The sequence below is a fragment of the Phyllobates terribilis genome, unplaced genomic scaffold, assembly GCF_046119375.1.
Source record: "Phyllobates terribilis strain yellow unplaced genomic scaffold, ASM4611937v1 Scaffold_1__5_contigs__length_1240528914, whole genome shotgun sequence".
In the NCBI taxonomy this organism is placed as follows: domain Eukaryota; kingdom Metazoa; phylum Chordata; class Amphibia; order Anura; family Dendrobatidae; genus Phyllobates; species Phyllobates terribilis.
Window position 1 is genome coordinate 363959738 of NW_027362761.1, and position 121896 is coordinate 364081633.

The 121896-nt window shown below is 42.6% G+C and overlaps 1 protein-coding gene across 13 annotated transcripts; it reads left to right on the plus strand.

Annotated features, from left to right (window-relative positions):
- The first annotated feature begins 17599 nt into the window (after positions 1 to 17599).
- On the plus strand, positions 17600 to 109702 carry ATXN2 (ataxin 2). Of its 13 annotated transcripts, none has more exons than XM_073676337.1 (26): positions 17600 to 17686; positions 34052 to 34085; positions 47827 to 47886; positions 55894 to 55965; positions 58054 to 58204; positions 62394 to 62441; positions 63036 to 63181; positions 69200 to 69291; positions 70143 to 70343; positions 70535 to 70719; positions 71066 to 71275; positions 74428 to 74610; positions 74805 to 74999; positions 75809 to 75913; positions 76052 to 76122; positions 76200 to 76510; positions 78984 to 79047; positions 79390 to 79542; positions 79644 to 79710; positions 88469 to 88653; positions 89970 to 90102; positions 103919 to 103972; positions 107598 to 107743; positions 108106 to 108330; positions 108843 to 109008; positions 109116 to 109702. In XM_073676337.1, the coding sequence occupies exons 3-26, from the start codon at positions 47854 to 47856 to the stop codon at positions 109142 to 109144; spliced, it is 3225 nt and encodes a 1074-aa protein (XP_073532438.1). In that variant the 5' UTR covers positions 17600 to 17686; positions 34052 to 34085; positions 47827 to 47853; the 3' UTR covers positions 109145 to 109702. The 13 variants fall into 13 exon arrangements, with proteins under 13 accessions (XP_073532438.1, XP_073532429.1, XP_073532430.1 ...); XM_073676328.1 differs by lacking the exon at positions 17600 to 17686 and adding an exon at positions 17696 to 18203 and having other exon boundaries at positions 79390 to 79524; XM_073676329.1 differs by lacking the exon at positions 17600 to 17686 and adding an exon at positions 17696 to 18203 and having other exon boundaries at positions 79390 to 79524; positions 79644 to 79704.
- Positions 109703 to 121896: the final 12194 nt, after the last annotated feature.

The following is a 121896-nucleotide window of genomic DNA, read 5'->3' on the forward strand; positions in this document are numbered from 1 at the left end:
ATAAAAGCTTCAGGAAGGAGGGGGTTTGCCAGCTTTAACTGAAGACTGGTGCACAGACTCGACGCAGCATTATGAATATGAAGCAAAGGAGGTGTCCAGCACTCAGATGAGTAAAACTAAGCTTTATCCTTCTATTAAAAGCATGTACAGAACACACATGGACAGGAGTGATTCCACATATTTCGGACATACAGTACGTGCTATCCTTAGTTGTAGTCATGAAAAAAAAATCAGGAGAAGCTATAAACTATTTAAACTATAGATTTTTATGGATTTAAATAGAAATAACACAATAATAACATAAATAAAAATCATGTAAATCCAGGAAACCTTGTGAAAATTAAAATCCCTGTTAGCTCAAAGGCAAATATCTAGTCACAATCATTGCAACATCATTGTAAGATATTTGATCATCAGTATAAAATATACAGTACAGACCAAAAGTTTGGACACACCTTCTCATTTAAAGATTTTTCTGTATTTTCATGACTTTGAAAATTGTACATTCACACTGAAGGCATCAAAACTATGAATTAACACATGTGGAATTATATACTTAACAAAAAAGTGTGAAACAACTGAAAATATGTCTTATATTCTAGGTTCTTCAAAGTAGCCACTTTTTGCTTTGATGACTGCTTTGCACACTCTTGGCATTCTCTTGATGAGCTTCAAGAGGTAGTCACCGGAAATGGTTTTCACTTCACAGGTGTGCCCTGTCAGGTTTAATAAGTGGAATTTCTTGCCTTATAAATGGGGTTGGGACCATCAGTTGTGTTGTGTTGTGCAGAAGTCTGGTGGATACACAGCTGATAGTCCTACTGAATAGACTGTTAGAATTTGTATTATGGCAAGAAAAAAGCAGCTAAGTAAAGAAAAACGAGTGGCCATCATTACTTTAAGAAATGAAGGTCAGTCAGTGCGAAAAATTGGGAAAACTTTGAAAGTGTCCCCAAGTGCAGTTGCAAAAACCATCAAGCGCTACAAAGAAACTGCCTCACATTAGGACCGCCCCAGGAAAGGAAGACCAAGAGTCACCTCTGCTTCTGAGGATAAGTTTATCTGAGTCACCAGCCTCAGAAATCGCAGGTTAACAGCAGCTCAGATTAGAGACCAGGTGAATGCCACACAGAGTTCTAGCAGCAGACAAATCTCTTCAACAACTGTTAAGAGGAGACTTTGTGCAGCAAGCCTTCATGTTAAATAGGCTGCTAGGAAACCATTGCTAAGGACAGGCAACAAGCAGAAGAGACTTGTTTGGGCTAAAGAAGACAAGGAATGGACATTAGACCAGTGGAAATCTGTGCTTTGGTCTGACGAGTCCAAATTTGAGATCTTTGGTTCCAACCACTGTGTCTTTGTGTGACGCAGAAAAGGTGAACGTATGGACTCTACATGCCTGGTTCCCACCGTGAAGCATGGAGGAGGAGGTGTGATGGTGTGGGGGTGCTTTGCTGGTGACACTGTTTGGGATTTATTCAAAATTGAAGGCATACTGAACCAGCATGGCTACCACAGCATCTTGCAGCGGCATGCTATTACATCCAGTTTGCGTTTAGTTGGACCATCATTTTTTTTTCAACAGGACAATGACGCCAAACACACCTCCAGGCTGTGTGAGGGCTATTTGACCAAGAAGAAGAGTGATGGGGTGCTACGCCAGATGACCTGGCCTCTACAGTCACCAGACCTGAACACAATCAAGATGGTTTGGGGGTGAGCTGGACCGCAGAGTGAAGGCAAAAGGGCCAACAAGTGCTAAGCATCTCTGGGAACTCCTTCAAGATTGTTGGAAGACCATTTCCGGTGACTACCTCTTGAAGCTCATCAAGAGAATGCCAAGAGTGTGCAAAGCAGTCATCAAAGCAAAAGGTGGCTACTTTGAAGAACCTAGAATATAAGACATATTTTCAGTTGTTTCACACTTTTTTGTTAAGTATATAATTCCACATGTGTTAATTCATAGTTTTGATGCCTTCAGTGTGAATGTACAATTTTCATAGTCATGAAAATACAGAAAAATCTTTAAATGAGAAGGTGCGTCCAAACTTTTGGTCTGTACTGTATATCCACAGAAAGATGACCAATCAAGAGAAAGGTATGGGCCAAATATGGTTTCCAAAGGGAAAAAAGTAGTGGGGAAGGGGATGTTTAAAAGAGAGAGAAAAGAAGGAAGTCACTCTAGTGGACAATGAGCGTTAAATAGGTGGACTGACAAAACAGATATGACTACTAGTGATGAGCGAGCACTAAAATGCTCGGGTGCTCGAAGCTCGGGTCGAGCACATTGGAATACTCGGGTGCTCGACCCGAGCAACGAGCCAAATGTAAGTCTATGGGAAACTCAAGCATTTTTCTGGCGTTCCCCTCCGGCGGTCTGCAGAAGGTCAAAAATTGCCCAAATCGATGGGAACAGTGCACAATTAAACGTCAGGCAGGCAGAATATATAGGCAGACAGGCAGGCAGGGTATATAGGAGGGTGCATGAAAAACATAGCAGGGCACTTGGAACACACTAGTGCCCTCCGATTTTCATGCACCCGTCTCTTTAAAAAAGCTGGCCGGCAATTCATCAGCGGCATTGACCGGTACCCCACAATTTAGAACAGAAAGAATAGAGAATCACACATAGATTACATAGATAGAAACATGTCAGTCACATATATAAGAAGTACAGTGACAGTGTTGGTTACTGTACTTGTCATTTAGTGTTAAAGGATTTATAAAAAAAAAATAATAGTGTTTTCATGCACCTGTGTCTTTAAAAAAGCCAGCCGGCAATTCACCATCGGTACCCGACAATTTAGAACAGAAAGAATAGAGCATCACACATAGATTAGATAGATAGAAAGATGTCAGTCACATATATAATAAGTACAGTGATAGTGTTGGTTACTGTACTTGTCATTTAGTGTTAAAATAAAGGATTTATTTTAAAAAAAAATTGGCGTGGGTTTCCCCGTAATTTTAGTCTCTAGCGGAGGTTAAGCAGACGGCTGGAGCCTGGGAAGGGGGTAAAACCCACGGAGCTTCCCAGGCTACTAATATCAGCCCCCAGCTGAATACCTAGCCTTTACTAGCTATTAAAATGGGGGACCTCCCAAAAAATGACGTGGGGTCCCCCCTATTCTAATAGTTAGCAAAGGCTAGGCAGACAGCTGGGGGCTGATATTAACCCCTTAAGCCCCGGAGCATTTTCCGTTTTTGCATTTTCGTTTTTGCTCCCCTTGTTCCCAGAGCCATAGCGTTTTTATTTTTTGGTCAATATGGCCATGTGAGGGCTTATTTTTTGCGGGACGAGTTGTACTTTTCAACGCCATTACTAGTTTTACCATATCCTGTACGGGAAAACGGGAAAAAAATTCCAAGTGCGGTAAAATTGCAAAAAAAGTGCAATACCACAGTTGTTTTTTTTTTACCACGTTCACTGAATGCTAAAACTGACCTGCCCTTCTTATTCTACAGGTTATTACGAGTTCATAGACACCAAACATGTATAGGTTCTTTTATATTTAAGTGGTGAAAAAAAAATCCAAAATTTGGTAAAAAAAAAAAATTTAAAAATAGCGCCATTTTCTAAGACCCGTAGCGTCTCCATTTTTCGTGATCTGGGGCTGGTTGATGGCTTATTTTTTGCGCACCGGGCAAACGTTTTTATTGATAACATTTGGGGTAGATCCGATGTTTTGATCGCCCGTTATTGCATTTTATTGCAATTTTGCGGCGACCAAAAAACGTAATTCTGGCGTTTAGAATTTTTTTCTCGTTACGCCGTTTACCGATCGGATTAATTCTTTTTTTATATTGATAGATCGGGCGATTCTAAATGCGGCAATACCAAATATGTGTATGTGGTTTTTTTTTTTTATATATATATTTTATTTTGAATGGGGCGAAAGGGGGGTGATTTAAACTTTTATATTTTTTTATATTTTTAAAAACTTTTTTTTTTTTACTTTTTGCATGCTTCTATAGTCTCCATAGGAGACTAGAAGCAGCAACTGTCCGATCGCCTCTGCTACATACAGGGGACGAGCAGGTCCCCTGCATGCAGTAGAAATGGTCCTGTGCTATGAGCGCCGACCACTAGGTGGCGCTCATAGCGACAAGATCATGACAACCACAGGCGTCTGCTGCAGACCCTGGGTTGTCATGCACGCCCATCGGCGACCCGCGATCACGTGACGGGGTCGCCGGTGGCGGGGCTTATGATGCGCTACCCGGAAGTGCGCGTTAAATGCTGCTGTCGGAGATTGACAGCGGCATTTAACATGTTAACAGCCGCGGGTGGATCGCGATTCCACCCGCGGCTGTTGCGGGCACATGTCAGCTGTAAGAATCAGCTGATATGTGCTCCGTTCAGTGAGGGCTCAGCGCAGCAGCCCTCACTGAACGGGCAGTACGCAAATATGCGTACTAATACGTCCCCGGTAAGTAAGGGGTTAATAGCCCAGGAAGGGTGCCATGAATATTGGCCCCCTCCCAGGCTAGAAACACCAGCCGTTAGCCGCCCCAGAAATGGCGCATCCATAGGATGCGCCAATTCTGGCACTTAGCCTCGCTCTTCCCACTGCCCTGTAGCGGTGGCAGTGGGGTAATAGGGTTGGGGTTGATGTCAGCTTATAATGCCAGCTGACATCAAGCCCAGGTTAGTAATGGAGAGGCGTCTATAAGACACACCCATTACTAACCCCATAGTGAAAGTTAAAAAAAACCCACAAACACTCAGAATAAAGTCCTTTAATTGAAATAAACACACAATTCTTTAATGTTCTAAATTAAATTCTACTTACCGTCACGCCCATTCCAGCTGAAGCCAACGATCTCCGGCAATAAAAATAAAATAATAAACCAACCTCATCCTTACCTTTCCATGGTTCCCAGGACAGCTTCAGCTCTGCTACATCGAGACGACAGGCTGAATCGTAGCAGATCGCTGCCATCCAGCTTGCCATGCCGCAGACACTGAGAAGCATCTCAGTGAAGCTCCTCAGTGTCTGGCTGTGACGGCCTCCAGATGAGCCGAGTTGTCGTTTTTTTCTATACTTTTGAAAAAATCCCAACCCCAATCCTAGCCCTACCCTAACCCTAGCCCAACACCAACTCTAGACCCATCCCCAACCCTAGCACAACCTTAACCCTAGCGTTTATTTTTTACGCTGTTTCTCAAGCGGTATAAGTGATTAGACGACTTTATTCTTCGGTTCGGTGCGATTACAGCGATACCAGATTCATATAGTTTTTTTATGATTGACAGCTGTCACACACTAAAAGACGCTTTTTTTTTTGCAAAGACTAATTTCTGTATCGCCATATTTTGAGAGCTCTAATTTTCCCATATTTCGGCCGACAGAGTCATGTGATGGCTTGTTTTTTGTGGGACAAGTTGACGTTTTTATTGGTATGATTTTCGGTCACGTGACATTTTTTGATCGCTTCCTATTGCGATTTTTGGGAGGCAGAATAAACAAAAACCAACAATTCCGGAATTGTTTTTTTTTTTTATGCCGTTCCACGTGTGGTAAAATTGATAAAGCAGCTTTATTCTTCGGGTCAGTACGTTTACAGCGGTACCACATTTATATAGGTTTTTTATGTTTTGGCACTTTTACACTATATTAAAAAATAATATTTTTGTAACACTTTATTCTGAGAGCTATAACTTTATTTTTTTTCGGACAATGGAGCTGTGTGGTGGCTTGTTTTTTGCGGGACAAGATGACATTTTTAGCGGTACCATTTTTGTTTACATTCGTCTTTTTGATCGCATTTTATTCCATTTTTTGTTTGGCGGTATGATGATAAAGCATAGTTTTTTTGCTTAGGTTTTTTTTCTTTTACCGTGTTCACTAAAGGGGTTAACTAGTGGGACAGTTTTATAGGTCAGGTCGTTCCGGACGTGGCGATACCACATTTGTGTACTTTTATTGTTTTTTTTTTTTTTCGTAATAATATTTATTTATGGGTATAATATATTTTTATTTTTTTGATTATATTTTTTTACAATTATTTTTTTTTCACTTTGACACATTACTTTTATACTTTGTCGCACTATGGGACTTTCACTTTTTACATTCTGATCGCCTGCATAGCATATTAATGCAGCACCATCCCTGTGCTATACAGGCTGTCAGTGCTGCAGAGGGAGAAGTTACTTTGATCAAGCACTGCACATGATCAAAGTAACTTCTTGCAGTCTGGTGACCTGGATGTTGTCATGACGACATCCGGGTCACCATGGCAACCATCGGGACCCGGCTCAGACAGCACGGGACGCCGGAGAGGAGGCAAGTATGGACGCTTACCTCCCCTTGCCACCGGAATGCTGCGATCGACTTCGATTGCAGCATTTCAGGGGTTAATGTGTAGGAAGCGGTGCGGGACCGCTCCCTGCACATAGCACAGGGTGTCAGCTGTGACAATCAGCTGACACCCGGCGGCGATAGCCCTGCACCGCTTGTGTGCGGACTCGATCACAGTATGGAGTAATAGTACGTCACTGGTCCAATTGGCCCAGGTCACCATGACGTACTATTACCACATACGTCAGAAAGGGGTTAAAGCCAGCAACATATGAAAGAAGTTGCACTGACAATAATACTCTCATATACCACATTGTATTGTGCAGATCAGCTAGATACTAGGCACATTGTATGAAATCTTTTATGGAGACACAAATAATAATAATAATAATAATAGTAATAATAATAATAATAATAATATATGTCAAGTCTTTATACACGAACTTGAAACATAAATACCTAGATTCTGGTAATTAAGAGAGGATAACTTATAAGGAGCCCTAAAAACACATTTCAGAACAACATATAATTTTCCAAACATAATTAAAGCAATAAGATGTAAACCATTTGCTTTAATTACATTTGAAAATTGAGTCACCATAAAAAAGGAGGTTTGGAGGTGTCATATGTAAAAGTGGTTACGGGTTCGGATGGTAGAACCACTGTGCTGTGGAACAAGGAGGGACCGGAGGGGCATCACTAGGGGCCTCACCCAGACCGACTCTGGCAATATGGCAGCTTAGGGAAGGACCAGGAAGGTGGGCCAGGTGCTACACCGGGACTAACCTTGTGTGAGAGGAGGCGACTCCCACAGGACTGATGACAGACTCCGACAGACACGGCAGATAGGCTGGCAGACGAGCACAGCTGGTAGGCGGATAGGCACGGCTGGTAAGCGGGAAGGCGGGCACAGATGATAGACAGGCTGGCGGCAGCACTGGGACCTGAGGGCTGAAGACAGTGTTACTACACAAATTACAACATTGCACAGGCACCTCCATTTTGGGGGAGGTACATTTAATAGAGGGTGTCTTCCAGCCATTGGCCGGGGACATTTTAGGTCGATGCGCGAGGCCCCGTTAAGAAGCAGGGAGTGCCCTCAGCACAGTGCCTGGGGATCAGCGTGCGGTGCGCACACCCCGGGCAGGCACCGCGTGGGAGACGGGAGGAGGCGCGGTGGGCGCAGGACCGGGCCGCGGCGGCAAGGGGCTCGGCATCTCTGCCAGGCAGGAGGCACAGACGCCAGTGCTACAAAAGTCAGGTGATAATAAGGTTTCAGAAGGCAGGTTGAGGAGAACATTTACATATTAGACAGGTCAGACATTTTGGAGTCATTGGAGGATATGGATGTTTGCAAACCAAGTGATAATTCTACGAAAGAAAACAAAAAGTGTATTCCAGAAGCCTATCTTCATGAACAGATACACTAGATGGACAAAAGCATTGGGACATTCATTCTACATCCATAAGCATTAATATAGAGTTTTTGCCTCCATTGAAGTTATAACAGCTTTATTCTTCTGGCAAGGCCTTCTACAAGATAGCGGAGTGTGTCTGTGGGAATGTTTGACCATTCATCCAGAAGAGCATTTGTGAGGTCAGACAATGATGTTGGATGAAAGGCCCTGGCTTTCACTCTACGTTCTAGCTCATATTCCACAGGTGTTCTATGGTTGAGGTCAGGGTTCTGTGGGTCCAGCCAAATTCTTCCACACCAAACTCGCCCCACCATGCTTTATGGACCTTACTTTGTGCACTGGGGACAGTTATGCTGGAACAAAAAGGGGCCTTGCCCAAACTGTTCTCACTAGGTCGGAAGCATACAATTTTCCAAAATGTCTTGATATGCTGAAGCATTAAGATTTCCCTTCACTGGAACTAACAGGATTATGCCAATCCCTGAAAAACTACTCAATATTATTCCCCCCCCCCCATCAAACCTTACAGGTAGCATAATTAAGTCAAGCAAGTAACATTCTCCTGTCATTTGCCACATCCAGACTCAATCATCTGACTGCCAGATAGAGAAGTGTGATTCCCCACCCCACAGGCGTCTTTTAAAGTATCAGGAGCCTCTGACTTCAACATGCCTGCTCATCAAGTCTGGAGAAAACATCACCAGTCTTGATGAATTGGGAACCTTGTCTGTTTAAATCTTTGGATTGTCTGTGTAATGCAGGACAAGACAGTTCATTGTCTAAAAAGATATGCAAATTGCCTCTTCAGAGAGGAAGAGAACTTGAAATCTAGTGCCACCTATTGGAAGTAGCAATCCTAAAACTCAAAAGCAAACCTTTAACGAGCCTTGTCATGTGACTTAGGATAAAATCCAACCCAGAATCTCAATTTTCAGACACATGTTTTGGGGTGTTGTCCCTCTTGAGTGGAAAGCCTCTGACTTGGATCAAAGAGGCAATTGCATATTTAATTTCCCAGAGGAGCACTGCATGGGCTAGAAGATTCCTAAGGGCCCCGTCACACTAAGCGATGCAGCAGCGATCCCGACAACGATACGACCTGTCAGGGATCGTTGCTGCATCGCTAATACATCGCTGGTGAGCTGTCAAACAGGCAGGCTCACCAGCGATCAGGGGAGCAGCGATATCGTGGAAAGAATCGTTCCACGATGTCCTGCTCCCGTTACCAGCCTGCTGCAAGCAGGAGCAGGCTGGTAACTATGGTAAACATCGGGTTACTAAGTGCGCGTGTGCCCCTAGTAACCCGCTGTTTACCATGGATACCACTCTGCTACGGTGCGCGGGAGCCTCCGTGCACCGTAGCAGAGTGGTATCCATGGTAAACAGCGGGTTACTAAGTGCGCGCGTGCCCCTAGTAACCCGATGTTTACCATGGTTACCAGCCAGATCGTTGGTCCCGCTGGTCACACACAGCGATGTGTGCTGGCCAGCGGGAGGCCAACGACCAAAAAATGGTCCAGGACACTTTGCAACGATCAGCGACCTCACAGCAGGGGCCTGATCGTTGCAAAGTGTCACACACAGCGACATTGCTGGTGAGTCACCAAAACCGTGACTCAGCAGCGATATCGCTAGCGATATCGCTATGTGAGACGGGGGCTTTACACTGGCATGTCACTCTTGTCTAGAGAAAGAAACTTACCTATTGTAACTGCTCTCCACTCTGACCAAAAGATAAGGATCCTCAATAGAGGAACACTTCTATTAAGAGTTTGTTTACAAGGACTGACTGGGAACACAGTAGAACCACCAATCTATAAACTTTTACTGATAGTCGGTCGTTTAACTGCCTGATTACTCAGGCAGACCAAGGTAAAGGATGCACACTGAGTGATCTGTAATAGATCGCACAGTGTGCATAGGCTGCCACAGTTTCAGCAGTGCAAGTCTTGTTAACATCGGGTGATGCTCCGTCAACAACAATGATCTTTTGTGCAGCACAAAATATCATTTTACCAGATAATGGAGCGCTTTACTCATTGATCGCCTTTTTACACAGCAAGATAAAAATTCTTGTTTAAAAATTAACAATACAAAATGGGATTTATAAACTGAATTTTTTTTTTTTTGTTGCTTAAAGTAGAATATAATGCTGTCTGCAGGCAATGCAGGGCAAACGTTAGAAGAGTTAAAGCCAGTAATGAAGTGAAACTTGCAAGAGAGACCAAAAGCAATAAAAAAGGATTTTGGGGGTATTTCAAAAGCAAAAGAAAAGTCAAAAGATGCTATAGGATTTTTACAGGATTCAAAAGGGTGAAGTGGTCAAAAATTATGTTGAGAAGGCCGAACTTTTAAATTCCTATTTTTCATCTGTGTTCTCTAAAAAAGCAAATGTAACATCAACTGATCCTCATTGTGCTATTGAAGGAATAAAATAATCCACACTGTTGATAAATAGAAAGCAAAACCACTGGAAAACCATATATGTGTAAACACGTATTGAGATCCAGTCTCCGGCCTGAAATCCAAATCAAGGAAGTCAGCACAAGGACCATAGAATGGCAGACCAGTCGGTAAAAATGCATGAGAAGAGGAGAACAACCGAACATGTGGTCCCCAAGCCAAGAGAAAACAGCAGAATAAATTGGGTAATTATTAAAATACCTTTATTAATTAGAAAAAGTTGGTACACCATACAACAGAAATATACGTGTGCAGCACATATTATTCACAAAAAATGCTAGATTAATGGCTAGTTTAGTGAGCAAATGGATAATAAAGAGCAATATGATATATAAATATCTGTATCAAAAATCCATAATCAAATATACATACCACCCAAAATGTCTCACAAATCTCTATACACCAAACCACGTCTGCAACGCCAGCTATGCTGGAGAGACATGTGCCAAGAATAAGGAGGAAAGAAAGGAGAAGGGCCATACTTAGTTAAGATCTCCAGTCATGTCAAACATACCTCTCTGTGAATAGCTGGCTGCACCACGTATACCCCGACGCGCGTTTCAGACCGCCGTCCTTCGTCCTTGATAAATAGAAAGATGGTGAGGGAACACTTACCTAATTTAAATCTCCTGGTCCAGATGAATTACATCCTAGGGTAATGAAAGAGATAGCAGAGGAATTTGCAGAACCACTAGCCAGAATCTTTGAAAATTCCTGGAGAACAGGAGAAGTCCCAGAAGATTGGAGAAGGGCAAAAAAGAAAAGATAGAGCCAGGAAACTACAGGCCAGTGAGCCTTACTTCTATACCAGGAAAGATCTTTGAACAAATTATTAAACAGCATGCATATAAGCACTTGGATAAGAATATAGCAATTAACCAGAGCCAGCATGAGTTTGTAGCAAACAAGTCATGGCAGACTAATCTAATTTCCTTCTATGATGGAATCACTGACTGGGTGGATCAGGGAAATGCAGTAGATATAGTATATTTCGACTTCAGCAAAGCATTTGATAAAGTATCTCATACTATCCTTATTGAAAAAATTACCAAGTATGGGATTGACAAGGCTACGGTTAGGTGGATACATAACTGTCTCAGTGATCCAACTCAAAGAGTGGTAATAAATGGTTGCACATCCAATTGGAAGAAGGTTTCAAGTGGGGTAGCACAAGGCTCTGTCCTGGCCCCAGTGTTATTCAACACTTTTGTAAATGATCTAGATAAGAGAACTGAAGATAAACTAATCAAATTTGCAGACAATGCAAAGCTAGGAGGGGTAGCTAGCCCTAGCACTAAGGGCTCTTTCACATGTCAGTGTGTCTGGTACGAGTGGTGGCAGTTTCCACACGTACCGGAGACACTGACACACGTAGACAATGAATGGGTCTCCGCACATGTCAGTGGGTTTTCACAGACCGTGTGTCCGTGTGATCCACGAGTAGACATGTCCGTTTTTGGCTGGCAGCACAGATCACACGGACCCATTCAAGTCAATGGATCCGTATAAACACGTAGCGTGTGACACGTACCGGCGTTTGGAAATCAGCGGTACAGTTAGCGCTGTTCCCAAGCGCCGCGTGCAGAACTCTGCCCTCATCATAGTCCCCTGCCGGCTCCGCGATCAGCACCGGCAGGGGATAATGATGAGAATAGTATTCTGCTCCCGATGTCTCCACCTGTAAAAATAAGAATAAAATAAAAAATCCTTATACTCACCTGTCCTTAGTGTCCCCTGCTGTAATCCATCCGACCGCTCAGCAGAGGAACCAGGGAGAATGACTCCTGCAGCAAGTGGGCCCCAGAGCTGCGCTCGCTGCAGGAGTCATTCTCCCCGACTCCTCTGCTGAGCGGTCGGATGGATTACAGTGGGGGACACTAAGGACAGGTGAGTATATGGATTTTTTTATTTTATTCTTATTTTCACAGGTGGAGACACCGGGAGCAGAATACTACTCTCATCATTAACCCCTGCTGGTGCTGATCGCAGCACCGGCAGGGGACTATGATGAGGGCAGCGTTCAGCACCAGGCACTTGGGAACAGCACTAACTGTACATCGATTCCCAAACGCTGGTACGCGTGCTCCTGATGCAGCACACGGTTGCCACACGTGCCACACAGGTGCAAATGGACACGGATATCTCCGGTACTGTTTTTCCAAGTACCATAAATATCCGGATGTGTGAAACCGGCCTAAAGTAGACAGAGAAAGGATTCAGAAAGATCTAGATAAGCTTGAACAATGGGCAGAGACTAATAGAATAGTATTTACAAGGGAGAAATGCAAGATTCCACATCTAGTTAACATATCATGTATCAAATAACATAAATATAGTATGAAACAGAAAAAGCTGGCCGACACTTCCAAAACAAGAAATAGGTGTGAACGGGTACTTACTAGGAGCAGCTACCTCCATATATAACTAACAAACAAAGTAGCACTCTGCAACGCTAAGTATGCAATGAAGAAGAAAACGCGATTGAAAAAACCCGACAGGTGTTTAATCATAAAAATTACCTTTTATTATAATATAGTTAAAAAAGTGAATGATAAATATAAAGATAAATATCTGACATAGACAATGCGAAAATATATACATATAAGAATAGCCATCCTGTTCAAGAGACAGCACGGTCCACAGTGTGAGAAACCCAAGAAGTCAGTAGTTCTAAACACCAGTATTTCTGATGTACTAATAACATATGTAGATCCCAAATAGTGTTTAATGACAATGCCTTGGATGAAGAGGTCGCAATTCATTCAACCTATGTATTAGGCATTATAAGGATAAACATAAGTAACCGCTAAAAATAAAAGATTGTATACCTGGGCAGAGGGCTGTGTATGGGAATGCTCTCACGTGGACCGCGCGTCCACCCCCCGCACTAAGTATGAAAACATGAAATTTGAATAGCATTACTGCTCTAGAAAATAGAAATAAATGAGAAATCTTAATGCATAAATTGGCCAATTTATGTGTACCTGGTAGCCACGTTAAGGCATTTCTCGTCATACCAGGAATCTGCCTGTGTGAATTCCTCTCTAGGAGTCAAAAGTCTGCTTGTGTGTGGGAAAGCAAAATCCTGCTGCAATTAAAACCGCCTGTGGCCTAGAGGCAGAGTGCTCAGTCAAAGCTTATACATAGAAACACAATTTATGCGCTAAGATTTCTCATTTATTTCTATTTTCTAGAGCAGTAATGCTATTAAAATTTCATGTTCGCATACTTAGCATTACAGAGTGCTACTTTGTTTGTTATATATGGAGGCAGCTGCTCCTAGTAAGCACCTGTTCACACCTATTTCTTGCTTTGGAAGTGCAGATCAGTTTTTTCTGTTTCTATGTATAAGCTTTGACTGAGCACTCCGCCTCTATGCCACAGGCGGTTTTAATTGCAGCAGGATCTTGCTATCCCACACACAAACAGACTTATGTCTCTTAGAGAGGAGTTCACACAGGAAGGTTCCTGGTATGACGAGAAACGCCTTAACATGGCTACCAGGTACACATGAATTGGCCAATTTATGCGCTAAGATCTCATTTATTTCTATTTTCTAGAGCAGTAATGCTATTCAAATATTTCATGTTCGCATACTTAGCGTTACAGTGTGCTGCTTTGTTTGTTAGATAAATATAGTATGGTCATGTGTCAGATACAATTATATAAGCCTACAAGAAGATACATAACCATAGTCTTCAGAATAAATATATATCTTTATTTAATCAATATGTGTATTAAAACCAAAATAAAGAACAACAAGGGGGATAATGCACGACAAAAATATTAAAATATTATATACATCAGGTGGTGGAGGTACTATATTATATATTATCCAGAATGTTCATTCATTATTGAATATACAGATAGTCAAAGTGCATGCTATTAATGGCCAGGTACTAATGCATCAAGGTATCACAAGAAATAAATATAAAGTGCATAGTGCTAGCAGCAAAAAAGGCAAACACAGTTCAGGGACGTATTAAGAGAACCATAGAGTCTAGATCATGTGAAATAATTATACCCCTCTACTCCTTGGTCAGACTTCATCTGGAATTCTGTGTCTAGTTCTGGACACATTTGAAAAAAAAAAAACTGGAGCAAGTTCAGAGGAGAGCCACCAGGATGGTGACCAGTCTGCAAACTATGTCCTACGAGGAATGGTTGAAGGATCTGGGAATGTTTAGCTTGCAAAAAAGAAGGCTAAGAGGAGACTGTCTACAAATATCTGAAGAGATGTCACAATATAGAAGGATCATCCTTATTCTTATTTGCACATGGAAACATGAGAAGCAATGGAATGAAACTGAATGGGAGAAGATACACATTAGATATTAGAAAAAACTTTTTGACAGTGAGGGTGATCAATGAGTGGAACAGCCTGCCACGAAAGGTGGTGAGTTCTCCTTCAATGGAAGTCTTCAAGCAGAGTCTGGACAGACATCTGTCTGAGATGGTTTAGTGAATTCTGCATTGAGCAGCAATTTTGTAAACAAATGATTACACATAATTTGATTTACTATTCACTATATCAAAGTTCCAGCTGGTCCGCAGTTTACCTACACCAGGCTGACTATGCTTTTATATAGCTGGTAAATTCCAGAAAACAATACCAAAGCTTTAGAAGCCTCCAATAGGTTAATATAGTTTCAGTTAAACTGAGGTTTACATAAGGCAATAATTTTAAGACTAGCTGGAAAGACTATTTGCCTTTTTGCTGGATATCATGGGAAAAATCAACCAAGATCAGCCAAGATATCAGAGAAAGAATCATGGACCACCAAAAATCCAGAACAAGCTTGGGAGCAATTTTCAAATGCATTAAAATACCACATTCTTCTATTCAAATGACAAGTTTAAGCACCATAGGACAATGTTCGGGAAGGAAACGCGTTCTGTCACGTAAGGGTAAATGTTCAAATGCTGTTGTTCTTGGATCAATTTATATATTTTGTAAAAAATGACCTCGTGAAGATGCTAAGAAGACAGGCACAAATTTATCTAAATCAAGGTACAAATTTATCTAAATCAGTATACTGACGTGTACTGAAAGGCCTCCCAGCAAAGAAGAAGCCACTGCTCTAAAACAGCTATCAAAAAAAGTCTGGTTACATTTAGCAGTGGGACATGTGGACAAATATTTCATAATATATCTAATCTGATGAAAGAAAAATTAAATTTTTCAGAAGTAATGACCATCGTTATGTGTGGTGGAAAAGCGGGATGCAAGTAAAAAAGAACACTATCCAACAATGATGCATGGTGGTGGCAGCATCATGTTGTTGGGGTGTTTTGCTGCAGGAGGGACTAGTTTACTTGACAAAATAGATGGCGTTATGAGGAAGGAAAATTATGGAGGTAATAAAGCAACTTCTCAAATCAATAGCATAGAAATAAATGCTTAAGTGGGATTTCTGAATTGACAAGAACCTCAACCATACATCCAACATTGTTGCAAAATGGTTTAAACGGGCTTTCTCAAGTTTGAAAAGTATTCCATATCCCCTGGATAGAGGATAGCTAGCGATCAGAAAGTTATCTCAGCTATCCCGAGAAACGGGATCGTGTGAATGGAGTTCGATCATGAGCGCTGCAGCTCCATTCATACTAATGGAAGTGCTGAAGACCAGACAATCGCAGTGCTAGGCAGCCTCTGGTGCTCTCATTCAAAGTGAATGGAGCGGCAGCGCGCATGATCGACCATCACTTCATTCACACAGGGCTCTTCAGAGGCCAAGTTCTCAGGATCACCCCAATGGTTGATTCCCCATTGGAATGTTATCCCCTATCGAAATGGGTAGGGGATACATTCAGATTCTATGTGGCCCCAGCTGTCAGTCCCTCAGTGATGGGAAAGTTATCCCTTATTTCTTGATATCTGTAAGCATTCGCAGCACTGTGATTGACAGCTCGCTCTGCAAAGATGTGCTGCAGAGGCAGCTGTCAATGAATATGCCAGGACGTGCTTGCAGACACTGATCATAATTATTCATAGTAATGTGAGTGGTGCTGTGAGTGTTGACTGTGGCCGTTCGATCCACACCACTATGACAAATCTCCCGGTAGGAAATAAGTTATTTTCTCACAATATGCTAGGCAGTATTGTAACCAGGGCTGTGGAGTCTGAGTCCATTTTGGTGGAGTCTGAATTGGTATAAAATGGACCGAGAGACTCCTAAAATATATAATAAATTGGGTACAGTAGTACAATGCAGGATGTGCTATAAATGTTTTCATAAGAATTTGGGAAAGTTATGAAATGTCCTATAAATGTTTGTTCTGTTCCTGATCTAAGGATCTCAGCTTTTAGTTGAGATGAATCTGTGCTGCACTTTATGTACACGCTCAGTAGTGAGGCAGGGCTGTGGAGTCAGTCAGGGAAATTGAGGAGTGGAGGTTTGGCTTACCGACTCCACAGTCCTGATTGTAACACTATTTACCTGCTGATTAACCCTATATCTGCAGATAAATAGTATTTGCTGAAGTGACAGGTTCCACTTAATGAATGTGGCTAAGGTGTATGGAAATGTATGACTGACTGTATATACCATGATAAATAGCTCTCATTCTTACATAATCAAAATGTATCGCCTAACCTCAGGATAGCTGATGTGTGATCAGTGGTAGCAACATGGGCGGACATACCATTGGTGCAACCAGTGCATCCGAAGAGAGGTCCAAGAGGTAAGGGGGCCTAAAACTGTTGGAATTGTGCTTTCTGATGAGCTATTGGACTACAGGGTCCTCTTGTGTGTGTCTGTCCTAGGAGGCCCCGCTACCGATCACCAGAATGGGGGCCCTTTGTTCCCCTATTTGACTGGAGGGGCGGTTGAGCACTCTATAGGACTTCTGGAGATCGCGCTTGGCTACCTGTAAGACCACATTCAGTATTTGCTCAGTATTTTACCTCAGTATCTGTAACCCAAAACCTGGAGTGGAACAATCAGAGGAAAAGTATAATAGAAACACGTCACCACTTCTGTACTTATCACCCACTCCTGATTTTGGCTTACACATACTGAGGTAAAATACTGACCAAACACTGAACGTGTCCTACACCCCAGGGACAGTGAACAGAGTTGGGGTCTCCAGTCACAGGTGATTTGGGGGTCACCAGTCTTGTGCCTGACAAGTCCTCCGCTGATCAGATACTTAGTCTCCCTCTTACAGGAGGTGATATTTGGGAGCACCATTTAACCCTTACTTAAGGTGCTACTACTCTGACCCATCACCTATATCTATCCACACGGGACCTGGGGGTCCTGCTCCACCACATTCACGGCGGAGGGCAGGTCACCTCCCGGCCGGCGTTGCAGGGCTCAGTATGGCAGCCGTGGTTTAACCCTCCCATGACCCCGCAGTGTAGCGCCGCACTCAGCGCACACTGGGCGTTATCTCGCACCGCCCTCCTCCCCGCTGACACAGGACTGCGCAGCTCCCGGCCGAGCACCAGCAGCACAGACCGGCTCACGTGTTCTGTAGGGGGCACTCCGCCCCTCACAGGTATCCTTCCGACTTCCCGTAAAGAGTTCCCCGCGTGCAGCCTCCGCTCTTCGCCGTAGCTCCCGTGTTGTCGGTCTTCGGTACAGCAGTCAGTCCTTGGAGACGGGAGGGGTTTTTACACTCGGCTTAGCCTGTGGACGGAGGAGAGAAGGTCGCGGAGCCGGTGCAGGCGGATATAGTGACGGCGCAGGGCTGTATTCCTCCGCGGCCCCGTTTTCAGCAGACTGTTTTGGTCTTGCTCGCCTGTGGCAACCGAGGAGACCTGAGCCGCTGTGACCCGGCGTCCCGCCGCCGCTCGGCCCGCACTCTGACCGCTCCGCTCTTTTAATCACTTCCGTCACTGATTTTTAACGTAGAGGAGAAGCCGCCGTTTTGCTTTTCGCCCGGTTCGTCAGCTGCTTTGACTGCCGGTTGTTTATGGGACCGTCATGTCCATGAAGCAGACCGGTAATAACAGGAAGCCCGGCGGGGCCAACGTGCCGGCGCCCGGAGGAGGAGGCAGGCAGAACATGGGCAGGTGGGTGATGTCTGGGGGAAGCCATGTTATTACAGGGCGTTGCGGGTGTGGAGGAGGGGGACTAGGCCGCGGCTCTCCAGGCCTCACCTTCAGGGCTGCGGCGTGTGTCCTGCCGGCCGCCGGAGGCCTGTATGTGCCGCAGCCGGTCCGCGGGAATCCGGCGCATCGGTGCCCACGTCTGACCGCAGTGGCCGATCCCTGTGCACTGCCGGCCCGTGTGCGGTGCCGCATGGCCGGCGGGAGGTGACCGCGGACATCGCCTTATGTCGTGCCCTGTACCGGCTGATCTGCGCCCCTCCATGGGATGCACGGGGTTAATCCGCAGTGCTCGCCAATGGCAGACAGGGCGTCTGTGCCGGCTCCGCATTCTGCGCCGCTTCCTGAGATCCTCCCTCCCGTGCTGTCAGCAGCCGGCCACGATCACTGCGGGGATCGGTCTCTGGTGGATTTCCACGGCTGTGAGTGGTGAGATCCCCTGATCTGCCGCAGCCTCTCTGCCCGGCCGTGTATAGAGAAGGCAGGGCCGGCACACACCAGCCTGGCCTTACTCTGCCTCTGACGACCACCCAAAGAAGCAGAGAAACCTTTCTGCCTGGTAACAATCTCTGCAGCCATCTCCTGTAATCTGGTACCATCCCTGAAGCCTGGCATTATGGCTCCCATGGCCACTTTAGGCCCTGTTCACACTTATTTTGGCTTAAGTGCTAAGCGCCTAATGTGTGCATTAACCAGCGGCTGTGATGAATGCCAGTTATGTCATGAAAGGCTGATAACGGATGCAGTACAATTTCATATCCTGTGACCCACCGCCTACCATGCTCACAAAAGAAACATATACGTTTTCCAGGGGATAACATTATGATCATTGGGAGTACAAGCGCTGGATCCCCCTCTGGGGCCCAGATTGGAGCCAAGGTCAAGCATGCGCCCCTCCACTCTAGTCATCGTCTATGGGACTGCAAAAGATTGTCATCTGTACATTACTGTTCCCGGCAGACCCAACAGGAATGAATGGAGAGCAGTGCACACAAGACGCCTCGTGACCGGAGGGGTCAGAGCCTCAGTCATCGTGAAGTTATCTCCTATTGGAACAAGCTGGTTAAGTGTGTGTGTGCGCGCACAGGTCATAGATCAATATGGAATTTCAGCAGTAAAAATGCTGCGGATTTCATTGCTGAAATGTGAGATATGACGCACCTTTGCAGTGTGAACTGCGTGGTGACGTCCACAGCATGAATTGACACGCTGTACATTTGAAATTTGTGGTCCACATCAATTTGCGCTGCAGTTTTTTTTACATTGTGTATGAGTGTTTTTTTTTTTTTATAAAATCCCAGTTACAACGGTGCGTATGCAGTCCGTTAATATGTTCATTGTGAACCTTTCCAGCATTTACACTAAACTAATGGTAAAAAAAGTCATGTGACTAGGACCTTATCCAAAATACTTGTTCGTCATTGGAAAAACAGGGGCCTAGGAAAGCTGTGTGCCACCTCCTGTGTCAGCTGTACAGCAGCCTATTATCACCTGTGTCCTTTCATCAGAAACTGCTAGGCATTGGACTGAGGACAACTCAAGGACTAACATACATGTGACTGTGCTTCTCGCTTTGGTTGGAGATATGTCTTTCTTTATAGATTTTATTTACTGTTTTATCACTAAAATAAGCAGGTTATCATACATAACCAAAAGGAACATTTACATGGGGCTGCTATTTATGGGTGTGTGATCCAGTGCACTCTACAATCACAGGCCACTTACATGAAATCTCATGACTCATTTCAGCTTTATGCCGGTTACTGTATCTAATCTGTCAATAACTTGTTGGTTATACTTAAAGGAACAGTAACAGCGACGTTTAAAACTTTTTTTTTCCCCATTGCAATATATATATTTTTTTTACTCAACACTTCAAGAACTTTTATTATCCTCTCCAAAAGTAATGGCATATCATTAGGTTATACTATCTTCTTGTGATCGGTGAGGGCCTGATCTCTCAGACCCTCATAATCTTCAGAATGAGGGGGCCACAATACTGATTTAGTACTTTATTTCTGTCACTGCTACAATCATATTAACAAGTACCATCTTGGGCTGCAGAGGTGGAGCTGCTAGAGGCAAGGTCCTCTGACAATTATTTTTATACACGGCAAGCCTTCAATATAAGACAATGTAAAACTAGAAAACCCATTTAAGAATACTAGCAATTTGACATGTCAGAAAAGCTTACTGACCCTATAATATCTACAGCGCTAAGTGTCTTGCTTGAGACTCCAATTTTCCTCACTGTGTACATACGACACAAGGACAACTCTTTAACGTTTTTATTATTATGCTTATATGCAGCCATCATATTCCGCAGCGCGTTACAGACATCATCACTGTCCCCATTGGGGCTCACCATCTAAATTCCCTATCAGTATGACTTTGAAGTGTTGAAGGAACCCGGAGGAAAACCACGCAAACATGGGGAGAACATACAAACTCCTTGTGCATGTTGTTGTTAGTGGGATCTGAATCCAGCTCTACGAATCAACAGTGCTAACCACTGAACCACCGTGCTGCCCATTTACATGCATTTGCACTTAGTTTTTTGGACAAGGGCAGATTTTTTAATGCATGTGGTACTGAAGTAATAGGCTTGTCTGACGATCTCTAAAGTCCTATTTACATGAAGTGATTGCCACTAATGAGTACATGTTAGACTAGTAAATGGCTCTTTCAATCCCTCGTAGGGCAGAGTGTTCCAGATTAATCTCAGCACCTGTCCTGTTGACCAATCTGTTGGAATTGGTGGTGTTGGAAAGTGACAGAATACCATATGTTAGTGAGACAATTGGTGCTCGGTGCAACTTTTGATCTCTGTCCAATCATTTCTGGTGCAGGGGGTTCAAAAATATGACATTTGTAAATGTGTTTACGTTAAAAAAAGACAGATGTACGTACATTAATGAATTTGCCCTGATTTTCCACATTCTACACCTTTACAAACAAGTATTTAAAAATTAAAGTGCAAAATACATGTTTTCCAACATTCTTTTGCTGTGTTGATGTACGCACCAGTCATGTTATCCATTATTGAGCCTTTGCGATGGGAGGTGACTAGAGGCTCTGTTCACATATCTGAGACGGGTCAAGCAGCAATTCTGTTGGACTACCACTGTGTCATCATCCGTAGATGTGTCTTCGCGCACCATAAATGCATAGATCTCTGTAGGATGCATGAAATGAATGCATTCTTAGCCTAGACTCACCAAAGCCTTTAGACAGGGTTTTCCCTGTATCCAGCATTTTCTCTTTATGCAATCGTCAGCAGGGTACTTTGACCCACTGCAGAATGGTAAGCCAGGCAATAGGTTGCATTCATCCAGCATAGGGCTTTGATAGTGAAGTAAATGTGAGCATGTAAGGAAAGGCAGAACCCTGCTGGAAACAATAGGGGCAGGGAATGGCATGCTGTGACTACTGGGTGAGGACTAATTCTATAAGTACATGAGGGAGTAGTTCTCTACTTTGATTTCTGAGGAAGAGGGATGGGGGGGTTCTTGTGGGGGTTACTGCTGTCACAGCACAAGGGGTGCAGAGTGCACACAGCTGTCACTACTATTGCCATTGGCCAAATTCAAGTCTCACACATTCTGGATTTCAATGCATTTGCTTCATATTTGTCAAGTTCTCTGCCTCTTGGTTGTGAGAACTAGGCCTATAGCATACTTTTTTGTCTAATGGACCTGATTATTATTTTTCTAAGGCTACTTTCACAGACCAGTTTTTTCCAATGTGCCATTTTTTGCATTATTTTTCTTTTTTCATTATCTTTAAAAACTTTAGGCCAGAGGTCCCCAACCTCTGACCTTGAGCCACATTCCACTATGAAAGAGGGTCGCAAGCCACATTCAGCCCCTCCCAACTCACAGTAGTGACACCCAGAGCCCGCTATTGGGCTGTGTGCCCACGATGCGGATTTAATGCGTTTCCGCGGCGCCATTTCCGCCGCGAAAACGTATGTTAAGTTGTCTGCCATGTTTCCCAATGATAATCCGCATGTGCTATGCACATGCTGCAGATTATCATTGCAGAAAAAAAACCAGCACTACCATTTATTGTGCGTAATCACTGCGAAATCGCCGCCATTGACTTGCATTGAACCGCATAACATCTGCATGCATACATATATGCATGCGTATGGTACCCAGGTCTGGAGAAGAGGAGACTCTCCTCCAGACCTGGGTACCATTAGTAAAAAAAAAAAAATCATAAAAAAACAAACAACAAAAAAACATTATACTTACCTCTCCGGCAGCCCCCGGTCTCCTGTCTGGTGGCTTCCTCTGTCATCGGGGTCCTGCGGTGTTGTGAAAGGACCTGCGGTGATGTCATTTAGTCAGCTGACAGGTCACGTGACAGCCGTTGTCAGCGGTCGCGTGATCTGTCAGCTGACTAAATGACATCAGCGCAGGTCCTTTCTGAAGACCGCGGGACACAGAGGACAGAGCACGCCGACGGAGAAGGAGACTGGGGGCCGCCGGAGAGGTAAGTATAATGTTGTTTTTTTTTTTTTTTTTTACTATTGATGCTGCGTTTAAAGCAGCATAAGTTGGTGACACACTATAAATACATGCCAGTTGCATGGATTTATATTGTGTGACCAACTTGTGAAGCATTTTTCCAAGTGATGCTCAAAATTGCTTGGAAAAGTGCTTGCGGAAATGCATGTAGAAACGCTGAAAAAACACTTAGGCTGTGTGCCCACGTAGCATTTTTCAAGCGTATATGCTGCGGAATTTCCGCAGCGTAAACGCTTGAAAAACGCATGTATATCCGCACCCCATGGTCCCCAATGGCATTCCGCAATGTCAATGCCCATGCTGCGGATTTTTCCGCAGCGTATATGCTACGGTCAAAAATCCGCAGCATGTTCATTAATTTTGCGGAAGCGCAGCGGAATCAATGTGCGGATGGTACCCAAGTCTGGATGAGAGGAGACTCGCATCCAGACCTGGGTACCAAAGAACCTGTAAAAAAAAGAATAAAATAAAGTTTATACTTATCTTCTGATGTTTTCCCTCCGTCGCGCTGTTGTCTGAAGGACCTGCCACGTCATTGAGTCATGTGACCCACCACATGACTCAATGACGTCACCGCAGGTCCTGCACACAACAGCGTGAGCCGCTCAAGCCTCCGGACGGGGCAGAGAATGCATCAGAAGGTGAGTATAAAGTTTATTTTTTTATTTTTTACCATTCTGAACAAGTTGTCAAGCACTTTTCCAAGTGGTGCTTGATAACCCGCATGCGGAAATGCATGCAAAGACGCCTCACAAACGCTTCTACCTGGCGGGAAAACCGCATGTAATATCCGCATGCGATTTTCCCGCCAGGGAGAAGCGTAAAAAATATGCTTCAGGTCCGCAACGTGGGCACATAGCCTTATCCCTGGCAGACAAAAATGCATGTAAAATCTGCATGTGTTTTTTCTGCCAAGGAGATGCAGAAATGCTCAGGAAATTTCTGCATCATGGGCACATAGCCTTACCGGTATGACAGCCTAAGATTTTCCACTGAAATCACACCACAGCAGTATGCCAAGATCCAGGATTTCCCATCTTACCACCATTCAGATCTGCTCTTCTGTGCAGGGCTATACAAAAGTCACCATCTAGAGATCTGCTCTTAATAGCCGTTTGCTATACCTGGTGCTAATGCACCAAGCTGGCAGACAGCCGCGAGCCACACATCACGGGCCCGCGATCCACATGTGCCTCTTAAGCTACAGATTGGGGACCCCTGCTTTAACCATAAAACATTTTGACTTTCACTTTTTGCCTTTGACAATTAGAAATGGATTAGTTAAAAATTGATGAAAAACTGATTTCTTCCATTTTTGACGGATCCTATAGACCTAAATGCCCGAATCTAATCTGCAATAAGTGATGAAAATAGGAAGTGCACTGAATTTGACGGAACAGAAACACTGATCCATTAAGAAAAAATAAAATCCAGCAAACAGATGCTAGAAAAGGAGTTTCTTTGGGCATGCTCATGTAACATTAGAAGTTGGGTGACTGATGTGGTATAGACAACTCCTTTTACATTTTGAGCTACTATATGAAGCATCGGTCACCTCCCAGAAAACTCTATGAAGTCCATCTAGAGTAGACCCTTTTTAAATAGACTAAAGTCACAGCTCTCCACTGTCTCACTATTATGACAGTTGTCTCACTCTCTGGTTCTGTGCTGGGAGATGTGGGGAGAATAGATGTTTGCATCATGGAAACATGGGTGATCTGTGCTGTTATCCCTAAGGATAAATTTATGTAAGATTGATTCTAGTGTATTATAGAGCAGCCGGCGAGGGCAAGAAGTAGCAACAGAAGTAAATGCTTGGCCTATCCTCAGTGTGTTATGGCTGTGGTTGCCTGTCTGTTTAGAGTACAGTATGTAGTGAGAGACTTGGATAACAATTTAGAGGCAGCAGATTACTCCTTGCACATTAAACCTTTACAAGCAGCTATGTCCTCTTGCAGATTAAGTTTTAGGGTATGTGCCCACGATCAGGAATAGCATTTTAGATGTAGCTCACCTGCGCTGTGTCCAAAATGCAGCTTTCTATATTGGAAGCACAGAGGATGGGATTTCTAGAAATCCCATGCCCACTGTGCTTCTATTTGACGCTGCGTTAACTCACCCGCGGCGTGGCTTTATGAGCGCAGCCTGTCAATTTCTGTTGCAGAGACTAAGGCTAAGTGCCCACGATGCAGAAATTCTCTGGATTTTTCCTGAGCGTTTCTGCATCTCCCTGGCAGAAAAAACGCATGCGGATTGTACATGCGTTTTTCCTGCCAGGGACATGCGGATGTGAAGCGTTCTTCACATGCATTTCCTCATGCGGGTGTCAAGCGCTTTCAAAGCGATTTTAGCATCACTTGGAAAGTGCTTGACAACTTGGTCACACTATATAAATCCATGCAACCGGCATGGATTTATATAGTGTGACCAAGTATAGTTGAAAAAAAGATTAAAAAGGGTAAAAAAAACCCCAACAAAAAACATTATGCTTACCTTCTGATGGCCCCCGGTCTTTTCTCCGCTGCGTCCGGACTGTCGCGGTTGTGTAAAAGGACCTTCCATGATGTCATTTAGTCATGTGACAGGTCACGCGGCCGCCAACGTCAGCGGTCGCGTGACCCATCACATGACAAAATGACGTCATGGCAGGTCCTTTTAGACCATCGCGAGCTGTACAAGAGATCGGACGTAGCAGAGAAAAGACCGGGGGCCATCAGAAGGTAAGCATAATGTATTTTTTTTTTTTTTACAGGTACTATGGTACCTGGGTCTGGAGGAGAGTCTCTTCTCCAGACCCGGGTACCATCCGCACATTGAATCGCTTAATATCTGCATGTGCACATGTAGTCATGCGGATATTAAGCGATTCAATGCAAGTCAGTGGCGGCGAAAACGCCACGATTACGCAAAATAATTGGTAGTGCTGCTTTTTTTTCCGCAATGATAATACGCAGCAGAAATTTCTGCAGCATGTGCACAGGACATGCGGATTATCATTGGGGAACATGGCAGGCCTTCTACCAAGCGTTTTTTAAGTGTTTCTGCAGCGCAGTTGCCGCTGCGGAAACGCTTAAACGCATTGTGGGCACACAGCCTAAATTTCCACAATATAAAGTTGGATGCGCTAAATCTGCATTTTTCAATGAACACATGCGGATTTACCTGCGTGATCGGACGCAGCGTGATCGGACGCAGCGTTTTGGACCCAATGAAAATATGCTGTGTCCAAAACGCTATTACCTGATCGTTGGCACATAGCCTTAGAAGCTATGTCCTCTTCCTTAATCTGGGCTACATAATAAACAGGAACATCTTACATGGTTGATGTATAGCAATATTCAGTATGAAGTAAAGTTCAGGCTCTTGGATTGAGGGAATGTAAATTTTACCTGATTCTCTAAGGGTATGTGCACACGATGCAGAAATGAAGCAGAAAATTTCTGCATCATTTCTGCATCTCCCTGGCAGAAAAAACGCATGCAGATTGTGCATGCGTTTTTCCTGCAGAATACATGCGGATCCACATGCAGATTCACATGCGTTTCCGCATGCAGATTGACAAGCGCTTTCCAGGCGATGTTAGCATCACCTGGAAAGTGCTTGATAACTAGGTCACACTATATAAATCCATGCAAACAGCATGGATTTATACAGTGTGAACCGAGAGCGTGTATATACTTACCTCCGATGGCCCGCGCTGTCCTGCTCAATCTGTTCTCCCGGCTGCCGGCAACTTTGAATTGAAAGACCTGCCGACGTCAGCGTCACGTGACCCGTCACATGACTCTGACGTCACCGCAGGTCCTACAACTCACTGCAAAGTGCCGGGAACCAAGCGGGAGCGCTGCGCGGGCCGACAGAAGGTAAGAATACATTATTTTTTATTTTATTCTTCTTTTTACAGCTTTTTTAATGGTACCTGGGTGTGGATGAGACTCTCCTCTCCTCCACACCCGGGTACCATCCGCACATTAGAACGCACCAATTACGCAAGTACAGATGCTGTCTTGCGGAATTGGCGCGTTCTAATGCAAGTCAATGGCGGCGAAATCGCCGCGTTTCCGCAAAATTAATTGACATGCTGCGGATTTTTGACCGCAGCGTTAACGCTGCGGAAAAATCCGCATCATGGGCACAGCACATGCGGATTTCCATTGGGGAACATTGCTTCCCTTCTACCATGCGTTTTTCATGCGTTTCCGCGGCGTTTACGCAACTGCAAAAACGCCGCGGAAACGCATGAAATACGCATCGTGTGAACACAGCCTAAGAGTGAATTATTTCACTATGGTTTTGCTTCTTTTTGGGTATATTAATGAGAAAAATTGGTAAGTAAATTCTCCCACTGAATTTGATGGATCAGTAAGTTGACAAAAAATGTGGAACAGGCAAAAAATCTTTTTGATCTGAACACAAGGCTCCTCATTACCATTCAGATGCTTTATCGGATCAGCTTCCACCCCATAGTTGGGACGTCCAAAATACGAGAACCTCACCAGATTTTGAGCTCAATTTGATATAAAGTAAAACCTGTCTCCCACATTAAATAAAGAACTCTTTCCTCTAGGACCCGCATCGCTCCTGTGATGTCAGCACAGTTTCCCTGTGGCCATGTGGCATTATGTGAATACTATTGCTAATCAGCTGCAGCCTTCATTATTCTGTGAGAGCCGGCATCCGCTCTGATGGAATACTGAAAGGCTGAAGCCAATTAGCAGTAAGGCTGTGTGCCCACGTAGCATTTTTCAACCGTATATGCTGCGGAATTTCCGCAGCGTAAACGCTTGAAAAACGCATGTATATCCGCACCCCATGGTCCCCAATGGGATTCCGCAAGTTCTATGCACATGCTGCGGATTTTTCCGCAGCGTTTATGCCGCGTTCAAAAATCCGCAGCATGTCATTTAATTTTGCGTTTCCGCAAGCGGAATTGCCTTTGTCCAATGCATAAAAAACGCAAGGCAATTCCGCATGTGGAAAACGCGTGATAAACGCGCGAAAAATGCGCGATAAACGCGTGCGGAATTCCGCATGCGTTTTTCCGGGAGAGGACTTGCATTTATGCAGCAGAAATTTTCTGCTTCATAAATGCAACGTGGGCACATAGCCTTACTGGTTTGCTATGGTGGTCACGTGGCCACCATGAGGCACAGTGTCAACATCACAGGGACTCTGCTGGTCCAGAAGGTAAGTGTGACCTATCTTATCTCCGGGGTCTTTAGCAGTTAAAGACGACTTGTCACTAGTTTTAGCATATTAAACTGATCACATCATGAAACCGTGGCTGCAAAGCTGAATAAAAGTAGTTTATTCCTGCTAGCCACCAGGTGCTCATGATTGGTTAATGAAAAACCTTTAACGCCCCCCTGGCCTTATGTTGCATTGTAATTTAAACTTTACCAACGAATATCTCCAAAAAGGAGATAATAAATTAAATTTTTTGCTTCAGCGCTGGGAAGAAGGGGTTGTCCAGGAGTGGACAGCCCTTGTAAGCAGGGCTGTGGAGTCTGTATAATATGGACTGACTCCAACTCCTAAAATATATAATAAATTGGGTACAGTAGTTCAATGCAGTTTGTGGGGAATATTGTTTCATAAGAATTTGGGAAAGTTATGAAATGCCCTATAAATGTTCTGTCCTATTCCTGATCTAAGGGTCTAGACTTTTAGCTGAGATGAATTTGTGCTACAGTAAATTTATCACTTAAACTTTAGCCATGTATGAGGGAGTCGTGGAGACGGAGTATAAGTCGGTGTCATGGAAATTGAGAAGTCGGAGGTTTGGCTTACCGACTCCACAGCCCTGCTTGTAAGGCAGCTTTTCAGAAAGATATAATGGGTATCTGTAGATGTTGTTTATGTTCCATAATTGGATTCCATCAGAAAATTAGCTGGCAAGCCTGTCGCATGGAGCAATATGACAGTCTAAAAGTATATCACCCCTCAGTCAATAGACTACGTTGTTGGTATCTAACTACTCAATAGCTTTTTACAAAGTGCTGCTGATACAGGTTTCTTTCAAGGCGTGTCTGGTCCATGGCATTTCATTCTTAAAATGACACTGGTTGAAATTAAAGTAATGCTCATCATACACCCCTTCCCCAGCTGCTTTTTCTGACTTAGTTGACCTTTGCTATCTCCACACATCAAAAATGGCTTAATTTTAAAATGGCTGCTGAGCTGTGAATGGCTGAGCCGGTGTTTCCAGCCATTTCTGGTGTCAGAATGAGAGGTGTGAGGAGTTGACTAATGCTTGCGACCGAAGCCTCCATCAGGAATCTAATGTCTGTGGCATGATCACTTTCTAGTATGTAGATTGTGCGGTGTGGCCTGGATTACACGGCATGTCATGCATTCACGTCACCGTGTTTACTGTCCAATTATTCTGATCTGTTAGAGCAAAAAAATATGATTCTTTCTCATTACAGGGATGTGGGAAACTCTTTAACATTTGTTTTCTTGTGTGGGGCCTTATGTCACTTCTGTGTTTTGGACCCACTCCCAAGTTTGAAGCAATTGATTAAACCGTGAAGTTGTAGTAGCTTTGCATGCATCCGTGAGTGACCTACACCATTGGAAGAAACTCTACAATGAAAGATTGAGTGAAGCAATCTGACCTTATTGTACCCCTGTACTACCTGTGCTGTTCCACTAAATTAAATTTGGAGCAATATTCATGGGATTGGTTGGGGTGTCAGATCCCCACTAGTCATAAGGTTATTTCCTAATGATATGCCAGAACATTGTAAGGTCAGCAAAATCAATTAGAGATGAGCGGATTGCTTTGTGGAACCGTGGTCCAGGTCAACGCTTTGTGGCCATGGACAGGACCTGTGGCGATTCCCTGAACGTCCAGGTTCCCTGTAAATGCATTTGATTAGTCGGCCTGGCATGATGTCGCCACTGACAGAGAATACTGACATGGACCATGGTTGGTTGAAGCAATCTGCTCATCTGTAATATCAAATGTGTGTTGTTTAATTTTTGTTTTTTTTTTACTAATCCCTCCCCCCAAAATGGACATTTCACATCAAAAGGTACAGTATCATGTGAATCTTACTGCAGAGAAAATGGTATACAATTAATCAGTAGCACATACACTAACTTTTTTTTTTTAGAAACGTTTCTAATTTGTTTAATATTTATAATATGATTATGCAATTTCTACGTTACTAAGAGGAACTGTCGCCTCACTTAGACATGTCTGTTTTACTAAATACTTGTTTTCTTAATGAAATGACAATTTTTAGGATGAGATTTATCATAAATACTGGCTTGGTAGGGGTCTGCCTCCCAGCACCCCCCACTGATCAGCTAATTAGTTGTCTACCTGCCCTCAGCCCTGTACATTTTGTATAGGGTTTGCCTGGTACTGCCGCTCATTCTGCTTAGAGCCATTCAAGTAAACAGGACTGAGCTGCCACAGAACTGTGCCATGTGCGCAATAGAGGTGGGGTGCCATTAAGTCAGAGTCCCTGGAAATCATTTTTCCAGTTAAAAATATTTATTTCCTATTCATAGCATAGGTGATAAATATGACCATTGGGGTCCCATTGTCTTGAGACTGTGTGCCCTAATATGCCTGTGTGAATGAAGCTGGTGCGGTACATGCTTGACCACTGCTCCATCCACTTGTATGGGACTGACAGGACAGCTATCAGTCAATGCCATTGAACTGAACTGATCAGTAGTCTAGCTTGTACATCACCGCTTCATTCACAGAGGGAACCCCTCGTCTTGGGATCTGTGAGGGACAGCATTGTTCTGATCTCCAGCAATCATACATTTAAAGGGAATCTGTCAGTAGGATCAGACTTCCTAAGCAGTCTATATGGGCACACAGATTATGAGAAATTCTAGATCAGTAGAGCAGACTGTCAGTCATTACTTGTCTGTTTCTGGTAACGCACTGATGTATTAGTGTGTTAGGAAATGTAAATGGAAAAGTTCATTGTCCTTCCATAGTATATTCATACTATTGTTTACAACAGTGTTCACCAACCTGTCTCAGTTGTTGCAAAACTGCAATTCCCTTCATGGCTTGACATCTCGTTCCTGTCATAGCATCATGTAAGTTGCAATTTGGCTACTGGTTGGCAAACAGATTTACAAGATCACTAGTAGTTTACATTTTAGTCCTGGGAAGAAAGTGAACAATCTTTTTGTCAATGGTTTGTTGTTTTGCTAAGCCCCTATACACATTAGATGGCTGTCGGCTGCACTGTTGTTCAGCTTGCAGTGATCTCAGCCGACTCTCATACACAGCAGCTCTTGTACTCTGAGAAAGCCATCCCAAGGCATTGTAGCGTCTCTGTCTCCTGCCGATCCCCTCACCGTCTCTGTCCGGCATCCTCCGGCTCCCCTGCTGCATCTGCCCGGGGTGCGCGCATCACGTGCAGTTCCCCGGGCACTGTACTTAGGGCGTGTGCGCTCCCTCCCTCTTAAAGGGGCCGCACGCCGTCCTAAAGAGACCCCGGCCAATGGCCGGAGTACTGCCCTTATATAAGGCACCTCCAAAATGGAGGTGCCTGTGCAAGGTTGTTTGTGTGCTAACACGGTCTCCAGCCCTTAGGTTTCAGTGCCCGCCGTGCCCACCTGCTTGTCTACCCGCTTCACCTGCCTGTCTACCAGCCGTGCTCATCTGCTGTGCCTGTTGGCTTCGGCCATCAGTCCCGTGGGAGTCGCCACACAAGGTCGGTCCCAGAGTGGCACCTGGTTCACCTTCCCCGTCCCTCATTGGTTCACGGAGTCGACTAAGCCGCCGTGTGGCCAGGGTCGGTCTGGGTAGGCACTTAGTTACGCCCCTCTGGTCCCGCCTTTTATGACAGCACAGAGATTCCACCACCCGGATCCGTAACAGACATGTTATCTCCGGGAGATAAAACGATTGACAGTCTGAAATCAGACATGTTGGATTGAGATTTCCCCCGGCAATAAATTGGACGCGGCCCCCATACACATTAGACTTGTAGTTAAAGCTGTCGAAATTTGTGGGTTCAGCCAACTATACTCTGTGTATGAAGGGAGAAGGGTGGGCTTTAGATAACTGTTGGCCGACGGCCATCTCTCAGAACCCTCCCTTACACGCACACACACACACACACACACACACACACACACACACACACACACACACACACACACACACTCTGCTGAATATGCATGTGTTTTCAATAAGTAGAGAGAGACTGTGCAGATGGAGGCTTTTTTTTTTTTTAAGTCCACTCCCAAAAAAGTCCATAAAAATGTCATGAAACAAATGCTTGATTCTTCCTGTTGATTTCAATGTTAATTCACTTTCAGTTCATATGAGTTTTGAGCCGCCCCCCTGTTTTTTTTTAAAGGGAATCTGACACCACATTTGACCTATAAATTATTAGTATGGGCATACCGGTTATAGACAGCTTAAAGTCCTACCTGTATGCCTCATATCAGATTTCTTGTTGTTGAGAAATCATTTTTTATCACTTTATATAAATGACCTCTTGGAGGCTATGGGGAGGACGCTGCCTGGAGGATAACTCTGCCCCAGAGCTTATTATACATGAAGGGGAGTTACCAGTGTGATGGCTGCTCTCTGCTCTCCTGATCTCACTGAACCACCAAATGCCAATTAAAAGATACATGTTTATTGAAATAATGAAAAATACCAAACAGATAGGATATTAAGGTCTATTGAGGAGGAAACCTGAATAGTGGAAGTAATAGCAGAGTCCAATCATAGGGTATGGGAGTAATCTGTGGGGGCCTGAGTGTGTACACCAAGATCATAAGATACAAAAAAGTCAAAAGCACAGTCCAAATACTTGCAAAGGCCCCCTGAGCATAAAGGTATTTTGATAACCGTACAAATGCCCTCCTCGCTGCCCCGGTGCACTTTTCACGTAGCTGCTTTCTCAAGGGGAGAAATTGGCATTTGGTGGTTTATAATTACGCCACCCTTTGGTGATTTCCAAATGTTTTCATTATGTCTAGGAGTACTCAACCGCTTTAACTTTTTTCCTATCTAACTGAAAGGGCAAAACCCACAAATTGTTAAGGTCATATTCTCAACCTGGTTATGACTTTTGCAATATGAATTTTATTATAGTCTCCTGATCTCACTGCCGAGCTGTGTGTGGTTATATCTGACACCTCTGCCGGTTCCTCTGTTCTTCAGCTTCCATCTCAGACAGTGTTGCAGTACAGCAGAGCTGTTAAAGCTGCAGCAAATGTGTTTGTAAAAAAAGAAAAAAAGTTGCTGTCTGTCTGTGATCATCTTGATGGTATCACAAGTCTCTTATAGCTGCAATCTGCTATTGTTTAGTATAGACGCACTGTGCAGACCAACTGATCTGCAGCACTGATAGCAGGCAGTGCATCTTGATCACATGGGTCCTCCTTAAAAACACTATCGCCAGCTCAAAAGTGTCTGTTTTTTCACCTTATTTTATTCCTAATGCTCCCCTGAATAATCAGCCTTTTCTTTAAATCCTCTATACAGCTCCAGAAATATGGGCCTTTTTATTTAGTGAGCCCAATATGCTAATTTTTGTGGTCTTTACTAAGGGGTAGTTGCTCATGGAGTAATTATGCAGAGCAGACTATAAGACCTGCCCCTCACCCCACCCCAGCCCCTGAGAATCCTGTGAGCAAACAACCCTTTGGTAAAGACGATAAACATTCGCAAATTAGCCCCATTGAACAGGCCTGCAACTCTGGAGGAGTATGGTGTATTTTATAACGTAGGATCAACGCATGCTCCCCACCGCTGCTGAGGTAGTCACTACTACAGCTGACATCATCGCTGCAGCCAATTGCTAAGTGCTGATGTGGATGACACAAACTGTAGCGGCACCGCTGATGTTGTCTTGATGTCACCACTGCAGCCGATCGCTAACCTCAGTACGTATGTATATGACACTAGCTGTAGCCGCACCAGCTGATGTAGTCTTGATGTCACTACTGCAGCCAAAACACAGACGTGAGCATCGGCAGAGAGGTGGCACTGGATCTGGGGAGGATGAGTACATGGAGTGTATTACAACTATGCAATGGTTTGGGCACCACTTTGTGAAAATGGTAAACACTCTTTTAATAAGCATTTTGGAAATAATCATTAGGATTTATAAATAAAAGCTAAGTTTTAGTTGCAGCCTTTTACTTTAGGGGTATTAAATGCCAAATGCCAATTTGTAAATATATCTTTTTGTTGAGCCGAGGCCCAGTGGTCAATATCTTAGTGATTTGTCTACATCTGTCACACTTTTCTCAAACTAACCCGGTTCTTTTTGTTTACAGAGGGAGAAGCAGTGGAAAAGGACCTCCTCAATCTGTAAGTTATGATAAGGTTGCTGCAAATGGCGTGTATGTATGCATATAATAAATTCTGATATTTAGATTCCGTGTCTATTAACCACTTGTCACATATATTAAACTAATAGAGATGAGCGAAACTTTTGAAATTCGAGTTCACCAGCTTTGTTGAAATTTTATCAAAAATTGAACTGCAATACTGCAAAGCCTGGAACATAAGTGTATATGTGTAACAAGGAGCTCCCCAAGGACTGTATGGAACCCTTTTGAGGCCTAAAGCTATGTGCCCACGATCAGGTCATAGCAGCACTTTGGACGCAGCGTATTTTAGCTGTGTCCACAGCGCTGCATTCTATCACGCATGCAAATCTGCATGTGTTCATTAAACACATGTGGAATTACCGCACCCTATACATTATATTGTGGAAATTTCTGTTGCGGAGACTAGCGTAAAGCCGAGCCACCCGTGAGTTTACGTCTTGATGATGACATCTATTCTTGTGTCACTGACTTGTCTTCCTGGTCTTGTCGACTCTCCATCCATGTGGGGAAGGGTGCGTGTGACACCTCCTAGTGCTTTTTCTAAGACAGCTCACTGAGCCATATAGTTTCATTCTCGGGTCCATTAGTCTCAAAGCATGTTTTATTTTTCTCAGATTTTACCAATCCATCTCGTCCACTAAAGTCTGGGGACCTGTGAGACATGGATGAAGCTAGGAAGATATACTTTGTACTTCAGGATTTCTTCTTTCTCTTTCCCCATGACTGCACCACGGAGAGAGGGGATCCGCCCTTCAAGGATAGGAAACTTACAGATAAAAAGGGCGGCACCTCTCTCCCGCATCAGTTGGTTTCCTGTCCTTGATGGGACCTACAGATGAAAAATCCTGAAGAAAGAAGATTTTACTTACCAGGCCCGACCAGTCCGGCTCAGGCAGCGGGGGTTCCCTGCCTCGGCTGGTGCGGTGTCCTGAAGCGCCACAGCTGGGGTCAGCGGGCCTCTAGGGTGGCAGGGAGACGCGAAGCAAGCGTGGTCTCCTGTGGCGTCGGGCCCAGGCGGTAAGTATAGGGGTCTGGGGCTCAGGTTGAGATAGGCCTGAGCCCTGGGTCAGGGCCTGGGCCTTCTGCAGCGCGCGCCCCGCATGCTTGCCGGATAGCGATTCGGCGTTTGGGCGGGTGCGCGCGCTCTGACGCTCCCCCACGCGCGCGCCGGAAGTGACGCGGCCGCAGGTCCCTATGGGAGCGGCAAGTTCAAACGCGCGCGCTGGAAAGGTAATATGTAGGACACAGCGGTGCTTTAGCCAGAGGGGGGCGCTCCCCGCATCGGTGTTGGAAGGGGTGGGGGCGGTCCCCTGCATAGCTTAAATAGCCAGGGAAGCAATGGGAAAATGCTTCCTGGCATACGTTGAAACCAGCAGCATGAGTGACCAGGAGCCCCAGGAGGTGCAGTCCCTGCGCCCCCACTCACCATCTCCATCACCATCGCCACAGAGGAAACGCACGAAAGGACCTTCCAGCGGCCCTCCGCGTCAACATACTCGAGGTGACGGAGGAAGCAGTCGGTCCGGCAGGTCTTCACAGCGTGGCAAAGATTCCGGCATGGCATCAGCCTTGGCGAAAGACCCAGCTACCAGAGCAGGTTCCTCTTCGAATGCGGTATTCTTCTCTCTTTCGGGGCGGTAAGTGATCTTCGTGAAAGTTCACTTGTAACTTGGGCCCTCCCCCCTCTCTTTTTTCTTCCTAGGGAAGGAAGAGCACGGGGAAGTTTAAACACTGGGCCTGCGCACTTTGCGCAGCGGATCTACCCACCACATGGCAAGAGACTATGTAGCTCATGCATCGAGCAAACCATCTGTGAGGAGACCCCTAAGTTTGCTACCGAGCTCAGATCCCTGATAAAATCGCAAGTCGAAGATACCTTTAAATCCCTCCAAAAGGTGGGGAAGAAGCATAAAAAAACTAGGTACCTTTCCCCTTAGTCAGTCTAGTAAATCAGATGAGGAAGTTGTGGTATCTGAATCATCCTGTTCATCATCTGCTTCCTCATTTTCAGAGGACGGTGGTCGTAACTGTTTCCCTATAGACGGAACAGATAGCTTAATCAAAGCAGTTAGGTCCACCATGGGGTTTGTAGATCCTCATCCCAAAAAGTCCATCCAAGAGATAATGTTCAGTGGCTTAGGTCAGAAAAGAAAGAGATCCTTCCCTCTTAATGATCAGGTACACGATCTGATTAAGAGAGAATGGAAGAAACCAGAGAGGAAAGAGTTGTTTGCCCCAAAAAGGAAATACCCCTTTGAGGACCCTGTATGCTCTTTCTGGAATAAAGCGCCAAAAATTGATGTGGCGATAGCAAAAGCTTCTAAAAAATATGCCCTGCCGTTTGAAGACATGGGGGTACTCAAAGACCCTATGGACAAAAAAGCGGACTCCTTTCTGAAAGGAGCCTGGGAAGCGGCAGGGGGAGGGTTAAAACCTGCAGTGGCAGCCACTTGTACAGCCAGATCCTTGATGGTTTGGCTGGACCAGCTGGAATCTCAGCTAAAAGACAAGGCTTCAAGGGAGGATATTATAGGGACCATCCCTGTTATGAAAGGCGCAGCGGCTTTTCTGGCAGACGCCTCAGCCGACTCCGTCAGACTGGCAGCCAGAGCAGGGAGTTTTTCAAATGCAGCTAGACGGGCCCTATGGCTCAAATGCTGGCCAGGCGACCTCCAGACAAAATCCAAACTGTGCTCCATCCCGTGTGAAGGGGAATTTTTGTTCGGATCTACCCTGGATGACATCCTGGATAAAGCCGGGGATGACAAAAAACGATTTCCGGTCCTCTCCGGTTCATCATTCAGGAAGGGTTTTCGGAGCAAAAAATTCATGCGAAGGAGGCCCCCCAAAGATCAAGATAGGTGGGAAGATAGGAAACAGAGGAAGGCCAAGGGGTTTATGTTCAACAGGCCCCTTAGTGACAGCAAGAAGCCCGCCCAATGAAACGCAGCCCCAGGTGGGGGGAAGACTGCTACATTTCCTCCCAGCCTGGGAAAAGATTTCAAATGTGGGCTGGATTTTGGGCCTGATAAAATCTGGGCTAAAACTCCAGTTCCTCTCCACTCCCCGAGGAAATTTCACAGTAACCCCCGTAAGGTCCTCAGTGGTAGAGCAGTTGGCTCTAGAACAGGAAGTCCTAGACCTAGTGGACAGAGCGGTCCTGCAGGAGGTCCCAGCTCAGGAGGCAGGCGAGGGTTTTTACTCCCCCCTTTTCCTCAGGAGAAAACCGGACGGTACACTCAGGACTATCGTGAACCTGAAGAAATTAAACAAGTTCTTGAATATACAACCTTTCAAGATGGAGTCAATAAAAACTTGTGTGAAATTACTGTTTCCAGGCTGTTTCATGACGGTCTTAGACCTAAAAGACGCCTACTATCATGTCCCCATTCACAGGGACTACCAGAAATTCCTGAGGGTAGCTATACCAATAAGGGGCACTATCAGACACTTCCAGTATGCGGCTCTTCCCTTCGGGTTAGCAATAGCCCCCAGAGTCTTCACGAAAGTGGTGTCGGAAGTCATGGCTCATCTGATGGAGAGGAACATCCTGATAGTCCCATACGTGGACGATCTACTGGTTATAGGCAGCTCGTTCATCCACTGCAAAGACCAGCTAGCAGTAGTAATGGATTCTTTGACGAGTTTGGGATGGCTTCTAAATCTAAAAAAATCCAGATTGGAGCCAGTTCAGCTACAGGAATACTTAGGTATCCTGTTAGATTCAAGGAGTCAGGAATGCCGTCTTCCGGAAGAGAAAGTCCAAAATATGATAGCCCGTGTGTCCTATGTGGGAAAGCATCCGGTTATGACACTAAGGGGAGCAATGTCCCTCCTAGGTTCTATGACTGCCTGCATCCCGGGTGTCCGCTGGGCTCCGTTGCACACCAGGGTCTTACAATGGGAGATTTTGGGGGCGGAAAAATCTCTAAGAGGGCACTTAGACGGTCGACTGACCTTATCCTCAAAAACTTTACTTTCCCTAACATGGTGGACAAAGGAAGAAAATCTAGGCTGGGGCGTCCCATGGACAATACCGACACCCCAGATTCTGACGACAGATGCAAGCCCCAGGGGGTGGGGGGCTCATCTAGACGACCGAGTGGCTCAGGGGGTCTGGGCAAAAGGGGTGGAAGGTTCTTCCTCCAACATGAAAGCACTTCTGGCGGTGAAGTATGGCCTCTTGGAATTTCTAAACGTGCTAAAAGGTCACCACGTGAGAGTGTTCTCGGACAACCGAGTAGTGGTGGCATATCTAAATCACCAGGGGGGTACCCGGTCCATCTCCCTTCTTCAGGCATCAAGCTCCATCCTCCACCTAGCAGAGAAGAATCTAGAGTCCTTATCAGCTCTGCACATAAAAGGGTCAATGAACGTCACGGCGGACTTCCTAAGCCGGACCCTGTTGAGACAGGGCGAATGGGAGCTGAACCAGCTAGTGTTCAAAAAGATCACGAGGGCTTGGGGAATCCCATGTATAGACCTATTCGCCAACTGGAAAAACAAAAAGGTGGACACATTTTGCTCCATCGACCCCAGGGGGAACCCAGTAGCACTAGACTCTTTCTTGAGCCCATGGGACCACCAGCTAGTATATGCCTTTCCTCCGATTGTTCTCATTCCGGCAGTTCTGAAGAAGATCAGGGAAGACGAGGCGAATGCGATCCTGATCGCCCCCTTCTGGCCAAGAAGGCCTTGGTTTTCTTGGCGGAGGATCATGTCTGTCTCCGACCCCTGGGTCCTTCCGGAAGTTCCGGACCTGCTGTCTCAGGGTCCAGTACTCCACCCGCAGGTAACAAACCTGCACTTGACAGCTTGGAATTTGAGAGGTCACTCTTGAGGGATAAAGGGTTTTCCCCCAATCTAATCTCTACCTTGCTGCCGAGTAGAAAACCTGGAACTGCTAGGCTCTACGGGAAAACTTGGAAGAAATTCCTTTCCTTTGCAGGTACGGATATAGTGGGGGAGGCCCCCGTGTTTACCATCCTGGAGTTCCTTCAGAGGGAGTTGGAGCTGGGGTTGGCCGCGAGCACTTTGTAGGTTCAGGTGGCAGCTCTGGGAGCCCTGTATAACTGCAACCTGGCAAGGGATAGATGGGTCTCCAGGTTCATCAGGGCATCTCATAGATCCAGGCCCATCCCCTCCCGGAAGGCTCCTCCGTGGGATTTAAATCTTGTTCTTTCAGCCCTGACCAGAGGCCCCTTTGAACCTCTAGGGGAAGCGTCCCTAAAAATCTTGTCCCTTAAAACATCCCTTCTGGTAGCCCTCACCTCGGCTCGCCGCATTAGTGACATCCAAGCACTATCTGCAGGACCCCCCTTTACGCAGATTCTAGACGACAGAGTGACACTTAGGACCGACCCTGCGTACCTTCCTTAGGTGGGATCCCTTTTTCACAGGTCACAGGAGGTCACCCTCCCTTCCTTCTGCGCAGCCCCAAAAAACAAGGGGGAAGAGGCCCTTCACACCTTGGACGTCAGGAGGTGCATTATGCAATATTTAGAGGCCACACGGGAGTGTAGGAAGGACAGGGCTCTTTTTGTGTGCTTCCAGGGATCTCGGAAGGGACAAAGCTTCCAAAGGAACCTTGGCAAGGTGGATAAGGGAAGCCATTTCCCTGGCTTATTCCTCAAGCGGGGAAACAGCGCCAGTGGGCCTAGGGGCTCACTCGACGAGGGCAGTGGCAGCCTCCTGGGCGGAGAAGGCCGGAGCTTCAATCGAACAGATATGTAGAGCGGCGACCTGGTCTTCTCCCTCCACGTTCTTTAAACACTACCGGCTGGATCTAACATCGTCTTCAGATCTTACCTTTGGCAGAAGGGTTCTGGAAGCGGTGGTCCCTCCCTAATCTTCACTGCTCTGCAATCTCTCCGTGGTGCCATCATGGGGAAAGAGAGTAGTTACTTACCGGTAACGAAATTTCTCGGAACCCATGACGGCACCCGTACATTCCCTCCCCTTTTTTCTTACACATGGGTGTGCACAATCGTTACTACCTGTTTGTTTAGTCACAGGGTGTACCTGGAAAAAAAAAATACATATATAATATAAATAAAAATGCCATATTTGGTGTTACTAACCTGGCGGTCCTCTCTGTGCTCTGTAAACCAACTGATGCGGGAGAGAGGTACCGCCCTTTTTATCTGTAGGTTTCCTGTCCTTGAAGGGCGGATCCCCTCTCTCCGTGGTGCCGTCATGGGTTCCGAGAAATTTCGTTACTGGTAAGTAACTACTCTTTTTAGCTGATAAATTGTCAAGAGTCTGAATTGTAAAGCTCTGCAGAATATGTTGGCGCTATATAAATAAAAGGATTATTATTTATTAACAGTCAATGGATAGAAAAAAAGTTCAGGCACATGCTTAATTGAGAAAAAAAAACGAGCAACTAGGCTGGCACCTAAGTGCGGTCCATTTCTCGGGGATGGTAACACTCAAACACTCATAATGATGTGTGATTAGACTTAGTCATGAGAAATAACACAGCAGTCTTTAATAACAGCAGCTCAATCCTGCACAGTGTTCTATTGTAAATATTCACACCAATCAAAAAAAGTGAAAAACATACAAATTTTTACAGAAAATGACAATTTGGCTTAAAATATTGTAGTCATGGAAGCCCATAAATTCTTGTTTGAGAAAAATTCTGAGCAGGGTCCTACCGGGGAAATTCTTCCCAGTAGATTCCTAAAAATGGAGACACTGCTTTCTTCATGAAATGGTAGCATCTAGGTATCTTCCATCAAGCTGATTGCACTCTATAATTACACAAAAGGCAGTACAACCTGGTCATCGATTGTGGTGAACTTTGGACATGCTGGAGTTGTGTTTTCAAACACATGTACACTTATGGCTAACTGACGGTGCAAAGGAGGAAGAATACTAAAAGCCATAGAGGAGGATGATGGTGATAGCCACCAGGCACTACTTGAGGATGTACCCTGGTTACTGGAAAGATGATCAAAAGAAGATCTGCTTGAACCTTGCTCACATTGCTGGTCAATTTTATTTTGCTACCAGAGCAGGTGATACTGCTTCATATGCTGATGGAATGGAGTGCCATGCTTCCTAGTCAATTTGTGCCGGGATGTCCTTGGCTTATTTTCAGTCTGCACTCTGCAATAGATTGGTCTTTCGGCAAAGTGGAAAAGAATGCATGCACCAGGTATGCCTTCACATAGGACATGCCACCACCAGAGCTTTCAAGCGTTGTCAACTTCCTCCACCAGCAGCAGTCCTGGCATCAACTACTCCTGAGCTGATAGGAGAAGCAGATTTGTCTCCTGGAATTTCTTTAGGCTAGATGTCGGCTCCACTATTTTTGGGCTATGCAATGATATCCGCTTTATGGCACTTTGATCTGTTTCTCTGGTCTTGTCCACGACACAGTCATCATCCTCCATGACTGCTGACAGTTGCCTGAGTGTACTGCGCTGGCCTCAGTTCCCTCAGTGTGCTGTGCTCTCCCACCTTTAGATTTGACCTGATTCAGTACCCTTACCACCCTGGCTGACCAAGGCAGTTAGGCGTTTGAATTGTGTCCTCCACGATTGGATTCATAGCATCCGAGTACAAAGACTGACAGTTCATCATAAGTCAACTGGAATTAGTTTTCAAATATCTTCCTTATCCTCCAGAGTGCTATGAGTTAGGGCATTAAGGGACAGAACAGACAGGTGTCATTAACAGAATTAAGCCTGTAATGTAAAAGATTACCTTATGGTGGAGGTGGACTGTGCAGAACACTGACTCAACCGAACAGTGTCACTATCAGAGGTAGCATCATTCTTCTGTGACTGACATTATGCACTCCGATTTTTTTATTTTTTTTTTCCACTAATATGTTTGCCAAAAACAAAGGAGGCAAATTGTAACTTACAATATACCATAGCTGTAGAGAAAGACATGGACCGCACATCCAAAATTCATACATCATTCTAGTGCCCCTAGGCAAAAAAAAAAATGTGACCACCTTTTGGTACTACTACTGCCTGGATGGCTGGTGGCGATGAAGGGGCCGCTACTTGTGGCTCCCACATTCTTGGCTGTGATTTCTATCTTCGGTGCTGCAGTTGTACAGCACACTGGAGCACTTGTCCAGTGTTTTTGTCCTTTCTCTTCCTACGTCTGATGCTGAGCTGTGCACTCTTACGTCCCCTCTATATAGCTTGTAACACCCTAGCTGGTCCTATGTCAACTTTTTATAGTGGCTCTGATAGTCCCTCCTGATTGGTTGTGCTATACCATGTGATGGGTTTATGGGGAATCGGCACCTGAGCTCATATGTGCCTTCTGGCTGATGCAATCTTTGGAGATATGTAAAATGGCAATCTCATTGTAAATTGTTTGAATTTGTGGGGAACCTGCAAGTTTTATGAAAATCAACACACAGTGGATTCGCTCATCTCTATAAGCTAATATTTGAATGCAAACAAGGGATCATTGATTTAACAAACTGTATATTGTGCTTAAATCTGTTGTCGGGGGTGGGGGTTGGAGCACTGCTCAGCTATTTGTTTTTTCATGATTTAGCACAGATGCTGTGAAATTTTATTAAACATTTTAGAAAGTTATATTACCAGCAGTTGGACCCTACACAAACCCAACCCAATGTCCATAAACTGCTTATGAACAAGGCAAGAGTGCCAGTCCCACAGAACAATACTGTTAAACCACTGCATTCACAAGTCTACAATTGCGTCCATCCTTCAAAAAGTGAATAATCAATATGGAAAAAGGCAGGATACAAATCAGAAGAGTGCTTATATTGTCCCCAGCACATCTTGGGTGGAGTATTACAGTAGAGAGCCACAGAGTCGGCGTCTGCACTAATAGGCCTTTTCAAATCACACTAAGTAGTATCCTTAAAAAGGTTGTCCACTACTATAGAGAATGCCCCAATGTATTTAAATGGTGGAAATAATTTATTTTTTTTTCATAAATACCTTCTGGTGTGAGTCTTGCCTGTGAGTGGCGCTATCGCTGACCGCTCACCAGGCATCACGTGACCCCGGCTGCAGCCGGCTCTGACATCTGCTGATGTCGGGTCAAGTTCCGGAACTTATTTCCACCATTTAAATACATTGGGGCATTCTCTATACTAGTGGACAACCTATTTAACCACGTTGGGATCAAGGGAGCTAAATTTGGGCTATCAAGCCAGGGTGTCAAGACATCTTAAAGTTTTTACTGGGTCCCTCTTTTTTGGTATACATACTTTTCAAGACGTGTAGTATTAATCAGTGTGTTTCTAAGCTGTCAGCGATGATGCACCAATGCTCTGGCTGCACGTCTGCCAATCTGTGGCCCAGCGTTCATGTGGCAGACCACTGGGATCAGCATTTACTGATACTGCAAGTAATGCAAAACAGCACAACGTTCTCTAGAATTGTAAAACTAGTGTAGGACGTTAACCGGGACCATTTGTGGTCTTGTACCCCTGTTGTAGGTCACCACTGCTGCCAGATGTACAATTTTTATTATTTATTTTTTTCATTAGAAACATTTCTAAGAACAATTGTCTAGAGAAAAAAAAACTCTCCAGTGTGAGTGAGTTTCCTCTCCATGTTACTGAGGATGTAGTTTGCGGAAAAGTGAATTCCTGGATATATTTGAACTAATACTGAATACAGTTCTCCGCTCATATTCCTCTTGTGTATGCTATGGATTTTAACCCCATTATAAATGAAAAATATTCTCTAAAGAGTCTCTTTGTCATTGAATAAGCAGCAGCTATGGGATCTCTGATCTGAGCACAAAGTCTGTATTGTTGCTTTAAAAGTGAGGAATGTGCATGGCTTGTGCATGGCTCCAAATCTGCTGTTAGTGTTTGGAGATTTGGCCTCCTTTTTATTAAAGGGAATCATTATTACGGATAATGGTCACTGGGTTAAATTGTATGTATTTTTGAATTACATTTTCTGTATAAAACATTCACTAGTTGGAAAGCTTTTTCTGGCCCTTTTTAAGTTAGTGAGGCAGAAGTGAGCTCTCCAACGTCTCACTATCTTGATGGCTGTGTGAGACTGTCTGCATCTCTGCTGATAGTTACCACTGTGTGGGGACACTGAATGTGTAGCATGTAAGTACAGGGGAGATCTGTGCTGCTTTTCTCTTGGTTACATGAAGCCATGTAAGCTTTATTCCTGTTTAATATGAAGTGGAAGAAAGTTTCATGGGTAAATCCTCTCCCAGCTCTTAAGTGTCTGTTGTAGGCTCTATTTGCCCTTTAAGTCTCTAACTAAATACATTTACACTGCAAGATAATGCTCGTTGTATCATCTTGCTGTGTAAACAGGCTGCCGAACACTCCGTGAATGGGCAAAATGCTTGTTCTTCGGGTGACATGATCTGATCTTTTATGCCGCATAAGGCTGCGTGCCCACTATGCGTTTTTGCTGTGGAATTTCTGCAGCGAAAACGCTTGGTAATACATGCCCCATGGTCCCCAATGATAATCCGCTGTGGATTATCATTGCGGAAAAATCCATAGCATGTCCATTAATTTTGCGGACACGTAGCGTAATCGCCGCCATTGACTTGCATTGGACCGCGTGACATCCACATCACTGCATCTGCACAAGCGGATATCACACGGTTCAGTGTGCGGATGGTACCCAGGTCTGGAGAATAGGAGACTCTCATCCAGACCTGGGTACCATAGAAACTGTAAAAGAAAAAGAGTTTAAAATAAAAAATAAAGATTATACTTACCTTCCGATGTCCTCCTGGTGTTTTCTCCCCTCCGTCTGGTCTGCTGTATGGGTCGCGGTGTTGTGAAGGACCTGCCATGACGTCATTGAGTCATGTGACCTGTCACATGACTCAGTGACGTCCCCGCAGGTCCTTCACACCACCGCGAGCCGTCCAAGACACCGGATGCAGCAGAGAAAACACCGGGAGGACATCGGAAGGTGAGTATAATCTTTTTTTTTTTATTATTATTATTATTTTTTACCATTCTTATTCTTTTAGTTAAAAAAAAAACAAACAAAAAAACTTGGTCACATTACTATAAATCCATGCCGGTTGCATGGAATTATATAGTGTGAACAAGTTGTCAAGCACTTTTCCAAGTGATGCTAAAATCGCTTGGAAAGCGCTTGATAACCTGTATGCAGAAATGCATGCAAAAACGCTTGACAAACGCTTCTACCTGGCAGGAAAAACGCATGTAAAATCCTCATGTGTTTTTCCTGCCAGGGAGAAGCGGAAAAAATCTGCAGCATTTCTGCATCGTGGGCACATAGCCTAAGACTATTTTCGGTGGTGCATCATCTTGTGTAAACAGGACTCCCAGGGGAGAGAACCATGGCAACCTATGTGCACCTGAGTGATTTGGTATAGATTACACAGGCAGAGCAAAGCAAACAATGCGCACTGTGTGAACAGGCATTCAAGTGACCATATCATGTTGGTCTGTGTAAACAGACCCTTAGGCCCCCTTCACATGTTGGAATAAAACCAGTATTGGAAAAAAGTGGCTTTTTTTTCTTATTCATCAGTGTTTTTCCAGTATGGCAAAAGAAAAGTAAATTACGAAGCTTCTCCTATACTTTGCAATGTTAGGCTGCGTTCACACATTGCCTATTTTCGCATGCTTTTTTGCGCGCTTTTTGAAAATACGCTATGTGCTTTGTGTCTGCCAGCAATGTGAATGGGAAATTCACTTTACCGTTCAGACACTGTGTGATTTTTATGCAGCGGGAAAACGCAGCTGCGTAAAGAATTGGCATGTCAATTCTTTATGCAGCTGCGTCCTGCGCTTACTCCCTATTGTGCCCATTATAAGCAATGGAATTACGCAGCGGTGTTCACACACTGCTTAATTCCATCGCTTTTTTACGGAGGCGCAGGATGGATACTCACCTACCTGATATCAGGGGAGAGGCGTCCGGTCCGGTCCGCTCCAATCCCGCGCCTCCAGCATCTGCCGGTGAGCCGATCAGCTGTTAGCTAACCGGCTTGTAACCGGCCGGTCAGCTGATTACAAGCCGGTCACGTGACAGTCTGCTGATCGCTTCACGGCAGATGCTGCAAGCGCGGGACAGAGCAGACGCGTCTCTCATCCATCAGGTAGGTGAGTATCCATAGTCTGTACAATACACTGCTAGGGACACACACACGACACATAGACACACAGGAGACACAGACAGTACACATGTCACACTGAAATGAAGTGTGACATTACACATGTCACCCTTCATTTTCACACTGCGTTTTTTACTGCGCTTTTTTACGCAATGTGTGAATGGAGGTGCTTTTTTTACCTGCTTAAAAAAACGCAGGTAAAAAAAGTAGGAAAATACGCTGCGTAAAAAAAACGCAGGGAAATACGCAATGTGTGAACGCAGCCTCAAACACGTACAGCACATGGATGTGATCCGTGTGCTGTGCATGTTTTACACGGACCTATAGATTTGGCCGTTGTCATCCTTGCTGCCAGTAAAAACTGTCATGTCTGTGTGATTTTACATGTATCAAATGAAAACCGGTGCACCAGTAGGGTCCAAAACCAATAGTACTAAAGCAAAATTGGGCACATGAAGACGTTGAATTTTATTTGGTATTTAATAGCCGTTTCAGCACAGTCATTAGAGGTTTTAGGTCGGCAAGACCTACATCAGTATGTGGAGACTGCAAGATATGGATATGTCTGGGATGGAAAAAGAGACACCTCATGGGCTCTCCACACTGGGTCTAGAGATGTGCATATAACTACATGCAGAGTGAGGGACGCGGTGTCCACCGCTGGTCCAAGAAATCACCATGTGTGATTTAAATGGACACACGATCTGTGTAAAAACGTACATGTGCATAACCGCACAAGTTACAATGGTGGCATCCGTGAAAAAAAGGATGTCACACGTACTGCATACACGGATGTGTGAAGGGTGCCTAAGATAAATCCTTTCTAAGCTGCCATCGCCCCTTCTGGCTGATTAAACCTTCAGAAGTAGCCATGTTTTCCTTTTGCAGGTTAACTCTTTAGAAGCAACTGTATCTTCCTTTGTCTGAGCTGCATAATATAAAGAAATGTCCTATTAAACATCTGATATAAAGCCCTATCCCGCCCACCACCACCAGGCACGCACAGTTGGAATCTCTCCAGATTTTGAGCTCACTTTGGTAAAATGAAAGTAAAACATGTTGCTGTTATAATGCAGGAAATCTTCTGATTTCATATCCTTCATCATCTGCCCTGTTTTGTGTTTTTCTCAGAAGTGATGGGTCCTCGTGAAGAGTACCGCTCTGCTTTTCTGACATGTTGGTTTCCGTAAATCCCTATATGTACCATAAAATACAAATTTTAGAGTGCATTTTCCTTAAAGGGGTTCTCCATTCTAAAACGACAAGTCTGCAGTCACTCTGACTGTAGACTTGAGTCCTCACATCACATGCACTGCGGGCTGTGAGGACTCTCTGGTGTCCATGCCAGGAATGGCAATCACATGACTGCAAGTATGCGATATGCATGCTCACGGCCAGAATCCGACTAGACTGTTTCCACCACACTCAATGCAACTGTATTATGCTAGGCCGGAATCTGTAGTCTTTCCCGATCCGCGAGCAGCATGTATCTGACACTAGCTGTATGATATTAGCCAAATTGTGTGTTTAGACTGTAACTACAGCAGATACACACCCCAGCGTTTTCAGGAACACATAATATAATGCTTAAATAGTACCTTCATTTGATATGTTTTGTAACTTCTTTTCAGATCTCCTTTGATGGAATCTATGCAAACATGCGAATGGTCCACATTCTTACTTCAGTTGTGGTAAGCTCATTCTGCATTGATTCTGCCTTGTTCTTCATGACATTAGCTAGCTGATGGAAGCATTACATAATTTACTAGTCCATTTTGAGGTTTCAAATGCGATGTGTATATTTCAGCTTATATTTAAAGGGATCTCTGACATTAAGACTGAGCTATGTGGAAACTTGTGCTACTGACTGACTTTAGTGCTACAGCTGCAGTCCAAAGGAATACATTGTGTAATGTAATCTTATGGACTACAGCTGTCACTCAAAATCAATATGTAACAGTACAAAAATTCTCTATGTAACTGTAGATACATGGGACATTTATAGAATAAGTCATAAATGTCTGATAGGTGTGGTGTTATCTTAATTCATCACTCCAGCTTTCTTTTTTTTTTTTTTTTTTTTTTTTATTGCAGCCCTGGAGTGGTGCTACTAATCTAAGTTCCCTGCCCCTAGTACTCTACTTACCACCTGCTGTCTTCGGCTCGTCCTAATGCTCCTCCGGTCTTGTGACCGCAACTTCTGATTTGACTGCAAGTTAGGCTATGTGCCCACGATGCAGAAAATTTCTGCATCTCCCTGGCAGAAAAAAACGCATGCAGATTGTGCATGCGTTTTTCCTGCAGAATACATGCGGATTCACATGCGTATCCACATGCGTTAACGCATGTGTTTCCGCATTCGGACTGACAAGCACTTTCCAGGCGATAGCATCACTTGGAAAGTGCTTGACAACTAGGTCACACTATATAAATCCATGCAAACGGCGTGGATTTATATAGTGTGACCGTAAAAATAAAAAAAAATAAAGCTATACTTACCTCCGATGCCGCCGCGTGTGCGGTCGCGCTCGTCCCGGCTTCTTCCTGGTTGCCGGGCTCTCGCGAGACAGCCTGCGGTCACATGACCGCGACGTCATCTCAGGTCCTGGAAGATGAGCGCTGCCGGCAAGCAGAGAGAAGCCGCCGGACAGGTGAATATAAACTTTATTTATTTTATTCTTTTTTTTACAGGTACAATGGTACCCTGGTCTGGATGAGCGTCTTCTCTCCTCCAGAACTGGGTACCATCCGCACATTGAAACGCATATAATCCGCGTGTACAAATGTACAGACACGGATTATATGCAAGTCAATGGCGGCAATTCCGCTGTGCTTCCGCAAAATTAATGAACATGCTGCGGATTTATGAGCGCTGCAGAAACGCTGCGGAAAAATCCGCAGCATGTGCATTGACATTGCGGAATGCCATTGGGGGCCATGGGGTGCGGATTACCAAGCGTTTTTGATGCGTTTTCCGCAGCGGAAACGCATGAAAAACGCATCGTGGGCACGCAGCCTTAGAAGCAACCGTCACAAGTTCTTGGTGCAAGTATATGAGAGCCAGAATGAGACTCTCATAGACTTACATTGAAAAGTGACCTCGGAGACCGACTGGAGCAGGGCTGATAGCAGCAGAAGACTGTGAATGGTAAGTATAAGGCTATGTGCGCACGATCATGATTTGAAGCAGAAATTTCCTGAGCGTTTCTGCATGTCCTTGACAGGAAAAACGCTGGGCGTTTTTGATGCGTTTTTGTACATCAATGAATGCTTTTTGGAACTAATTAAAGTTATTTGGTGGGACATTGCTTAAACCCTTGGATTACCGTCAGTATTGGGGTGAGTATATTGGTTAATTTAAATGATTAAATAATGTCTGTTGTATTTCAAATAAAGTGTTTACTCTGTGTGTTTAACTCTTTACTTAAATTAGGTTTGGTCATGAAAAGGTCTGATTGACACCTTGTCCTCACCAAACAAAAGAGCTAGGGGTCAGCTAGTCCTATTCACCCAATCTTCATTAGCATTTCTATTCACGTAATTTATGCTTCCGCTGTGAGCTGATATTTTTAGCCTGGGAAGGTGCCATTTGCAAACATGGTCCCAGGCCGTAAATAGCAGCTCACAGCTGGTTCGTTAGCCGCTACGTCCACCCGATCAGCACTCAGCAGCGCTTTGGACGCAGCAAACTTTTGTTGCATCCAAAACACAGTGTTCTAATGCACTTTTGTTGTCGGTACATGTGAATCCACATGATATATAATGACTCTTCAATCGGTCAAAATCTGCAGCGGAGACTAGCGTGTCCGCTACAGAAATTGACATGCTGCGGGTGAGTTTGGGTATGTGGCCACAGTCAGAAGACGCTGCAGGTTTGATTCTGCGTGTTTATACAGCGTCAAACCTACAGCATCCAGACCACTAGAAAGTATTGAATGCGGTAAATTCGCATGGTTCAGTGAACACATGTGGATTTGCCTGCGTTCAATAGAATGCAACATTTTGGACGCAGCAAAAAATATGCATCCAAAGCGCTGCTACGTCCGTATCGTGGGCACAGAGCCTAAAAATTAATTAAATAAATGGCGTGGGTTCCCCCGTCATTTTCATAACCATCAGAGGGAAAGCCGACCGCTGGGGGCTGATATTAGTAGCCGGGGAAGAGTCCATTAGCCAACAATGTTCCCTGGATATTAATATCAGCCTACAGCTGTTGTTTAGCCTTTACTGGCTAGATTACAGGGGGACCCCAGAAAAACAATTGGCATAGGGTCCCCCTATAAAATCTAACCAGCAAAGGCTAAACTAGACAGCTGGGAGCTTATATTAATAGCCAGGGAAGGGACCATGGATACTAGCCCCCTCCGCAGCTATTAATATCACCCCTCAGCAGTCCCAGAAATGGCACATTCATAAGATGCGCCAAATCTGGCTTTTAGCCTCGCTCTTCCCACTGCCCTGTAGCGGTGGCGAGTGGGGTAATGGGGTTGGGATTCACGCCAGCCTTGTATTGGCGGCTGACGTGAAGCCCAGGTTAGTAATGGAGAGTGTCTATAAGACGCCCCCATTACTAACTGCGTAGTAAAATGGTCGCCACTTTTTCAATAAATACACAGCCAGAATAAAGTATTTTAATGAAATAAAAAAGTTTTAAAATTTTTTTTTTTTATTTATTGCATGGGTCCGCGAAGCCATCGATCTGTTGAAAAAAAAAAAAGTAAAAAAAAAAAAAACACACAACCATATCTCTCACCTGATAGTCCACGTCCCGCGATTGTCCCACGACGATCCGAGTCACTTCTACAGCAGTGACATCAGCCATCACTGATGTCACTGCTGTAGAAGACAGCAATGTATACTGACAGAAGTGTAAAATCACTCCTGTCAGTATACATTGCTGCAGGAGGTCACTGGGGTTCAAAATCTGATGAGCCCCAGTGAGCTAACCACTGTGGCAGCTCAGTACCCTGTAGGAGCGAGTGCTCCCACAATGTACCGTCGGCTGGAGGACACCTGCGGCCGCCGGACAGGTGTGTGTGTGTGTGTGTGTGTGTGTGTGTGTGTGTGTGTTTTTTTTTTTTTTACCGCAGTCTGAGCAGAGCAGACTACTGCTCCTCCCATCCATGCCGCTCTTGCTGTTATCAGCGGGGGCGGCAGTCGGATGGGAGGAGTTGTAGTCCTCCTCTCCCAACCCGGGTACCACCGGCACTGCGTTTTCGCTGCGAATTTGCGGCCATTGGCTTTAATTGAAACGCAGCAAATCTACAGGTATAGATGTACCTGCGGTCTTGCTGCGGTTCAATGGAAGTCAATGGGCGCGAATTCGCGGCGGGATCGTGCAAGAAATGCTCATGCTGCAGTTTTAACCGCAACGGTAATCTGGAGCGGAAATTTCCGCATCATGTGCACAGCACATCCGGATTACCATAGCTGTAGCTGGCAGGCCTATTAACAAGCATTTTCACAGCGTTTCTGCTTAACCTAAGACTAGGTGGAGGGATCTTACATTACCAGTACTATTCCAGCGCTGCAATAAAAAAACAACAAAAAAACCCTCAGAAGTGGTGCTTTAAGTCGCCATGTATAATAGTTTTACAGTGGCATGTAAAAGTTTGGGCACCCCTGGTCAAAATTACTGTTCGTAATTAAAGCAAGTTGAAGACTCTAAAAGGCCTAGAGTTAAAGATGACACACTTCCTTTTGTATTTTAGGCAAAAAGTGTGTGTGTGTGTGTGTGTGTGTGTATCTATGTATGTATGTATCTCGGTTGCTACAGAGGTATTGCATCTCATCCAGATGTGCGATATCTCACTCTTGGGTAAGGATGGAGTGTGGATCAGGACCCTGACACCTGCATGCATTACACCACATTTCCGGGGGGCAGGGCGACCGATATGCTCCAAGTAGAGTACGACAGTCCCTGTACTTGGCTGGAGTGGGGGGAGGGAACACCGAGGAAGGGGGAACCCTGTAGTGCAGGAGTAGGGAGGAAGCAGTTCCTGGGTGCACCTAGAAGGAGGTATAAGAGGTGGGCACCATCTTAGCTCAGTGAGAAGTTCGAGTCATCCAGTGAGATGAGAAGACAGGGAGCAGAGCCTTGCATGGGCTCTGCTCCGCAGGCAGGCCTAAGAGAGAGGCTGGAGCCTGGAGGAAGGAGAGGGAAGGAAGAGGAGCGGAGGAGGCTCCAGGAACAAGGAACGAAGGGACCCCAGGGGTGAGGACCGGCGAGACGCCACCTCACGCCCGAATCTACCTGCATAGAAGGGTCAGGCCAAAGGGGGGAGACCGGTCCCCGAAGCTAGTGGAGGCGGGGAACTACCCTCAGCTAGAAACCGGAGGCTGTGACATTTCACGTGGCGCAGCCCCTCGCTACACCCGCTAGGAAGGCACCATATAGGGTCAGGGAAACTGGCGCCAAGGTTTACCAGAGAAGGCCCGAGGCAGCCGGACAGAAGCGAGGTCACTGGCGGGGTATGACAGGCCAGAGAAAGGACACACAAAGGGGGTCCTGTGAAACGCTCCAAAGTTATCTGGGAGTAGGCCGAGCCCCTCACCTGGTGAGCACAGTGCGACGCGGGAAGTTACAGCCGGCCGGAGTAACGTGGAGTAATGAACTGTGAGTAAAGACCCTGGACTACATTAGAGACTGAGTCATTATTCCCGCACACCATCACCCCATCATCCTCACTCACTGCCCTGAGGCTATACTCCTCTCGTGGGGAGTTATACTATCCTCTGCTGCACTTACAACACCAGCCTCAGCGGTCTGCTCTGCAGCGGCGGTTCATTCTGACCGCAATCCACGGGTGGCGTAGTCGGACATTCAGTATATAGACTGCCATTTAGTTTGACCACCCTGAGCCACGGGACCGGGCCGCCGCCACGGAGACTACAACCCCCAGCATCCCACAAAAGGCCTGGTTCCGGGTTCCCCACTGAAGGCATCAAAACTATGAATTAACACATGTAGAATTATATACTTAACAAAAAAGTGTGAAACAACTGAAAATGTCTTATATTCTAGGTTCTTCAAAGTAGCCACCTTTTGCTTTGATGACTGCTTTGCACGCTCTTGACATTCTCTTGATGAGCTTCAAGAGGTAGTCACCGGAAATGGTCTTCCAACAATCTTGAAGGAGTTCCCAGAGATGCTTAGCATTTGTTGGCCCTTTTACCTTCACTCTGCGGTCTAGCTCACCCCAAACCATCTCGATTGGGTTCAGGTCTGGTGACTGTGGAGGCCAGGTCATCTGGCGTAGCACCCCATCACTCTTCCTCTTGGTCAAATAGCCCTTACACAGCCTGGAGGTGTGTTTGGGGTCATTGTCCTGTTAAAAAATAAATGTTGGTCCAACTAAACGCAAACCGGATGGAATAGCATGCCGCTGCAAGATGCTGTGGTAGCCATGCTGGTTCAGTATGCCTTCAATTTTGAATAAATCCCCAACAGTGTCACCAGCAAAGCACCCCCACACCATCACACCTCCTCCTCCATTCTTCACGGTGGGAACCAGGCATGTAGAGTCCATCCGTTTACCTTTTCTGCGTCGCACAAAGACACGGTGGTTGGAACCAAAGATCTCAAATTTGGACTCCTCAGACCAAAGCACAGATTTCCACTGGTCTGATGTCCATTCCTTGTGTTCTTTAGCTCAAGCAAGTCTCTTCTGCTTGTTGCCTGTCCTTAGCAGTGGTTTCCTAGCAGCTATTTTACCATGAAGGCCTGCTGCACAAAGTCTCCTCTTAGCAGTTGTTGTAGAGATGTGTCTGCTGCTAGAACTGTGGCATTGACCTGGTCTCTAATCTGAGCTGCTGTTAACCTGCGATTTCTGAGGCTGGTGACTCGGATAAACTTATCCTCAGAAGCAGAGGTGACTCTTGGTCTTCCTTTCCTGGGGCAGTCCTCATGTGAGCCAGTTTCTTTGTAGTGCTTGATGGTTTTTGCAACTGCACTTGGGGACACTTTCAAAGTTTGCCCAATTTTTCGCACTGACTGACCTTCATTTCTTAAACTAATGATGGCCACTCGTTTTTCTTTACTTAGCTGCTTTTTTCTTGCCATAATACAAATTCTAACAGTCTATTCAGTAGGACTATCAGCTGTGTATCCACCAGACTTCTGCACAACACAACTGATGGTCCCAACCCCATTTATAAGGCAAGAAATCCCACTTATTAAACCTGACAGGGCACACCTGTGAAGTGAAAACCATTTCCAGGGACTACCTCTTGAAGGTCATCAAGAGAATGCCAAGAGTGTGCAAAGCAGTCATCAAAGCAAAAGGTGGCTACTTTGAAGAACCTAGAATATAAGACATATTTTCAGTTGTTTCACACTTTTTTGTTAAGTATATAATTCCACATGTGTTAATTCATAGTTTTGATGCCTTCAGTGTGAATGTACAATTTTCATAGTCAGGAAAATACAGAAAAATCTTTAAATGAGAAGGTGTGTCCAAACTTTTGGTCTGTACTGTACATATACATATACAACCCCTGGCAAAAATTATGGAATCACCGGGCTCGGAGGATGTTCATTCAATTGTTTAATGTTGTTGAAAAAAAAGCAGATCACAGACATGGCACAAAACTAAAGTCATTTCAAATGGCCACTTTATGGCTTTAAGAAACACTAAAAGAAATCAAGAAAAAAAAAAGTGGTACTCAGTAAGGCTATGTGCCCACGATGCAGAAATGCTCAGGATTTTTTCCTGAGTGTTTCTGCATCTCCCTGGCAGAAAAAACGCATGCGGATTGTACATGCGTTTTTCCTGCCAGGGACATACGGATGTGGAGCGTTCTTCACATGCATTTCCTCATGCGGGTTGACAAGCGCTTCACTTGGAAAGTGCTTGTCAACTTGGTCACACTATATAAATCCATGCAAAAGGCATGCATTTATATACTGTGACCTTAAAGAATGGTATAAAATAAAAAATAAATCTGGCGTTGTGGTACATTGTTCTACTGTTCAGAGACACCTGCACAAATATGGCCTCCATGGAAGAGTCATCAGAAGAAAACATCTAAACAAGCCTGATGCATTTTGGAAACAAGTCCTGCTTACCCATGAGGTTAAAATAAAACTTTTTGGCCACAATGTTTAAAAGGCAAGTGTGGAGAAAAAAGGGCACAGAAGAAAAGAACATCTCGCCAACCATTAAGCATGGGGGTGGAGTAATCATGCTTTGGGGTTGTGTTGCAGCCAGGGACGCAAGGAACTTTTCATGGGTAGAGGGAAGGATGGGTTCAATGAAATGTCAACAAATTCTTGATGCAAACATACCACACGTAAAAATCCACAATAGACTACCTAACAAAAGTTGAAGGACTGTTGTCTGTCTGCAAAAAGCGTTTACAAGCTGTGATACTTTCAAAAGGGGGTGCTACCAGGTACTAACCATGCAGGGTGCTGAAATTTTACATTGACCCATTTTCCTTTTTGTAATTTATTTATTTTTTCTTTTTTTGCCTAAAATACAAAGGAAAGGTGTCCTCTTTAACTTTAGGCCTTTTAGCGATCATTTCATCTTCAACTTGCTTAACTGTTCACAATAACAGTAATTTTGACCAGGGGTGCCCAAACTCTTGCATGCCACTGGAGGCGAGCCTTAGTTGTGCTGCTATTCAATATAAAATAACTTTTTTCGTTAAGTAATTGTGGTGTTTTTTTCTCCTTCCCTTTCTCTTCCTGTTAGGGTTCAAAGTGTGAAGTACATGTGAAAAATGGTAGTGTGTATGAAGGTGTTTTTAAAACCTATAGTCCTAAGGTAAGTGAAGTTCTGTCCATAAACTGATATAAAATAACAAAAAAAAAACTGCCACAAGGCCAGGGCTGTGGAGTCGGTAAGCCACCCCTCCGACTCCCTACTCCAACTCCGACTCCACGACTCCCTCATACATGGCTCATGTTTAAGTGATAAATTTACTGTAGCACAGATTCATCTCAGCTAAAAGTCTAGACCCTCAGATCAGGAAGAGGACATTTCATAACTTTCCCAAATTCTTAAGAAAAAATATTCCCCACGAACTGCATTGAACTACTGTACCCAATTTATTATATATCTTAGGAGTTGGAGGCGGTTCATTTCATTACGACTCCACCAAAATGGACACAGACTCCACACCCCTGCACAAGGCAGCTCTTTGCCGATACAGTACTTTCCAGGCATTTCATTCTACAATGTTATGTAAATATGATACACTGATTTCTTAGGGATAACATTTTGATCGGTGGTTATCCATAGAGGGGTTATAAAAAGTATACCTATACCCTGGCAGCACAATCCAATTTTTTTAATTCTATTTTATAAATTTCTGATTTTTTTTTTCACTAAAATAATAATTAAGGGATCTCTAATCGTACTGACCTGGATAGTCATGATTGCTGGGTAATTTTTGCCACACAATGTACGTCATAGAAACAGTTTCCCAGTTTCCAGAAAACCATATCAGAATTGCAGTTTTTTTCTTTTTTTTATAAATTTCAATGCACTTGAAATTCTTGTGTGGTAAAATAAATGGCGTAATTCAAAATTACAAATTGTCCCGTAAAAAACAAGCCCTTATGTCTGTGGACGGGAGAAAAAAAAAAGCTATTGCACTTGGAAAATGGGTGCAAGATTAGCTAATTCTGAACAATCTGATAACACATTCTTCTTTTATAACTTCTGATAAATATAATAAAATTAATTTTAATGCTATTAATTAATAATTAATGCTAATATCATTAATATAATAGCTTTTGTAAATCTGCCTGAAGAAGGAGCCTTTGTGCTCTGAAAGCTTGCAAACTTACATTTATTGGCTAACCAGAAGAATTATCACACTTAAAATACTTTTGTCATTTTTGGGCATAAAAGTATTTATATTAATATAGCAGTAAGTCTCATTTGTAAGAATTGCAATTATTTGATTGTTAGGTCTTGGGATATATTCACACAGCGTCAGAGCAGCCGCCGAGTTTTCCCAGGCAAAGCCACTTCAGCAACTTCCTGAAGCTGTTCCAGTGGTTTTGCTGTCGATCTTGCGGCAGCTTTTACGCTGTACTGTTAACTTAAGTAATGAACATGTCCGAACACTAAAGTGGTTAAAAGTGACATAATCCTGAACATGTGCACAGCAATGCCGTTTGACATTGCTGTGCACTATCTTCAACAATTAAAGTACTGGTACTGCCTTGAAGAAAGTGTAGTGAGATCAGTTGGTCACTGATCATGGCTCAGATGAAGCGTGAGATTCACATGAAGCAGCTGTAATTCCGGGGGAGTGTTTATCTACAAATAATACTAATTTACAGTTGTGCTCAAAAGTTTACATACCCCCGGCAGAATTTTTCCTTTTGTATCAAATTCTGTACATGTTATCAGGCCAAAATCACCAGGGTATGTGAACTTTTGATCAGGGTCATCTGGATGTTTTTGGTTGTCATTAAGATTTAAAAAGAGAAAACACAGTAGTTTGACAATAAATGGCTTCACCCAAACAATAACCATGAGTGGAGAAAAAGTTTTTTTTGTTATTATTCTCTGAAACAAGGCCAAGAAAGGAAAAATTCTGCCGGGGTATGCAAACTTTTGAGCACAACTGAATATGCATCAAGTGCATGCCCCTTTTACTTCTTTAGGATTTGGTATAGCTGTGAACTATGTTCATTTTTTAGGGTACCTTTTGCAGCACTTTCTCTGGCAGATTCTGGCCGCAATCCGCCAGTAGAAAGACACCGTGTACATAATGTTTCTGGCAGCCTAGTAAATTGAGTAATGTGTAGGACATAGTTTTGACCTTTCTTAGTTGGTCAGTAGTTTTGGTTAGATTGACAAATCCTGAATGTTTACTTGATGTCTTCTCTCTTTCAGTGTGACTTAGTGCTTGATGCAGCTCATAGGAAGAATAAAGACTTTACTGGGGGTCCAAAGCGTGAAGACATTGTGGACAGTATCTTATTCAAGGCTTCCGATTTTGTTATGGTTCAGTTTAAAGACATGGATGTGAATTATGCAAAAAGAGGTATGCAGCATATTTAAACCAGCTTGACTTGAATTTTTTTATTTTAACCCCTTCTGCATGAGGCCTGCATTTACATCCTTTATGTGCGGGTGTATAGATCGGGCTCAGTAGCTGAGCTTGCTCAGTGGGTGCTGACTGTTTTATATCACTGCACCTGCCTCTAACAGCTGCGACTAGCGTTAGTGATATCTGATCAATGTTGTTTAACTATTTAGACGCCACTGTCATTCTTTGTAGCAGCGTTTAAATGGTTGTAATTGCCAAATCGAGCACCCATTGTCCTTTTAAAATTATAATTTGTCCCAAAAACAAGCTGTTGTATGCCTATGCTGACACAAAAAAAGAAAGTTAGAAAGGGAGAAAGAAAAGGGCAAAAAGTAAAAATGGCCCTCTTTCTCTTTACAGTCACCTTCCTCCTGCTTGCTTAGGAAAGTCATTCACCTGAAGTAAGCAGGAGGACAGCGATTGTGAGGAGCGGGAGTGTCGAAGTAAGACCAGTGACACCCATCGAACTGCACTCTATGGGGGTATAATAGAAGATATATTTTGGGTTATGCAGAGGGAGTGTGGGACTTGCTTATAGCTTGGTAGACTGCTCTAAAGAGGCAGTATAGTTTGTAGGCCATAGTTTATATTGGGAAAACCTGCTGGTTCTTTTAATGACACACTCATCCTTCTAAATTCAGATGCAAATTTCCACACTCTTCTAAAATATTTAATTAACATTTGTGGGGAAGGAAGGGCATTCTGTTGATGCACTTGAAAATCTTCAAGTATTTAATCTGCGGTTTTACTCCACCCAATTAAAGGGAGTCTTTCACCCAGAAAACGCAAACTGCTTATACAGTCATATAGGGCACTCTGCCTGTTTAAAAATCATACCTGGAGTATAGATTTCATTACTTTAGTTTTCCATTAAAAAACTATTTAATTGCAGTAGCGGTGTCCTCGGTGCATGGCCAAGGACTCAAGTGGGCCCTCAGTTGGCATCCTGTGTACTTTCCCTTAGCTTTATTGACGGCACTCGCTTATCCAGAGCGAACTCTACCTGAATTGAATTCCCAGCCCGCAGGTCTGCACTCATGCTGCAGGACTGTCCAGCTCTCCTGCCTGCTGTGGCTGCTGGATTCACACAGTACAAGCTGGTTGATGCAGACAGGAGAGAGGGATGAGATAACACGTACCCTGACACTGTGTGTGAGATCGCACTCGCTGAGCTCCTACATTGTTGGTGCAAATGTTCAGAGTCGAGGATTCTGTTCCAGCATTGCTCATTCTGGGCAAGCAAACACTGTCAGTCATGCTAAGGGGAAGTGCAGACATTTGATGGTTCACCCCACATTTGAATATGTAAGAAAATATTTTATTTATGTAAAACCAAACTAGTTAAATTTCTATTTCAGATCTAATTTTTAAAGGGGCCAGTTCAGTACATGGCTGTAAGTGGTTGAGTTTTGGGTTTGGCAGACTCCCTTTAAAAGGAAACTATCATCAGAAAGTGACCTACTGTTTAAATCAGGATTTTGTGACTGTATTTTTTAAAACCTTGGCTTTTAGATTTTTTTTTTTCCCGTATCGTGATTTTTATTCTAGGTGTTCACTAACCAGGCGACCCCTTCTCAAACACTGTTTCTCCCCAGTAAAACAATAGCACCTATAACACCTGAGGTGCCGGTGCCTTTCCAGCTGTGTTGGCACTGGCTCTCCTAGGGCTCCTGTGTCATTATCAAATCCGACATCTGAAGGCAGTGAGAGTTGGAGCTGTTCTCACTTCCTCCTGATGTCTGATTTGTCCTAAGGAGGGAACAGTGAAGTGGCCGCTGGGATCGTGTGGCATAACAATGGTACTTGAGCCCCGGGAAAACCAGTGCCATCACCATTGGAGCAGCACCATAGATGAGAATTAGTGTTCTAATTTTACTGGTGGGAAACCTAGTGATTGAGAAAGGGTTGTCAGAGAAGTGTACAAAGCCTTTTAACCCCTTTAAAGCCCAAGATGTACTAATACACGTCTGTGCCGTGGGCTTTAAGAGCCTGACCCGTATTAGTACGTCATGGCGATCGCGTGCGCACACAGGCTGTGTGCATGGTGCAATTTCTCCTGTTACCCTTATGAAAATGCAAAAAAAACATTTTTGTGGGAAAAATGTGAAAATTTTATTTTTACGGCTCAATATTATAAACTTCTGTGAAGCACCTGGGGGTTCAAGGTGCTCACCACACATCTAGATAAGTTCCCTGAGAGGTCTAATTTCCAAAATAGTGTCACTTGTGGGGAGTTTCCACTGTTTAGGCACATCAGGGGCTCCCCAAATGCAACATGGTGTCCGCTAATTATTCAAGCAAATGTTACATTCAAAAAGTCAAATGGCGCTCCTTCCCTTCCGAACCCAGTGTTTTTTTCCCCACATATGGGGTATCTGCGTACCCAGGGGAAATTGCACAACAAATTTTGGGGTCCATTTTTTCCTGTTACCCCTGCGAAAAAAAACAACAACTTGGGTCTAAAGTAACATTTTTGTGAAAAAAGTTAAATGTTCATTTTTTTCTTCCACATTCCAAAAATTCCTGTGAAGCACCTGAAGGGTCAATAAAGTTCTTGAATGTGGTTTTGAGCACCTTGAGGGGTGCAGTTTTTAGAATGGTGTCACTTTTGGGTATTTTCTGTCATAAAGACCCCTCAAAGTGACTTCAAATGTGATGTGTGGTCCCTAAAAAAATGGTTTTGTAAATTTTGTTGGAAAAATGAGAAATCGCTGGTCAACTTTTAACCCTTAAAGCTCCCTAATAATAATAAAAAAAAAATTGGTTCCAAAATTGTGCTGATGTGAAGTAGACATGTGGGAAATGTTGTTTATTAACTATTTTGTGTGACATCTCTCTGATTTACGGGGATAAAAATTCAAATTTTGAAAATTGCAAAATTTACAAAATTTTTGCCAAATTTCTGTTTTTTTCACAAATAAATGCAAGTGATATCAAAGAAATTTTACCACTATCATGAAGTACAATATGTCACGAAAAAACAATCTCAGAATCAGGGGGATCCGTTGAAGCGTTCCAGAGTAATTACCTCATAAAGTGACAGTGGTCAGAATTGTAAAAATTGGCCTGGTCATTAAACTGCAAACCACCTTGGGTTGTAAAGGGGTTAAAGGGAACCTATTATGCCGGATAACGCCCATTAATCTGCAGGTTAACGTAAGGAAGTTGCCGGCCGCCGTACTAAAAGTACGGCACCCGGGAGAAAAGTAACTTTATTCCTTACAGAAGCTGCCGGCTTTCAGTCATACAGTCATGCCAGCACGGCTTCAGTCATTTCTCACAGCACTGTGAGCGATGGTTATAAGCAAAGCCCAGCACTTCTGCTGACCCGGCTGTCAGTCGAGCATCAGTGCAGAGCTGGCTGCCAGCCAGTGCCAAGGCATACTTGCTGTTCACAGCACTGTGAGCAGCAGTTGTGACACTGGCTGCGCCAGCATGCCTGTGTACCTGAAAGCTGGCAGCTCCCTGCAGGAATAAAGTTAATTTTCTACTGGCTGCCACGCTTTCAGTATGGGCACCTTGCTAGTGCTATTTCCTACAGATTAACCCTATATCTGTAGATTAAAGGGGTTGTCCAGTACTTGCACAACCCCTTCTCCTAGATCACGCTTGGCCCCTATAAAATAAAAAAAAGCTTATACTCGCCTCCCGTTCCAGCGGTGTCTGCACTCGCAGTACTGGGGCTTTTGTGCGGTTATGACACGTGAGCCAGGTACCCAGTCAGCGCTGGTGTCACTGTCCCTGCCTTCTGTCGAATTGAACATGAAGAGGAAGGTCTGGCCTGCAGCTGATCTGACTTCCTCTTCATGTTTAACTTGTCCGAAGGCAGAGACAGTGACACCAGCGCTGATTTGGGTACCTGGCTCACGTGTCAATACAACTGCACGAGTGCTAACACCGCTGGAACGGCCCCGGCACGGGGGGTGAGTATAAGCTTTTTTTTTAATTATTTTGTCGGGGCTAAGCACGTGAAGTTAGTAAAAGCTTTTTTTTTTTTTTTTTTTTTTTTTTTTATCGAGGCTAAGCATGAGCTATGAGAAGGAGGTTGTCCAAGTAGTGGATAACTTCTTTAATATTGTACAATGTGACATGTTCCCTTTTTAAATGTAAAATTTTATAATCCTCCTACATCCTGTCCTTTCAGAAAGAGTTTCTCCAGTCAAGCTTCTTAAGGGCAGTATTAAAATGCCAGGTAACACCACTGTATACGGCTGATGACAGAATACAACAGTCATTCTGCGCCTTCTCCCTGCACAATGACCTTTTCACACGCTCATTAGATACTTCAGTACAAAAGATGGTGTTCGGCTCTTTGGTCTTTTGTGTCTAATGTCCATGTGTTGTTTCCTGAAACAGTTAGTTTTCAAAAAATATTTTTTTATTATGAATACAGATTGTAATATTAAAGTGTCAGATTTTTAATGTTTTAAGTGCTTTTTGTCATGGACTATGTAATGAAATTTTGAAAGAAATCCATCAAAATTGTCATCAGCGGTTTATTTCTCCACTCATATAAGATCCTAGTCCAAATGCTGGTCTGATCACCCAAATTAACAGCATCATAGTTTGCTTGGAGATCCTACGGGGAGGGGAGTTACTATGTTTTTTGGAAAGTGGCGTATGAACTGTATATCACTTTCATAGAGCTGCTCCCACGAGTGGTCATTGATCACTAGTCATACTCTCTCTTATCTTAAAAAAATTTAGTTGGTAATGTCTGTCCTTTTTGGCTTCAGTTAAGAAGTTCAGAAAATGTAACCATATTTCTTTGTTTTTTCCTTTTAAGATGGATTCACGGACTCTGGTATATCTTCTAAAGTGAATGGTGAGCACAAGGAGAAAGACCTGGAACCGTGGGATGGAGGCGATGGTCTTATTAGTAGCAGTGTGCCTGCAAATAGTGAGGAGCTGGAGTCTTTAGATACAGATGTAGTAAGTAAAGACTGTTCTGATTGATGCACTAATATATAATACAAGTATTTATCAGATTGTATCAAAATGTGTTTCTGATGACTGTGATTACATTTGGGTTCTGACTGAACTTTTGTATTCATGTATGCATGTATTTGCAACAGTGTCATCCTATGGTGGCACGTACACAATTTTTCAGAGCATACAAAGTTGCAGTGTAAAGGAAGGGGGCAGGAGAGAAGTCCCCAATATCCATGCACCTCAAACTGTGAGGTGCCAGCTACCGGGGAGGCAGTTTTTATAGAAGTCACCCAATACTTCACAGTCCTTAATTTGACTGCAGCGATCTCTAGTTAAACAATATTGACTCATTCTCTGCTTACTAAAATATTCAGGAGTCAAAATAAATTGAGATTTTTTTCTTAATTGGTTAAGTCCCAGGCACCATTTAGGTCTTTCTGTTAAGGACCTGGCGTTAACTTGATCTTTTGAAGCCACAATAGAAAAACTTTGAGGAGCCCTGGGATATAATGTTATCAGCACTGCATTTATTCTATGCAGTTTCAGTAGAAGCTACCCAGCTTTCCTGTAATTCATTCCAAATGTATGTACGTAGGGAAATCATCCACTATAGCCAAAGTCTAATTCCTTCTGTGAATGATTATGGAAGGTATGACTGCTGGTCATTTGAGTGTAAAATGGAGATTTAATGGTTTTAAAATATAAATATTAGAGATCAGGAGAGAGCACACCAACAATTTTTTAATATATAGTTATCTGTTGTATATACATTTCTTTATCGCTTTATTGGGGGACACCGGTAACCAGGAGACTGACACTATGCTAGAAAAAAAGACGTTGGCTCCTCCTCAGCAGTATACACCCACTGACTGGCACTAAGCTCATCAGTTTAAGCTTAGTGTCAGTAGGAGGCGGACCTGGATCTAACCCCAGATCCGTTTTTTCCCTTTCAGGTACCCTGTGTTAGGTTATTAATTTTCTCACATTTCTTTTTTGGATTTTTACCTCCCAGGGTAACCGGGTGAAAGATCTCACCCTGTTTTTCCCGTACAGGTGCGGCCGAGAGAGCAATGTGGTGTCACCCACATCACCCACTCTCGGCCAGCGAGGCAAGAGTAGAACCCTGTCATCCGTCGGTGTTCTGGAGGACCAGAGGAAGATATTGTCCTGCCTCATATCCCACCCCCAGCCCTCTCCTCAGAGCGGGCAGGGAGGAAGGCTGGGCCACTAGCAGTGGCCTTCCCCCTGTACTGGGGTTGATCCCGTCTTCAGCACTGTCCGGGTGCAGGACCGTGCGGGATGGATGCTCACCAGTGATCCCTCTTACCAGTACCGGGGCTCTGGTGACGTTCGCTGACCCAAGAAGACCAGCAGAGGATAAGACAAGACATTCAGGTACCGTAGCTGTCTCCCATCCACCAACGATGCGGCAGCACCGCTGCACCCCTCTCCTCTGAAGTCAGGCTCCGGGTCTCCTTTTGCACAGGTCGCGGCGGCCTCCCACCGTCAGCGCACCGCATAGCTGTGAGGATAGTTCCCCTCTCCTCACATGATACGTAGCGGCAGCAGCGGCGCGTTTCCCCCCTTCAGCGGGGACAGACGCAGACCCTAGGAGACAGCACCACGTCTCCCCTCCATAGCAGAGACAGATGCCGGTGCTCGCGGGCGGCATCGCAGGGTTCCCGGGCGACCAGAAAAATCCAGGCCGCGGCTTGCGACCTAAACAGAAGACACGAACGCACGCCCAGAAGCCGACGCACGCCGACCTATAGCAAAGCGCTACGTCACTGGCCACGCCCCCATTCACATTAATATACACCCACGTAACACCCCCCCCCCCCCAAGCCTTATTTGCGCCGTCAACCATACCCTCAAGATCAGGGACAATGAGATCTCCCCACCAGACCGCGCCTTCTCGTTCAAACGAACGAAACACCCCCCTCGGACATTCTCTAGCCATAAAGAGTTTCAGGGGAACCTCCAAAAGCACTGGGAACACCCCGACAAGCAGCTTGACACCCTATACCCCTTTTAACCACAAACTCGTTAATCAGTGGTCCGAGTCCCTTCCGTTGACTCTCCAGTGTCTCGCCTCTCCTCCAAAACCACGCTATCTCTACCTGATGCATCATCCCTTAAGGATAGCTCGGACAGACAAGTGGAATCACTAGTCAAATCCATATACGAGGCTACAGGGGCTTCTCTTTGTCCCCTCTTTGCCTCCTCATGGGTGGCCAAATCCATCTCAGCCTGGGCAAAGACCCTGCGACAGGGCCTTAATGCTGCCGCCCCCTCCGAGGACATGGCGGATCTAGCGGACCAAATCGCTAATGCCGGAAAGTACCTCTTAACAGCCATACTAGACGCAGTCAACTGCTCATCCTGGGTCAACGGCAACTCCATTGCCATACGCAGAATTCTATGGCTCAAGGCCTGGAATGCTGACCCGCAGTCCAAAAAATCCCTCACCACTCTCCCTTACCAAGGTTTTCTGCTGTTCGGGGCTAAACTCGATCAATCATTGCTGACGCAACGGGCGGAAAGAGCACCTTTCTCCCCAGCCAAAACCCAAGCGTCCGTTCAACTCGTCAGTTTCGCCCCTTTCACCCCTTCACCCCCACAAGAGGCCCAACCCAAAAAGACCGTCAGCCGACCCAAAGACAAAGAAGAAAGCCTTCTTTAAAACCCGCCCCTACATGTCGCAGACACTGTCCTCCTAACAAGTCCTCCGGTCAACGATTCAATAAATTTTCCTCTGCATGACTCAACAAAGCCACACTGGGTCCCCACCATGGTGAGTGGCCGCCTCACTCTCTTCCAAGAGGCGTGGCTAGCTTCAGTCGACGACACCTGGGTCAGAGAGAGAGAATTCTCCTCCCTTCCAGACAACCTTTTTTTCCCGTCCGGTCTCCCAAGGAACCCTGCTCACGTCCCAGGTTTCTTCAAAGCCATCAATTCACTACTGGCATCAGGGGTCATTATCCCCGTTCCCTCAGAACAACGCTTCAGGGGCTTTTATTCCAACTTGTTTGTCGTCCCAAAAAAGAACGGTACCCTCCGCCCAATCTTGGACCTCAAACTCCTAAACTGCCAAGTGAAACTCCGCCACTTCAGGATGGAGTCTCTCCGCTCGGTAATCTCCTCAATGGAGCCCCAGGACTTTCTCTCCTCAGTAGACATCCAAGATGCCTTCCTCCACATCCCAATTTGCATGTCTCATCAGAGATTCCTTCGATTCGCCGTCAAGGAGAATCATTACCAGTTCACAGCCCTGCCCTTTGGATTAGCTTCAGCTCCCAGAGTATTCACCAAGTTAATGGCCATCCTACGTGCCAAGGGAATCCTCATCATTCCCTACCTGGACGACCTATTGATCAAGGGGGCCGTCCTACCAGGACTGCTGCGACAGCCTCCAGATCACCCTCCACACTCTCTCTTGACTCGGATGGATCTTGAACAGGGACAAGTCCTCCCTGAACCCTTCACAACAACTAACCTCCCTAGGCAAGGTGTTCGACATTTTCCAGGCCCGGATTGTACTCCCGGACAACAAGGTCACGGATCTCAAACAAGAAATCCGTGACCTAACTCACCCATGCCCTCTACCTCTGTGACGCTGCATGCGAGCCCTGGGGAAAATGGTTGCAGCCATGGAAGCCATTTAATTTGGCCAGTTCCCGCCAACTCCAGTTAGCCCTCCTCTCAGCATGGCCCAAGAAATCATCCTCCCTAGACCGCCCCATTCTCCTAACCTCATGCATCAGACTATCCCTGACCTGGTGGACCCATTCTCCCTCCATCCGCCAGGGGAGATCCTTTCTCTCCCTCAGATGGCAAGTAATCACAACGGACGCCAGCCTCCTCGGATGGGGAGCAGTCCTTCTTCACCACACGGTCCAGGGACGCTGGAATGCCCAAAAGACGTCCCTTCCCATCAACCTGCTGGAGATCACAGCAATCTACCTCTCTCTCTTACATTGGCAGAACCTTCTCACGGGTCAACCGATACAGGTACAGTCCGACAACGCCACGGCCGTGGCGTGCATAAATCATCAAGGCGGCACCCGAAGTAGGTCCGTCCGCACAGAAGTGTCCCGGATCCTCTTCTAGGCCACATGCCACAATATCAGCGGTCCACATACCGGAAGTAGAAAAATGGGCCGTGGACTTCCTGAGCCATCAAAGCCTATCCTCTGGCGAGTGATCCCTCCACCTGGTAGTGTTCAGCCAAATCTGCCGAAAGTGGGGCACACCCGACGTCGACCTAATGGCGTCATGGGCAAACCACAAAGTCCCTCACTTCGTAGCCAGATCCAGAGACCCTCAAGCAATGGCGTACGACGCCTTACTCATTCCGTGGGTTCAATTCAGTCTTCCCTATCTCTTCCCACCAGTTCCACTGATCCCCAAAATCATGAAGAAGATCAAGCTGGAAAAATTTCTTCTTATTCTTATTATTTACGCAGCACTTTACAATTAAGCAGGGACATGTACAGACAATAAATTCAATACAATTTAAGACAATTTAAACAGTTACATTAGGAGTGAGGTCCCTGCTCGCAAGCTTACATTCTACTATGTACCCAAGATGGTCTCCGCCTTCCACCTAAATGATGACTTCATTTTACCATCCTTTTGCCCTTCACCCACACATCCCCTCGAAAAGGCACTGCACAGTCTAGACTTGGTCAGGGCCTTACGTTGTTACCTCATGAGGTCAGCCCCCTTCAGGCACTCTGATTCTCTACTCGTCGTCCCCGAGGGCCGCAGCAAAGGGCTACCCGCCTCAAAGTCCACGATCTCACGTTGGATCCGCTCAACGATTGTGAAAGCCTACCGAATAAAGAACAAAACACCTCCGTAAAAGTTCACTCTACCCGGGCGGTAGGAGCATCCTGGGCTGTCCGGCGGCACCACGCATCGGCTACGCAAGTTTGCAAGGTCACCTGGTCATCCCTCCATACGTTCACAAGATTCTATAAGGTTCATACCTACACCTCTGCGGACACTGGACTAAGTAGAAAGGTCCTGCAAGCGGCGATCACCAACCGCACGACCTCACAGGCGCATAACTCATAATCCCCCCCCCCCCCCCTCCCCTCCCCTCTTCCGGACTGCTTTTGGATATCCCATGGTAACCTGTGTCCCCCAATGAAGCGTTAAAGAAGGATTTTTGGTACTTACCGTAAAATCTCTTTCTTGGAGCCTTCATTGGGGGACACAGCACCCCCCATGCGCCTACTCCTATGTATGTCTCCAAGTGCCCTGACAGCGCCAATCTAGGGCACACACCTGGTCCTTTCACCTCCGCCAGGTCACTCTAGCACGCTTCTACTGCTTTTTCACAACTGACAAGCTTAGTGCCAGTCGGTGGGTGTATACTGCTGAGGAGAAGCTAATGCCTTTTTTTCTAGCATAGTGACAGCAGCGCACACCCATGGTTACCAGTGTCGTGTCCCCCCCCCCCCCCCCCCCCAAATGAAGGCTCCAAGAAAGAGATTTTACAGTAAGTACCAAAAATCCTTCTTTTATATCATGTGGCTGTCCAAACATCCTGGGATTACACGTTCCAGCATGCCAGAATGTCTTCACATTTCATGTTTAATATGAATCACAATTTGAGGGTTGTTGATACAGTCTACAAATATATTAATTTATAAGCTTTCGAGCAGGGACCTCACTCCTAATGTAACTATTTAAACTGTTTTACCTTGTATTGAATTTGTCTGTATAGGTCACCCCTTAATGTTAAAGTGCTGCGGAATATGTTGGCGCTATATGAATAAAAATTATTATTATTCTATATTTAAGTGGGTAAAAGTAAAATGTAAATTACGATGTTGGCTACATTTTTCTAGTTAATTTGACTATTTCAAGTGTCCTTTGACACTGTATTTGAAGATTTTGAGAAATACTGTTTGTGTGTGTGTGTGTGTGATATTATGGTCATATATATGGACATAACGTGTATCATTATGACAAGCATTTTTTTAAAATGTTATTTTATGTTCTGTTTAGTCTAATGGTTGGGATCCCAATGAAATGTTTCGATACAATGAAGAAAACTATGGCGTGGTATCAACATATGACAGCAGCCTTTCCTCATATACGTAAGTAGAAAAGGAGACTGGTTGCATGATGAGGTTTCCCCACTTTCGGTGGGTAAAGTTTACTATATAGATGTGTGTGTGTGTATGTATATATGTGTGTATAAATATATATTTATATTTCAAGACAATCCTAGTATTTGTATGTATACATGTCAGTTGATCAAAAATAATAATAAAGCAACAGGGATTGGTATTAACTAGCCTTTGAGAACAGACCATATCCAACCATGTAACCAAGAGCTTATTCTCATTAACTGTTCTGTCATAGGGTTCTAATTTCGATTTATTCCTTCCCCTCTCCTTTTTCTCCAAGCCTAAGTGTATCTAACCAGTGCCCCCACATCGACTTAATATTTACGCATGGCATTTATCTTCTGATATAATATTAATTTTATTCTTCAATTCTGTTAAGTTTGGAGGGTTCTTATCTAGCCAATGATATGCCAGCAGTTTACATGCTTGAAAAAGAATCCTTGAGATGCCCAAAGATTTTGGATGAATTTATACATTTTTATACATCCATTCATGGGTTTCATGAACCCTGATTTCTGGATGAACAGCTTTCTTGTTGACTTCCTGATTCTTAAAAACTGATTCACAGACCCACAACAGAGGTTCAGATCTTGTGCTTGTAACCAGCCAATCATACTAAAGATGGTTATGTATATGTGTGTATATATATCTTCTTAAATCCTGTGAACGTCGTTGAATCACACAGTGTATAACATACTTGCGTAACTTTTCATGATAGAATGTATAAGCTTTACTTGTTATAAAAACAGGAACCCATTTATAAAATTTTGTGCCATATCAATATTCTGTTCTTTAATACACTTATTTGTTTTTTTAAGCAGCGTTCCTTTAGAAAGGGACAATTCTGAAGAGTATTTAAAGCGAGAAGCAAGAGCTGCACAAATTGCTGAAGAGATTGAGTCCAGCTCCCAGTATAAAGCCCGCGTTGCCTTGGAAAATGATGATAGGTCTGAAGAAGAAAAATACACTGCAGTGCAACGCAACGTGTGTGAGCGAGAAGGACACTCTGTAGCTACTAGGTAGGACTTTGGGCTGTGGGAACAAGAGCGCTAATATGAAGTGGGTCTTTGTTCTGACTCCTAGTGGGGGGTCCTAAGTGAACGCCCCTCCCCACTATGATGTCTTCATGAGAGTCCCATTTAAAATGGTTTAGAGTGTGTTTTTGAGAGTTTATGGCTAAACTTTTGTTTTATTTTGTTGTTCTTTAAAGGGAAAATAAATATATTCCACCCGGACAGAGGAGTAAAGATGGCATGCCATGGAGTAGCCACAGCGTAAGGCAGAATTCACCAAGAATGGGCCAGTCTGGGTCTGGTCCTATCCCTTCAAGAACTGGATCCCATTCTTCAGACTTCAGTCCAAATTCTGGATCTGATCAAAGAGTAGTCAATGGAGGCAAGTTCCTGAAATTCATCATTTTTCTGTATTTTTAATGATTCTCAAACGCCCGATGATCCTGCTGCCCGATCATTACTTGATACAATTAGTGATATCAATAGTATTAGATTGTAATTCCCTTTAGATATTCAAGTTTAAGGTAATAGAGATGTTCACGATTACTTACAATCAGTAAATTCTCAGCATTACGCCCATATTTAATTCATTTACCAAAACGCAAGGGATATTGCGAGAAGCCATTTCCCCTCTGTTATTTTACTTTTTCTGTTGACCTGTTTTTTCCCTCCTTTTCATCTCATATTTTTATTTTTTATACTTTCCTTCATCTCATTTGTTCTGTCAGGTGTTCCCTGGCCATCGCCTTGTCCATCTCCTTCCTCCCGCCCACCTTCTCGCTACCAGTCAGGTCCCAACTCTCTTCCACCTCGGGCAGCCACCCCTACAAGGCCGCCCTCCAGGCCCCCTTCGCGGCCATCCAGGCCCCCGTCTCACCCCTCTGCTCATGGTTCTCCAGCTCCTGTCTCTACTATGCCTAAACGCATGTCTTCAGAAGGTACAACGCCTCTGTTTTTTGTTTGTTTTGTAAAACCCCTCCACATCCTGCAGCTATGCTTATGGATTTCATAGGACTTTAATCATAACATCTACAGCTTCAATGTTTTGCAACTCCGGTCAGGGTTCCTAATGTAATCTATATAATTGGCTTAAGACTGCTTAGTTGGGCTGCAGTGATCCCGTGCACTAGCTCATAGTGAGTCCTGCAAAGCATGATCTGCTTGTCATTGTGTTGCTTGCATTCGTTCCTCAGACAGCATCACTCAGGATTTAAGGAGTCTGTCACTACCATATATCTGAAATGTTGGCATTACTACTGAGGTTTCCCTAATTGGTTTCTGTGAAATAACTTTTGTGCATTGAATACTAATCTGATTATCTGCTCTTTCTTTTAATACAGATTTCACAGAGTAGGATAATGGAATGTGATTGTAAACGTTTCACTCTTTTCAGCTTTTCCACTTGCCACTCCATCACTAACCGTGTGTTGTGTGTGTTCTTTATATAATACATACGTTGAACAACATTGATCCGCTGGTATATTTCAGTGTGTGGTATTTAGGTGTCATTTGTTTCCCAATTTTGTGTGTACATAAAACACAATGGGCACTTTTGTATCTACTTATAAGCCTGCCTGCTATGGGGAATTTACTGCTTCATTCTGTCTGGTCTGTAGAATATGCAGGTTTTATTCTATTCAATTATGTGTTCTGCACAAAAGTAATGCAATTCTCATTTTCATAATCAGTTGCACGTTGGACTACATGTATGTCTTGCCACATACGTATTAAAGGTAATATGTCACCAGGTTGTTGCTATGTAATCTGAGAGCAGCATGATGTAGGGACAGAGACCCAGATTGAAACAATTTGCCACTTACTAGGCTGTTTTGCTGTTTTAATACAATCTGTCTTTTATCAGCAGATTATCACTGCAGGACAAGCTGCCTTGTGCCTCCTAGTCCAACCAACCCCCACGAGTGATTAGCTGCTTTCTGACAATACACATTGTACACAGAAAGCTGCCGATCAATGCCGTGTACCAGGCTATACACAGCTCAGCATTCCGCGCAGGGCTACAGAGAAAACTGGGATTGTATCATAACTTCTGCACCCAGTAAACTGTGATAGATCTCTGGAATTGGGGTGTTTGTGCCTACATCATGCTGCTGTTAGCTTATATAGAAAAAACCTGTGACAGATTCGCTTTAATACCTAAAAAATTTGACGTTTTATGCATTTTTCTGGACGTGCTTTCATGGCAAATCCTACACCATGTTTAATATGTATACAAATTAATTCATAATAAATGTGTCCTTTCCCTTGTGACATACATGTAGAGCAGTTTTTTTTTTATATAATGTGTATCTTACACTTGCCAAGGCACAATATCTCACCACAATGCACTAGATGTATTGTGCTATGTAGAATCTGTCCCAGCTGCATAGCCCCTTTTTATTGTGTGACCTGCTGGTAATAAAAGCTGTGAGTCTTGTGGATTAGTCCCCAGAACCTGCTATTTATGGAATCTGAAAAAAGCTATAGTGGTCTTATTTAGCCTTTGAGAATTTAGTTTTTGGATTAGTGCTATCTTTTCTGCACAATAATGGAAAATTGGGGCAACATTATGCATTACCTTCAATGCAGCAAAGAATAAAAAATACAAAGCAGCCAGAACGTCTGAGCACAGCCTTGCACAACCAGAAGATTTTTTTAAATTCACTATTTCACGATCATACCTAATATGCAAATGATGCAAACTGTGTAAGATATGAGATCAATACCATAAATGCAAAAGTAATCTTTATTGAAGCATTAAAAAATAACATTGCACAAGAATGGAAAAGATGTGGACAGCCTGATCACAGCATACCATGTATGTTGTAAGATTATTAACATTTAGGCACCGACTAAATAAAGAATAAAAGGGGATGAAATAAGAGGTACCTGTCCCAGACACCAATGGAAGTTACCAAAGTGGGGATGTACTAAGGATCGGTCAGTCACCCAGGACTCGACACGTGTTTTGTGTATTGCTTGGTCCATGCGTCTATTTCACTACCAAAATGATCGCCAACTTAAATGTGTTCCATAGATTATAGTAAGTAGTGAATGGTTAGTGAAATAATTGTGTATGTATATATCTTTTACAAAATATAATATATAGCACTGAAAATTTTAAAGATACTGATATTTGTAAGAGTAGGACTCACAATCTACAAATTGCTCTAATTGATTCAGATATCTTAAAATATATTCCTGTTTAACACCCATCTAGAAACGAGAATGCATTGCACCACTGGTTAAGGTGCATATTGGCCTATATCTATGCAGCAGTAGATTAGCAGGGTCCTCTATATAAATCTGGTTAAAAAAAAACTACAGTCACTGTATGTTCTTACCACTTGTATCAATACAAGAATAACTATAACCTTAGAAATCTTTGTCGCAAGCTATTTTGTCCTTCCACTTTGTAACATGCATGTTTGATTATTAATTTTTTAGGAGGCATTAGTAGTTTGCGGACTTGCCTGCCACGGTGTATCCAGAAGAGAACAGAATTGGGGCTCAGCTATTAGGTTATCAGCACTTCTTCCCCTGTCTGTTTTATCACAGCAGTTTGTACCTCTAGGAGTCCTGTTCTCTCTAAAAGTAACCTCTTCTGTTCATAGTTATTGCAGTTTGTGAATGCTGGAAGTGTTTCTAAGGTGCTGTTGTCTTCCTACTTAGGTACAGCTTCTTCTGTGTTATTGATATACGATTGTATTAGGAGAAAAGCTTCACAGCTACATGCTGCAGGAATACTACCGCTGATAACTCTATCGCAGGCTCTTTAAATGTCTACTTTTGTGAATCGCTATTAATGAATTGTTTTTTTCTATTTTGGTGACTATTGCTTCTAGTAGTTCCTCTCCAGGGACATTGCTCCAGACATCCTTCCTGTTAGTCTTGCCCAGTGTGCACATTGTGTATTTGTGGATATATTCTTACATGGCTTTTGTTGGTGGCTGCATGCTGGTTTTGGTGGCAATTTATTTTTATTGTGAAGTTGTATGTTTTAGAAAAGTTAACCCCCAAATGTAGAATATATGTGTTTGTATCTTTTTTTTTTTTTTTTTTAAAGTTTTCTTGGAACAATTTCTGATTTCAGGACCTCCAAGGATGTCTCCCAAGGCACAGCGTCATCCTCGAACTCATAGAGTTTCTAATGGTAGGAGCACAATGTGTGGAGGTCTTGAGTTTGTTTCACGCAATGAACCTGGAGAAGTGTCTGCTTCATCTGTGGCTAGAAATAGCTCCTCTGGTGGCACTTGGTCATCTGTTGTGAGTGGAGGTCAGTATGAAAAATGCTTATCGATTTTATTGACCGCCTTGTGAACAAAATTTGGTATCTAATTGGGTGTGAAATTATTTTAAGGCAAATTTCTGAATTTGGGCAATGTTAACATGATTTTACTGGCATTTTGCAAATGATATATGTGTTGTATATTAAATGGTTCTAATTTATGGGTCTGTGCTTGTTTGTAGTGCAAAGACTTTCACCCAAAACCCACAGGCCCAGATCTCCTAGACAGAGTGCTGTGGGTGGTGGTGCAGGACCAGCTCTCAGCTCTCCTCAGGCTGGTTCAGTGGCTCCAGAGTCAGTTAACATGCCTGTACCCACTGGATCTCCAACACCTGCAAGCCCGGCTTCCAATAGAGCAGTTACTCCCTCCAGTGAAGGTATGTGTGTGATGGTTTGTGTGGATAAAAGCAAAACCAGAATCTGTTTGCAAGCAATTTTCAGTCAGAGGCCTCTCTGCCAAATCAGAACTCATGCTTTGCACTGAGGAGGGGCAACACCTCAAATCATGTCTGCAAATTGAGATTCTGAATTGGCTTTTATTTGAAGTCATATGGCATAGCTCATTAAAGGGTCAGTAATAATTTTAGTATTGCTACTTCCAATAGGTGGCACTAGAGTTCACGTCTTCTTCCTCTCTGAAGAAGCAACTTTAAATTCCCAGAGGAGCTTTGCATGGCCTAGAAGTCTCCTGGCATATTAGGAATGTTGCTCTCAACAAGCAGAGAGGTTACACCTTAGCAAATTTAAAGAAACTGAAATGCCCAGGGATCAGTGTAGGAGTCAGTGTAAGCACTGTGCACTCAGTATGTACAGACCACCACAGGGTCATCTCTGAGATCCCGAGGACTGACTGCACAAGGGTCACCAAGTCCCCAATTCTGATGCCCATAGGAGGGGGCAGCCCACTTGATCATGTTGTGGTCACTCTTGAGGTACTCAAAAGCAACAGCGAATACCTGATAGAAATGTTTTCAGTGCTTGAACTTAGACACCAGATCTGTGGTTGTACTTTTTAGGCCATGGTGATGGGGAAAAATGATTGACAATAAAGTGAACACTATTCAGTTACAACGTTAATTTTATATGTGTACATTTAATTTTAATACGGCGTAGATTTCCTCAATGTAATTTTATTAGTACATGTATTAATGTAATGAAATAATATTAGACCTGTCTATGAATTCAGCTAAGGATTCTCGATTGCAAGATCAGAGGCAAATTTCCCCCACTGGTGGCAGAGAGAGTATTAAACCAAGTGATTCTTCTAACTTTAGCAAACCTGAAAACAAAGGTAAGTGCAGAAATACTAATTTAAAAGCTTTTACATAACAATGGACCTTATTGCAATTCATTTAAACTCACTGATGTTTTAGAGTCTCTAGTGGGGTGAAGTAATTGTCTGTCTGATTTTTTATTTTTTTATTTTCAGTAGTTTCACCAATGGCTTCAGAGCAAAGAAAACAACTAGATGATTTAAAGAAGTTTAAAAATGATTTTAGGGTATGTATATAATATGCCTTTTGCTTTAATGGATGAGAACTTGAGAGCTGTTAGTAAATTTTTATTTTTCTCTTTAGTTACAGTCTAATCCTAGTCCTGATGCCATTGATCAGCTTAGCAAAAATCGGGAAAACTTGGAGAAGCCCAGGGAACTTTTGAAGGAGAAGTCTGACTCTAACTCCAAGGAGTCTGCCAGTGAAAGTGGCAGTAATGCACCTACAAGCAACAGCAGCAGTAAGCCAAGCAGCCCCAGCATCTCCCCATCTATTAGCAGCAGCGGCTCTGAACATAAAAGAGGTCCAGAGGTTACATCACAAGGTGTACAGACGTCTGGACCTGGCAAGCAGGATCGCGAAGACAAGGATGACAAGAAGGAAAATGCCTCAGAGTGAGTGAATAACTATCCTCTCTAATCTTCCCTTTACTCTTTTTTTTCGCCTTTCTCTGGATTAAGGGGAAGTAGATTGAACGGCTATGGACCTCTCTAAAATGACAAAAAAAAGGTTTTCCTTTGAGTTAATAAAATGATTTTGTCTACAATTTTCATTCCTTCGCTTGTTTTCAGGTTCTCTAATATTCAGTTTGCAGTCTGCTCCACATTTCAGCTTTTTCTTTAGAAGTTTCTGCCAGTTATTTAGGCTGGAATTGAGGCCTGTCTTCTTTAGCTTATAAATAGGCTCTGCTTCTATCCTGCACTTATTTCCTCTAGCACTGAAACAGCAGTGATTGAAATGGAGCTTCGACTGTTGCTGTCAAACCCCATAAATGTCGCTGTGCTGTCAATCTGACAGAGGTATTTGAGGTACTATTCTGTGTGCCCATTGGTTCCTTTCAGTGTCATCACTGAGTTATGATGGTAGTCAGGAGCCTGCTTGGGGGACCCAGTGTCATCCATGACGGCAATCCTATGAAGCTCAGGCTGTGGCTGAACTTTATAGGAGACATTTTCAATATGCTGCCAGTACCGGGGTATTGCAGTATAATAGAACAAGCAATCAGACAATCACCGGCGCAAATCCCCCAATGTGACTAAAAAGTGAAGTGAAAAAAAACCTTTTTTTTAAAAGTAGTAAAAATTTAAAATTTTAATTAGCCCCCTTCTCCTCAATTAAAAAAAAAACATTGGAATTCCTGCCTCCATATAGGTCCAGTCTAGCAAAAATGGAAAATCAATTAACCTGTACAGTAAACACCGTAAATAGAGAGAAAATGAAACAAGTTATAGCTTTCAGCCTCCATAACTCCAGCAGTAAGAAGTAATCGAAACATGTACCGCAAAATGTTATCAATAGAAATGTCAGTTTTTGTGGCAAGTTACAGAAAATGATGACTTTAATCACTTTTGTGTACAAGTTGTGTTTTTTTTTTCTCCATATTTTCCACAACTAAAATGTAAAAAAACAATGATACAAGTTTGGCACCACTGTAATTATACTGACCCGTGGAATCGTATTGTCAGGTCATTTTTTTTTTTCTGCACAGTGAATGCCGTAAAAATAAAACCCAAAATACAATATTGGAACGGAGTGGGTTGTTTTGTGATATCATTGCGCTTAAATTTTTTTTTACCAGTTCATAGTATGCTGAAATGACTGGTGTCATTCAGACCTGCAACTTGTCCTGCTAAAGACGAGCCCTCATACAGCTATGTCGACAGAGAAATAAAAAACATGCTTCTTGGAAAAAGAGAAAAGAAAGTGCAACAGCAGAGAATCACCTGGTCACGAAGGGTTTAAATATTACCCCTTTTCTCCTTCAATATGACTCTTCTTTCTGTGTTTGAACTTGGATATACAGTACAGACCAAAAGTTTGGACACACCTTCTCATTTAAAGATTTTTCTGTATTTTCATGACTATGAAAATTGTACATTCACACTGAAGGCATCAAAACTATGACTTAACACATGTGGAATTATATACTTAACAAAAAAGTGTGAAACAACTGAAAATATGTCTTATATTCTAGGTTCTTCAAAGTAGCCACCTTTTGCTTTGATGACTGCTTTGCACACTCTTGGCATTCTCTTGAATAGTCATGAAAATACAGAAAAATCTTTAAATGAGAAGGTGTGTCCAAACTTTTGGTCTGTACTGTATCTTCTCTCTTTTTCTCTCCCCCTCAACCATAATATGTAAAACTATATAAACCCTCATCATCTTTTGAATTTGAAAAATTGTTATAGACGAACCTTTAGTGTCAATGGGAACTTGTAAAGTGAATAATGCTGCTCAAAACAATGACTGGCTCCCTTAAAATACTGACAGCTATGGTTTTCTGTAAAATGCCATGGCATTTTGGGGAAAACATGGATTAAAAATCTGGTTGGCAACTGACCATCTCCTGCTCTGCTTAAAGGGAATGTGTCAGCAGGTGTTTGCTATTTAATCTGAGTAGCATAATATAAGGTAAGTGAGCCTGATTGTCTATTGATCAGAGGAGGCTGCTTGGTCTGTGCACTTTGGTCATAACAATGATAATCTCCTGGTGAAACAATGAAGGTTTTAAGTAAACAGCACACAGCCTAATAAATGACACATCGCTATATTTAGTGGATACCTCACACTGTCCCCAGATTACATAGAAAAAAAACCTGCTGATTACCTTTAATTGACCACTTTATATACATAATAACAGGAGAGTCCTGTTAATCGAGTCGTTGGGGAGAAACCCATTAAACACTGTATTGAAAACTTTTTTTTTTTCTGTTGCCAGCTTCTATTTAAATGGTTTTGTAGTGTACAATAAGCTAGTGCAGCCTCAGCTTAGGGTCAAGATTACTCTACAGTAACCTTTAATAACAACTTAGGGTCAACATTACTCTACAATAACCTTTAATAACAATTGTGTTTCTTTTCCAGGCAAGTGAGAAAATCTACTTTAAATCCAAATGCAAAGGAGTTTAATCCAAGATCTTATGCTCAAGTAATTATGCTTTTGTTTTTCCTCTTCATTTCAAATGTAGTTAAAAAGTTTGACGTGTGCTTCTAGCAAGAACTGCAGACCACTCCTGTATGTTCACACTAGTGTATCTGCAAGATTTGGTCATCTAGATAATCGGTAGCAGGGGAGCCACATTTTATAATTTATTGAGGACTCCTGTGCAATTGCACATACGGTAGTTGCGAGGACTCGAGCACTTGGTTCCCTGGGCAAGAGAAAAACAGTAATTTGTCAGATAGAATGAACCATTTACTGGAATGGACCGAGAACAATTAGTGCAGAGGTTTATGACCCTGGGTGTAATCCATTTTCCTTCTAATGCAGCCCAAGCCTTCTACAACGCCAACCTCACCTCGACCACAAGCCCAGCCAAGCCCTTCAATGGTGGGCCATCAGCAGCCGACCCCTGTGTACACGCAGCCAGTTTGTTTTGCACCAAACATGATGTATCCAGTTCCTGTGAGTCCCGGTGTGCAGGTAATGCATGCCATTACTAAATGAATAACATTGCATTTGTGTAATTGTATGGAAAGTTTGGTTCATTTTCAGTATTTTTTTTTTTTTTCCCCCCTCTATAGCCATTATATCCTATTCCAATGACAACCGTGCCAGTAAATCAGGCCAAGACATACAGAGCAGGTAAAGGTGAGACTACAGCACACGCTGCGTGCTTTTCTTACTGTATTGTTATTGTGATGAAAACCTGAAACAGGCTTTACTATTGCTGAATGATTATTGACAATCGTTACATTTGTAGCAAACCATACTTTCTATTCAGTTTGTTTTGTTTTTTTTTTAACAGTCTCTCTAACGTGGGATTTACCAATGAAAATTACATCCACGAACTTCTTTTGCTAAGCATAGGGAATGGTACTTGTAATAAGCGTCAAACATTAGGGTACGGCCACATTGTAGTTGGCCTTGTGCCCAAAATGCCTTCCACATACAGTGCTCCAAGTAAATTTGGGTATTTGAAAATTGAAAAATTTGTCCTAACAGCCCCTTCCTTACGGCATTTTATTGACACACTAACCAACGACATAGGGCAGCTGCCAGCTCCTTATAGTGACTGCTAGCAAGGGTTGTGAAGAAATGATCAGACTTTGGCTACGTTCACACACTGCGTATTTGCTGCTTTTTTTTACGCGCGGGTATTTTCCTGCAGTTTTTACCTGCGTTTTTTTTTTTCACAGGTAAAAAAAAAAAACACCTCCATTAACGCACTGCGTTTTTTGCTGCAGTGTGCACTACAAAGACAGACAAAGTTTGTTTAAAAAAAAAAAGTGTCATTGATGTCATTTCCTGTCTTCTCTACTGAGAAGAGATTATACACTGGAGTATACAGCATGGCTAATCTGGCAGCTGCAATGGCCTGGAGTCAAAGACGCACATTCTGTTGAAGGTGTCCATGCTCGTCACACGTGAGCAGCGGCGGGGAACCAGGAACAAAGAATCCCAGAATAGTGGGATTTCCGGTTCCTGTTTTCCCTAGGGCTTCCCCCGTGTGACATCACATCCTTCATTTCTCCTGCACCTCCGTAAAAAAGCGCCGGAATTACGCAGTGTGCGAACACCGCTGCGTAATTCCATCGCTTATAATGGGCACAATATGGGAGAAAGCGCAGGCTGCTTTGCGTAAAGAATTGACATGTCAATTCTTTACGCAGCCGCGCTTTCGTGCTGCGTAAAATTACACCGTGTCTGAACAGCTAAGTGAATTTCCCATTCAGTTTTCCGGCAGACACAAGGCACATTGCGTATTTTGAAAAAGCGCGTGCAAAAATAAGCAGTGTGTGAACGTAGCCTTTACCTGCATTAGATTGTGACTGGAGAGACCAGAGCAGCTGCTGGCAAAACCCATTTTCTGCAGCTAATTGCCACAATCTTTTTTCCAATGGACTATCCCCTGCTTTTTGTAGACAGGCTATTAACCGGTTCCCGACCGCCCACTGTAGATAAACGTCGGCGCTTGCCGGGCTCTGTGCAGCGCCGACGTTTAAAAACGGTGGGTGGTCTCGCAGCGCTCAGGACCCCCAGGGTCCTGCAAGCGCTGCGATTCCGGTGCAGAGCGTTAGCTCTGACAGGGAACATCATCGGGACCTGATCTCTCAGTGATGTTAACCCTTAGCTGTCTTCTATATGCTGTGATCTATAGTGATCGCGGCATATAGGAGACAGCAGGAGGAGAGGGGGTCGTCAACTTACCTCTCCGAAGACCTCCGAGTCCTTCCAGGACCTGGGGTTGCTATGGCAGCTGGAGGTCACATGACCGCCTCCAGCTCTGCCATATATGGTGTCCTGTCTGGCTCCGCTGCAGCTGTAGCCAGACAGGAGACTCTGACTAAAACAGTCAGGGAAGATCTCATGTAATGTAATATATGTCTATTACATTACATGAGATCAGAGATCAGAAAAATAAAAATTAATGTCCCATACAGGGACTAAGAAAAAATGTGAAAAAAAGTAAAAAAAAAGTTTTTAAACTATTAATAAAAAAATCACAAAATAAATAAAAATAAATAAATAAAATATTAAACCAATAAATCCGTATATTTTTACAAAACCAAAAAAAGTACACATATTTGGTATCGCCGCATCCGAAACAACCCGAGCTATAAAACTGTCACACTAATTAACTCCTTCTGTGCACACCGTAATAAAAATAAATAAAAAACGGAGCAAAAAAAATGCTTTTTCATCATATTGCCAAACAAAAAGTGGAAAAAAATGCGATCAAAAAACAAAATAGAAATAAAAATGGTACCACTGAAAACATCATCTTGTTACGCAAAAAAAAAGCCACCATACAGCTCCATCAGCCGAAAAATAAAAAAGTTATAGCGCTCAGAATAAAGCAATGCAAAAAAAATATTTTTTTCTATAAAATAGTTTTATTGTGTAAAAGCGCCAAAACATAAAAAAAATACAGTAAGTGTAGTATCGCTGTAAACGTACTGACCCGAAGAATAACGCTGCCTGATCACTTTTACCACACGCAGAACGGCATAAAAAAAAAACTCAAAAAACAATTCCTGAATTGTTTGTTTTTGTTAATTTTACCTCCCAAAAAACGGAATAGAAAGCGATCAAAAAATGTCACGTCCCCAAAAATGGTACCAATAAAAATGTCAACTCATCCCGCAAAAAACAAGCCGTCACATGACTCTGTCGGCCGAAATATGGAAAAATTATAGCTCTCAAAATATGGTGATGCAAAAACTAGATTTTGCAAAAAAAGCGTCTTTTAGTGTGTGACAGCTGTCAGTCATAAAAACCCGATATCAATCTGGTATCTCTGTAATCACACCGACCCGAAGAATAAAGTAATCTAATCAGTTATATCACACTAGGAACGGCGTAAAAAATAAATAAAACCAATTCTTCACCTGCTACTGATTTGTTTATTATGTCCCCAAAGATCCCAGTAAGGCTCTGCCCACATTTATCCTGTGCTCTGCGCTGAGCACTTACACCAGAGTTTCCGTGTAAATCTCTGAAATACATGATTCAGCCGGAACCCATGACGGAAGATTCCCTGTAATGAGACAGATATAGGCCACTGTGGACGCCGTCTAGCCTGGGATCCCACGGTGTCATTTGTTTTAGGCGTGCATAAAAGTGCGGTTGGCCACAGTTTTGTGCACTTCTGAAAAAAAGGACACCGCTACACAGAGGCCAGACGGTGTCCAGAGTAACTCTGCTGCCTCATTACAGTGAATGGATCCTGCAGGGGTTTCATCTGAATTACATCACTTGGAAATTTAGATGGAAACCCCGATGTAAGTGCTCAGCCTAGAGCGCCGGATAAATGTTACGTAAAATGTTCCCAATAAAAGCTTCAACTCAGTCCTCAAAAAAAGCTAGTCCCCACTCAGGTCCGTCATCTGTTAAAAATATAAGGGACTTCCAAGTTACTGGTAGCAGAAAGGCTCTGGAAAAGCAAAATGGCCCTTGCCCCCCAAAAGAAATTCAGAAAATTTTGTGCTCCCAAATCCAAATGCCTATTCTACAATAATTTGTTCTCCAATTGTCAAATAGCACTCCGTCCCCCCCAGATCTCACCGTATGGCTAAGCGGTACGATACATCCACATATGGGGTATTGACACTTTTAGAAGAAATTGTGTGACACATTTCGGCACCATTTTTACCCATTGCCCTGTGTGAAAATGTAAAATCTGAGGGTAAAACATTTTTTTGTGGTAAAAATATAATTATGATTTTTTCACTGCCCAATGGTATAAATTTAAAAATTAAAAAATGCTCACTACTTCCCTAGATGAATTCCTTGAGAGGTGTAGTTTACAAAATGGGGTCATTTGTGGAGGTTTCTGCTGTTTTGGCATGTCAGCGACTCTTCAAATGTGACATGGTGTCTGCTGCCTATCCCAGCCAACATAGCGCTCCTTTCTCTTCCGAACCCTGCCGTACACCAAAGCAGTGGTTTTCCCCCACATATGGGGTATCGGCGTACTCAGGAGAAATTGTACAACAAATTTCATGGTGCAATTTCTCCGGTTATCCTTATGATAATGCAAAATTAGGGGATGAAAAACATTTTTTATGGCAAAAATGTGAATATTTTATTTTCACGGCTCAATATTATAAACTTCTGTGAAGCAGCTGGGGGTGCAAGGTGCTCACCACACATCTAGATAAGTTCCCTAAGGGGTCTAGTTTCCAAAATGGTGGCACTTGTGGGGGGTTTCCGCTGTTTAGACACATTAGGGGCTCCACAAATGTGACATGGCGTCCGCTAATTATTCAAACAAATTTTACATTCAAAAAGTCAAATGGCGCTCCTTCCCTTTCAAACCCTGCCATGCGCCCAAACAGTAATTTGCCTCCACATATGGGGTATCAGCGTGTTCAGGAGAAATTGCACAACAAATTTCATGGTGCAATTTATCCTATTACCCTTATGATAATGCAAAATTAAGGGATGAAAAACGGTTTTGTGGGAAAAATGTGAAAATTTTATTTTTACAGCTCAATATTATAAACTTCTGTGAAGCACCATGGGGTTCAAGGTGCTCACCACACATCTAGATAAGTTCCCTAAGGGGTCTAGTTTCCAAAATGGTGTCACTTGTGGGGGGTTTCCACTGTTTAGGCACATCAGGAGCTCTCCAAATGCAACATGGCGTCTGCTAATTATTCAGACAAATTTTACATTCAAAAAGTCTAATGGCGCTCCTTCCCTTCCGAACCCTGCAGTGCGCCCAAACAGTCGTTTTCCACCACATATGGGGTATCAGCACGCTCAAGAGAAATAGCACAAAAAAAATTGGGGTCCATTTTTTCCTGTTACCCCTGTGAAAATAAAAAAAATTGGGTCTAAAGTAACATTTTTGTGAAAAAAGTTAAATGTTAATTTTTTTTTTCCACATTCCAAAAATTCCTGTGAAGCACCTGAAGGGTTAATAAAGTTCTTGAATGTGGTTTTGAGCACCTTGAGGGGTGCAGTTTTTAGAATGGTGTCACTTTTGGGTATTTTCTGTCATAAAGACCCCTCAAAGTGACTTCAAATATGATGTGGTCCCTAAAAAAATGTTTTTGTAAATTTTGTTGGAAAAATGAGAAATCGCTGGTCAACTTTTAACCCTTATAGCTCCCTAACAAAAAAAAATTTTGGTTCCAAAATTGTGCTGATGTAAAGTAGACATGTGTGAAATGTTATTTTTTAACTATTTTGTGTGACATATCTCTCTGATTTAAGGGCATGAAAATTCAAAGTTTGAAAATTGCAAAATTTTCTAAATTTTCGCCAAATTTCCGATTTTTTTCACAAATAAACGCAAGTTATATGGAAGAAATTTTACCACTATCATGAAGTACAATATGTCATGAAAAAACAGTCTCAGAATCAGGGGAATACGTTGAAGCGTTCCAGAGTAATTACTTCATAAAGTGATAGTGGTCAGAATTGAAAAAATTGGCCCGGTCACGAAGGCAAAAACAGGCTCTGGCGCGAAGTGGTTAAATGTTGTATATGGCTATTGCTAATCTTCCACTCTTGGAGCTAGTCTTCAATTGAAGGTAATGCAGTTCTGCATTGTGTAAGCTAAACTAGAATTACACTTCAAAGGATGATGCAGGAAAAAAAAATTCCAATTGGGTTAAATGGAGGGTGGAGGGATCAATTCTGCTATTGTTTTTTGAGTTTTGTTTTTACGGCGTTCATTGTATGGTAAAAAATGACCAGGCAATATGTTTCTCCAGGTCAGTACAATTATGGCTTTACCAAACCTTGTAAGTTTACAGTGGTGGCCAAAAGTATTGGCACCCCTGCAATTCTGGAAGATAATACTCAGTTTCTTCGTGAAAATGATTGCAATCACAAATTCTTTGGTATTATCTTCATTTAATTTGCTTGCAAGGAAAAAACACAAAAGAGAATGAAGCAAAAATCAAATCATTGATCATTTCACACAAAACTCCAAAAATGGGCCAGACAAAAGTATTGGCACCCTCAGCCTAATACTTGGTTGCTCAACCTTTAGCCAAAATAACTGCGAACAACCGCTTCCGGTAGCCATCAATGAGTTTCTTACAATGCTCTGCTGGAATTGTAGACCATTCTTCTTTGGCAAACTGCTCCAGGTCCCTGATATTTGAAGGGTGCCTTCTCCAAACTGCCATTTTGAGATCTCCCCACAGGTGTTCTATGGGATTCAGGTCTGGACTCATAGCTGGCCACCTTAGAAGTCTCCAGTGCTTTCTCTCAAACCATTTTATAGTGCTTTTGGAAGTGTGTTTTAGGTCATTGTCCTGCTGGAAGACCCATGACCTCTGAGGGAGACCCAGCTTTCTCACACTGGGCCCTACATTATGCTGCAAAATTTATTGGTAGTCTTCAGACTTCATAATGCCATGCACACGGTCAAGCAGTCCAGTGTCAGAGGCAGCAGAGCAACCCCAAAACATCAGGGAACCTCCGCCATGTTTGACTGTAAGGACAGAGCACATTCTTCCAAAATGTTTTAGGCTTTCTCAGGTAAGTTTTGGCAAACTCCAGCCTGGCTTTTTTGTGTCTCAGGGTAAGAAGTGGGGTCTTCCTGGGTATCCTACCATACAGTCCCTTTTCATTCAGACGCCGACGGATAGTACGGGTTGACACTGTTGTACCCTCGGACTGCAGGGCAGCTTGAACTTGTTTGGATGTTAGTCGAGGTTCTTTATCCACCATCCGCACAATCTTGCGTTGAAATTTCTCGTCAATTTTTCTTTTCCATCCACATCTAGGGAGGTTAGCCACAGTGCCATGGGCTTTAAACTTCTTGATGACACTGCGCACGGAAGACACAGGAACATTCAGGTCTTTGGAGATGGACTTGTAGCCTTGAGATTGCTCATGCTTCCTCACAATTTGGTTTCTCAAGTCCTCAGACAGTTCTTTGGTCTTCTATCTTTTCTCCATGCTCAATGTGGTACACACAAGGACACAGGACAGAGGTTGAGTCAACTTTAATCCATGTTAACTGGCTGCAAGTGTGATTTAGTTATTGCCAACACCTGTTAGGTGCCACAGGTAAGTTACAGGTGCTGTTAATTACACGAATTAGAGAAGCATCACATGATTTTTCAAACAGTGCCAATACTTTTGTCCACCCCCTTTTTTAGGTTTGGTGTGGAATTGTATCCAATTTGGCTTTAGGACAATTTTTTTTGTGTTTTTTTCCTTGCAAGCAAATTAAATGAAGAGAATAATACCAAAGGATTTGTGATTGCAATCATTTTCAGGAAGAAACTGAGTATTATCTGACAGAATTGCAGGGGTGCCAATACTTCTGGCCACCACTGTATATCTGTATATATTCTAGCGGTTAAAAATGTCAGAACCTTGTAAAGGCCCCCAAAAAATAAAAAATACTGTCACCATTTTCTGACTCTTAACCTCTTTTATCTTTGTGTCCATGGAGCTGTTATATTTCCTGTCCTTTTGATATCTTCTTTTAAAGTATTTTTTAGGGAAGGGTGGTGGCCAAAAAAAGCAATTTTGGCGCGTCCCCCCCGCCCCCCCCCCACCCCCCAATTCTTGAATGAGAATGGAGGTCTTTAATGAGTAACTATTGTTTTAACTTTTTAATTCATAAATCAATCGTTCATGTGAAAATAAGAAACTTAGTAATATATCTGATCAGGGAAATCTGCTTCTCTCTCCTTCAAGACTGATCTTTCATTCTCAATTCAAGGGTAAAATCTGTCTTCAGCTTCAGTGAATACAGATTTACCCATTACTGATATAGAAGGTGACAATATGTGTCTATAAAGTTCTTTGGGAAAACTGTAACTGTTGTTGCAGGAGAACGTGCAGCAGAATGTCTGTCTGCCTCTAGCTCCTCCTCCCCTCCCCATAGAATCTTATAAGCACCAACTGTCATATCCTATCTCTGTAATGGGAAAGTGTCTCTCCAAAGAAAACAAAACAAATTTTGTACATAAATTGAGAAGAAAAGATGAATTCCAGAGGAAAAAGAAGCAAATTGCCTATTTTCATGTGTACTATTGATTTATGAAATAAAAATGAAATCAGATATTTGTTCCATGTTCAAAAATAAAGTGGAAAAAAATGTATATGTTTATATTATACTATATCCTATAGACAGACATATACTCGTGTTTGTGTGTATATATATATATATATATATATATATATATATATATATATATATATATATATATATATATATATATATATATATATATATATATATATATATATACTCACACACTTAATCTATACGCAGATTATGTGTGTGTATATATATATATCTATTGTATTTTTCTGACCATAAGACACACCCCAAATTTTCAGGAGAAAAATGGTGGGGGTGGGGGGGATTTAATGTGTCAAAAGGGGGTCCTTCTTAGTCCGAATTTAGCTTGCAGCCGACGGGTGGCAGCGGTGCTGGATCGGGGATACAAGAGGTGTTTAAAGGTGCTTCGCTGCGGGGTGATACTGGGAGTCCCATTCCAGTGCCGAGATCTCAATCTGCGCAGGTGCCGCCTCCGGCGGCCATTTTCCCGGAGTCCACCATGGAACATGGAAGTGCGGGGGGCTCCGGACTTTCACAAAATATCGACAGAGCACCCGCACTGCTGAGGACCGTCAAACACCCCCTCTTACCACCCTGGAACACGCAGTGTCGCACCTCCAGACATCTCCTCCTCCAAGCACAGGACCCACAGTATCTCCCGACTGATGCTGCCGGCCCCCTGGTAAGCTACATTCAGTCTATAAGACGCACCACAATTTCCCCCCAAAATTTCGGGGGGAAAAAGTACGTCAAAGTTTTGGTGACCCAACTTTTATCCTTTGTTACCACTACCATGGAGTTTGATAGATTAGCATAGATAATATTTAAAGTATAACATGTATTATTGATATCTTTGTTTTGCAGTACCAAATATCCCTCAGCAGCGCCAGGATCAGCATCACCAGAACACAATGATGCACCCTGTGTCTGCAGCGGGACCACCTATAGTAGCTACTTCCCCTGCCTACTCTGCGCAGTATGTTACCTATAACCCACAGCAGTTCCCTAGCCAACCTCTAATGCAGCATGTGCAGCACTATCAGTCACAGGTAACCTTAGTTATACTTTTCTTTCCTATTTACTTAAAGTTATTTAATTCAGCTAGAGTTTATTCAGAGAATAGCACTTGATCTGCTGCTGTTGCTGAGCCACTGAGAACCGCAGAAAAAAAAAACTTTTTACTACAATTTGCTGTAAAATGGGTTTCATCTCTGCGGCAAAATCCACATTGGCCCACCCACTGTGTGAACTAAGGCTTTGTTACATTATATGTATATTTAAGATCTAAAGATGTATGTGCATGCATCAGTTAGGAAAATATTACTTGCATACAAACCTGTTGCATTGCCAATATTTAAAGAGGACCTATCAGCTGTACTGGATGTGTCTGTTTCAGTAAATCTGTGTAATCTATTTAAAAGGAAGCTATCCTCAGAAGATCACCAAGTGTTTAAATCATGTTTTTGTGTTGTAAATGTATTTTGGATGTTGACTGTTTTTATTTTCCCATATCACTATATGAATAGAAGCTTGTAGTTTTCACATTAGCCACTGGGGGATCTTTTAGATTGTAAATTCCTGCTTCAGGAAACAACATGTGCACATTAGCCTCAACGGTCGGATCCTGACTCTTTATCTTTTGTAATGCCGCATCTAATGAGCGTGTGAAAAGGTCATTGTGAAGGGACAGGGAGCAGGGCTGTGACCACCTGTTGTGATTGGTGGATCCTGTGTAATCAGCTGCTTATGGAGTTAGGTGTCATTGTAATCTAGCCTTTGATAAACTAAACTCTTCCTGAAAGGACATGAAGGATGAGCCTAAAAAAAGCCCCAAAGGCCAGTCTGAAAATTGTAAAATTACGTTGTTGTTTTTTTTTTAAAGTCTGTGGTATGGAAAAAAATGCTATTTTTTTTTAAATGCATATAACGAAAAACCTGTTTTAAGTAATAGGTAACTTTCTGATTGCTTCCCTTTCAAATAGCTAACTTGTGATTTTTTTTTTGGACCTGTCTAGTGCTTTTCCTTGGTCTCTCCCAGAATTTTAAATTGACAATGGAGCATTACCTTGTCAGATAGGTGATTATGTCTAGTGGCAGGCTGGGGGACACACTAGAGATAGCGATCTATCCCCAACCAGTAGTAACTTGTTCTTTTTGTGTATATTTTATGAGTAATAGAAGAGCAGAACAATATAATATTATTATTTTCCATAACTGACAAATCAGTCGAATTGTTCAGTCTACTTTAAGCACTTTACAGCTACATTGTTGGGGAAAGGGTGCGTTTTTTCCAGTACAACTTATTGGCCTTTATTTTAGTGCAGTTTCCTATCACAATACCTTAATATCCTAATATTTTTTTCAGCATCCCCATGTATATAGCCCTGTAATTCAAGGAAACTCTAGAATGATGGCTCCACCAGCACATGCACAGCCTGGTTTAGTGTCTTCATCTGCTACACAGTATGGTGCTCCAGAACAAACACATGCTATGTATGGTAAGACCCAGCTTAAACTCTTCACTTGCTTTTCTTTCTGAAGACTTATCTGACTATAGATTTTCTGCTCAGTTGCAGTGAGTTTAAGGCTATGTTCATGCACAAGTTTTTTTTCTGCAGCTAAATCTGCTGCAAATCTGCTGACAACTTTTCTCTGGCAGGAAAAGAGCTGCGTCAAAAATGCAGGTTTTCCTGCGTTTTTTGATGCGTTTTTGCAGCGTTTTTTTCACTGTCCTTCTGTCTCTATTTAGGCATGTACATAAAGTTCTGTGAAAAAAAAGAATTCCATTCTATTTTGCCATCAAAAGCGAAGGTGCATTTTTTTTCACCACACATTACTTGCTATGGCTGCAAAAATGCTGAAAAAAACACTGAAAGAAGTGACATGCTCTATTTTCCAAAAACGCAAGCAAGGCAGAAAATACGCAGCAAACAAAACAACGTGTGAACAGAGAATTCTGATTTCTCATAGACTTTGCTGGTACTGCTAGGCGCAGCTGACAATTTGCATAAAAATCTGCTGCAAAACTCAACGTGTGTGAACATAGCCTTAGTATCACAATTTAAGTTTAAGTTCAGAAGAAATATTGATATTTTTTTTTTCACCCAAAAACGTTGAATTTTTCATCCACATGTCTGTTCATATCATCTTCATGACATCCGTTTTTTACATTCGCAAGTAAAGGCCTAATACAGTTTCCTACATAAGATGCCATATGGATGGTGTTATATCTCAAGGGATGTATTAAAGAGAGCGCGACTGACGCTGTGGGGGTACTCTGCTTCCTTTGCCAGCCCCTAGCACTTGCTATGACCATTTTAAAAAAACCAAAGTTCGGGTCCCCATTGACTTTTATGGGGCTCCGGTTAAAGTTTGGGTAGAGTTCTGGTACCCCAATTGATCTTTCGATTAAAATTTGGTCGAACCCAAACTTCCACGGGTCCGCCCATCCCTACTTAAGGACTCCTTTCATCCGAAAAATAGAAAAATCTTTTTTTTTTTTTTTTTTTTTTTTTATACTTATTCGGACATTTGGTCTTTGTGGCAAAATGTTGATGTGAACTAGCCCACCCACTTCCATTGGTCCTTAGGCTGCGGTCAGAGTGCAATCTGTTTCCCAGACAGATCAGAAATATGGCCATCTAAACAAGGTGTACTTATTTCAGAAGAATAATTAATATTGCTGAGGACTGAATAAATCAGTAATGGGAAACCATAAAATAGACAGCATTCCTCAGGGTACACTTTGCTGATATGTATGTCTTTTGTGTCATCTGAGTCCTCTTATTTTGATGATTATGATGAATTAAAGAATGGCTTTGCCCATACCCTTTCTAAGCCTGTCACTTTTAAATATAGGCACAAACCTAGGAAAAACCATCACCTTTAATCAAATTAGTAAACAAAATAAATCCTGTCAAGTTTGGTGATGTTCACATTTCACAAGATCATTTCACTCAATTTATAACGTTTTAATCTTTGTTTTAAAGGGATTACCTTACTAAGCATATTGTATATTTTACTGATATGCAATCAAGCAAAAACCGATTGTGAGTGGGGATGTGTTCTGGTTATTGTGGTCTCAGGCAGTGACTACAGTGCGATCATAATACCATGCCACTTTAGCTTATGTTTGCTTTGCTTTTTTTACCTAAAGCTCATTATATCAGAAGAAAAAGCCAAGTGAGAGCACAAAGCGCCCTACACTTCTATAGCATCTCTACTACTTGATTCTTGCAACATGACTTTATCTATGTGAGATCCCATTAAAGTAATTTAAATGTAGCTATTGGTCTTTCTTTCCCCTTGTCTAAATATAGTGCTGCAAATGATGACAAATCCACTTCAGCGTGCGTTTGTTTTTTTATTTTATCGCTGGAGTGGTGCTTTGAATCTAAGGTTCCTGCACTTAGTCTTATACTCGCCTACCGCCGTCTTCCCCTTCCGTCCCCGCTGTTCCCATTGGTCTCCGGTAGTTTGTAACCTGCCGGGGCAAATACCTTACATTAGAAGCACCACTCCAGCGCTGGAAAAAAAAAGTTTAGCTTTTAGTGCAGCGGCTGCACCACGGCATTAGAACGCAATTAACCGGCAGAATAACCCCATATCTGCAGGTTAATAGCATTTTGGGACATGACTGGTTCCTTTTAAGTACATCCTCTGTATGCAAAACTTACCTGAACCTCAGTCGGGGCCTTGAGATTATGACTATTCTTTTTGGAATTTGTGGCACATTCCCATATTTTAGTTCAAGGAAAGGCACGACCAAGTAAGTAATGTCATTCAAAAGTTTCAAGACCATGTGTAAATACGGAAATTAGAAAATGTCCCCAAAATTGTAGAAAAACTCCCAATTGCAGTATCTTATGTAAATGATCATTATTGCTGGATTTTTCTCTGGATTGTGCTGTACCACAATGCAAAGTGTTACCAAGCCGCAAATGTCCCCTATGGACAAGTTCTCTTTCTCTTCACAATTAAAAGATTTTTGAAATTAATTGAAAACTTGCATACCGGCACCAATGCAGCTGAAATAAACTAATATTGTATACCCACCCATTTTATACCCAACGTTCCTGCGCGCATGTTCCCAACACCCCCTTCTCACTTTGGATTTCTGCTTACATTGGTTAGTGGTAATGTCTACATGACCTCAGCCATTTACAGCTCAACAGTGTTATTATTGACAACAGTAGTCACATTGGGTATTTCCGCTGCGAATTACCACTGTGGAAAAATCTACAGCATAACCAATTTGGGCGTGATTTTGCGGCGAAATCGCGCCCATTGACTTGCATTGAACCGCATAATATCCGCATGTATACATGCGGATGTTATGTGGTTCAATGCGCGGATGGTACCCAGGTCTGGAGAAGAGGAGACTCTCCGTCCCGGGTACCATGGTACCTGCAAGTAAAAAGAGAATTATAAGTTAAAAAATAAAAAAAAAATTATTCATACTCGCCTCTCCGGCGGCGTCCTCTCTCCTCGGCGTCCCGTGGTGTACTGGCAGGACCTGCGGTGACGTAATTTAGTTAGCTGATGGTCACGCGACCTCTGGCGTCAGCAGTCAGGTGATGATCGCGTGACCATCGGCTGACTAAATGACGTTACTGCAGGTCCTGCAAGTACACCGCGGGACGCTGAGGAGAGAGGACGCCGCCGGAGAGGTGAATATAAGGTGTATTTTTTTGTTGTTTTTCTTACTTTAGATGCAGCATTTGATAGTAGAAATTTCCTCTAAGTTGGTCACACAATATAAATCCATGCTGGTTGCATGAATTTATATTGTGTGACCAACTTGTCAAACCCTTTTCCAAGTGATGCTCAAAATCGCTGGAAAAACGCTTGAAAAAAACGCATGTAAAATCCGCATGCGTTTTTTCTGCCAAGGAGATGCAGAAATGCTCAGGAAATTTCTGCTTCAAATCTGCATCGTGGGCACATAGCCTTAGGCTGTGTTCACACGATGCGTATTTCATGCGTTTCCGCGGCGTTTTTGCAGTTGCGTAAACGCCGCGGAAACGCATGAAAAACGCATGGTAGAAGGGAAGCAATGTTCCCCAATGGAAATCCGCATGTGCTGTGCCCAGGATGCGGATTTTTCCGCAGCGTTAACGCTGCGGTCAAAAATCCGCAGCATGTCAATTAATTTTGCGGAAACGCGGCGATTTCGCCGCCATTGACTTGCATTAGAACGCGCCAATTCCGCAAGACAGCATTTGTACTTGCGTAATTGGTGCGTTCTAATGTGCGGATGGTACCCGGGTGTGGAGGAGAGGAGAGTCTCATCCACACCCAGGTACCATTAAAAAAGCTGTAAAAGAAGAATAAAATAAAAAATAAATGTATTCTTACCATCTGTCGGCCCGCACAGCGCTCCCGCTTGGTTCCCGGCACTTGCAGTGAGTTGTAGGACCTGCGGTGACGTCAGAGTCATGTGACGGGTCACGTGACGCTGACGTCGGCAGGTCTTTCAATTCAAAGTTGCCGGCGAGGGAGAACAGATTGAGCAGGACAGCGCGGGCCATCGGAGGTAAGTATATACACTCTCTCGGTTCACACTGTATAAATCCATGCTGTTTGCATGGATTTATATAGTGTGACCTAGTTATCAAGCACTTTCCAGGTGATGCTAACATCGCCTGGAAAGCGCTTGTCAATCTGCATGCGGAAACGCATGTGAATCTGCATGTGGATCCGCATGTATTCTGCAGGAAAAACGCATGCACAATCTGCATGCGTTTTTTCTGCCAGGGAGATGCAGAAATGATGCAGAAATTTTCTGCTTCATTTCTGCATCGTGTGCACATACCCTAACACAACCATTTTTGATTCCTATCTTTTTTGAAACCTGACAACTCAGGTTTGTACCTCTGCGATCAATGTAAGGCCGCTAAAGGGATCTGTTTTGCATTATAAGGGGTGATTAATTGTGTACTTCTTGTGGTGAATGTACAGCATCTTATACAGATTTTTGTTTAACTCCTTGACGCTATTTTACATATATCCGTCATGTGCTCAAGTCACTTTGTGCTTTCACTGATTTCAGCTGCAAGAGCCTGACTGATGTACTCAGCCAGGCTCCTGCTGTGATTGCTAGGATGTGCATTCTTTCATAATCCAGCAGTTTAATCCCTCATATACTGTTGTCAATAGCAACAGAAGGATATGATTTGATAGAAGGAGAGTACTCCCTCTGTCAGACCTTTTGGCTTCCCTGCAGCGCAATTGCAGGGGGCTAATGAGTTGCTATGGCAACTGGAGGTCTTACAAAGGCCTCTGGGTCGCCATACACTGTAGCAAATTGGATCCTGCCAAAGGCAGACAATTATGTATGTAGCACAGTCTATTACACTATACTGTTAATAAGTAAAACAGGGACTAAATATTGTAAAAAAAAAAAAAAAAAAAAAAAATCCCTGCCCCCACCCACCCCAAAATTAGTTTCATTGGACATCACCAGTTATAGATTATACACTGTAGTCATATTGACCCGTATTACAAAACTACATCATTATTTATTCCATAAGGTGAATGCTGTAAGCAAAATTTCTGGCTTGTGGTCATCCAGCCTCTGAAAAAATGTGAAAATAAAGTGAACAAAAAAAGTCATATGTATCCAAAAAATTGCTGCTTATCCCGCCAAAAATAAGCCCATTGTACAGCTGTCAGCGTAGAAATGAAAAAAATTATGGGTCTTGAAATATGGCAATCTACCCCCATCTCACGTAAAAAAGAGAGATGGATACATAATGTCTACATCCATCTACTTTTTTGCTTAAAGGTAGTAAAACAATTCTGTATAAATTGGGTAGTGCTCTTGTTATATCAATCTGAAGAATAAAGGTAGTGTCATTTCAACTGAAGAGTGACTAGTGATTAAATTAAAAACTAAAATTCGAGAATTGTTTTCTTTTGCAAGTTTCACCTCTAAAATAAAGCGTAAAGTCGTATGTACCAGAAAACGGGTAACACAAAAAAAATAAGCCTTCATACAGCTTCATTGACAGAAAATTGCAAAACTTATGGTTCTTAGAATATGGTGTGACAAATATTATTTTCCTAACCATGTATTTATTGTATAAAAGTAATAAAACTATATATTTGGTATCACCATAACCATGCTGACCAACAGAATAAAGTTATGTTCAATCTTAGTTTATTAAAGAGAAATTTTCAAATTAAATAGAATAGGAAATGGTATAGAAAAGATAAATGGATACAAGGCCACACAGGGCCCCATTCAAGTCAAGTACAAAAAAAATTAACAAAGAAACTCTTGTAATATGAAAACAATACTTCTATTTTTCAGTGAAGCCTATATTTAACTGCATCTAAAACCATAGGATAACCCAAAAGAAGGACTCTGGAAACACACGAATCTAAGCTCAAAATGACTTTGTATTCTATGTGCTTATAAAATGTCTTACAAAGAAATCTATAAACTGGATGTTGGCCTTCACAACCAGCTTAGCTGACCAACAGAATAAAGTTAAAGGGGTTGTCCCTTTTCAGAATACTGCCTTACATAGGCTGCGGTAGCTATAAAATTGAACTCCTTTACGACCAATGACGGACACAGTACGTCATGAGCGGGTGTCCGTTCCCGCACTGTGACGTACTATGCCCGTCATGACATTGAACTTTCAGTGACCGTTCAGTGCTGATGGCTGTCACAGACAGCTGAGCAGCACGGGGACAGGTGCAGGGACCCATGCCGGCGGTCCCCGCACCCAGATCACTGTGACCGATCAAAGCATGATCGCGCAGGAGATGCTGAAATATCAGCACCTCATGCCCGATCAAAGCAGGAGCTCAGCACTGCCAGTGGCTGAGCGTATGCACTAGAAACCAGGAGCAGTGCCTACACCGCCCCTGGCTGTTAACCCCCTAAATGCTGCAATCGCAACATTCAGGAGGCAGGCAGAGGGACCGGAGCTCCCTCTGCCTTCAGATTGGCACCCCTGTGCGATCGTTGCCATGGTGACCTGACCCCCAGGTTGCCATGGTGACCTGACCCCCAGGTCACCAAGCTACGGAAGGCTTCTGAGTAGTGATGAGCGAGCATGCTCGTTTAACCCTTTCACCAAGCATTAGCACCGAGTAGCTTCGGCGTGCTCGTATATTATGTTCGAGTCCCTGCGTCTGCATCATTTCTGGCTGTTACACAGCCTCAACATGTGAGGATTCCTTAACAAATAGGCAATCCCTGTATGTGTTGAGGCTGTGTAACAGCAATAAATTATGCAGACGCGGGGACTCGAACATAATATACGAGCACGCCGAAGCTACTCGGTAAGCACCTGAGCATGCTCGGTGAAAGGGTTAAACGAGCACTCTTGCTCATCACTACTTCTGAGACCATGCTCAAAGCATGTTCTAAGAAGCTTTCAGCATTGGTATAATGCATTGCAATGCTAGTGCATTGTACCTGTGAAAAAAAACTGAAAAAAGTGAAAGTACCATAGAGAGACAAAGTAAAAAAAAAAAAAAAACGTAAAAAATATATTTAAAAATAATAAATATTGCACTAGTAAATACTCAATCTTTGGAAAAAAATATACAAAGTACACATTTGGTATCTCCGCGTCCGGAACAACCTGGTTTATAAAACTCACACTTTTGATATGCCGTAAAAAAAAAAAGCAAATGATGCTTTCATACCGCTGGAAAAAAGTGGAATAAAACGCAATCACAAAGAGGAATATAAATAAAAAAGGGTACCGCTGAAAACATCTTGTCCTGTAAAAAAACAAGCCGCCATACAGCTCCATCAGCCGAAAAATATAGAAGTTATACCTTCCAGAATAAAGCGATGCAAAAATAATTATTTTTCAAAAAAAAAAAGGTTTTGTGCAAGCGTCAAACATAAAAAAAAAACGAAATAAATGTGGCATCGCTGTAATCGTACTGACCCGAAGAATAAAGTTGTGTTTACCAATTTTACCACACTCAAAACGGCATAAAAAAAAAACTTTCTGAATTGCTGGTTTTTGTTCATTCTGCCTACCCAAAAATCGGAATAGAAAGCGATTTTAAAAAATGTCATGTGCCCGGAAATGGTACCAATAAAAACCGTCAACTTGTTCCACAAAAAACAAGCTCTCACATGACTGCAGAAATAAGGAAAAATTATAGCTATCAAAATATGGCAATGCAAAAACTAGATTTTGAAATAAAAAGCATCTTTTGGTGTGTGACGGCAGCCAAACCTAAAAAAAAATATATAAATCTGCTGTAATCGCACCGACCCGAAAAATAAAGTCGTCTAATCATTTATACCGCACGAGGAACTGCATAAAATATAAATTTGTTCATTCTGCCTCCCAAAGATCGCCGTAAGGCTCGGCTCACATTTATCCTGCGCTCTACGCTGAGCGCTTACCTTGTAAATCTCTGAAATACATGATTCAGACAGAACCTTCGGCGGAAGATTCCATATAATGAGGCAGACAGAGACACTGTGGACACTGTGTGGCCTATGATCTGGCGGTGTCCATCTTTTTGTTAGACGTGCATAAAAGTGCTGTCGGCCACAGTTTTGTGCACCTCTGAAAAGGACAACTCTGAACAGAGGCCAGACTGAATCCAGAGTAACTCTGCTGCCTCATTATAGTGAATGGATCACTCAGATGGAAACCCTGAAGTAAGTTCTCAGTGTAAATCGCAGGATAAATGTGATCCAAAATGTTCCCAATAAAAGCTTCAACTCAATCCTCAAAAAAAAAAAAACCCCACTCGGGCCCGTCATCTGCTAATGTATAAGGGGCTTCCACGTTACTTGTAGGACAAAGACTCTGGAAAAGCGCTATGGCTCCTTGCCCCCTAAAAGAAATTCAGCAAGTAATGCGCTCCCAAATCCAAATTCCCTCCTCCCTTCTGAGCCTCACAGTGTAACTAAACCACATTTAGTGTCCACATGTTTGGCATTTCTGTAGCGATGAGAGCCAGCCTAATTTACAGGTGCGTGTCTCCAGAAGTACAAGTTACGAGCACTACAACGTACTGGTCATTACAACATACTGGTCACTACAATGGCAGTTTGCAATTTTCACTCAGCAACATCCACTGCTGCTACTCTGGAACGCCACGTGATGGCGGGTCACCGATGCGTGAGCATGACAACTCTGGGTCTGCAGCAGACCCCTGTGATTGTCATGTAAAGATTGCCATGAGCGCCACCTAGTGGTCGGCGCTCATAGCACAGGAGAATTTCTACTACATAGAGGCGATCAGGTAATTATTACTGCTTCTAGTCTCCTATGGAGACTATTGAAGCAAGCAAAAAGTGTAAAAAAAAATGTTTTTAAAAATTTGCCCCATTCAAAATAAAATAAGAAAAAATAAACCCCACATACATATTTGGTATTGCCGCGTTCAGAATATCCCGATCAATATAAAAAGAATTCATCCAATCGGTAAACGGCGTAACAAGAAAAAAAATTCCAAACGCCAGAATTACGTTTTTTTGGTTGCCGCAACATTGCAATAACGGGCGATCAAAACATCGGATCTACCGCAAAATAGTATCAATAAAAACGTCAGCCCGGCACACAAAAAATAAGCCCTCACCCAGCCCCAAATCCCGAAAAATGGAGAAACTACGGGTCTTGGGAGAATGGTGCCTTTTTTTTTTTTTAAAGTCTTTTTTTATTTTAGTAAACTTAGGAATTTTTTTTTCACCACTTAAATAAAAAAAGAACCTATATATGTTTTGTGTCTACGAACTCGTAATGACCTGGAGAATAATAATGGCAGGTCAGTTTTAGCGCTCGGTGAACGTGGTTAAAAAAAAAAACACAAACGACAACTGTGATATTGCATTTTTTTTCGCAATTTCACCTCACTTGGATTTTTTTCCCTGTTTTCCAGTACACGATATGGTAAAACCAGTGATGGCGTTTAAAAGTACAAATTGTCCCGCACAAAATAAGCCCTCACATGGCCATATTAACCGAAAAATAAAAAGGCTATGGCTCTGGAAGAAGGGGAGCAAAAAATGAAAACTGAAAATGCTCCGGTCATGAAGGGGTTAAAGAGGTTATTGGTCAGGGCTGTAAACATGTCATATAGCCATGGTTATTGCTCAATAGTAGAGCACACCGTTTCTATTTACAAGATAAGTAGAGAACTGTTTTTGTTTTTTTTCTAAAACATCGGTTTGCATTTTTTTGTTTTCATATTTATCTGTCCATGTTCCAATTTATTATAATAGAGCTTTTATAACCTCATGAGAATTCCCTCTCCTAAGATCAGCTGCTGCGTAGCCAAACAGAGAATCCTTGTCTGTAGCTTTCTCTATAGCTTGAGGTTTTTCACTACTATTGGTGGTTATGAATAGGGAGTCACTACTTAGTAATAAGTGTACAATATATAGCGTATGGACAATTACTGCCTTGTCTTTTCAAGACCTAGACTTGTTTGTTTTTTACATGTATATTTATAGTGAGTGCTTAGAGTTGATTCTCGTGTGTGTATAATATATATACATGTAAGTGTATATGTATGTATGTGTAATAAATAAACACACACACACACACACACACACACACACACACACACACACACACACACACACACACACACTGCAGACCAAAAGTTTGGACACACCTTCTCATTTAAAGATTTTTCTGTATTTTCATGACTATGAAAACTGTACATTCACACTGAAGGCATCAAAACTATGAATTAACACATATGGAATTATATACTTAACAAAAAAGTGTGAAACAACTGAAAATATGTCTTATATTCTAGGTTCTTCAAAGTAGCCACCTTTTGCTTTGATGACTGCTTTGCACACTCTTGGCATTCTCTTGATGAGCTTCAAGAGGTAGTCACCGGAAATGGTCTTCCAACAATCTTGAAGGAGTTCCCAGAGATGCTTAGTACTTGTTGGCCCTTTTGCCTTCACTCTGCGGTCCAGCTCACCCCAAACCATCTTGATTGGGTACAGGTCTGGTGACTGTGGGAGGCCAGGTCATCTGGTGTAGCACCCCATCACTCTCCTGCTTGGTCAAATAGCCCTTACACAGCCTGGAGGTGTGTTTGGTTTCATTGTCCTGTTGAAAAATAAATGATGGTCCAACTAAACGCAAACCGGATGGAATAGCATGCCGCTCCAAGATGCTGTGGTAGCCATGCTGGTTCAGTATGCCTTCAATTTTGAATAAATCCCCAACAGTGTGACCAGCAAAGCACCCCCACACCATCATACCTCCTCCTCCATGCTTCACGGTGGGAACCAGGCATGTAGAGTCCATCCGTTCACCTTTTCTGCGTCGCACAAAGACATGGTGGTTGGAACCAAAGATCTCCTATTTGGACTCCTCAGACCAAAGCACAGATTTCCACTGGTCTAATGTCCATTCCTTGTGTTCTTTAGCCCAAACAAGTCTCTTCTGCTTGTTGCCTGTCCTTAGCAGTGGTTTCCTAGCAGCTATTTTACCATGAAGGCCTGCTGCACAAAGTCTCCTCTTAACAGTTGTTGTAGAGAGGTGTCTGCTGCTAGAACTCTGTGTGGCATTGACCTGGTCTCTAATCTGAGCTGCTGTTAACCTGCGATTTCTGAGGCTGGTGACTTGGATAAACTTATCCTCAGAAGCAGAGGTGACTCTTGGTCTTCCTTTCCTGGGGCGGTCCTCATGTGAGCCAGTTTCTTTGTAGCGCTTGATGGTTTTTGCAACTGCACTTGGGGACACTTTCAAAGTTTGCCCAATTTTTCGCACTGACTGACTTTCATTTCTTAAAGTAATGATGGCCACTCGTTTTTCTTTACTTAGCTGCTTTTTTCTTGCCATAATACAAATTCTAACAGTCTATTCAGTAGGACTATCAGCTGTGTATCCACCAGACTTCTGCACAACACAACTGATGGTCCCAACCCCATTTATAAGGCAAGAAATCCCACTTATTAAACCTGACAGGGCACACCTGTGAAGTGAAAACCATTTCCGGTGACTACCTCTTGAAGCTCATCAAGAGAATGCCAAGAGTGTGTAAAGCAGTCATCAAAGCAAAAGGTGGCTACTTTGAAGAACCTAGAATATAAGACATATTTTCAGTTGTTTCACACTTTTTTGTTAAGTATATAATTCCACATGTGTTAATTCATAGTTTTGATGCCTTCAGTGTGAATGTACAATTTTCATAGTCTTGAAAATACAGAAATTTCTTTAAATGAAAAGGTGTGTCCAAACTTTTGGTCTGTACTATAGATAGATAGATAGATATAGAGAGATGGATAGATAGATATATATAGAGAGATAGATATAGATATAGATAGATATATAAAAAATGTGTGTGTATATGTATGTAAGAAAGGTAGAATATGTAGCTTGAGAAAGGTCTCCACTGTGGATCGAAACGTCACCATATGGGGCATTAAAATCAACTTTTTTTTTTTTCAGTGAATTGGAGTGCTGCTTTCATAATGTCTGGAGATTATATACACAAGCACGCACGCATACATACACACAATACATGTATATGTATGTCTATCTATAGAATTATATGCATGCACACAAACGGGTCCAATTTTTAAATTGCAATAGACCATAGACACGTTGTCAGCCTGTCCTAGGTTACCTGAAGGTCTGACTGAATGGACTTGGTGCTCCCTTCACCTGTCCACGTGTCTTGGATGGCAACATGTATGCTCAGGTAATCCACAGACATGGTTTAAAAAAGCAATAAATAACTGCACTTTGTGAATCTACATGTTATTCTTCTCGGTAAATCAGACTACATATTCAAAATGACTGGTTCCTTTTTTAAACTTCTCTTTTTGTTTTTATAAAGTTCACTTTAATCTTCTCTTTCTCAAAAGGTTTAGGTTTTTAAATGGACTGATATCACTGTATTGCTCATTTCATTAATGTTAACTCAATTTTTTTTTCACCCATTGGTGTGCTTTGTCATAATGGTACATCATGAATTGTCTTACCAGAAGCTTGGTGCCATATAGATACCCCGGGAGGTCATGCTGAGACCGTCACTGTGCTTATTAATAGCCAAACTCCTGTTGCAAAGGCAAGGAACAGAGCAACCTGCGATTCTCTGTGGTCACGACATTGTCATATGATGGCTGCAGCGTTCATACTTCATATGGAACTGTGAAGGCCGCAGCAGTGCTGTTTATGTGGGGCACTTAAGGAGTAGTCCAGTAGTGGACAACACCTTTTAAAGTTTTAAAGGAAACGGTTATGTAAAAAAAAATTTGCTATTCACTTGCAGATCTGGGGTTAATCTGTAGGTTAATAATGTTCTAAAGCTGTGCGGCTGCTGCACTGGAAGCTTGGCTACTGGGAGGAAATAACTGTATTCCTCCCGGCAGCCACAAGCTTCCAGTCACCGCTCAGTATACAGCTCTCCCGGCACTGACTGACAGCTGGCTCAGCACTGATGCCCTATAGAGCCGGCTGTCAGTCTGTGTCGGGGCACGGTTACAGCCACTGCTCACTGTATACTGAGTGGTGACTGACTGTAAGTCTGGGGCTGCCGGGAGGAGTAAAGTTAATTTCCTCCTGGTAGCCGTGCTTTCTGTGTGCTGGCCACATGGCTTTAGAACGTTATTAACCATCAGAAATACCCCACATCTGCAGGTTAATGGCATTTTTTGACATGACAGGTTCCCTTTTAGGTAAATCTGATCAATCAAGGACATTGCCTGTTGGCAAAGGTATATCAATTACTCCAACATTTTAAAGCTACATACTGGAAATGTGTTTTATAGAAAAACTGCTTCTTTTTATCTATTTTATATAGATGGAGAGAGAGAGGTAGACAGATACATATATAGATAGATAGATATCGATATCCTTTTAATAATTTGTCTTTTGGCTCTACGACTTGTACAGGTGATGCTGCATGAGTTTAATATCCTTCACCTTACAATTGGTTTTACTACTGCAGCACATACGCTGCCTGAAAATCTTGGCTGAGTGGAGACTGAATTGAACTATGATACAAATGTCTTGAGGCCGTGGCTGCCATTTGCTGGAGCGCGCCCAGCTGGATGCCGCTGTGTTGACATTGACGTTGCCCATACCGGTTTGGCCTCTACAGCAATTGTGTCATTTGGAACTGTGTGTGAGTGGGCTGGCGAGGGCAAACCAGTACACAATGCTAATCTGTTGTTTCAAAACCTCTGGAGTGACGGGGGATTGTGTGCATGACGACATTTCCGGTGACGCCTCTCCTGCTGCAGTCCAAAGCTACAGCAGAATAAATTTCATACTCATTTTCCATCATGTCAGCCTTACAATGCTTTCATCAAAGGCTAATTTGCATTTCTATTTCCCCCAAATTCAGCATGTCCTAAAATTCCAAACAACAAGGAGACTGCCCCTTCTTTCTACTTTGCCAGTGAGTTGTTGTTTTTCATTCCCTTGCTTTTACTTGACTGTACTTATAATCACTTAGTGAATGTTGAAAAAGCTTTCCGTTACACTAGAAAGTGTGGGCAGAGATAAAGGGCCTGTGAATAGATGCATTGTAGTCTTGGTAGATTCACGAGCAGTTTCACATAGTAGCAAGAACCACTGGAGAAAAACCTAATAAGTTTTTTTTATCTCTAATATTTAGTAGAGTTAATGGCAAATTTAAAAGTATCACCTAAACTCAAAGGGAACGTGTTGCCAAATTTTTTTTTAAATCAGGTTTTTTTTGTTACGTGTATTTCTAAAATGTTTCCTGCACCCCCTCACTTCACAATGATTTTTGCACACACTCATTAGATGCTTCAATGCATAAGATGGAACTTTGCCTCGATCAATAGACCGATTCTATGTGGTGGTCTTTCCTAAAACATGAAGTTGAATTCCATAAAAAGTCTGTAAAAAATTGCAAGAATTATTATTATTATTAAAGGTTGATATGGAAAAAAAATTGCCACACACATATTCAGTGAGTCCTTTTTATTACACGCCAAATCTCTGGTAAAACTGGCACTTTTTTGTCTAGTCCCCTTGGAGTGGAGGTGTCCATGTGTGTGCAGAGACCCAACATACAAATGTAAGGCTATCGCAGCGAAGACTGGGCATCTCTTGTTGAGTGACCACACTTTTATGGTGTATCTGGTTGACATACTATAAAAAGTAGCTTGCGTATATGTGAAAAAAATATTCACTATATTTAATTTGGCTCTCTGCAAAGCAAACATGCCTGACAATCCAGATGTGTGGAAGCAGAGGCAATATCAGTGCATGTGATGACCGCTCTCTTGGACCTGTCATCACCGCCATGTTGGTAACGGTCAGTACTATAGATATCCAATAATGTGAACTTATTTCACCAGTTTTTGAGCTGCAGTTGTGCACACATGTGAAGAATAGTGACTGTAGATATTTAGATTTTTACAAACACATGGAAACTGTTATAATCGGCCTAAAAATAATTGTCCAAATCTGTTTAACATGTACAGTTCTTCTATACACATTCTGTGCCAGTTCATTGTCTTTCTCTTGGAAATGCTTGAACACTGTATGGACACCACAGAATGCCGCTGGAATCTGTTAGTTATATCTAAGGCAGCGCGCAGTCATGGAAAACACTGGGATATGCTTGTTCCAAAAACTATGTAAGGGATATAATAAAACCTTTGAGCTTGCTTGCACACACACTTAGTTCTTAAGGTATCACACATTTTTTGGCCCACAGGCCTTATCAGCTTGAGCCAGTCTTACACTGCCTCTAGCAGAGCACTGGAAATGAAAAGTTTCTATTGTTTAAAGAGAACCTGTCACCAGAAAAAACGCTATTAACCTGCAGATATGGGGATAATCTGCAGGTTAATAGCGTTATTAACATCCCGGCGACCGCACATAGCCGAACACTGCAGGGAGAAAATTAACTTTATTTACCCCCGGCAGTGTTCTGGGTTCAGTCACCAGAGCACTGGCTGTAACCGCGTCCCCTGCACTTACTGACAGCCGGCTCCAATGCAGAGCCACAGACGGGGCCGGGGCGCGGTTACAGCTTCTGCTCTGTATACTCAGAGTGACTGAAACTGGACCGCTGCCGGGGGGACTGAGTTACATTTTTTTTTAGTGTTCAGCTAAATGCTGTCGCCGGCAGGTTAATAACGTTATTAGCCTGTAGATTAACCCCATATCTGTGGGTTAATAGCATTTTTCTCTGGTGACCAGTTCCCCTTTACTGTGATTATATCACCGGCTGACTTTGACTATATTTTTATATACATTTTTTTTTTCTCTCATTGGTTTAGCCTAAAAAAGTATTTTTTTTTTCTACTTTTCAGCCAGTTTTCTTTCTTTCTTTTTTTAACGGTATGTTCACGTGTCTGATTTGCATTTTGCAAATCCAATCTATATTTTTACTGCAAGGTTTGCATTAGAAATTGCTCCAATTTTTCCCACAGACGAGCAGCTGGTAAGGCTGCGGATCTGAATGAACATTAATCCTCATCTGGCCGGTGTGATTGTTTTCTGTGCAGAATCCATGGGCATAAGTAACATGAAATGTTGTGTTCAATGTGAACATGGTGGCAGAAAACCTGTTTGTATGCCAAGGGGAGTGTGGTGGGTTTCATGTGGATTTGAACACAAAATTTACATGAAAGCTGACCTGTGTGAACATACCTGTACAAATCTGTTCATAGGAAATTGCTGCTTTTGTACTTATTTGTGAGATACAGCAAGGTTTTCTTTTCTAGTACAGTGTATTTGGGCTAGATGCGTTATAAAGTCATACACATGATCTACTAGCTTTGATTTTTTTCATGTAATTATACAAAGCTCCTATGTGTTTAGATGCTGCACATGACACCAGATCCATACTTGGCCTCTATGGTTAAACTAGAGTATCTTTTGTTATCTGAAACCTTGGCCGGCACAGCACACACATGAGGCAGCGGACCTGTAGGGAAATCTGGTCATCTGTATTTATTCAGATGGCGTTATTATTTGTACTGTATATGATCTGTCCAAAAACATTATCCACTCTTTTATCGTCATCTAAACAAGTTGGCTAGTGAGGAGTTAAAGTAATCTTTGCTATATGACTGTAATAATTATTGACCAATTTCTAAAGGGAACTATTAGCCGTTTATACAAATAAGAATGTAGGTGTATCATCTTAAAGGGAATTTGTCAGCAGCTTTTTGCTATGTAATCTGACAGGAGCTTGAAGTAGGGATAGAGACCCTGATTCCAGCAATGTATCATTTAGTTTGCTGGGTGCAGCAGTTCTGCTAGAATCCTTTTTCTCGTCTGCCGCGCGTGGAATGCTGAGCTGTGTATAACTCCGCCCACAACACTGTGTGTACATTGACAGAGAGCTGCCAATCAGTGCTGGGGGAGAGGTTAGACTCAAGCAGCTTATCCTATAGTGATAATCTCCTGCGGATAAAACACTGATTGTATAGAAAAGGAAAACGCAAGCCAGTAAGTGACACATGGCTGGAATCGGCGCCTACATTTTGCTTCTCTCAGATTACAAGGCAAAAACCTGGTGACAGATTCCCTTTAAGGCCTGTGTGTTTTGTCTTAACTAGGCTTGTCGTCGTACCATCAAAAGTCAGTAGTTTATTAATAAGATATTTCTTTTGTTGCTCTATTGTGATCCTTTTTTTCACCCTAATTATAAACTGCTGTCATGCAGAACAGAAATACAGCCATATAGATAATTCCATGGAAATTGAGCTACATTTCTAAATTACAATACCTTTTTAGGATACAGTAAATTTACCATACAGTCCTGTAGAAAACACAGATACATGTTATGAGCTATATGGAATGAGACTTAGGATTTATTACTTTTCTATTTGTTAGATCTGTGTGGGGACCATTTTATAGGATTAAAGTGAATCGTGCTTTATTAATGCTCTTGTTTTTGCCATTTAGTTATAAAGTATACATCAATTCTGGTCCCTATAACTACCATCTTTTGATGCTGTTGGCTCTTACTATTACATGATGGGACTGTGCTTATTTTTGTATGTTCTTTTTCTCTCTCTTCTTCTCACTTCCAGTTTCTACTAGCTCACTAGCACAGCAGTACGCACACCCCAATCCTGCTTTACATCCTCACCCCCCTCATCCTCAGCCTTCAGCCACCCCAACTGGACAGCAGCAGTCTCAGCATGGAGGCAGTCATCCAGCACCAAGCCCAGTTCAGGTAAAGTATCTAATAATGTGAAGCCTGTTTAGCCTTATATTGTCCTGCAATACTAAAGAAATTCACATCCAGGAAGATCTCTGTTTTGGTTTATGAAGGTTAATGATTCTAGAACTTAAATATTTCGATTCAAATGTAAAGTGGATCAGAATGTAGTTATATTTTTTGCTGGAAATAGCTGCATTATTCTGTCTTGTGTCGGCAGGCATTTTCCTGCAGTAATGGGAAGTGCAGCTTACTACTTGTCAACTTTTATCCTATATAACACTAGAAATGGCATTCTTTACCCAGTGTATTTTTATGTTTTGATTTCCTTCTATGTTGGGATGATTAATACAAATGCTTTTCTCCTTTTTACATAGCACCACCAACACCAGACAGCCCAGGCTTTGCACCTTGCTAATCAGCAACAACAGTCTGCTATTTACCACACGGGGCTGGCTCCGACACCGCCTTCTATGACCCCTGGCTCTAATGCTCAGTCCCCACAAAACAGCTTCCCAACCCAGCAGACTGTTTTCACAATTCACCCTTCACATGTCCAGCCTGCCTATACCAATGCACCTCATATGGCTCATGTGCAACAGGCAAGTAACGATCTGCACTGTACAATGCATGTGGATCTGCTAGATAAGCTGTAAGCTATCGTAATTGCCTATTTAATGAACAGGCATGTAGGGGTCCTAGGTGTGCCGGTTACACTCAGAACTCTTTGTACAGCTTATAGTATAATTGTATGCTTGTTCTGGTTTTCTTCGGCATTACCTTGTACTTTTTTTTTTTTTTTTTTTATAACTTGAGCTATGATTGTATGATTGCAGTAGTTTTTTTTTATTTCTTTGAGGGTGGTCAATGGGTGTTAGGAACTGTCTGATAGGTGCAAGTTCCACTTCAAGGTTTCTTACCTAACCTCTTTAGTCTCGCAATATGCACTATAGACTGGTACCTTTTATACATGGTGCCCCATTAGAACTTTCCCATCCGTGGACAGTCTACCACTCTAATTCTGGCTTAACAGATGTACAAATACAAAGCTTTTCTCTGTCTTTAGTGAAAATATTCTAACATACCTGACTTTCCAATATCATTTACTGTGAAGGCTCATGTTCAGTCGGGAATGGTTCCTTCCCATCCAACTGGTCATCCCATGATGCTGATGACTGCACAGCCTCCAGGTGGTCCTCAAGCAGCGCTTGCACAGAGTGCTTTACAGCCCATTCCTGTTTCTACAACTGCACACTTCCCCTACATGACACATCCTCCAGGTGAGCCTTGGTTCAGCATGTCAGCAGATTTTTTTTTCTTTTTTTTTCATGTGACATGCTTTAAGGTCTTGAATATTAACTTTCCTTTTTTATATTTTTTCTTTTAGTGCAAGCACATCACCAACAACAGCTCTGAACTTGGTGCTTCTGTGAAAAAGGCTGGAACCCTTTTGTAGGCCAAAAATTCTCGCCACCTTCTTCCTTCCAGTGGAAGTTGTGACATCTAGAATTTCTCATTTTTGTTTAAAGAAAAAAAAAAACCCACCCTGATTTCTGCTAACCTCCAATAGGAATGCTAACTGATCACTTTGCAGTGGGAAAGAGTCGAATGGAGTAGAGGCATGTAGGAGCTTGCAGGCTGACCATGCGCTGCATTGTTCCTCCTAAAGCCCCACCTTTTGCTTGCTGATAACTGGAAGTTATTTATTTTTAAAGGCCCTTCTAAGTTATGAACTCATCAGCTAGCAAAGGAAATAACACGAGTGATTCTTGCTGCTATCTTCACCTTAAAAACAAAAACCAAGACTCTAAAACCCCTTTTTATGTCTAAACTTGAAACCGATTCAGTAAGATTCTTGTCATCAAACTGATGGATTATTATTTATGAATCAGGTTTGATGTGACCACTGTCCTGCAACAGTGGAGTAACTTTTAAGTTAAGGAAAAAAAACTTTTACTTTGTAGATAATATAAAATAAAAACTTACAAAAAAAAAATAAAAATTAAAAAAGTTTTAAAAACTGAAAACTGGCTTTGTGATTTTATAATTTGTTGTTTAAAGGAACTGCATGCTCACACATCTCCAGGACAAGAATAGAAGGTAAATGCTCAGCTTGCTTCTCTCCTGCAATAAATGACACATTTATATTGTTTATATATTTATTTATATTTATATGGCCTTATATAAAGCCAAATATTTCTGCTATGGATCCCAATGCAAATCTGCAGGCTGCGGAAATGACACTTTTACATTAGGGTTGAATTCATGGTGAAAATCTACTGCTTTTTTTTTTTTATACAACATAGTCATATGCATATCATACAAAGTGTTCATGGGGCCAGAATTACAAAATAAATTGTCTGTCTTGAATCATATATAAAAACAGATGGTTATCCAGTGGATAGAATCTCAGCCGAGGGTGAGCATAGTAAAATTGAACAATACTATGGGCTAGAACCAGTTGTAAATCAGTATTCAAATAATCTATGATGATGATATGCCATTTGAGATCCATAGCATGTGTTCTGTAATACATTACATCTTATACATTAAGATAATAAGCATAGGAAGCAAATGTACATGAAGACATATTCTCGGTTGTTAGCATTAACTTTACACCGTTTGTTGTCCAGAGTTCAAATCCCACAAAGGCTAACATCTGTAAGGAGTTTAAATGTTCTCTCCATGTTTGTGTGGGTTTCCTCCAGGTACTCCTCTGTTTCCTATGAAAATCCAAAAATACATTTTTAGTCCAGCCGCATGGACAAAGCATAAAATCTTCTTTATTGAAGAAGCCATGCCATGATTAAGAGCGAGTTAACCGCTCAAAACGCATGGGATCCGTACCTCATTTTATTACGTTACTCTGTTGCAACATGTTTTTGCTCAATATTCAATAAAGATTTTATGCTTTATCCATATAGCTGGACTAAAGATGCATTTTTGGATTCTAATAGGACTGCTACACAGGAGCATGGTCCGTGCCTTGGATTAATCCCATCTACGCCCTTACACTTTTTGGACTCTGGTTTCCTCCCATACTCCAAAGCCAATACTGATAGAGGATGTAGATTGTGAGCCCAAATGAGGACAGCTCTAATATCTGTACAGTGCCGTTGAACTAGTGGCGCTATTTAAGCGAGTAAAAGCTATATACAAATAATTAAATATATACATCCTGATGGAATGGCACCAAACCTTGACATGCGTTTTGGCACTACGCCTTTTGTCTCCTTCCACCAAAGTCATAGTGCCAAAACACAGGTCTGCGTTTGGTGCCACTCCATCAGGATGTATGGTCTGTTAATATTTGTGTGCGCTATATACTTATCTAAAATAAATAGATGCATTATAGAGCTCATGCTGTAAATGCTAGTTCAGAGAGATTACACTGCCCTTGATTCTCCTTTCATACATCTACTATACTCAATAGACTTTAGTATTTACTGCCTTTACATAGTCTTGCCCTTATTTTAGTTTAAAGGGGTATGCCCATCTCCAAGAGCCTATCCCAATATGTAGTAGGTGTCATAATATTATCAAATCCCTCAAATTATAAAATGAAGTATAGATCTTCTGATTTGCTATGTTGCATGCCCTGCACGTGGGTAAGCGACATAGCGAATCAAAAGTACTATGTTACGTTTATAATTAAAGGTATTTGCTAATATTATTACACCTACTACATATTGGGATAGGATCTTGTAGATGGGACTATCACTTTTAAGTCCTCTTAATTTTTTTTATGGGGGTAGTTCTGGAAACTTTTTCAAGTGATCTTCATTTAAGAAAAATGCAACCACCTAAAATATTGCAACAAATGATGGTTTTACTGTAGTTCTTCTTGCTTCAACATAAGGGTACATTCACATGTGAATTTGTGGCAGAAGGTTCTGTGACTTCCTGATTCATCTAAAAAGTCTTGCAGAAATCCGCATTACTGCTGCAGATTCAAGTCCATTTAGATTTGTGGATTTGGTTTTAAAGGGAAGCTGTCATCCGGAAATGACTTTTTGAATAAATCAGGTTTTGTTACATGTACTTTATAAAGAAAAGTTGATAGATTTAACATCTGTGTGGTCCACACCTTACTCTGCACTGACATGCTAAATCGTCAATGCCAAGTAAGGATATTGCAGTAGATTGTATAGTTGTACAGAGCTGACAGACACAGCCTGGCTCCCCACAGAGAAAGTAAACATAATTTCTTATCATGTTTCATCACTGTGTAGTCAATGCTGAACAAATGTGTATACAGACTAGGAAGCACTGACAGTGCTTCCTTCTCTGTACCCAGTGATCATATGATCACTGGGTGTAAGGATGGAGCTATAGCTGCTGGGTCCTAGGAGACTTTGTCAGCTCTGCTATACAGCCAGGTGGCTGAATTTCCTCTCTAACTTGGGCTAATATACCAGCCCCAGTTACAGGGGATCACCGCAATTAAAATAATATATTAATATGTTCAAATGCTGCCCCAAGATAATTGTCAGGGGCACATTGTGTAAAATAAATATATATATATATTATACATTATACAAAAGCTGCGAGCCCAAATTACTTTTTACAGCCTGCCCCAGTCAATAAAAAATGACTAATAAAATGGTGTTACTATTTCCATAATTTTTATTTCCAATGTCTGCAAAAAAGTAATATAAAAATGACAGAAGAAATTAAGCTCTGTGTATCTCAAAAAAAGCAAACATTACTTAAACATCTGAACAAGAAAAAAGTGTAAAGCAGTTAATAGCTCATGTACAATAAAATGCAAAAATTTGCTTGTCAGAAACGGGGGGTGGGGAGGGGAAATTTCCTGGGCTGGAACTAATTGAAAAAAAAAAAAAGTAACCATGCAATTTTCGAACTGGCAACTGGGGTGTTTTTAATCTCATACTTTCTGTTCTTTCATGAAGAGTTTACAGGAGATTTCTGTAGACTGTGAGCCCTCGCGGGCAGGGTCCTCGCTCCTCCTGTACCAGTCGCTGACTCATTTTGTTAAGATTATGTAAATGTTTTTGCTATGTATATCCCTATCACATGTAAAGAGCCATGGAATAAATGGCGCTATAATAATAATAAATAATAATAGTTGGTGATGTCACACCTGACAATGCTCCCCCTCCCTTCACAATCACGCTTGCACAGGCTCATTAGATACTTTAATATAAGACGAGGTCAGAGACTGACTATTGTGGCTCGTACATGTGTTTCCTGGAACAAAACTTATTCTAAATAATACCCCAGTGTGAATATTGCAAAACTTCTATTTATTTTTAATATACATTGTATTACATAAAAAGAGAGCATTACTGAAAATTCAAAATCCACATAATACAAAAACCTGATTTAATCAATAGGTTATTTTCTGATGATGGCTTCCCTTTAAGTGTACTAGAGTTGTGAGAGTTGATTTGCCGGACTCTGATCCATTGGTCAGATCAGTACTCTGGTTGCTGGACGAGCATTCCTGGCTCCTCTTTTGAGTAGCTGGGCTGGCGAAAGTGTGATGCATACATGATGTCATGCCAGCATGGCTAATCAAAAGAGCTGAGAATACTGGAAGGTGAGGAGGAGATTCGCAAAAGCTCCCCTCCAGCGGTCACAGATGGACTGGAGCCCTGCAAAGTCGATTCTCCCATCTCTACTGCTTTTGTTTCTTTTATTGCGAGGGAAATGTATGGGCACTGAATCTTCCCATGATGAGATGGTGCCATACATGCTGCAAAAGGTCAGTTGTGTGAAACCTAAAAGGGTTCTAACTATCAAGCTAGTACTTTTGCTATGCCATGTTGTTACCATGCTCTTAGTACATATTGTTTTCATATCCAAATGAAAAGAAATCCTTTGTTTTATAATGCTGGTTAAATTCAAAGATCTAGGAGAACAGTGCATGAATCCCTCCAGTGTTCTGTTTTGCTGCTGTTGAGTGTATAGAAGATTTGACCCAGTGATTATCATGAGCTAAAATTTGCACTTGGTTTCACATTGCAATCTGTGTTAATTTATTTTCTGACACCCTGATATGTTTGGGACCTGCTTCTATTAAAGTTTCCTCTAAGGCCGAATGCACATATCTGTTTCAGATCGGGATACATGGTCTTCTGACCTCAACTAGACCGCCTCATATATGTTGGAGACCAGCAGCTCCATGCATTCCGGTCAGAGTACCTACTTGTTTTCCTTTTATCTCCAACCCCACCCCCCTTCTTTGGTTTTCATCTATTTCTGCTCTTCTCTTTGAAGCCAGGACTGTCAATCAAAGGGATGGAGCAGTGCACTTACATGATAGGACCCGCCATGATGCACTGAGCTACTGTATTTTTTTCATTCTGTGCTGACAGAGTCCCTTTAACTAGAAAACCTTCAGTACTGCATTCTCTTGCTTTCACCTTTTGCAGGCCGCTTCTGCTGTTTTCCAGATTTGTTGTAAAAAAAACCGTGATTTTGAAAAATGACAAACGGTGAACATTGCTGAAATCGGGGCCCTAGATGGAGCAGCAAAATCCTGCTGACAGATTCCCTTTAATGAGCTGCATCCACTGAAATTAAATAAGATTTATTGAATGAGAAATTGTTAGATTTTACAGTGGTTAATTCTAGAAATTGATGAGAGAAAGACTTAATTAATTTATTTTTTAAATTGAAAACCCTGACCCCACAAATGACTCAGATTGCACAGTGGCAAGCATCACAGCTGTGAGGAATGCTGAAAGGGTGAACACTGGAGCGTGGATTTCTGGCTTTTGTGCCCATTGTAGTTAATTTGGCACCTTTTGAACTGTTTATGCACTCGAAAATGAAATTCTGAAGTTATGAGCTGGTGTAGATTTTCAATATAATTTGACTGGTTTAAGGTGCAACATGATTGTTTATACTTCTCAAGCCATTGTTTGCTATATAAAATACATAGACGGAGCGGGCAATCCAAATATAATTTGATTGTTTCCATTTCTTAAGCATTTTCATTAATTATCTCCAGAAGTAATATAGTTGCTAGAACTGCAGCATCTGTCTTGATACATTGTGAACTCTTAATTCTTATTTTTTTTCCTCAATTATGGCAATGTCTGGCTTCCTGTGGGATAGTTGTTTTAATTTACTGCTACACTATGGGGACAGAAGTATTAGAAGGTCGCAAATGTTTTATATTGAATTCAGGTTTTCATTCAGTCACATTAGTTTATAAAATCAAGAACCAAGCGTGCAGTCAGCCTTTAGTAATGTTTTATGGAGGAGTAGGACATTTTAATCCCTTCCTTCTTAGGACAGGAACTAACATCCTGGGAAGGGGTCTGCATGTGTGGAGAGGCCTCAGGAGCTCCCTCTACCCATGGCCGATGCCAGCATTACTAAATACCCGTTATCGGTCTCGAATAACCATGGCCAGAGCGGACAATGACAATTAAATGAAACGTTCGTCGGCGCTCAAGCGCCATCGGCCCCTTGTGATGATATCAGAGAACCAGTGGTTTATCATGGCAGCTGGGGGCTCTGCTAAAGGCCCCCTGTTGCTGCCATCTAAGTACTTGCATGGGACCGAGCTCCATAAGAGAGCATGATGTTCAATATATGCTGCAATACTATGGTATTGCACTATGTACTATAGGCAAACAATTGCAGGTTCAAGTCGATTAAGAAGAGGTCTAAAAAAAAAAACCCAAACACTTTTTTAAAAATGTAAAATAAAAGTACAAAAATGAAATCCCCCACCCCCCCCCCACTAAAGATAAAAGGGAAAAAAAATAGACCTACCTATTTGGTATGTCCACGTTCATAAAAATCCTATCTATCAAAATAAAAAATGTAACCTCTATGATGAATACGACAGAGAAAAAAACCCAGAATTGCAGGGTTGTTTTGTCACCTACCTAACAATAAAAATAGAAGTAGTAAGTGACCCCAAATTGGTATAATTGAAAACGTCTGTTCACCATAAAAGGATACAAGAAATCCGTTTGTGAATTTTCTTCCCTCCTAAATATTCAATGCTCAACTGTGATTGGTATTAAAGTGACTATCAGCACAGAATGACCATTGAAACCAAGGATGGGCCCTCGGTGCATGACGGCAAGGCCAATCATTTATATGATTGTTGTCCCTCAATCTCCACCTCCCTCTGCCTTGTTTGACAGCGCTGGCTTCATAAAGCCAGAGAAGGGTGGAGATCGCGGGCCCACCTTGATATGTATTAACAGCCCTCCGCACAGTATAATGGCCCCCACATAGTCCTCCATACAGTATAATTGGCCACACATCATCCTCCATACAGTATAATGGCACTAAATAGTCCTCCATACAGTATAAGGGGGCAGTGCCGACGTTGTGGACCAAATATAATCACCCTGTGGACCAGAGTTTGACATGTGTGAGATAGATGGAAGCCAAGCAGTTGGGAAGGTGTATATAAATGATTGGCCCCACCATGATGCACCGAGCACCTGTTTGGTTTGAACAGTCATTCTGTGCTGACAGTCTTTAAAAATGTGGAAGTATTTTTTTTTCTTCTCTCGTCAGTATTTGTGAGAGCATGATTCTATCTATGTACAGGGTGGTCTGTGGAGGCATCATGCTGTGTGTGAGGGATCTTCAGAAGCTTTCCGGGACCAACAAAAAAGGCTGAACACGTTTTCTGAAACTTTAAAGTGTTTTGTACTCTTAAGTTTCCACCACTCTTCTTACCGTCCAGAGTGTGAATTAAGGAGCAGTACATACTCCAGCCCCAGTGTCTTCTATGTGATGTATATGTTCCTGCCCATGCGTCTCCTATGTGATGTATATATTCCTGCCGAAGCGTATATCTGATGTATACAACCCCTGGCAAAAATTATGGAATCACCGGGCTCGGAGGATGTTCATTCAGTTGTTTAATATTGTTGAAAAAAAGCAGATCACAGACATGGCACAAAACTACAGTCATTTCAAATGGCAACTTTAGGGCTTTAAGAAACACTAAAAGAAATCAAGATTAAAAATGTGGTACTCAGTAAGGGTAATTTTTTTTCAGACCAAGCAGAGGGAAAAAATTATGCAACATAGGGATAGCGGCTAAGATTCTTTCCCTCGCCGTTATATTATTTAGTTGGCTTTCCATTATTATTATTCATTATTATTATAGCGCCATTTATTCCATGGCGCTTTACATGTGAAAAAGGGGTATACATAGCAAAAACAATTACAATAATCTTGAACACAATGTGACAGCGACTGGTACAGGAGGAGCGAGGACCCTGCCCGCGAGGGCTCACAATCTACGAGCCATACCATCAGGAACCTGGCTGTACATGTTGCTGAAATTGCTGGTTTAAAGGAACGGCAGAAGATTCCCAAGCTCTCTTCATGAGACTATCCTCACCTTGCACCTTGCACAGTGCACATTTTCTGTGCTTGGTTTTTGCCACACATTTTAACAAGAAAATGACAAGAAAACCCCAATTACAATCCGAACATTCACGAAGGTCACTTACCACTGAGGAGCAGTTTAGGTAGTGGATTAGGAGGAATCTTTTCTTCCGAATTATCTCCTCTGGAGGCTGTAGATTCATCCACCTTGCTGGCACAATCCGACCTTTCTGGTGCTGCTTCTGCTACTGAAGAGGCTCTTCCCAGGCTGCCACCTAGCCACTCTTCAGTTGGGCTGACTGACGATTTAATCCAGTAGTACAACACCCACAATACACAGCGCTGCCATTTAAGTTCAGTGCTTTTGCTGGCAATACGCCATAGTGGATCCCTCACTGAAATCAGCGGCTCTTAGTGGGCTATTCTGCCAACAAAGGTAGAGCCACTGAGCTCAGAGATTGGCTGTCGACATGATGTCAGCGCTGCAGCCAATATCCGTCACCAAGAACCGTGGCGGAGACTCAGCACTAGACCTGGGGAGTAAAGTGAGTTTTGTTTTTTTTTCACAAACTGCGCCTGGGATTTTCTGAAAGGGGACAACCTTATTTTACCAATTGTTGGTGTAGAAAAGTTAAACATTGGTGCCCGTAATATTTGCTCTAAAATTTTAAACTTTTTATGCCTCTTGCCACTTGAGAAAAGTGGGCAATGATGGGTGGAGGGGAGTCCACAGTCAGTCCAACAGATTTTCTAAAATTGAGGGTAAAAATTGAACAAACAAAAGAAAAAAAGTAAACAAATTTGGATAGATTAACAATCGGGATTGGTTGCTATATGCATTTTTTTTACTTCCTTCCTGCAACAGTTCTCATACCTGGAGATATTTTTTTTCTTCTTTTATAGTTTTGAAGGACTGACTTTTGTGGCCTGTAGGGGTCACTGTTGCTTTTTGAAAATATCTTGTTAATATAGAAATATGGATCTGTTAGAAATGCAACAAATCAGCCATGTACTACTGTATTTTACTGCTGAAATGTTTTGCCCTATTCCACCTTAACCAATAACTAAATTATTCATGAACGTGATATACCTTATTTATAACAGAAATGATCTACATGTGACTATAGTTTTTCACTCACTGGCCATTTACTTGGTAGCATTTCATTACTTATTTGCTTTGTCAATGTTGGAAAGAAGATTTAATTAGAATGAGAATATATTTACCATGGGCCAAACGGTGGCTCAGTGATTCACATTGTAGCCTTGCAGACTGGGTTCCTGGATACAAATCCCACCAAACACAACATTTACAAAGAGTTTCTATCTTGCTCCCGTGTTTGCGTGGGTTTCCTCCGGGTTCTCTGGTTTCCTCCCACACTCCAAAGTCATACTGATAGGGAATTTAGATTGTGAGCCCCAATGGGGACAGTGATGATGTCTGTAGAGCGCTGTGGAATTAATGGCGCTATATAAGTGAGTAAAATAAATAAATCTAGGTGAAATGTAATAGTCAATTTAAGGGATTGTCTGTTTTGGATTATTTGCTTTTCAAAATCAATTCTTGAAAAGTAGTAGATTTTTGGTTGTCCTGCTGCTGGTTTTAGTGATCGGCTGTAATCTATAGGAGAACCTGGGAGCAAGTATTCAATTTGATTATAGTGCCACCACAGGGCAAATGTAGCATTGCATGTTGCTGATTGCAATCACTGGAAGTTGTCTGTAATGTATGGACAGGCTGATCCTCTAAATACAACTTTTGTAGCCGTTCTAAATTTTTATTAAGAGACTAGAAGAAAATAAATGATACACTAAATTAATACAGTGTTTCCTAATAGGATATTTACAGGGAATCTGTCAGCAGGTTTTTGTTATGTAGTCTGAGACCATCATGATGCAGGGGCTGAGACACTGATTCCAGCGATGTGTCACTGGTCTGCATGCTGTCATTTTGATACAATCCCTGTTTGCTGCAGTTCTAGCAGAGCTTGGAATGTTGAGCTCTGTATAACCCCGCCCACAGCACTGATTGGCTGCCTTCTGTGTACGCTGATCAGTGATGGGGGCCGGGTTACAGAGAGCAGTTAACCAGGAGGCACAAGACAGTCAATAGTAAGTAATGTAAAAAATATATATATTTCAGCTCACCTGGGTCAGCCTGCTCGGTCCACTTTCTCATAAGGCACAGTGCTCGGATTGTAAAGATCCCCGTCTGGGAGACATTAGGCAGTGATGAAAGGGTAGTTATCCAGCAACTCATGAAATTGACTTAAAAAATAGCCTTTATTTTGAAAAAATTAAAAACATGAGACCATAGTGCAAATAAAAGCGTACAGAGGCTGACGCGTTTCGGATACGTAGATCCTTATTCATAGCATTTGCACTGGTCTCATGTTTTTAATTTTTTCAAAATAAAGGCTATTTTTTAAGTCAATTTCACGAGTTGCTGGATAACTACCCTTTCATCATAGGAGGCACAAGACACCTAGTCCTGTAGTGATAATATCCTGCTGATAAAACACTGATTCTATTTAAACAACCCATAGCCTAGTAAGTGACACATCGCTGGTGTCAGGCTCTCAGCCCCTACATCACAATGCTCTCAGAGTACACAGAGAAAACGCGCTGACAGATTCCCTTTAAGGATAGATTTTTTAAACTGGATATTATATACAATGTTTTAGCTTCAAAGCTGTTCCATAAGTCTTCACTGATAGGCTACAGCGCTCACATGACAAAATAATATCACTTGAGCGCCAACATTCCTGAAATGACACCAGTCTAAGAGGTGGGTATACAGTTTATTAGTTTACATGAGGCACTTTAGTGTTTAAAAAGGGGTTGTCTAGTAGTGAACAACCCCTTTATTTTGTGCAATATTTGGTTTACTTTTTTGCACTTTAAATTCTCATAGTTACATAGTTTATAAGGCCAAAAAAAGACAAGCGTCCATCCAGTTCAGCCTATTTCTTGTGCACTGCAGCTATTCCGCAGCGTTGATCCAGGGGAAGGCAAAAAAAAACCATGCGGTATAGGCCAATTTACATCATTGAGGAAAAATTCACTTCCCGACACCAATCTGACAGTCAGATTAAATCCCTGGATTAATTAACTATCACTAAGCATAAGATGTAATTTTATTGTTCTCAAGAAAGGCGTCCAGACCTCTCTTGAACTCATTAAGTGAGTTGGACATCACCACTTTCTCTCCCAGAGAGTTCCAGAGTCTCACGGCTCTGACCGTAAAGAATCCCCTTCTATGCTGGTGCAGGAACCTCCTTTCCTCCAGACGCATAGTGTGCCCCCTCGTCTTTGTCACCATCCTTGGTATAAACAGGTCATGGGAGAGATCTCTGTACTGCCCCCTGATGTATTTATACATGTTTATGAGGTCTCCCCTAAGCCTTCTCTTTTCCAACGTAAATAGGCCTAATTTTGACAACCTCTCTGGGTATTCTAGTCCCTCCATTCCCTTTATTACCTTAGTCGCCCTCCTTTGTACCCTCTCTAGCTCCAATATGTCTTTCCTGAGCACCGGAGCCCAGAACTGTGCACAATATTCTAAGTGCGGCCTTACCAGTGCTTTATACAGAGGAAGAACAATGTTCTCATCATATGCCCCTATTCCTCTTCTGATGCATGCCATGACTCTATTTGCCTTCGCAGCTGCTGCCTGACACTGGGCACTCCAATTTAATTTGCTGTTAACCAAGACGCCCAGGTCCTTCTCCATGTCAGATTTCCCCAACGGTTTCCCATTTAATATGTATGGGTGACTGCTGTTTTTCTTTCCCATGTGCATGACCTTACATTTATCGGCATTGAACCCCATTTGCCATTTTTTGGCCCAACTCCCCAATTTATCTAAATCCTCCTGTAGCTGTGCCCTATCCTCATCTGTATTAACTACTTTACAAAGTTTAGTATCATCTGCAAATATTGCTATTTTACTATGCAACCCTTCCACTAGATCATTAATAAATATATTAAATAATATAGGGCCCAAGACAGACCCTTGAGGCACCCCGCTAGTAACCCTGACACACCCTGAGCTTACTCCGTTGATAACCACCCTCTGCTTTCTATCACTCAGCCAGCTATTTACCCACTTGCACACATTATCCCCCAGACCAAGCATTCTCATTTTATATACCAACCTTTTGTGTGGCACGGTATCAAACGCTTTGGAGAAGTCAAGGTATACAACATCCACTGACTGTCCCCGGTCCAGCTGTGAGCTCACCTCCTCGTAGAAGGCCATCAGGTTTGTTTGGCAGGAGCGATCCCTCATGAATCCATGTTGATATGGAGTTAGACAGTTATTATCATTAAGATATTCTATAATAGCATCTCTAAGAAATCCTTCAAACAATTTACCCACAACAGACGTTAAGCTTACTGGTCTATAGTTCCCAGGGTCACTTTTAGACCCCTTTTTGAATACTGTTACCACATTTGCTTGGCGCCAGTCTAGTGGGACAGTCCCTGTCCATAAAGAGTGCTTGAATATAAGATACAGCGGCCTGTCTATCACATTACTTAATTCTTTTAGTACCCGGGGGTGTATGTCATCTGGGCCTGGTGACTTGTCTATTTTGATATTATTTAGGCGTTTCTGAACTTCCTCCTGGGTTAGGTGGGTGATATGTAGCGGAGGGTTTACTTTATCACTCTGCATTTCCTCCGATAAATTGTTTTCTTTTGTGAAAACAGTGGAGAAGAAGCTATTGAGTAGGTTTGCTTTACCCTCATCGCCCTCTATGATTTTACCCAGGTTATTTTTCAATGGGCCAACTCCATCAGTTTTAATCCTTTTACTGTTTATATAGTTA

What these genes read in the sequence shown, in the direction of transcription:
- ATXN2 (XM_073676325.1), top strand. Translation starts at nt 18,115, where the DNA reads ATGTCCATGAAGCAGACCGGTAATAACAGGAAGCCCGGCGGGGCCAAC. An exon ending in AGTCTTTAGATACAGATGTA is followed by an intron (nt 63,182 to 69,199) that starts GTAAGTAAAGAC and finishes TGTTCTGTTTAG; the next exon opens with TCTAATGGTTGGGATCCCAA. An exon ending in GTCATCTGTTGTGAGTGGAG is followed by an intron (nt 74,611 to 74,804) that starts GTCAGTATGAAA and finishes GCTTGTTTGTAG; the next exon opens with TGCAAAGACTTTCACCCAAA.